Source organism: Panthera tigris, chromosome F2, assembly GCF_018350195.1.
Source record: "Panthera tigris isolate Pti1 chromosome F2, P.tigris_Pti1_mat1.1, whole genome shotgun sequence".
Classification (NCBI taxonomy): Eukaryota; Metazoa; Chordata; class Mammalia; order Carnivora; family Felidae; genus Panthera; species Panthera tigris.
Window position 1 is genome coordinate 6318818 of NC_056676.1, and position 122697 is coordinate 6441514.

General features: G+C 44.9%; 1 protein-coding gene and 1 long non-coding RNA gene across 2 annotated transcripts; one reads left to right on the forward strand and one right to left on the reverse strand.

Moving 5' to 3' along the window:
* The first annotated feature begins 5782 nt into the window (after positions 1-5782).
* Positions 5783-7100, forward strand: LOC122234934. Its single transcript, XR_006212932.1, has 3 exons — positions 5783-5871; positions 6007-6437; positions 7010-7100. It is a non-coding gene; the product is annotated as an uncharacterized LOC122234934 (long non-coding RNA).
* A 54948-nt stretch (positions 7101-62048) lies between these two features.
* On the reverse strand, positions 62049-104391 carry LOC122235144. Its single transcript, XM_042973614.1, has 6 exons — positions 104331-104391; positions 104162-104280; positions 103524-103600; positions 82549-82699; positions 77031-77118; positions 62049-62411 (listed from the first exon to the last, which is right to left on the reverse strand). The coding sequence occupies exons 1-6, from the start codon at positions 104389-104391 to the stop codon at positions 62224-62226; spliced, it is 684 nt and encodes a 227-aa protein (XP_042829548.1). The 3' UTR covers positions 62049-62223.
* Positions 104392-122697: the final 18306 nt, after the last annotated feature.

Genomic DNA, 122697 nt, shown 5'->3' on the forward strand with positions numbered 1-122697 from the left:
AACTCCAAGAATGCTAACATTTCATACCCAAATGATTAGATAAGATATACTGCTACCCTTTCGCTAAGTGTTTTTCACATTTCGGATCAGCGTTTTATTAAGATTTTGTGAGCTTCTGCTCATCTTACTTGGATTGTTTAAAAAACAAGTAAGGAGGGCACTTATCGCGATGAGCACTGGGTATTGTATGGAAGTGTAGAGTCACTATATTATACATCTGAAACTTAACATTACACTGTATGTTAACTAACTGGAATTTAGATAAAAACTTAAAAAGAACAACAATGACAACAAGCATTAGTGATACCTTAATAAACTAATTAACAAAAAAAAAGCAAGACAATATCATATAAAACAAAATGATGATGTCTTCACTGAGATTAAATAAGGTTTTATTAGAAATCCACTTTGCACACTTTAATTTCAACAATCATCCCGCTAGATTCAACACTTTTTGAAATGTGTTTTGTTATTTATTTTTGAGAAGAGAGAGACAGAGACAGAGCATGAGCTGGTGACAATCAGAGAGAAAGGGAGACCCAGAATCCAAAGCAGGCTCCAGGCTCTGAGCTGTCAGGACAGAGCCTGATGCGGGGCTCGAACTCACGAACCGTGAGATCATGACCTGAGCTGAAGTTGGAACTTTAACCGACTGAGCCATCCAGGCATCCCTCAACAATTTTTCTTGAATCATCTTTTCTAGTGCTAACTCAGTTAGTAACTAAATATAATCACCATGTAATGATCAAAGATGAATCTCAAAGAATTTCTTCCTTTATATCTAAATGACAGATTGACAAGTATTGGAATGGAGTAATAATGGTAGGGGTTAAAGTTTCCTAAATCCTCAAGTCTCTGCCTCTCTTTTATAGACACTTGTGATAGGATTTAGGGCTCCCAAATAATGCAGGATAATCTCCCCCTCTCAAGTCTTAATTTAATCACATCTGCAAAGCAAAACCACATCTTTTTGGCCATATAAGGTAACTTTCACAGGTTCAGGAATTTGTACGAAGATATCCTTTGGGGAGACCATTATTCAGTCTGCCATAGACACTTATGACGTTCTTTGTACCTAATCCATATAAACTTTTGGATGGATTTGAGACAGCCTGATTTAATAGCTGAATGATTCACTCATTTATTTGTTCAACTGGTATCTAGCCAGTACCAACCCTGTGTGAGACATTACACTGAGCTTGGGAACACGTCTGTGGAACAATCATGGTCCCAGCTTGTGGGACGTGAAATTGAAGTCAAGCACTTTCAATGTCCTGGCAGTCACACACAGCAGAGCAGTGGTGAGGATTTTCTTTATAATTGGGAAGTGAGGTAAGATGACATATTCTTGGAAATACCAGGGCTTTGAACTGAAGTTCTTGGAAATGTCCAGATGAAGGACTGGAAATGCCCAAGCAAGATAGGTAGGCAAAAAGAGTCTAGCAATGCCCACAACACATCCATGTGCCTGCAAGTAGATTTCTTCTCCACATTCGACTACACATCTCCCTAGAGTACCATGCAGGGACAAAGCCCAGGGCTAATAGATAGAAAAACCTGTGCCAGGGTGTTCGAGATTACTCTGCACTTTATAAGCATTGGGTCTTCAGCTTCTTTTAGACCACTTGTCCTGCATTTTAATAGGTTTTACCATTATCTAGGTGTAGTTAGGCCAACACAGCAGGAGGCAATTGCCATAGAAAAGACAGCTAATTATATTCACAGATTCCAAGAGAGGAAACACATACCATGCCAGGAGTCATGCAGGGAACCCCCAGGGTTGGTCCTCAAGCAGAGGGAGAAACCCTGTACCAGAGCCTTTACTGAAGTTGCCACAGGAAGAAGCAGGCAAGGCAGGCTTAGGGTTGTCTAGTTTGAATAATTTCATTAGGCTTTGGGGTATAGGGGCTGTCCTAATTGTTTGATATCCAGCCCTGGGGTGATTCGGGCAGGTGTATCGTGGCCTGGAGTGTGAGAGCCCAATAAGAGAGGTTGTTGGGGATGTAGACTCTGGATTGGTGAGGTTTGTATTTGAAAAATGTGCCTCCTGGTATAGAACTCTCCCCAAGGCGGGGGAGGGGCAGAGAGGGAAACCAGAGGCAAAATGACTCAGGCATATTATTGGTTTGTCCTGAACAAGGCATGTCTGGTGTATGTGTGTAGGTAGGGCGGCTATTAAAGCATCAAGTTTACAGAAGCTAGAAACAAGATCAATATACCTGCCTGCCAATTCAGGAAACCATGATGTATCTTCCTGTGTCCTCTCTATCACGTGATCTGCTTCTATTCAGTGAGCTACTATCTTTTAAAGGCTACCTTAGGGGCACCTGGGTGGCTGAGTCAGTTAAGGGTCCGACTCTTGGTTTCGGCTCAAGTCCTGATCTCACAGTTTGTAAGTTCGAGCCCCTCATCGGGCTCCGTGCTGACAGTGCAGAGCCTGCTTGAGATTCTCTCTCTCTCCCTCTCTCTCTGTCCCTCCCTGCTTACTCTCTCTCTCAAAAATAAACTTTTTTTTTAAAGAAAGCTATCTTAGAAATAATATTCAACGATCTGATAGGGGCTACCATTTAATTGTTTTAAAAACATATGAATCCCCAAAGTAGTGGCATCTTACTTGGCTGTTGTTTTTAATTATTATTTGGTTTGGGATATATCGTGAACAATATCTGAAGCCCCCTTCATTCCAGAGTTCTTTGGATCTTATTGGCTGTGCTTGAATCAAGTTGACACAATGACAATATGGGCAACTCATCCTTCTCTTCTTCTAATTTGTCCTTTGAGTAAAAGTGCTGCTTTTTAAGATGGGGACATAATTCAAAATAGGAACCTCTCCCTGGTCTGAGGAGGTAAATAAGAAAGTGCTCTGTAGCCCCAGATAATGTCATGGAGAATGGTTTTTTTTTTAACATCACTTAAAGTCTTGCTGGTATGAAATGTCTCATAAACAGCACGATATGAAAACTGACATCTGTTAACCCTTGTGAATCTGACCTTGCAGAGCTCTGCCTTCACAACTCAGCTCGTGGGTGTTTGGAAAGGGTGAAAGGCACATGAGGACATCCTCCTCTTTAACAGATATAGAAAGTTATTTTCCATTCCAACAACAAGAAAATATCAACCCTGCTTTCTGAAGTGATCCAGCGACAGCATGACTCCAGTTAGTTCAATAAGGTACTTATCAAGTTTTGGAGTATTAGTTCCCCAACCCCAGCTAATTATCACCCCACTTGTATGCATTCTCCCATAACCAAGCAGTGTTGGAGCTAGGGAGGTGTTTGGTATAATTCAGCATGGACTTAGCTCTTTGCCTTAGAGGAGAATGCCAAAATCTAGAAAATAGGAATTGACTGAGACAATGTCATATAGGCAGTTAAGTTCAGGACTCGGAAAAACATAGGAACGGCAGTCGCTTCCTTTCTCTACAGACTTGAACTTAACCCTGACATATACCGAATCTTCTACTTTCTACTTTTGCTCTGATCTGTAGCTCTTAATTCATCATCCAGATGTAGATGCCTTATTTATAGTAAAAGGTATGCTATTTTAGACTATATGTTTGTAAGAAGCAAGAAAATTTTCAATATAACCCAATTTGCGCAGCGCCTAATATTCTTTTCCTTAACTCGTGTATGTAATACTATTTTACTACATCAATTACATCGTGCTGGCGCTTGAGTGCAAGTCCATTTTAGCAGGAATAACAAATTGTGAGAATTTAAGAAGAATCGGGAAACTGTACTTGATTTCCAATTCCAGACTGTATCTTTGGTAAGGGCTCAGTTTAATATTAAAAGCCAGTATTAGTCCTTTCACCAAAGTGATAATGATCTACGAATTCAGTGTGATGCAGAATTGTAAGGCAGCTTTCATTAAAACAGCTGCGCGGGGCACAGAGCTACCCCGGGATTCGGGGAGCTGGCCCAGCTCTTCTGCACTGGGATCGGAGGGCCACACTTGCCGAGTGGTGTTGACCAATGGAGTAGGAGTGGAGCGGCCCAGACAGAGGGGAGAAGCCTGAGATCACAGCACAGGAAGGCCTGGATGAGAGTCGGAAGTGCTAAACTGCTCTACTCTTGACTGTGAACTTGGGCAAGCCAGCTGTCTCTCTGAGCCGGTTTCATAGGCTAAGTTAGGATGCTAGAATCCGATGGATGAAATAACCTACAGTGTTGCTGCAGAAACGGACTCTTGGTTTTGCTCTTTGTCCCCTGAGTGAACAAGCACATATTAGAGACTCCACTACAACAAGAGGAAAGATGAGCCAGGAGGTGCAGACCACCCAGAGACTTCCACTGCAAGGAAGAATCTGGCGGAGCACTGCATGTACCTGAACAGCTCCTTGGTCACCCGGCGGGGGGGCTCCGGGGAACCGGGAGCTGTACCTCCATCTGGAGCATTCTGTGCTACCTGCTGCTGTAGCCAGTCATTTCCCTGAGTTTCCTTCGCCGTTAAAGAACATCTACATCTTCCACCTGTCCTTGGCCATTTTGAGGACACATCACCGTTCTGTGGCAATAATAACCACACAGTACCTCCTATCTCCGGCTCTCTGGGAGTCTGAGTCCACTGGGGAAAGAAGACAGTAGATTCAACATGGGACCCAGTAAGTAGCAAGCTATGTATGTTTCATGCATAAAGGAAATTAGATAACTTCTTTATGGGAACAAAAATTCACTGAACATTAGAGAAGCATTTCAAATCTTCAGGCGAGTTCACCCTGGATTAATTTGTGGTGCAGAATCTCCCGCGGGGGCTATAGAACACCTGGCAGGGGTGCTCCAGAGGTGAAGCATTGAATGGTAGAGGATGGGTAGGAGAGGGAAGACAGAAGACGTTTAGAGATCTTTCAAATCTTTGAGTCGGTGTGTGGGTGGCGGGGGGAGGGGGGGGTCCTATGGAAAGGAAAGGGAAGGAAAGGGAAGAAAACGGAAGGAAGGAAGGAAGGAAGGAAGGAAGGAAGGAAGGTAGGAAGGAAACCAACCAGGAAAGACTCAAATTTTAAAAAATGAGCCAACAGCCAGCAAGGAGAAAGCACTTTGCCAAGAGTCCACTGAACAGACGGCACATACTTGCTTGTCGTCACCTTTTAGAAACAAGGGTGGCAACAGGCAATTCCGGTCGCAGGTTGGAACGGCCGAGGAGGCTCCCACCAAAGGAACTGAGGGTGGTCCCCCACTTGACCGCCAGCAACCTCTTATGTCTTTGCCAATGGAATCGTCAAGGTCGGGGCTCAGTGACCTTTCCCATTTAAAAAAAAAAAAAAAATGAGCGCACCATGTTTTTTGTCAAGCCGGCATCTGTTTCCATGGAAACCTGAAAGACTCTGGAGTCAGCAGCAGAAAACCCTGGGCCTGGATCGGCTTTGCCGTTGGCAACGTCACAGGGCCTCGGCACGTCTGGACCACAGGTTGTCGTTAGAGAGAAACAGCTAGTGACTTCTCTAACACTTCTCCTCCTGTGTTCGGGCTAAATGGCCAGCACGCAACATTCTGACATCCTTCCTTGTTGACATAAACAGCAACGTGCAGGGGAAGAGGCAAGAAGGCAGCCGGCACAGCCCACGATGGGATGGGAGTGGAATCGGGTCTACGCAGCCACGCAGCAGCCCGGGCTGTGGTCCCTTCACCCGTGGCAGCACCGGGAAGCCGTTCGGCAGAGCGCTCGGAGGGGAGTCCGGGTTCGTCCGTTCTGCAAGTAGCCCCACTGTGTGTCGGGGCCCAGGCTGCGCCTGGAGATCACAGCGGTGACCTGAACGAGCTCGGCTTCTTCCGGGTAAATGGGACGCAGCATTCACAAGGAGCTGCAGAAACGCGCTTGGAGTTGCGAGCTGCGGGCAGGGGATCACGAGACGGAAGCGTGGGTGTAGAGCAGGTGGGCGCCGTGACGCGGAGCACATAGGGGAGGACGCCCAAGGGGAGGGACCATCAGGGTGGCATCGCTGCACAACCACACACCTACCTGTGTGAGCCGCGGGTCGGGGTGGTGACCTACGCCCCTGTTCGGCAGGCACCCACAAGCAGGAAGGACTGTGACGCGCGCAGAGCAACGCTGGTCTAGTGGGAGGCTCACCCTGACGCCTCTAAGCCGGCCCCACTCAGAGGCCTGGTCTTCAGGCCCGGTTCCGACCTCACAGCAGGCGTCAAAATCGACCCCGCGAACTGCAAGAGAAACCACGCCTAGGTGTTCTTAAGGATCGAGTGCAGATGTACGTAGGTGACAGCTTTTTGACAACCCAAAAAGACGCGATCTTTAAAAAGGAAAGAAAAAAAAAACTGCACGCAAATGCTAGAGATGCTTTGGCTGACATTCGCATCCAAACCCCCCACCTCTGGGTAAGACGCGGCCACCCAGCCCTCCGGATGCCAGCGCCAGCCTTGGGCCCCACAGCACGTCCCGCTTTCCACCCCCAGGCCTTGCTGCTCCTGGCTCTGGCACAGGTGATTTGCTCATTTGAAATGTCGTCTGTTCGCCCAGACGAATTCCCCCTGCTGGCGTCTTTGCCTGCAGCGTCTCCCTCCCTTCTCTGTGCACAGTACTTAGCTCCTGTCTCTCGGGTGACATGCAAGGCACGCTTGGTCCCTGCTGTTTGTCATGGGCTGCATTGTGTCTCCCCAAAATGCATGTGTCAACATCTTAGCCCCAGTCCGGCGGAACGTGACCTCACTTGGAAATAACGGCTGTTGCAGGTGTAATTAGCTAAGACAAGTTCATTGAGATGGGGCCTAATCCAGTCACTGGTGTCCTCATAAAAAGGGAACGCGTGAACACAGACACACACACAGGGAGAATAGCGTGTGAAGGTGAAGGCAGAGATCAGGGTGGTACATCTACAAGATAAGGAACGCCCAGGGTGACCAGAAACCGCTAGAAACTAGGCAAGAGGCAGAGCACAGATTTTCCCTCACAACCCGAGAAAGAACCAACCTCGATCTCAGACTCCTGGCCTCCAGGACTGTGAGATAATAAGTGTCTGTTGTCTAAGCCCCGCAATCTGTCCTTGTCTTTACAGCTGCCTGAGGGGACCAATCCACTGCTCAGAAACACCCTGGAATGTCACAGGGATCTTAAGGGCTCTTTTGTTTCCGAACTCACCCCTGCTGTGGGGGGCGGAATAAATCCTAATGGGTTTTTTTCAGTCTTTTAGAGTCTGTCCGTGGGATAATTTTTCTTCTGAACATTGGGGAAAATATTTGTGCATGACAAACAGGCTACGTGCGTGGTCACAATTTTTTTTTTTTTTTTTTTTTTTTTAAGTGATGCATTGATGTTTAATGGCATTCATTGTCTCCAAAGCCATGGCTCAGAAATGGGAGGCATTTGTTAAGGCACTGCAGGCAGTTCCCTGGTAATCCAAGAAGCCTCCTATTTAGGGGAAAGGCCTAATTATAGCTTCTTCTTTTCCTTATCGCCCTCTCTCATTCATTAAGACCAAAGGACATTTGCTCAGGAAATCAGATCTTGGTTTTAGAAGATTTCATCTGCTCCCACAAATTGAATTTCCCACCTGGAGTCAAATTCTCTATTTATAACAGAGATATCATCTGCCCAGAAATCTGTCCTTGGTACAGGCCTAAGCTTGCTGAGATGTGCTTTGAATGGTGACCAGCTCCATGGGTTTGGTGAGCCTGAAGGAACTCAGGCTGTGGTCTCAGGGTTTGGAACCCAGACTGCATCTTTTGGAGAGAAGCTTGGACTCCAGCTGGCTTTGTCAGCTGGGGCTTGGCCCCTGTCAATGCTTGAGCACGTGTTCAGTGGCTGCAGCCCCAGGAGGTTTCTTAAAGGCTTAGTCTCAGCTTTGGTCTCCCTATCTTCACCTCCAATCCTCCATGCGTAGACAGGTCCATCTTGCCAAAGCGTGGCTGGCACCATGACATTGTCCTGCTCAGACGCCTTCAGTGGCTGCCCTCACCCCATAGCATAAGCTCTAAACCCTTTTGCTAGTGTCCATTTACCACTAGTCCATTCTGAGAACTCCCTCCACCAGGCTTTTCACTCTTCCTTGTTCCTATCCCGCCTTCTGCATTTTGGTCTTGCAGTTTTCCCCAGGCCTGTGTGGCTCTCTCTTTTCTCTGCTTAGCCAACCCTGTCCTTCCCCCTAGGCCTCAGCCCCATTGCCTGTGAGGGCCCCATCCTCCTAGGAATGGTAAGCACTTCTCCCTGTACTAGTCTTTTGGCACATATCAGAGAGTGAATGCTTCGTCACAGCACGTGTATTCTTGGCTACGGGTGTAATTTGTCCTTTTGTGGATGTAGCCCTTTCCCCCTATCTTTGTGGGCATAGACCAAGCCTTATACTATTTTTTTTTTTCCATTTTTATTTTTTTTATTTTTTTTTTATTTTTTAATATATGAAATTTACTGTCAAATTGGTTTCCATACAACACCCAGTGCTCATCCCAAAAGGTGCCCTCCTCAATACCCATCACCCACCCTGCCCTCCCTCCCACCCCCCATCAACCCTCAGTTTGTTCTCAGTTTTTAACAGTCTCTAATGCTTTGGCTCTCTCCCACTCTAACCTCTTTTTTTTTTTTTTTTCCTTCCCCTCCCCCATGGGTTTCTGTTATGTTTCTCAGGATCCACATAAGAGTGAAACCATATGGTATCTGTCTTTCTCTGTATGGCTTATTTCACTTAGCATCACACTCTCCAGTTCCATCCATGTTGCTACAAAAGGCCATATTTCATTTTTTCTCATTGCCACGTAGTATTCCATTGTGTATATAAACCACAATTTCTTTATCCATTCATCAGTTGATGGACATTTAGGCTCTTTCCATAATTTGGCTATTGTTGAGAGTGCTGCTATAAACATTGGGGTACAGGTGCCCCTATGCATCAGTACTCCTGTATCCCTTGGATAAATTCCTAGCAGTGCTATTGCTGGGTCATAGGGTAGGTCTATTTTTAATTTTCTGAGGAACCTCCATACTGTTTTCCAGAGCGGCTGCACCAATTTGCATTCCCACCAACAGTGCAAGAGGGTTCCTGTTTCTCCACATCCTCTCCAGCATCTATAGTCTCCTGATTTCTTCATTTTGGCCACTCTGACTGGCGTGAGGTGGTATCTGAGTGTGGTTTTGATTTGTATTTCCCTGATAAGGAGCGACGTTGAACATCTTTTCATGTGCCTGTTGGCCATCCGGATGTCTTCTTTAGAGAAGTGTCTATTCATGTTTTCTGCCCATTTCTTCACTGGGTTATTTGTTTTTCTGGTGTGGAGTTTGATGAGCTCTTTATAGATTTTGGATACTAGCCCTTTGTCCGATGTGTCATTTGCAAATATCTTTTCCCATTCCGTTGGTTGCCTTTTAGTCTTGTTGGTTGTTTCCTTTGCTGTGCAGAAGCTTTTTATCTTCATAAGGTCCCAGTAATTCACTTTTGCTTTTAATTCCCTTGCCTTTGGGGATGTGCCGAGTAAGAGATTGCTATGGCTGAGGTCAGAGAGGTCTTTTCCTGCTTTCTCCTCTAAGGTTTTGATGGTTTCCTGTCTCACATTCAGGTCCTTTTTCCATTTTGAGTTTATTTTTGTGAATGGTGTGAGAAAGTGGTCTAGTTTCAACCTTCTGCATGTTGCTGTCCAGTTCTCCCAGCACCATTTGTTAAAGAGACTGTCTTTTTTCCATTGGATGTTCTTTCCTGCTTTGTCAAAGATGAGTTGGCCATACGTTTGTGGGTCTAGTTCTGGGGTTTCTATTCTATTCCATTGGTCTATGTGTCTGTTTTTATGCCAATACCATGCTGTCTTGATGATGACAGCTTTGTAGTAGAGGCTAAAGTCTGGGATTGTGATGCCTCCTGCTTTGGTCTTCTTCTTCAAAATTACTTTGGCTATTCGGGGCCTTTTGTGGTTCCATATGAATTTTAGGATTGCTTGTTCTAGTTTCGAGAAGAATGCTGGTGCAATTTTGATTGGGATTGCATTGAATGTGTAGATAGCTTTGGGTAGTATTGACATTTTGACAATATTTATTCTTCCAATCCATGAGCAGGGAATGTCTTTCCATTTCTTTATATCTTCTTCAATTACCTGCATAAGCTTTCTATAGTTTTCAGCATACAGATCTTTTACATCTTTGGTTAGATTTATTCCTAGGTATTTTATGCTTCTTGGTGCAATTGTGAATGGGATCAGTTTCTTCATTTGTCTTTCTGTTGCTTCATTGTTAGTGTATAAGAATGCAACTGATTTCTGCACGTTGATTTTGTATCCTGCAACTTTGCTGAATTCATGTATCAGTTCTAGCAGACTTTTGGTGGAGTCTATCGGCTTTTCCATGTATAATATCATGTCATCTGCAAAAAGCGAAAGCTTGACTTCATCTTTGCCAATTTTGATGCCTTTGATTTCCTTTTGTTGTCTGATTGCTGATGCTAGAACTTCCAGCACTATATTAAACAGCAGCGGTGACAGTGGGCATCCCTGTCGTGTTCCTGATCTCAGGGAAAAAGCTCTCAGTTTTTCCCCGTTGAGGATGATGTTAGCTGTGGGCTTTTCATAAATGGCCTTTATGATCTTTAAGTATGTTCCTTCTATCCCGACTTTCTCAAGGGTTTTTATTAAGAAAGGGTGCTGGATTTTGTCAAAGGCCTTTTCTGCATCGACTGACAGGATCATATGGTTCTTCTCTTTTTTTTTGTTAATGTGATGTATCACGTTGATCGATTTGCGAATGTTGAACCAGCCCTGCATCCCAGGAATGAATCCCACTTGATCATGGTGAATAATTCTTTTTATATGCTGTTGAATTCAATTTGCTAGTATCTTATTAAGAATTTTTGCATCCATATTCATCAGGGATATTGGCCTGTAGTTCTCTTTTTTTACTGGGTCTCTGTCTGGTTTAGGAATCAAAGTAATACTGGCTTCATAGAATGAGTCTGGAAGTTTTCCTTCCCTTTCTATTTCTTGGAATAGCTTGAGAAGGATAGGTATTATCTCTGCTTTAAATGTCTGGTAGAACTCCCCTGGGAAGCCATCTGGTCCTGGACTCTTATTTGTTGGGAGATTTTTGATAACCGATTCAATTTCTTCGCTGGTTATGGGTCTGTTCAAGCTTTCTATTTCCTCCTGATTGAGTTTTGGAAGAGTGTGGGTGTTTAGAAATTTGTCCATTTCTTCCAGGTTGTCCAATTTGCTGGCATATAATTTTTCATAGTATTCCCTGATAATTGTTTGTATCTCTGAGGGATTGGTTGTAATCATTCCATTTTCATTCATGATTTTATCTATTTGGGTCATCTCCCTTTTCTTTTTGAGAAGCCTGGCTAGAGGTTTGTCAATTTTGTTTATTTTTTCAAAAAACCAACTCTTGGTTTCGTTGATCTGCTCTACAGTTTTTTTAGATTCTATATTGTTTATTTCTGCTCTGATCTTTATTATTTCTCTTCTTCTGCTGGGTTTAGGCTGCCTTTGCTGTTCTGCTTCTATTTCCTTTAGGTGTGCTGTTAGATTTTGTATTTGGGATTTTTCTTGTTTCTTGAGATAGGCCTGGATTGCAATGTATTTTCCTCTCAGGACTGCCTTCGCTGCATCCCAAAGCGTTTGGATTGTTGTATTTTCATTTTCGTTTGTTTCCATATATGTTTTAATTTCTTCTCTAATTGCCTGGTTGACCCACTCATTCGTTAGTAGGGTGTTCTTTAACCTCCATGCTTTTGGAGGTTTTCCAGACTTTTTCCTGTGGTTGATTTCAAGCTTCATAGCATTGTGGTCTGAAAGTATGCATGGTATAATTTCAATTCTTGTAAACTTATGAAGGGCTGTTTTGTGACCCAGTATATGATCTATCTTGGAGAATGTTCCATGTGCACTCGAGAAGAAAGTATATTCTGTTGCTTTGGGATGCAGAGTTCTAAATATATCTGTCAAGTCCATCTGATCCAATGTATCATTCAGGGCCCTTGTTTCTTTATTGACTGTGTGTCTAGATGATCTATCCATTTCTGTAAGTGGGGTGTTAAAGTCCCCTGCAATGACCACATTCTTATCAATAAGGTTGCTTATGTTTATGAGTAATTGTTTTATATATCTGGGGGCTCGGGTATTTGGCGCATAGACATTTATAATAGTTAGCTCTTCCTGGTGGATAGACCCTGTGATTATTATATAATGCCCTTCTTCATCTCTTGTTACAGCCTTTAATTTAAAGTCTAGTTTGTCTGATATAAGTATGGCTACTCCAGCTTTCTTTTGGCTTCCAGGAGCATGATAAATAGTTCTCCATCCCCTCACTCTCAATCTAAAGGTGTCCTCAGATCTAAAATGAGTCTCTTGTAGACAGCAAATAGATGGGTCTTGTTTTTTTATCCATTCTGATACCCTATGTCTTTTAGTTGGCACATTTAATCCATTTACATTCAGTGTTATTATAGAAAGATATGGGTTTAGAGTCATTGTGATGTCTGTATGTTTTATGCTTGTAGTGATGTCTCTGGTACTTTGTCTCACAGGATCCCCCTTAGGATCTCTTGTAGGGCTGGTTTCGTGGTGACAAATTCCTTCAGTTTTTGTTTGTTTGGGAAGACCTTTATCTCTCCTTCTATTCTAAATGACAGACTTGCTGGATAAAGGATTCTCGGCTGCATATTTTTTCTGTTTAGCACACTGTAGATATCGTGCCAAGCCTTTCTGGCCTGCCAAGTTTCAAAGGAGAGATCAGTCCCGAGTCTTATAGGTCTCCCTTTATATGTGAGGGCACGTTTATCCCTTGCTGCTTTCAGAATTTTCTCTTTATCCTTGTATTTTGCCAGTTTCACTATGATATGTCGTGCAGAAGATCGATTCAAGTTACGTCTGAAGGGAGTTCTCTGTGCCTCTTGGATTTCAATGCCTTTTTCCTTCCCCAGTTCAGGGAAGTTCTCAGCTATAATTTGTTCAAGTACCCCTTCAGCACCCTTCCCTCTCTCTTCCTCCTCTGGGATACCAATTATGCGTATATTATTTTTTTTTAGTGTATCACTTAGTTCTCTAATTTTCCCCTCATACTCCTGGATTTTTTTATCTCTCTTTCTTTCAGCTTCCTCTTTCTCCATAACTTTATCTTCTAGTTCACCTATTCTCTCCTCTGCCTCTTCAAGCCGAGCCATCGTGGATTCCATTTTGTTTTGCAATTCGTTTAAAGCGTTTTTCAACTCCTCGTGACTGTTCCTTAGTCCCTCGATCTTTGTGGCAAGAGATTCTCTGCTGTCCTGTATACTGTTTTCAAGCCCAGCGATTAATTTTATGACTATTATTCTAAATTCACTTTCTGTTATATTATTTAAATCCTTTTTGATCAGTTCATTAGCTGTTGTTATTTCCTGGAGATTCTTCTGAGGGGAATTCTTCCGTTTGGTCATTTTGGAGAGTCCCTGGCGTGGTGAGGACCTGCAGTGCACTTCCCCTGTGCTGTGGTGTATAACTGGAGTTAGTGGGCGGGGCCGCAGTCCGACCCGATGTCTGCCCCCAGCCCACCGCTGGGGCCACAGTCAGACTGGTGTGTGCCTTCTCTTCCCCTCTCCTAGGGGCGGGATTCACTGTGGGGTGGCGTGTCCCGTCTGGGCTACTTGCACACTGCCAGGCTTGTGTTGCTGGGGATCTGGCGTATTAGCTGGGGTGGGTAGGCAAGGTGCACGGGGGCTGGAGGGGCAGGCTTAGCTCGCTTCTCCTTAGGTGATCCACTTCAGGAGGGGCCCTGTGGCAGCGGGAGGGAGTCAGATCCGCTGCCGGAGGTTTGGCTCCGCAGAAGCACAGAGTTGGGTGTTTGCGCGGAGCGAGCAAGTTCCCTGGCAGGAACTGGTTCCCTTTGGGATTTTGGCTGGGGGATGGGCGGGGGAGATGGCGCTGGCGAGCGCCTTTGTTCCCCGCCAAGCTGAGCTCTGCCGTCCGGGGGCTCGGCAGCTCTCCCTCCCTTTGTCCTCCAGCCTTCCCGCTTTCCGCGCAGAGCTGTTAACTTCTGACCTCCCAGACGCTAAGTCGCGCTTGCTGTCGGAACACAGTCCGTCCGGCCCCTCCGCTTTCGCCAGCCAGACTCGGGGGCTCCGCTTGGCCGGCGAGCCGCCCCTCCGCCCCGGCTCCCTCCCGCCAGTCCGTGGAGCGCGCACCGCCTCGCCGCCCTTCCTACCCTCTTCCGTGGGCCTCTCGTCTGCGCCTGGCTCCGGAGACTCCGTTCTGCTAATCCTCTGGCGGTTTTCTGGGTTCTTTAGGCAGGTGTAGGTGGAATCTAAGTGATCGGCCGGACGCGCTGTGAGCCCCGCGTCCTCCTACGCCGCCATCTTCCGGAACCCCCCCCCCCCCCCGTGGTCACAATTTTTGTAGGGAGGCGACCCTGCTTGCAGCAAGCAGTGCATTTGCAGCCCCGCGGCATGGGGGAGGCAGCTCTGCACAGGAGCAAAAGCACACGGGCCCAGATGCAACACTCGTGGCTAGCAGTGACGTTGGTTCTGGCCTGAGAGCTCACTGGGCCGTCACGGGAGCATCTCTGTGTGGATCTCCACGGGATTTCTCCACACGCTGTGGGCTCCATTCTCAGAGGAAACATTCCTGGAAACTCAAGCAGACGCTGCATGGCCTCTTATGACCTGATCTCCGGAGCCTCCCAACGCCATGCCCACTGCATGCTGATAGTCAAGTGCCTGGGAGGAGCCCCCCTGGAGGGAGAAGAACCAGATCCCGCCCTTCCCATGAAGAGCGGAATCGACTTGCAAGGTGTTCGTGGTGGTCACCCCAGAGACCGTCCACCTCTTCCCCTCCGTTGACTGGGGACATTCCCATTTCACAGGGAAATTGCAAGAAATAAACAAGGTAATGTACAGGAAGCTCACTACCTAGTGTCATTTCAGGCAACATCTCTTTTCTCTTCCTGTTTCCGCAGCTCTCAGCATTGCTCAGTCCCTCCTTATCCCCAGGTTAATTACTTCTCCTCTTCCTTGCTCTCAACTCTCTTCCAGGGAGAGCCTACCCACATCCATAGGTTAAGCACCCACTCCATCCCCATAGTGGCTCCCTCAGACTATATCTCCCTCCCCCACCCCTTCTCAAGTCCCACCTCATGTTTCCAGTGGCAAGGTTCCCGGGGCATTCCTCACGCAGATCCACACTCCCCACCAGGTGCCCACCGCACTTGCCCTGCTTGGGACTCTTGACTCAAGCCCTCTTCCGTACTGCCTCCCCAACACTGCCTTCCCCCAGAGCCTCACTGTCTCTCGCCTGGTCTGCCAGGCCCTTCCCTACTGGGCTCCCCATCCTCCGTTCTTCCCAACCCATCTTCCCAACTTCTTCCAGAAGGATCTTTCAAGTGCAAAATTTGAGGACTGTTACACCTCTGCTTGAAAGCTTTCGGTGGCTAGCCATTGCCTGGAAGGTAAAGTCCACGTCCAAGCTTGACGTGGAAGCAACCAACCAATAAGGAATTGCTCAGGTCGTCTCCACCTATCTACCTATCTCTGGGCTCACCTTGGCCCCGCCCCTTTTAAGGTTTCAGTTTCAAGGAATTATCAGTGGCCCAGAGCCCCCCGGGGCTTCAGGTCCACGCAAGGTGCCCCTATGCTAATCCTACTGGGTCCATGCAGGGTGCCCCTATGCTAATCCTACTGCATTAACTACATATCAGTCTCCACCATCAAATTCTTAATTTCTTGTTGACGGGGAGGGGGCACTACGTTACTCACACTGGTACCCCCAAGACCTATAATAGTATCTGCTGCACATAGCAGTCACTCTATGAATAGGAGTTAAAGTGAGGGGGGTAGAAATGAATTCGTTGTTTCTGGGCTCTGAAAAAGAAGGAAGGTGCTGGCTCAGAAAGGACTCTTGAGCAGGAAAGGTAACATCGGTGTCTCAGTAAACTTTAACTTAGGTTTCCATTAAAATCCCAACACTTGATTTTTCCTATGCAAGGCAGCTACTAATTTTACCATAATATTTTGAAAATATTCAAGGTGCCACCGTCCCAAATTCTGTACCTTCTGTCCTCTGATTAACGTACAATAAACGTCCCTCAATGTGCCATTTACTTCCCGAGCATAGTTACTGAGGTGCTTTGAAAACAGTACCTGCTTTTCCAGTCTGCTAAGATAGTATTTAGCAGTTTAATATGGCTCCGTGTTTCTCAACACCTGAGAAACATATTACTGTCGTCAAGACACTGACATTCTTTGGGATTAGCCTGTGAACTGAGATAACCTGGTTTATTATGTACAATCAACCAAAACCAGCTTGGTCTTTAAAACGTTCATCACGGGCTGAATTTGTTCGGTTAGACCTGACCTCAAGTTTACTTTCATCTAGACTGTGCAGAACCAACGTATTGACCAACTGGGCATTCCGTTAAGCCTGGCTCACTCAGGTGACAGCCTTCAGATTTGGAACTGTCCGTAGCAGATTATGATGAATTGAGCAGAGCTTAGTAATAGGACGAGCTAGAATGTGAAATCAAACCCGAGGTGCTTCTGAGGGAAGACAGGAGCACAAATCTTCCAAATGAATATTCCAGCACAGCGGGCACAGTCACATAATTCTCAGAGTCTGGTTTGCCAGAGAAAGTCAGCGAGTGGGACTGGTGGCTCATCAATCTTAACCTGGCTCTAATAGCTAAATGGATCTTGAGGGATGTCACATTCGGACCCGAGAAACAAGCACAATCACAGAATGGTTCTCAAAAGACCTGCCAACACCTCCAATTGGATTTAAAAACGAAAATTGGAAAAGAAAAGAAAAGGGAAAAGAAAACGAAGTCGGAAGAACTGATCTAGACTCAGGTTTGAAAACGGCCCATCTTTTACAAAGCTTGATGATTTAAACTGCTTTGGGAAACGGTCGAAGCAGTAAGTGGGCGATAAGACAGCCCCGCGTGCTGGGAATAAGCAGAAACCGGGGCGACCACAGAGGTGCTCAAGGGAAGGGTTGCCTGTGGCCCACAGCTCAGTGGGGTCACGGGACAGGGGGAGACTAGGGCTCAGAGGCCAAAGAGCAAAGCATTCAGACTCAGCAAGCCAAAACCCTGTTCAGGCAAGTATGGGGGTTAAGCCAAGGAATAGGGATGCAGGGAGAGGTTGCTGGTGTTGGAGGCCAGTACAGCGGTAGACAGAAAAGGGTGCCGGTTTCTGGGATTGGGGATTTCTTCTTTCCTAGCAGGGTAGGGGAGCAGGCCAGCGTCACCTCAGGAGGAAGCAGCCAGAGCCAGGCAGAGCTCAGGAGTACTGGGAGGGACCAGGAATTTGGGGATTGTGGCTCACCCACCCCGGAGCACTAAAAGCCCCTTGGATACCCAAGCCAGTTTGGCGATTTCAATCAGCTAGCACCTTTCTGCCAGTGACCCCCCCCAAATTACTTCCTCCGCCCTACTTCCTTGAGTTTCAGACTCACATACCCATTGCCAACTTGACATCCCCACGGAGACTTCTCGCCCTCACGATAAAGCATGAGGACACAGTGAAAAAGAACACGCAGTCCTCCTCCCCGCCCACAAACGGTTCCCACCCCAGTCTTCCTGGTGCATAACCCGTGTCACCGTCACCATGGCAACGACGGGGCTGGGTGTCACGCTGGGCCCCTCCCTTGCTCACCGCCCCACTCTGTCCATCAGCTGCACACACATGTTGCGCCAGAATCAACCCTCGTCCTCCGGTGTCCCCTGCAGTCACCCTGGCCCAGGCCACGTCCACTGCCACCATATCCATTCTGCCAAGAACACCAGAAGGGATCTTCGACAAACGCAAGCCAGACTATGTTCCTCCCTTGCCCCAGCCCCCCTATAACTTTCCTTTGCCCAGAGAATCACATCCCCCAGGCCTGTCTCACAACCCAAGGTCCACAAGCTGAACAAATGCAGTGCCCTCTTTCCGGAATGTTCTCTGTCAGCCAAAGGTTTTCTTTCTCTCTGTTTGAGTGCCGTCAGCGCAGAGCTCTACGACACAGGGCTCAATCCCAAGAACCATGAGATTCTGACCTGAGCTGAAATCAAGAGTTGGAGGCTGAACCAGCCGAGCCACCCAGGCGCTCCCAGGCCAAAGGTTTTCAAAATAGGTCCCCAACCAGCAGCAAGAGCACATGCCGGGAGCTTGTCGGCAATGCAGCGTGCTGTTCCAGGGCCCTACCCCAGACTTACTGAGTCAGAAGCCCTACAGCGGGCCCCGCAACCTTGGGCAACGCCTCCCTGTGAGATGGCTGTGCCCCCTCGGGTCAGCACGGGCTGCCTCTCATCCTCCGGTTTCATGCAAGTGCTCCCTCTTCAAAGAGGCCTGACCATCCTGTCCTCATGTGGCCCCCCTCCTGCTCTCGCTCTCCTCCATACCGTATTATGTTATGCCAAGCCCTGGAATTACTCTAAACCTATTTTATCTGGGTTTTGTGTTCGTTTCTTTTCTTCTTTTTTCCATTTTAACGCCAGTTGGGGGACAGTCCCTACTCCCCGCTTTCGAGTGTAGGCTCAGTCAAAGCCCAGGCTTTGTCCCTTGTTCACCATCACCCCCCACACACCTAGAAGGACTCGGTAAGAGCCCACGGGATACCGGAAATCTGGTTCTAAATGCAATATGCACGGGGCGCCTGGGTGGCTCAGTCGGTCGAGCGTCGGACTTCAGCTCAGGTCATGATCTCACAGTTGCTGGCTTCCAGCCCCGCATCTGGCTCTGTGCTGACAGCTCAGAGCCTGGAGTCTGCTTCGGATTCTGCGTGTCCCCGCCCCTGCCCCGCTCATGCTCTCTGTCTCTCAAAAGTGAATAAACATTAAAAAATAATAATAATAAAATAAAAATAAAATAAATGCAGTATGCACACGACTCGCCTGGGGGTCCTGTTGAAAGGCACACTCTGCTTCATGAGGGTGGGCGGGACCTGAGAGAGCCAACCTGTGCTCCCCTAGCGCAGGGCTCTCGAACTCAGGTGTGCATCCGATTCACCTGGAAGTGACAACACTGACAGATGGCTAAGCTCAGCGGGGGGGGGGCCCCGGCATGTTGCACCACTAACGGGACCCCCCACCGGTGAGGTCGGGTCGACATTGCTGGCCCTGGGACCACAGATGGAGCATCAAAGCTCCAGCCTAAGCCACCCCAGAGGAGGTGAGCAGTGCTGGACCTCACCAGCCAGGAGAGCTGACGTCCCCACAGCCTCCTGGGTTCAGCCCTCATGGAGCAAAGAAAAAGCAGCACCCCTGGGGGGGACGCCCAGGAAGCTGGAGACTGCGAGGAGGGGTGGCCCATGATGGGGAGTGACACCCACATGCTGGGCACACGCGCACACCCATCATCAGCCCGGTGTGGCTGGTCCATGAGGCAGAGCATGGGGCGTCCCATGGAACCCCACCAGAATTCCACAGAAGAGTCGAGTGGGGCTCTGTTGGAAGGAGCTTTCCTATCAAGTTGAGGTGTTTGGTTAACAAGTAAAGGGGAGGCTCCGAAGCATCTGAGGTGACTCTGGGTTTGGAAAGATCACTTCAGGGAGAGAGAGGCCACAGACCGTAAGGAGTAACAGACGCAAGCTTTCGGATGAATCTTTATAAAAGAACTGTTTGATCCTAATACAACGGTTTGGGAAGTTTAGATTTTTATTTATCGCATTTGTTTAAAGCCGTAATGGGCATGCATTCCATTCTAATCTAAGAAAGAAAGAAAGAAAGAAAGAAAGAAAGAAGAAAAAGAAAGAAGAAAGGAGAGAAAGAAAGAAAGAAAGAAAGAGAAAAAGAAAGAAAGAAAAGAAAGAGAAAAAGAAAGAAGAAAGGAGAGAAAGAAAGAAAGAAAGAAAGGGAGGAACTCAACTCAATATGTGTTTCATTTCAGCTAGAAAATGTCATTATGAAAATAGCAGTGTCCTGTCAGAGTCCGTGGGCAAATCACAGACACGCAAACGGTCTCATCTCAGAAGATTGACTTTGTTTATTTAAGGTTTTCACCGCTCACAAGGGCTCACCGAGAGCAGGCAGCGGGAAACGGAGACAGAAAATTTCCAGGGCTTGGGTTTTGTTTTTTTTTTTTTTTTTTTGACTCTGTGAAATGTAGAAATTACATTTTAGAGTGAAATTGAAATTATACAATAAATGTCATCCAAACTCCACGAAGGCCTGAACAATGGAAAAGTACAGGGAAAGAGACGATGGGGAGAGAGAGAAATAATGGTTGTGCACCGTCTGAAACCACAGATGCTTCTTTCCTGATAAATAAAACCATAAAAGGCCTTATGTAATTTAAAAAATGTTTTCATTAATTCTGGGAGTCCTCCAAATCTTACCTCCATCCACTAGCATGGTTAGAACTTTTCTACGTGGGCTCAGTTCATTTTCTTTCTGGGTTAAGGCCAGGACCAGGCTGACAGCCCCGTTCTCTGCGGCTGTGGGTGCCCCTCCCTCGGTAGGAGAATGTTTGTCATCAAATAGGCGTGGAGGGTGACGTTTACCTCACTGAACTGTTTTGGCATTTTCATAGGCCATGTATTTATGTATCACTTTGTAAAGTGTGCAAATATAACTCCAGGTTATTTTTTGATGATAGCGTAGCACTTAACAAGTTTTGTAAAAATAATTTTTTTGACATTTATTTATTTTTGAGAGACAGAGAGAGACAGAGCACAAGTTGGGTAGGGACAGAGTCCGAAGCAGGCTCCAGGCTCTGAGCCGTCAGCACAGAGCCCGAGGCGGGGCTCAAACCCACAAACCGCGAGATCATGACGTGAGCCGAAGTCGGACGCTCAACCGACTGAGCCACCCGGGCACCCCTTAATGTTTATTTGTGACCGGGTGGGGGGGGGGGGGAAGGGCAGAGAGAGAGAGGGAGACAAATAATCTGAAACAGGCTCCAGGCTTTGAGCTGTCAGCACAGAGCCCGACATGGGGCTCAAACCCACGAACTGTGAGATTGTGACCTGAGCGGAAGTCAGACACCCAACCGACTGAGCCACCCAGACGCGCCTCACTTAACAATTTTGTATTATTTGCTGGCCCAAGACTGCGAGCTTACAAAGGGCAGAGGCGGTAAGTTTCAGTTCTGTATCCCCCGCCCTTGGCGTATTGCCAGGCACATAGTAGGCACTCAGCAAATACTTGATGAATGGATAAACACATTGTTCCGACAGGGCCTCAGATTCATCACTGCAAATGTAACCTAGAAATCATTGTACGGACCTGTCAGCAGCTGCTCAGGGGATTCTCTAGGAATCATGTTTCACACTATCCATTAATATATTTTAATGTTTATAAATGTTTCATAAAATGTCCAGGTGTATATGTGACAAATACCCAGGCAGTTAACGTATAGGCTTTTAAAAGGTGTTACTGTCAGGGTGCCTGGGTGGCTCAGTCGGTTGAGCGTCCCACTTTGGCTCAGGTCATGATCTCTTGGTTTGTGAGTTCGAGCCCAGCATCGGTCTCTGTGCTGACAGCACAGAGCCTGGAGCCTGCTTCAGATTCTGTGTCTCCCTCTCTCTCTGCCCCTCTCCCACTCATGCTCTCTCTCTCTCTCTGTCAAAAATAAATAAACATTTTTAAAAATTTTTTAAATAAATAAAAGGTGTTACTGTCTTCTAGCTGGTGATAAAGGAAATTTCCAACTTTAAGGATTATTCCTGGGCTCCCAGGGAAGCTATAGTTTAAATTCTGCCAAAGTCAAAACAACTTGACCAAACTTCAAAGCATGGGTCTATTTCTGCCCCAAGCACACCTTGGACACTTGCTTTATTACCGAATAGCATAAAAGAAACATTTCAAACATAAACATGAGAGTAAAACCTCCCTAAATTCCTGTAAGATTGGAGCCATGCAGCACTGCACATACTAAAAGCACAAGATAAAGTCTGTAACTTTCTGGAATGTCTTTTGTCATGACAACTTGTAACTTTATGTAAAAAATAAAATATATCGGGGCACCTGGGTGGCTCAGTCGGTTGGCCATCTGACTCTTGATTTGGGCTCAAGTCATGATCCCAGGGTCGTGGGATGAGCCGGGTCAGGCTCCCCACCAAGCATGGAGACTGCCTGGGATTTTGTCTCTCTCTGTCCCATGTCCCACCTCTGCCCTCCCCGCTCTCCTCTCTCTCTCTGTCTCTCTCAACACAAATAAATAAACATTTTTTTTTTAAAAAAAAACCTAAGACTTTTGAAATGAGCATTCTTATTATCCCAAAGTTTCTTTTGAATACTTTTTTTGTGACTGTCTCATGTGTCAATGGATTCAACCTCTTCCTGGGATCTTCATAAAAATCAAGTTTGATTCTCCCTTTCTTTTTCTACAGACCGAATGAATATTAAAACTTAAAGCAAGATCATTATTAAGCTAGATATATTTGGAATCGATGAGATCTTACCAATCTACCCCTTTCCAACGTCACAGTAACTGCAGATCATATATAATGTTTTCTAAGCATATACTGAAGAGATAGGGGGTGGAGATGTATGTATATATGTATGTATGTATGTATGTATGTATATCAGATCTGCCCTTCTCAATTCACTGCCATTCATTGTTATTCATTACAAGCCTAAGTTTTCATGCAAATTAAAACAGAAATTCCAAAGGTTAGCTGTTCTCCACTCGGATAAACAGAAAGGATAGAATTCTAGATTATAGGCATATGTGAAAGCCTTTTCTAATAAGCCAGACACTGTGATAACAAAAATCTAACCCTCAGAGGCTCTCCCAGTGATAATGATAGAAAAGCACTTCAAAATACAAAGCACTCTGCAAATGTACACAGCAGGAAAGCCTAACTCTCCTGGGCGGCTCCCTGGAGTGCTTTTCTTGCTGCTTTTACCTGGCTGCCTTCTTGTCCTTTTAACATCAGCTTAAATACTAAGCCCAGAGAGTTCTACCCTGAACTCCAGTCTAAGTGGGATGCCCCTCGGGTAATTCTCTGCGTTGTGTGGGTCACTTATGAGACTTTCCTTGTTCAGCGGTCACTAGCCGCTGCCATGCTTCCCCCCAAAACATCAGAGGGACCCCTCGATTCCCAGACCCCGAAAGAACACCTACAACTCTGAAAAGGCTTCCCATCAATATTTGTCAGATGACTGAATACACCTACGAAAGAGCTGATGTTGAAGGAGAGGTTTCTTTATCTCAGGATTCCCTGGCTTCACTGATCATTCACTTAATATTACTGAGTACGGAACCCCCAAGAATGATTCTAGGCCCTAAAGATGCACTCGGAAACAAAACGGGAAACCAAACTCCGGTCTCTCATAGAGTTCATATCTTGGCCCAGGGAGACAATCAACCCACACAATGAGTAAATAAAATACGTTGGACAGCAAGCCTTCTGGAAGAACAGGAGAAGAAGAAGTAAGGGAGGTGGGATGCCAAGATGAAGAATGAATGTCCATTTTCAATGCTGGAAGCTTATTTGGTGTCTTGCTTCCGGTTTAGCAAAGAATCTCCAAAATTATCTCCTTTGCCTCTCACGGTATTCCCATATTTATAGTTACAAGGTTTAGAAGAAGAGTACCGAGTGCCAGAAAGTCGTTTCTTGTCCTCTTTGCCTTTGACCAGTATATGAATTTGGTGGAAAAATCTTTCTGGGCCTCAATTTCTTCACTAGAAGAACGACAGGGTTAAACTAGACTCTAAAATTCTTTTCAGCCCCAGACATATTTTAATAACAATGTGGAACTTTTCTTGAGTGTGTAATCCCAGAGATCAGACAGTGGAGAAACAACACACTTCACTTTGTGTTGAGAAAATGGCCACTTAAAGAACCCTCCCCAGATGATTGAGATAAGATTCATGGATGCCTCTCTTGTTTACCTATGACAAGACCAGACGCAGACAGACCTTCCAGAGTCCCATTTTTGCCTCACAAACGATTAGTAGTATATTTGTCCTCCCTGGTCAATCAGAACAGAATGCTTGTTATTAAGACTATAGTTAGGATCCTCTCTTTCCCCCACATCCTTGAACCGGGGTTAATCCTCAGCCTGAGCCAGCAGACAGACCTTTGTAAGAAAAGGCTGTTGTCCAAAGACCTCTGATCTCCTGTCCAATCAAGCCACCCTTTGATCCCACTTCCTTGTGACTGGTCTTTCCAGACTTGTCTACTTCTCCTTATAAAAGAAAAGCCCTTTTTGCCTAACCCTTGACACTCTAGTCGACCTCCTGTTCTGAGGGCGCCCCACCCTGGCAAGAGTTACCTTTCCCCACCTTGCCGTAATGCGTTCAAGTAAAGTCTCCCCGAAATTCTGATTTTTTATTTGACAATAACTTGGGCAAAACCAAGCTAACTTGTGACTACTCACAACCCATTACATTCAAAAGAAACAGTAGGCTGCCATCTAAAAAGACCTGAGAAGACATTTAAATGTAGGCTGAAGTCTCTTAAAGAGACATTGTATCAGCCTGTTCAGGCCAACTTACACAGCAGTAACAAATAGCCCCTGGACCTCAGTGTGTATAACAAATGTTCAGTGTTGGCCCTTGCTACATGCCCATCCTAGGTTGATTTTGTTTGGCTGAAGTCACCTTCACCCCAAAGCCTGAACCCATGTGGCCAGCCCCACACGGTCAGGAAACACTATGCCCAAGCACATGGTACCTCCCACAGCTTCCGTTAGAGGTGAACCATGGCCCTTCTGCTCATAGCTCATTGCCCCAAATAGTCACTGGGTATCAACAAGACAGGGCTCCCCCCAGCAGGGCACTGCAGGGAGGGGACCGAACTCTGGGGGAACCAGTGTCCCATCTGCTACAAACATCAATGGGGTGTTCACATTGCAAGACACAGCAGGGTAACCTAACACTCATCCTTCCAAGCGCTCTTCCAAAATCTCGCACTCCAGACCTCTCATCTGCCTACCACCCCAACCCCACAAACGTTCCATTTTCTACTGTTTTCTTAGGAAAATCGCCTCCCACCCTTTATGAAGTCAGTCATTTGTACTACCTGGGCATCTCCACCTTTACTCCATCAGCTGAATCTAGACTCGGTTCCGAAAAGCTTCCCGGGAGCCGCGCAAGAAAACTGTGCAGCTTCCAAGCACGTGGAAAGGAGGGGACAGCAGTGAGTGATGTGCCGTGTGCACACTCAGCTCACACAAGTTCAACCACACGGCCCGCGGAGAAGGGGCAAATTTAAACAGCGTAGAGAAGAGGCTGCCGGTTTCACCCAACGAATCCCAGCCCAGTCCAGGAGAGCCTCGAGCGGGAGAGGGGAGAAGTCAACGTGCAGTTGGGGTCCTCTGTGGGAGCATCATTGCTCGGAGCCTCTCACGGCATCAGCGTCCTGACTGTGATTCTGCTATTTGAAGACCCTTCATTCCTGCCATCATCCTCTTTAAAGAAGAGACCACTCCACCAGACGCTCAACTGGAGGAAGGGTAGAGAACCCGAGAGACCGCATCAGTCCCCAACATGGCCCTTCCTAAGGGGCGCTCCAAGGGCAACCTCGTCCACGTGATATTCCGGCTGACCTTATGTGTGGATGTTACAACCTAACCCCCAAGTGCGAAGATACGATGACACCAATAAATGGACATTTCGGTGTGTCTTTCACTACAATCCCCAAAACAACCAGATGGGATTTTTGGGTTTGGGGAGGGGGCTGTAACTGAATTCGGAGGGTCCCTTTGCATCGAGGTCGGCATGGGAGAGGCCTCTGAGAGAGGCCATTACCTTCCAAAGCAGCAGAAGCCAGCGCCATCGGAGGGTTGTGTCTGCTAAGTAGGGGGAACATGGCGTATGTATTAAAAGCTATAGCTAAAGATGAGCCAGAGTGGCTTTAAATACCCAGCTCAAATCAAAAGTCGCAGGAGCTAATGATCTGAGTCACAGGTGTTAGTCTGCTGTCAGGCAGCTCTTACCACAGCCACCGCACGGCGATGTGCCCCTTGATGCGGAGTGGTGGCATTTGTCTATGTACAGATGGCTCATGATTCTCCCAGCAACCCGGATAGGACAGCCACCATAGCAGGGTCACACCAGGATCACATAGGCATTGCTGAAAACCTGCCAATGAGCACGTGCATTGAATTTTACAGTTCACGAATTATCTCGTGCTCCACTAAACCCCATGCAGGTAGGAATTTTCATCTATTTTGTTCAGTATTCTATCCCCAGTGCCTCGAACAGAATCTAAGGTAAGAGTTCAATATGCGTTGAATGAATTCCCACCATAGTCCTTGGGGACAATGTCCCTATTTTTAACGTTTGGCATATGGAGTGTTTAGACTGGATACAGCTTGTCCAAGGTGACTGTGGCAGACAGAGACCAAGTTTGAAAAGTCATTAGTGTGTCATTTGCAGTCATGTGGAATTTGAGACACCTGAGACACATCCAGCTGGGGATGACAGCCTCCCGTGTGTCCAAAAAGGATTTTTCTCTCCCATCAATTCCTAAAGTACATTTTGATGCTATCTCCTTCCCCATTTCAAGCAATTAATTCAGACCGCTTTGTTGCACAGTGATCTTCGTATGGATCTTCTATTCTTCTAACTACTTTGTACATTGGGTGCTGGGAGTAATGGTTTAAAATCTTTTGTAACCCTTCTAGGACCTACCTAACATAAAGGCTCTCACAGGTGGCCGATGCTTAATCCAGCCAATTATGCAGGATTCCTCTAGCAATAACTGTCAATATGCTTTCCAATCATTTCCTTTTCTTCCTGAGCACACAGAAAATATATTGCCTAATCTCCTTTGAACTTAGATGTGACCCCGTGACTCAGTTCTGGATAGAATGTGGGCAAAAGAGGGACTCACGCTCTCCATACTCCCCCATAAAACTGCTGCTTAGTCCCCTACATTCTCTTTTCCCTTGTCTTCCCAAGCCAGCTTTCGGGAATTCAAGGATGAACTTCAAGGTCCTAGAGGATGGCAACGCCAAAACGAACACAGCCTCACCATACATATGCCTGACCCTCCCTGAACTCTGACATGAACAAAAAATATATCTTTCCCCGGTGAGCCAGTGAGATTTGGGGATTGTTTGTTACTGCAGCTATCCTGTCCTGACTAATACATATACCGGACTAATAAGTATCCGATCTGGGGGCTTATTTTGCCATTCCTGGGCAGGTGCCTTTTCCTGTCATTTCTCATGGCAGCTTAGAATTTAAATGAGGACACCTCTAATTGCACATGCAGTTGGATCAGGAAGCACTTGACGCTAGGCACTGGACTTGGCAGAGACACATGCAGCTTTTCTTAACAATGGCCTTTTTAATCACATTAGACGGTAAACACCTTGATGCAGAAATTACTCCTTGATTCCCCATGTATCCTAGCTCTAGCAGAATGAAGTCAACACGTGTGTGTTGGATTAACTGACATACACATATATTTACTCTGTCCCAATTCCAAACTATTTGGAATAATTCAAAGTTTAGGCATTTGGGCGAAATTAGATATAGATATAGATATAGATATAGATATAGATATAGATATAGACATAGACATAGATATAGATACAGATATAGATGATATAGATCTTCTTTCAAGCAGCAACAACTCTTACACTTCAAGAAACAAAAGCTTCATCCACATGTTGGAAACCAGACAGCCCTTTCATTTTCCAAGAGTTTTTATTTACCTCAGTCAGTAGAGGACCCCAATGCCCTTTCTGTTTGCAGGTTATTATTCTCTATTTGGCACAGAGGCTCTCACCATGGTGTGAGAGTGCCATTTCTGATCTGCACTCCACTGTACAAATCCAAGAATAATTTGTCCATGAGGCACTGAGAGCCTAGCTGGGAAGGTCAGTATCATTTAACGGGCTTTCAACACCCACTACAGTTAGGACTGCCATTAAGGCAGGCATCGGGATTACCACTTGTTATCTGCTAGCTACCATGTTTTTAATCCTGAAAACATTCAAGATAAGGCTGGTTGGGTTAAAACGTCAAGTCATTCCTGTAAAGCAAGGGAAACATCCAGAGTCGCCCACACTCCACTCCATCTCCCCACAACTTACTGCTCCATTTTCCCAGCCGAGAGCACCTCCTTCCAGAGACAGTCGTCAACTCAGAGCATCTCAGAGGAGTGGTTCCCTACTTTCGACGAAAACTTCTTTGCGTAATTGTCACACTGTTGTCCATTGGAACAGAAGATCCACGAGAGCAGGCACTTTCTCTCCTTATCTCCAGCATGTAGAACAATACGTAGCAAGCACTCCATATATACATCTTGAGTGAATCTATTGATACATGAATGAGTTTGCTTCATCAACCTTCAACACTCCGGCTCTGTTTCGAAATGGCCCAACTATAACAACTTCTGCCCTTTTGATTTTACTCCACGATGTTGTAATTCTGCAACAAATTAAGCAACTGTCTGTCCAGATCCATGATTTAAATAGACCACTGGACTCCACCTCTCTATTTCAACACACTTCCAAGCTTTGAAATTGTCATCGCCAAAAGATGTCGAATATTCCAGGGAGTAGGGAAACAAAAGTCAGCCAATCTTTATTATTTACAGCATATGGGATTGTTTGTAAAACTCCACACACTATAAACTGATCTCTGAGGAACCCAACTCATCTTAATGGAGCCAGAAGGGAGATGGCTACCCTAAACCCCCCCCAACACTGATATTTGATCAGAACAGGAGCACGCACGCTGGGTTAAGCTGGTATTTTCATGGCTTTTCAGGCTGCTATTTTAATTCTGCCCACACCCAGGAGAGGCTTCCTATGAATGACAAAGGATCTTCTATGACAGATTTTAAAATAAAATTCTAATGTGATATTCTAAGACTGATCTCAGAAACTAAAGTAGCAAATAGTTTTAGGGGAAGCGGCAGTTCCATTAAGCTCATTGTTCTTTTGTTCCTGGTTTTAGCAGCACGTTGAGCCTAAAGGTGTCACGAGAAGCCGTTCAACACCGTCCAGATCCACACGTCCTTGCAGGAGCACACGTGGCTCTCAGAAGGGCCTGTCTGTGCTCTGGGAGCTCCCCAGGAAGGGACTGATTACACAGATCATGTTCCCAGTTCGGTGAATGAAGTTGACCCTGCCGTTCTCACTCATCAACCCCCGTGTGCATTCAAGGAGGCAGAGAAGAGGGAGTAGGGAGAAAGAAGAGTTCCCGCTCGGGTTGTGAGGCGTCTCATGAATTCTGATTCTCAACAGTCCCAGCACGGTCCATCCAAATGCCCACACCTTTTTCTCAACAATTCCTCATGTAAGATTCTAGACTTACCTAAGCACGTGTGTGGAAGATGGACTTTAAGTATCAATTGGAAAGGAAGATAAATGGAGACAACCTGAATGTCAGTTGTCATGGGGATGGTGAAATAAATGATGGTGTGCCCACACAGCTACATGTCAGGCAGCCATTAATGTCTGAGTTTTTCATTTTTTTTTTAATCACTTTGAATATCTTATGGGAGAAAATTTCTGGTATGTGTGTCTGGAGAGACAGAATTTCATTGGGATTTCCTCCAGGGAGTGAAAAACTGGGGACGAAATTAAAAGCAAGAACTTTTCCTTCTTACTTTAAAATACACCTACATCGAATGTTTTACACGTGCATATATCATTTACCATTAGATTAAAATAAAAATTTTTAACTACATAGGTGGTAAAAGTTGAAAATCCCTGGGAGTGCCTGGGTGGCTCAGTCAGTTAAGCAACCAACTTCGGCTCAGGTCATGATCCCGCAGTTTGTGGGTTCAAGCCCCACGCTGGGCTCTGTGCTGACAGCTCGGAGCCTGGAGCCTGCTTCGGATTCTGTGTGTGTCTTTCTCTTTCTCTGTTCCTCCCCTGTTCACACTCTGTCTCTCTCTCTCTCTCTCTCTCTAAAAAATAAATATTAAAAAAAAATTTAATTTAAAAATAGCTAAAACCCCTGTGTATGTCATATAAATACTAGAGAGAGAGAGATACAGAGAGATTAGTTCCTAGACATTTCTAAGATAAACCTACTGAAAGCTGGCAGCACAGGATTGGGTTGTCATGATGAGCACGGCATGAAAATTGTCCTTTTAGGATGAAAAAGAAAACTAGTTGCAACTCATCTGGGGTAACACAAGTCAATACGCTCTGCTAGAAGCCTGCTCCAATGTCATGGTGGCCCATAGTTTATCTCCCATCTTTTCTGGGCTAATTTGCTAAAAAGGTACTAGCCATCGGATGCCTTTGATCAGCAGAGAAATGTTGCCCACCCTGGATTTCAAGAAGTGCCTCAAAGTTTCAGCCTCAGCCAACTCGGCCCTTCCCTCCAAGCTTGAGGCTGAGATCTGAGGTTTCTGGACAAACTAACAAACACGTAAGAAGATAAACAGTCTCCAGTCACAAAAGTCGGCCCTTCTTTCAAAGCCAAGCGACAGAAGCTTGCTCTTACCAAGTCCGGCCGCCTCCCGCGGAGACCCCCACCTCAGCAGACCAAGACAACAGCTCTTGCTTTTATAGCCTCTTCTCCTTTCAGAAATGAGAGCAGCCGCAGAATCTTAGCACAACTTCAGAAAATAGTGAAGATGTAAAGACAGAAGCACTTGCAAAACCCCAGCCGACAGGTAAGAGCTGTTGTTATTGGATATATATCCTGTTGTATATTTCCTATGTGCGTGTATATGCACACATGGACATGGAGAGATGTACGTCCATAAAAGAATCTTTGAAGCTAGTCTGCGATTTGTTAGCCTGTCTTCTGCTAAGTTATGTCCCAGGCATCATTCGTGTCCATTGGCCTATAAATATAATTAACACCATCATTTTTAATAGCCTCATACTATTTACTCAGGTAGATAAATGATACTTTATTGAACCAATTCTCCATTGATTGACATTCAGGATATTTCCTATTTGTCTCTGTGATCTACTCTACCATAGTAGACATTCTTGCACACGTACTTTTTGTTTTTCACATTTGCCTGCCAATAATTTGTTTTAATTACATTCATAACAGTGGAAAATACTCCTAGGAATATTTTGTGTTGGGGGCGTTGTTGTTTTTTTTTATTTTTTTAATGGTTATTTATTTTTGAGAGAGACAGAGCAGGAGCAGGAGAAGAGCAGACAGAGACGGAGACACAGAATCCGAAGCAGGCTCCAGGCTCTGAGCTGTCAGCACAGAGCCCGACGTGGGGCTTGAACTCGTGAACTTCAAGACCATAACCTGAGCCAAAGTTGGGTGCGTAACCCACTGAGCCTCCCACGTAGGTACATTTTCAATTTTAGTATGTACCAAACTGCCCTTCAGGAAAGAGGTACCTGTTTATACGCCCACTGGTTTTATTTCTTTGTATTCTTTTAGCCACTTTTTCCTACAAATTTGACCATTTGATAGTGTGTTCCAATAGTAAAAATCATAAGACGTATTTTGTGGTCTTATATGCAGTGATTAGTAAATGTTCAAGTTTTCCAGTCAGTCTCGATGTGGCCTCGCGTGTATTTTCCTAATCCCACTGTGATCCCCCAGGCTCTTTCCCTTCTTCTCCCACTTCCTCAGATTTCTCCTGCAACCCTTGTGGTCTGTCTTTCATTAAACTTTATTTTTCAGGGGCGCCTGAGTGGCTCAGTCGGTTGAGCTTTGGCTCAGGTCATGATCTCCCTGGGAGTTCGAGCCCCGCATCGGGCTCCGTGCCGACAGCTCGGAGCCTGGAGCCCGCTTCCGATTCTGTGTCTCCCTCTCTCTCTGCCCCTCCCCCACTCGTGCTCTGCCACTCTCTGTCTCAAAAATAAATTAAAAAATTGAAAAAAAAATTTAAACACTTTATTTTCTAAATTTTAATTATAATCATAAAAGTATCTCTAATTAATTCACACGTCTCCATCAAAGATAAAACTAATGGAGCTTTCTGAGTACCTGGGTGGCTCGGTTGGGTAAGTGTCTGACTCTTGATTTCCGCTCAGGTCCTGATCTTACGGTTCGTGAGCTCATGCTGACAGTGTGGAGCCTGTTTCGGATTCTCTCTCTCCCTTTCTCTCTACCCTCCCGCACCCGTGCTTTCTCTCACTGGCTCTGTCTCTCTCTCTGTCTCTCAAGAATATATAAATAAACTTAAAAAGAAAATAATGGAACTTCTACAAATCGTTCACTCTCCAGTAGGAAGAAAAACATGTACAATGAAAGAATGAAGGGTGAAACGTGGCCGGCTCAGACGACAAAGTGTTCGGTGTATGACATCTCAGAAAAACATTGGCTTTGTCCCAAAGGCAATAAACCTGAAAATGTTTGGCAGTTTCGAAATTTAGAATGGGGATGAGTTAGAGAATCATGGTTTCCGGGTAGATACCATAGTGGTTTCCAGAAAGAGAAACCAGAAAAAAAAAAAAATGGGATTGATCACATGACTTCTATTTTATATTGTGGGGAAGACCTCACGCTGTGGCTCAAACAAGCTTTGTGACGGGACTCCAAGAGACCCAACGAGAAGTCACATCGAGGCTCTGGAGAAACAGTAAAGAAGGAAAAAAGTTTCATCTTCTTCTGCACAATGCCCCTGCCCTACCTCATTAGCAGCACCCCCCATGCTCTCTGTTCTCCCTGATAGATCAACTTCTGCCACCGAGAAAGGATCTGAAACTCACCTCAACGAGGTATACATGACTGATAACAGCTTAAACTAATCTTGTTGAAGTTACTTGCACTTTCACTGAGTGCAGTAGCTAAAAAGCACATGTAAGAGGCCAGCAGGAGACCAGGGCATGACAGATGGCTTACAATAGCAGCACACGTAAAGTGGCGAGCTCCATATAGCAAGCTGTGGTCCACACGTAGTGCATTTGAAAGCCACACAATCAACAACCAAAACCACTTATTGGGCCCATGATACACGCCAATAACTCTAAAAATCACTCTGTTGGTCTTTCTAGAATGTTGGTACTAACTGTTTTCATTAGTCAGTGTCGACATATGGTCCTATCAGCTCAGTGCTCTGGGCTCCTTGGGTCTCCCGCAGCCCTTGCATGCTGGTGTAGATCATAGCCCGTCACCCACTCCCAAAAGTTAGGCTGCCTGAAAAGTGGCCCCTCAATTCCTTTCCTAAGATTTACAACAGACACTAGGCAGAGAAGTAGCAAAAGGTGCCCCAGGAAGAAGCAAAGGCACAGAGGAGGGAGAGAGCACAGCACTGTGTATCTGCTCAGGTCCTCTGTGATGCGGGTGGCAGGACGGGAATAGCCAAGCATGGCAGGTGTTTGGGGAGATGCCCTTGAAGGCAGGGAAAGCTGTTAGGCAGCATACTGGTCTGGCCCCTGGGAAAGAGGAGTCAAAGAAGGAAAGAGCATAATGAGGAGAAACAGACCGTAGCAGAGTTCCGAGAAAGTCTATAGTCAGGGCTGAGGAGGAGTCCCTGAACAAAGGAGCCCCCCACAAGCAGAAACGGACCAGCTCCAAAATCCCCGTGAGACTCCATCATTACTGGGAGCGGCCCAAGGAAGCAAAGGTACAGAAGCAAGACGCTCTCAGCCAACCAGGCTCCTGCAGCCCATCTCCACAGGTGCCACCCCACGTGTAAGTGCCAGGAAGGACTTTTATGTCGTGGGAGCATTGCCCTAGAGAGGGATAGAGGGAGATGAGGTGACCAAAAGAGGTCGGCCAAGTATGAAGAGTCTTGCCTGTCGCACTAAGGGTCGTGCACTATGGTCAGGGTCTGTGAGAAAATAGGGTTCTGTGTGCAAATTCATTTCAGAAACCCGGATAACTCAAAAGACAAGGGCAATCTGAAACCAGATACCCTAAAATAACAAATAAGGCCCACATTCTGTTCAACAGACAGATTTACCTTCGCTTCTGGAACACAATTTTGAAGATTCCCTTCTTGGAGACACACAATGCGGTGAACGTATGAAAGGCTCTGGATAACCTTACAGTAAAGAAACCTGTTTAACTTTGCCCCACACAGTATTTTCCAAGCCTCTCTAACAAGACAACTGCCGGAATGAGGGTCCCCTGGAATATATTTTGGCAATGTTGTCCTGTAGACCACGCGATCCCAGCTAGGTTCCTGATTAAGGGCACACCTGAAGCTTGGCCTCTCTGACGCAAAGGTCTAGATGTAAGGGGAAAGTCAGAGATGGCTGCAAAGCCCCAGCATTAAAAGTAAGAGGTGAAACATGTGAGCGGGTACTTGTATTAGTGTTCTTGGGCTGCGGCGACAAAGCGTCACAAATCGGGCGGCCTACCGGTGGCCTAGAACAACAGAATTATACTTCCCACAGTTCTGGAGGATGAAAGTCTGAGCAGGCGTTGGTTTTTTCCCAAGGGCTCTGAGCGAAGGACAGTTCCGGGTCCCTCTCCTTGCCTTATGGATGGCTGTCTTTTCCCTGTGTCCCCCCACGGTCTTTCCTGTGTCTGTATCCTAACCTCCCTTTCTCGCAAGGACTCCAGGCAGATTGGATTGGAGCCCACCCTAACAGCCTCATTTCCCCTTAATTAACTCTATAAGGACATTTCCTCCAGGTACAGCTATTAGTTAAGTCTGGGGGGGAGTCGAAAGAAAATAGCGCAGGTTCTCAGCTGCCGGGGGTAGTTGGAGTCCAACCTTCGCATTGTTCAAGGGTCAACTGTATGGGAGTTAGGACTTCCACGTTGTAGATTTTGAAGGGACACAATCCAGCCCATGACAGTGTGGCGGACGTCGTCACAGCTCAGGAACATCGGGTTCTGCTCTCTCCTGGACCTCTCTCACACGGCAGCCCCCTGCGGTTTGGAAAACGTGACTTGTTCCGACCACCGGGATGTAAGGAGGAGTGTGTCATGTGAAGGCTGGGCCCTGAGACGCCCAGCTCAACCCGTTCCAGAGAAAGTCCGGCAGCCATGTGCCGAGGAGGTGGCCTCACAGGATGAGGGGATCTCCCTCGACCAGAGTGGCTCAGTGACAATGGGGAATAAACACTGCGCCCACGCGCACTAGATGCGTTACAGAAGGGAGATGTAGATCTTGTCTGTATTGAACTGATGGAAGTTTGGGATTAACTTTAGGCCTCGGCATGGTGTAGGCTATTCTTACTAAACGGCGGGAATGGAGAAAGGTTCACTGAGGAAACCTGGCTGAGGAGGTGATTTTGTGAACAATTTAATTCATTTGTTGGAAAAAAAACAAAAAGGATGTGAAACCTGTGATATTTTGGAAAATGTTGACTGAGTGGCAATGTCATCACAGAGGCTAAAGATGACACAGCTCGGGAAGGGATTCTGCTTTGGCCTCGTCATGCACAGGGGCTCCTGGTGGTCATGCCTAGTCCACAAGTAAATCTTCAGGTCTGGAATTTGACAGTGAGCTCTAAACCGGAAGCAATAACATCGGTAGCCATCTACCTTTGAGGTAAGTGGATGGGAGTTGACTGGACCACCCAGGAGAGGTTGTGGAGGGAGGAAGATAGAGCCAATGGCACCTGGGAAGGTGGGCAACTCCAGCTCTGCCCGGGGGGATGCAGGAAGACAGCACAGGGGTGGGTCTGAAGGAGGTCATCGCATGACTGTCGCCTTCTTGGGAGAATCAGAGTGGCGGGTAGAAATTAGATTTTTTTTCATTGCTGTATTCTTGGTGCCAAGTACAGAGGTTGCACATAGTAGGTCCTCTAAAAATACACATCCACTTGTTTAGTGTATGAACCAGAAGAAAGTAGAATTTTGGAAGGCATGTCAGGAGACATTTGGGAACCATGGGACACTCGTCTGTGTCCGGCCCTGCACACAGTCAGGTAGGACGAGGCTGGGAAAAGGCCTTTACCACCAGTAGATGTGGGACATCGTCACCAGCAACCTTTGAGAAACCAGTTTCAAAACTTCATTCAAGACAAAGACCATGCTTAACGTGCTGGAGGTGGCAACAAAAAGGTTCAGAAGTGCAGACTGGCTTTGTTGGCTATTCTTTAAAGAAGTTTTGCTGTATAAAGAAAGGCGACAAATCAAATTTCAGAACCCATGCTTTGGCGGGGGGGGGTGCCTGGGTGGTTCCGTCGGTTAAGCATCCAACTCCTTATTTCAGTTCAGGTCATGACCTCACAGTTGGTGAGCTCGAGCCCTGCATCAGGCTCTGCACTGATAGTGTGGAGCCTGCTTGGGATTCTCTCTCCATCTCTCACTCTGTCCCTCCCCCAGTTGCTCTCTTTCTCTCAAAATAAATAAATCAAACTTGAAAAAAAAAGAAAGAACCCACGCTTTTGGATGGAGGGACCTAAGGCATGTCTATTGACAACAGAAAAGGAACCTATGTAGAAGGACCAGGTACAGAACAGAATGGGGCAGCGATTCATGTGACAAGCATAGAGGACGCAGGAGGAGTGTCCCAAAGAACAAGTTGACCTGGCAGACTTAAAAGTAACATAGACAATTCTTTGAGAGAACAGTCGAGAAATACGTATGCCTGAAGGTCAAAGGTACCACAGAAAGGGAGCTCATGTCTGGTGATTTTGCAAGAACATAGGAGGCGACATTAAGTGAAGAGAGAGGACAGGGAATGTGACTTAGTTGCCATGAAGAATAAAATCAGAGGCCAACTTAGGACTGAAAAGTGTGTATTTCACAACAGCACTTAGAACTGCTGAGATTTTTAAAAATGTTGCTGTGTGTTCTGAGGGATTTGCTAAAATCCTTTGAAACTGACTCAGATATTTTTTAATGCTTTCAGCTATAGAATCACACTTAAATAAATGCACCATATACTTTCTTCACAAAGCCATATTTTCAGGCGGTCAACATTACAAACCTACAAAAGGATCAACCAAAGGATTTAGGAGGCGTTATCTCGTCCCGGAAGTTCTTTATCACAGAATTTTTCCCCCAAAAAGTGTAAAATATGTCCAAACAGAGATCAGTCATCTTGTTCTCTCGACTTGGCTTAAACTTTGCCTTCCGTTCTCACTGCATAATCTCATTCAATACTGTGATCCTACATACATCTCTGCATCTTTCTCCACCTGTTTACTTCTGGGCCACCCCTCTGCAGGAAGGGGCAGAGAAGAAGGAAAAACAGATTTCTCACTCCCATCCTCTCTCTCCACATCCTGATACCTGTTGATTCATCCAGGCATGTATCAGGGGTCACCTGCCCAATGATGCCTCCCCTGAGCACCAATTCAGAAATGGCCGGACCTGCCTTTGCCTTGGGTGATTTTAACATCTGCCTCTAACCCCAATTTGTAAATCCTTTGAGGGTGGAAAACACATCTTAGTCCATCTCTGAAACACCAAGAGCTTACAAAGCACGGTGCGTTCATTATACGCTCACGAATATTGGCACAAATGAATGAGCCGATGATCTTATAACTTTGGCTTTTGATCTACTACTGCAAACACTGCAGGTAACAGATGAAGACATCAACCAATAAGATGAAAGCTAAGCTCCTCTGATCTCACACTTCTGGCTCCTTCTTCTGTATAAAGACTTCCCCCAAAGCTCATCATTCCCACATGGTTGCTGGCATCGCTTGTGCATAGTTGAGTCTCGGACCCACACACCTTCACCTAGCTTCTTGGTGTCCCCCAGGCCTTCACTACACCCCGGGCCCACCAGCACCTGACTCTGGGGATATACCAAAAGGACTCATTTTCCTCCTCTAAGCTTCTTTCTTTTATGCCGGTGGTACTACCCATCCATTTCCTTGCTGTGCACAGGCCCTGTGTCAGGTCTGCTCCCAGTCTTACGGCAGTGTTGGCAATGTTCTAATCATTACCAGGCGACCACGGAAGCCCTTGAACTTAACTGTCAAGATTTTCAAGCAGAGAAGTGGAAGGAGAAAGGATGGAAAACACATATGCACTAAATCATTCTGAAAGTGAAGTCTGGTGTCCTAGAGCAGAAAGAGTCTGGGGCACACTGTCAGGTCAGCTCTACCCTAATTAAATGTGTGACCACTACCAGTTGTTGGAGGTTGAATTGTGTATTGCAAAGAGATACGTTCAAGTCCTAACCCCAGTACCTGTGAATGTGTCGTTATTTGGATACAGCCTGTGCAAGTGGAATCAAGTTAAGGTGAAGTCATCCCAGAGTAGGGTGGACCCGGATCCAATATGGCTGGTGTCTTTACAAGAAGAGATTAGGACACATAGATACACAGAGGGAAAACAACCATGCGATGACAGAGGCAGAGAATGGAGTGGTACAGCCAGAAACCAAGGAATGACGAGGATTGCCAGCAACCGCCACACGTTAGGAAGAGAGGAAGACCTTGACTGACACTTTGATTTTACTTCTAGCCTCCGAGACTGTGAGCAAATTAATTTCTCTGGTCTGAAGTCCCCCGGCTGTGTACTTTGTTACAGCAGCCTGAGAAAACGAACACATCATCCTGCTTATCATAAAGCCCAGGATTTACAGAGTTGACAGCCTGCTTTCATATAGCCTCATTTGATCCTGTTGACGCCCAGACAGGGTGGGAATTATTATTATTATTATTATCATTACCCAGAGAGGGAGGATAATGAGAGTCATGAAGGCTACAGCTCTCCTCCAACATCACGTGAATGCTAAGAGGAGCAGGTGCATCAGAACCCAGGTGCTCCAATTCCCAGACTGGATCATCTGCCTCTGTGAAGCAGTCTAGTTCTATTTCCCCATCGGAAGTCAAGTGGACTCAGTGAAGTGCTCAGGCCCCACTCTAGAATCAGAAATGTTAGGGGAGCCCAGCAGTCCATGCACCATCGAGCCCAATAAGAGACACCGAATTACGCTTGGCGCTGAGAACCACCATGCCAGGGGGACCCAGAGCAACAAGCCGCACCTGTAGGCCTGAAAAGACACCCCCCCCTCCCCTGTGAAAAAACAAAACTCAGATGGGATTCTGAAAGCATAAGTGGAAGGTCAAATATCAAAGAAATGGACGAAGAACATTTAGGTAAAGGAAACCTCGCGGCAAATGGCGAAAGCACGGTGCATTCTGGGAATTCCAACGGCTCAGTAGAACTTCAGAGCCAAAGCAGACCATGAGCAAAAATGGGGCCAGGATTCGGAGGTGCGTGGAGACCCCACCTCACCTTGTGGCTCCGTTTTGTCCATTGCTTTTAAATGCATCCTTCAGAAGGTTCATAGGAACTCTCTGACTGGGGGGAAGCTTCTTCTGCCTCATAATTAGAAAAATAAGTGTTTGAGTTAGAAACATTCCTATCATGAGGATATAATGGGATGATGGACATATGGGAAAAATTTACTAGGAAACGAATTTGGACCGGGAATCACAGTGTATTAATTTGCAATTTAATAGTTGCACTATTCTCTACTCAGACTGTGAGATAACAGGAAATATACAATATTGGTCTCTGCCCCCAGTTTCTGTGCACATTATGGAATTTCTAAGTTCCGTTAAACCCTTGTCATTTGTAAGTGATAAGAGCACTAGGAGCATCTTTTGCGCTAATATTTGGTCTTTGACCTCGGTTCCTAACACAGAGTTCCCAAATCCCTTGGCATTTCCTAGGCGATAAGAGTGTCTTGTGTTCCAATGACTCTGGGTGGGCCCCTGGATGGGAGGTGGTCACCAGAAAGACCAAGCCGTGGTTAAAACCCAGGAATGTTCCGTCGCAGCTCCCATTCTCCAGAGAAGGAAGAAGAGCTGGAAATGCGATTAATGATCCACCAAGTCTATGAGATGAAGCTTCCATAAAAATCACAAAAGTGTGGGGTTCGAAAGTCTCTGGGTTGGTGAGCATGTGGCAGTGCTAGGACAGTGGTGCCCTGGAGGGCACTGAAGCTCTGCACCCCTTCCTGCATACTTTGCCAACATAGCTCTTAAAACCTGGGCGTTCATCTGTAGCCTTTACCGCATCCTTTCATAAACTAGCAAATGCAAGTAAGGGTTTCCCTGAGTTTTGTGAGCTGTTTGAGCAAATGATCAAATCCAAAGGGTAGGAGGTCATTGGAAGTCACCTCTAATTTGTAGCCAAGTCAGACAGAAGTTGTGGGTAACTGGCTTTGGCTATTTGCAGATGACATCTGAAGGGGGGGACCGTCTCATGGGACTGAGACTGTGTGACCTATGGGATCTGCTACGATCTCCAAGCAGATAGTGTAAGAATTGATAGGACGCTCAGGTGATGTTTGCAAGGAGCTGCTTGTTGTGGGGAAAGTCCCCCATATCTGGTGTCAGAAGTATGAGGGTGGTAATGTGAGAGGAAAAGAGTCACACGGGAGGAAGACTCACGTTTTTCCTATACCAGATGTGACACACCTATATACTGAATACAAAGAACTATGGAAAACATGAATTAAATATCTCACTAAAGGTTTGCTTTGAGATCAGAACTGATTTCTGTCTAATGAGCTACTCTGAGGAGTAGACTGATACTAAATGCATAAGCTACGGTTTTGAAAGGCATGGTTTTATTCACAGATAATCTGAAGTCTTGCAAGTAAGCAATGATGCTATGAGTTCTGACTTATTTTTCCAGGATGTAAGAAAACACATATCGGGTGGCTCAGTGGGTTGACCATCTGACCCTTGATTTCAGCTCTCCCTCTTCCTCTGCCCCTCCCCTGCTCATGTGTGTGCACGCATGCAAGTTCTCCCTCTCTCAAAAAAATAATAATAATGATAATACATATGTCATCTAAGAACCCAAATTTTCAGCTCTTCTTTGGGATGAATGAATGTTTGTGTCCCCCAAAATTCATAAATTGAAGATCTAATCCCCAATGTGATGGTATTTGGGGTGGAATCTTTAGGAGGTAAGTTTAGATGAGGTCCTGAGGGTAGAAAGCTAATGAGTGGAATTAGTGCCCTTATAAGAGGAGACTGAAAAAAATGATCTCTCTCTGCCATGTGAGGATAAAATCTTTTTTCAAACCAGGAAGTGGGTCCTCACCAGGCCCCAAATTGACCAGTACCTTAATCCTAGGCTTTCCAGCTTCAGACAGTGAGAAATAAATGTTTAATGTGGAAGCCACCCAGGCTATGGTATTTTTTTAGCAGTTAAAGCTAGCTAAGACACACTCTTTATTTTTTAAGTTTATTTATTTTGAGGGGGAGAGAAAAAGAGAGAGCGTGTGAGTCCAGGAGGGGCAGAGGGAGAGGGACAGAAAAACAATCTCAAGCAGGCTCCGCACTGACAATGCAGGGTTTGAACTCACAAACCATAAGATCATGACCTGAGCAGCAATCAAGAGTCAGACACTTCACTGACTGAACCACTCGGCACACCCCCATTCAAAAAATAATTGCATGAATTGGTTTACTACCTTGTACTGTTACTTGAATTTCTTCTCTCAAGCGTGCTGACCACAAAGTATTGGATTTCCTAAAATTCTAAAATTGCACCAAACTCTGTCAACTATCTTCATGGTCTCAGATTAGAGATTAGAGAAAAAGGCAACTTCATCACCTACTCTGTGCCCCTTGGACCAAGGAGGATCTGCTGGAGAGAGAATTAGAAAGTGACCGAGTTGATGGGATTTTAGGAATTCTGACTTATTATCGAGAGACTTGAACGAAGAAATCCAGGCGTTCTCAAAATAGAGCACAAACAATTTTCAATGCAAGAAGTTTTGTGTATACACTGTTATATTATAACACCATTATATTCTAAAGTACAGTTCATAAAAAAGGACTGAATTTGGCCAGCATGTCGAATACTGGGACGCACCCGTCCATGTCATTTTCCTTCTTTCTCTCTCGAAAATGCTGTTTCAGGGCTTGGCCTGAGTGTCACTATTTCTGGAAGGGTAACTGACATTGCCTCCTCATTACTCTTCGTCATTCTCAAGCCAAAATATTTCAAAGATCTCAGCAGGTGTAATCAATCTTCACATCTATTCTTCAGCATTGGTGAGTGCCATGTAAGCCACTGAAATATCACCGGCTACCTACTTAATTAAAACTGTAAGCATCTTGGTGGAATTATTTTAATACTTTCTTTAGCTTAGAAGTCCTTTTGGAGGGTGGATGCCGAAATGGCTTCTTAGGTCTGCCATTCCACAGTACCTCAGACAAGGTGGATGAAACAACAAAAATTTATTCGCTCACAATTCTGGAGGCTAGAAGTCAGAGGTCAAGATGTCAGCCGAGTTGGTTTCTTCTGAGGCCAATCTCCCCGGCTTGAAGATGGCTGCCTTCTCCCTGTGTCTTTGCATGATCTTTATCTGTACATATCTGTGGCCTCGTTCCTTTTCTTAAAAGGACACAAGTCATGATGGATTAGGGCCCATCCTAATGATTTTAACTTAACTACCTCTCTAAAGACCCTAGCTTCAAGTATAATCACATTCTGAGGGGGCTTAGGACTTCAACATGGACTTGGGGGATGCGGGATACAGTTCAGCCATCATAACACATGCGGTATGGTGAATGAGCAATGGGACTAAAACTCAAAGCTCTGGGTTCCGATTTCAGCTCAGACACTTACCCATGATAGTAGCTTGGACAGGTCCCTCAGCCTCCCAGGGTTTTGGCTTCCTTGTATGCCTTATGTTGGTGCTCCTCCCGAGGTCATCATGACTTCCTCCAGAGGAGACGCGAGGGGGAAAACCATTTTATGAGGCATGTTTCTAGGGCTTGCCCCCGGCCTCCTGGCCTTGAGAATCTGGCTGGTTAGCACTCTCCAAAACAGCCATATTAGTTGGGCTCAAAGAGACCAGCAGATGCTCTGGGGCACTGGAGGGAGAGCTGAGCACATCTGCCTTATGGTCAGGCTCCATTTTGAGTCAAAATGGCCACAAGCAGGACATCTGTATGCTAAAGTCAGAACAAAGGAGTATTTGCAGGATCCCGCTGGAATGTTCCTCACCTCTGATGGCTTGATGCACTCTTAGTCATTACATGGACACTTCTGCTAAGGGAAAAAAATTACGTCCTCTAGCTAGAACAAGTCCAGGGAATAGTGCCAGAAAATGGTGGCCAAACTCTGTATCCAGCCCCCTTTCCTATTTTATAGGAAATTTAAGTTAATTAAAATTAAATAAAATGGACAGGCACCTGGGTGGCTCAGTCGGTTGAGCGCCAACTTCGGCTCTGGTCGTGATCTTGCGGTTCGTGGGTTCAAGCCCCACGTCGGGATCTGTGCTGACGGCTCAGAGCCTGGAGCCTGCTTCAGATTCTGTGTCTCCCTCTCTCTGCCCCACCCATGCTCATGTTCTGTCTCTCTCTGTCTCAAAAATAAGTAAATATTAAAAAAATTTGTTTAATTAAATAAAATGTAAAAGTCAGTTCTTCAGTCACATTAGCCACATATCAAGTACTTAATGACCCTACGTAGCTAGTGGCTACCATATTGGACGGTGCAGATACAGAACATTTCTATCATATCAGAAGATTCTGTTGGTTCTATATTTTATTTCCTCAAGACACATGATTATCACTCATGTATTCGGTTATTGTACAGATAATATTAACATTATAATAATATAACACAACATCAATAATAACAATAATAATAGTCTGCACTTCTATAGTACTTGGAAGCACTTCATATATGTAATTCATTTAATTTTTACAACGGGCTTAATTCATGTAATGCATTAAAGGATGGATGGATAGCAGATGGCTTCAAGCAGTCTCAGAGAGGTGAGGTAAAAGACAGAAATAGGAAAAATGGAGGGGCATCTGGGTGGGTCAGTCAGTTAAACATCCGACTTTGGCTCAGGTCATGATCTCACAGTTCCGGAGTTCAAGCCCCACATCGGGCTCTGTGCTGACAGCTCAAAGCCTGGAGCCTGCTTTGGATTCTGTGTCTCCCTCTCTCTCTCTGCCCCTCCCCAGCTCACACTCTGTCTCTCAAAAATAAATAGACACTTAAAAAAAAGAAATATGAAAAATGGAACCCAAGTAATGATATTCTAATCTGATATTTGCTACTAGGAAACATGAATTTGGTTTTGTTTTATGTTTCTTTAAATGTATAAGATGAGTGTCTTTTAGATAATTCACTTTACCAAAACCACAGAAAAAAGAAAAGTAGTCTTAGATGATGAAGCAACACAGATTTATGTGGCAGCAAGGAAACATTTATACTTACGAAACACATTAAGGGTAACTCAACATAATTAGCGGGGTTAATAGTACTGAAGGTGATTTCTATGGTAACTCAGTACATCAATTCTGTGCACATTATTCATTCCAGAGATTGGTTTTCAAGCTACAGACTCATAGCTTGTAAAAATTAAAATATCCATTAAGTAACACAATTACCTCTGCTCTTTAATCGGTGGCTAGGTTTCCATGAAGGATTGATGTTCAGTTTATTCCTATTGATGATTTGTCTGTTGACCCTCCTAAGAGCTTCAGATCGCACTCGTGACAAGCCCCTTTCCAAAAGGAATATACATTTCATAATAATAATAATTACGGATATTATGTTTTCTCTGATCAGTCTGCAGGAAATGAACTGCTCACCTTTGGAATCAATAGCCATTTAATGCAGAAAAGCAATTAGCGAAATTGCAACCTAATATCCTACAACCTACTCATCCACCTCTAAAAGGTAGATAATTTATTCCCTATTGACTAGTGAAATGAGCCCTAAGGTTAGTGCTAAGTATTATTTACAGAGAGAAGTTCTTCAGTTTCCCAGCAGTCAAATACAACCCGTACCCTGTAGTACCAAAGGTAATATTTCAAATTAAAGTAGACCCCACCTTCCCAAAGTCTCATCCCCTTCCCAACACAACCACTTTTACAACAACTTGGGCTCCAATTGTTCGCACTTTTTGACCTTGAACAAGTCATCTCACTTCTCTGAGCCTCTGTTCTTATCAATAAAATAATCTTACAAGGCTATTGTGTGTTAATAGAATAATATGAGCCAAGGCCAACATATACAGGTTATCAATGTATATTACCTTGGCTAATAAATCCTGGGATTACATTTGTGATTACAGACAGATGTTCCTTCATAGAAGCTATGCCATTCTACTGTTGAGTTTCGCTGATGTGGTTTCCTGGGTTCTAATTTCTACACAAAGCACAAAAATGAAGTCTTCTGGCATCATGTGGTTTTAGAAGGACCGACTGAAGCTCCTCATTTTGTATTGAGTCTACTCCCACCCACACAGTTCCTCTCCAGGGGCACATAAATACTAAGCCAGCTGAGAAAAGTAGATGATGAAATGAGTCCGGAAAGGACAGAACAGAGTCCGTTCTGCTCTATCTCCTTGCAGAGTTTAACATTTGGGTCACTCTCCTCAGTGTGCTCTTCTCCCTTAGCCTGGCACAGTGTTATTTGCCTCTTCCTATCTTTCTGCCTGAAGCTATTCTGTTTAGGTATTCTTTAATATCCAGTGCAGTGCTCTGTTCTTATCACATTTGATAAGAAACTATGCTGTGTGTGTCTTCATCCATTCTGAAAATATTTATCAAGCAGCTACTTTGGGCCAGACTGTGAGCAGATGTGGGTCCTGCCCTCCAGAAGCTCCCAATCGGAAGGAAAACCATTCTGGGTGAGCAGATAAACAACGAATACAGAGCGTGCCAGGACCACCTCTAGCCAAGGGCTTCCTCCATTCACAAAGGGAATTAAACCGGATAAAGCTGATCACGGACCACCTTCATAACTCATCCCGCTTGCTCTCAGCCAGCTCCGCTACTCTGTTCTGTGCTCCATGACACTCCCCCCCTTTTCACCCACAACTCGTTGCAGGAGGTTGAAGAGGCCTCTCTCAGCTTTAATTATCAGCCTGCGGCCACCCTGCCTGCTATGCCTTCAGACCCTGTGCTTCCGCCCATCAGAGTCCAGAGCCCTCCTCTCGACCTTTCCCACAGCCCCTCACCCTCTTCCCCCTTCCTCTAGGTCAGAGGTTCTCAAAGCGTGGTCCACAAATGCTCAGGAGACCCTTCCAGGAGTGTGCAAGTTCAAAACTGTTCTCATAATAATGCTTAGACATCTCCCATTGCGTGGACAGTAGTACTGTCCCATCGATGGGTAAAAGTTTACCCATCCTGCAAAGCTGCCGTGCTTTGCAGGAATCAAGGCGTGGCACCGAGCTGTGCCAGTGTTCATGCAATTCATCACCATGGTTTCCTTTAAAAAGCCAGTTTGGGGGCACCTTGGTGGCTCAATCAGTTAAGCATCCCACTCGGGCTGAGGCCATGATCTCATCGTTCATGAGTTCAAGCCCCGCATGAGGCTCTTTGCTGTCAGCACAGAGCCTGCTCAGGATCCTCTGTCCCCCTCTCTCTCTGCCCCTCCCTGCTCATGGCGCTCCCTCTCTCTCTCTCTCAAAAATAAATAGATAAATCTTTAAAAATAAAATAGAATTTTAGAAGTTCCCAACACTTAAAGATTTTTTTCATCATGAAGTCAGTAGCAATACTAACAAATATAAGTTCTGACATCGTATATGAAACGGAAGATCTGCAGAACACAAAAAACCAATATTTTCTGAATTACCAGTGCCTGACAGTATGAGAGCAGAGTGGGGTAAAGTTCCATCCAAGGCGAGAGCTCGCCGGGTGCATCTGAGTGCCCAGAGTACCCCAGGTTTGCCCACCAGGTTTCAGCCTTTATCCTGCAACTAACCCTTCAGAAATGGGGCTAATTAGCTTGGTGATCATTTCACAGCATATACATATACTAAATCTTCATGTCGTACACTTTAAATACCTACACTTTTAATATGTCAATTATACCTCAGTAAAGCTGGAGAGGGTGGGGACTACGACTTTCTGAATTTGGTACATCAAAGAATATCCGCGATTATCTGAAAAGGCTATTAACCTAGCCTTCCCTGGCCCAACCAACCACACGTGTGAGACTGAGTCTTCTTTACGTATCGTAGCAGATTAAATGCAAAAACAGGCATGATAACTCAGCTACCTTTCTATTAAGGCAGACGCTAAAGAAATTAGTGAGTCACACAATACTACCCTTCTCACTGAATTTTCTTCATTTGGGAAGTTACAGTTTTCTGGGTCCTATAAATATTATTGTCATTTTTAAGTGAATTTAATAAATATGTATTTTAAACTTTGTCGGGTTTAATTACTGACATGGAAAATACAAATAGAGATAACTCACATAAATAAAAGCTCTTTCGGCCTCCACAATTTTTAGGAACATGAATGCAGGCTCATCCTACCCATGAGAGGTGGACACAAGCTTTGGGGAACCCAAAAGCCACTGAAGTCTCACAGGGATCGGGGAAGGCTTCATAAAGGAGGACTTTTAGGAGCTGTCGTTTGGAGACTACCTAGGAAAAAGTTTCTTTGTGTCCTCCTTAGATGGTAAGCTGTCTAAAGGGGTACAATGCAAGTGGAGTAATGCAGTGGAGGAATTCTAAACCAGGAATCAGAAAAAAGAGGATATTGCTGTTTCGTAATATAGAGCTATTGATTGATCATCCATGCGGCTCAGCCTCCTGACTTATAAAAGGCAGATATTATATTAGGACCACCTCTAAGGTCCCTTTTACATACAAGTGATGCTAGTCTGTTTTTGATGATGAAGCACTGTTTTCAATCTACAGAAACTTACAAGGAATTCCCAAAAATATTTGAAAAACAGCCCATTATATTGAGAGTCACTAAAAGTCATATTTTCAGAGATTTTTTTAGTGATAGAAACAATGTTTATAATATGATATTAATGGAAAATTATATACAAAGTTGTATGCATACTATGATCGTAAATTTACTAGAAGAAATATGTGTATACATATCTTTACAAATAGTTATCTCATGGTGACAGGATTACTGAATATTGATATCTTCTTTGTACTATTTTCTGAGCATAATCAGGAAGGTTTTTTTTATATCTTAGAATTGCTTATTTCTTATAATAGCACTGTAAAAAAAAAGAAGCTATCATTTTTAATCTATAAGTGAGCATGTATGAAGCAAACCAAAAAAAAAAAAAAATGCCCATTTTTCTAGAAGTTAGAAATAAAAGTCCAGCTCTCTTACCATTAAAACCACTAAGGTATATCACCTTTTTCTGATTGTTTTATTCTCTGAGCCCTAGATATCAGGATTCACACATCCTTGCTTGATCAAGCTCTGGAAACGTGGCCCAGCTTGTAGCAAATCTTGGTAATGGTCCCACACTATCCATTCTCCCTTCCTGGGCACAAAGCCATCAAAACAGGGACTACATTTCCCAGCCTTACTTGCAGGTGGGTGTGGCCATGTGACTCATGCTTAACAGACGGAAGCCTTGTGCTACTTCTGCCTCATTTCAGGAAGCTGCTTATGTCCCCTTCCTCTTTCCCACTTTTGACTGACTAGGAAATGGCAACCAACTAATGCCAAGAAACCTACTGGCACCCTGAGATGATATCTATCTGTTGAGAAAGCAGAGCCAACTGAGGAGCCCGGCCACCAAGATAACCTCATGAAGCAACCCCGCTTAATTTGCCCAGGGCTTTCTGGCCAGGTCTGGACTGGTATGTAAAAGAGAAATAGACTTCTAGCCTGGCAAAGCAACTCCCTTATGTGTCTTTTTGTGCCAAAACTAACGTATAGTTGAAGACTGTTTCTTGATAGCTACATATTGCCTCTGCCATATTCACAAGTTCGACTCAGACTGTCGAGGGCTAATTCATCATCAAGAAGCAAAATCAATGAGCAGTATAACCCTATCTCAAAGCCATGAGAGGCTGCAGTTCAAAGTTCTCCAACTTCGTAGTTCAAAGTTGGGAGTGTCGTCAAGGAACTGAGCCTACTAACTCTACCATAAATACACATTTCTTTTTTTCCCACAGATACTTCTACACTTCTTTGGGGCGTCTTCTTGCCAGATTGTTTTCCAAACGCTTCAGGGAATGTGAAATGTGAGTGAGATATTATTAGTAGTCCTTAAAGTGTATTATGATGAAGATACCCATAATTTTTTTTTTATCCATTTCTAAAACTCCAAATCTGGGGCTTTAATTTAAGGAAGTACTTAATTTTTAAAACGAAAAAAGTGTCGGGAAACCTGGGTGGCTCAGTCAATTAAGCATCTGGCTCTTAATTTCGGCTCAGGTCATGATTTCAGGGTCATGGGATTGAGCCCACATCCAACTCTGCACTGACAGCAAGGATCCTGCTAGAGACTCCCCCTGCCCGACTCTCTCTCTGCTCACGCTCTTTCTCTCTCTCTCTAAAAAACTAAAAACTAAAAAATAAAATGGAAACAGCATTATACAGAAACTATACATTATTTTAATATTTTTAACAAAGAAAAGTACAAACATTTAAATCTCCAGAAATTGATGATGGTTAAGTAAATCATGGTACCGCCTCTCTACGGTGTTTTATAAATATGTCGGGAATTAAATGATTAACATTAAAGGAAAATAAAATGATACACCTAACACAAGGTAAGTCAGGAAAACTGAATAAAAATTTTATTTTTACTATGACTTTAACTATGAAACATAACACATACCCATTAGGACAAGAAGTAAAGAAAACAGAAAACTGAGGGATTATGGATTATAGAGCTGATACTCTGGATGATGCTGTTTTCTCTTTTTTAGCTGTGTGTTCCTGTTGCTTTAGGACTACTTGAGCAATGAATAGCTGTCCATTTAAATTTTTTTTTACATCTCTCTTCCAAATTTATGAGAACATATGCTCACCGAAGAATACGATGCCTTTCAGCGGCACATCACCACTCTTCCCAATGTCCCCAGCCTGCGTAGCCAATATACAGCCACATAGCAACGCTTCCATGGTTTTCTCCATGTTCAAACAATGCATACCTAGAGTCATATTGTAGGGACGCTATTTTGTTGAAAGTTATTTTTAGAAAGCAAGAAAGCGAGAGAGAAAGAGAAAGAAAGAAAGAAAGAAAGAAAGAAAGAAAGGAAGAGAGGAAGGAAGAGAGGAAGGAAGGAAGGAAGGGTGTATGGTACTAGATGGATTACCTGCTATGCCTGAGTCATTTAATAGCACATCCTTGATATCTCTTTAAATCAGTCTTTTCTTTTAATGACTGTAAAGAAATACATTTAACATTTTAAAACAAACATAAAACAGAAGGCATTGCCTTCCAATTACGCTTTGTGCCCCTCACCCCACCACCGGCATTTTGAGTGAAATGTCACAAAGGTACGTACACAGCTCTCTTGACCTGCCTGTGAACTTGGCAGAAATCACATCACTAGCTTCAATGCAGTCTGAGGGTCCGTGTAACCAAGGAGAACTATTCGGCCCGCATATTGCAGGACTAAGGCCGGCTTTTTCCTCGGCAGACCCAGGAGAGGCTCCAACAACAATGTCCTCCCATACCAACATCTGCTCTGTGCTCTGATAGTTCGGCAGTGATGCAGGATCTTTGCTATTGCTTCCATCTCCAGAATATCTGCAGCACTTGATAGAGTTGGGGAGAGCTTTCAGGGCATCGGTAACTCATTGTTCTTTTCTTCTTCCTGTTCGAAATACAGGTCTTTGGGGACTCTGAGACGACGGTCCTTCAATCAAAATCAAATAATTCACAAATTCAACTTTGCCAGCGGGTGATATGAGGTAACCGAAGAAACACTGTAAGATTTGGCTGGTGGCTTAAACAATTGAATTAAAAACTGAATTAAACTTGGCTATCTCAAATTCTGAACTTGCTTTATGAAATGATTCAGAAGATCTCTCAGAGATTTCATTTACTGAGTACTTTTGTCTTCCCACATCACCTCGTCCAGCAGAATGTATCAAGTCTTCACCTACGCCTTATGCAAACACACAGATATCCTTGAGATTATTTCCTTTGTCAGTAAAATATCTCATTTGATTATAAGCCACTTCTTTTTTTTTTCAACATCATTTACTCTTCGGAATTAATAGGATCGGAGTTAATTGCACGGATGGATGTGAAGACAAAAACCCAGAACATTGGAAAGTAGAATAACCATCTTTCTTACGACTGCACAGTTCATAAACTCGAAGGCTTAATATATCATATGAAGTCACTCTCCCGAGACCAATATGAATACAGAAAAGGCAAGAGAAATCAGAGATACGCATACACCTTCCATTTGTGTAGCTCAGAGGAGCAGAAAAGGTTTTGATTAAAGGCTTTAAACTGGCCACGAAAGACAATACTTTGTAGAGTCACTGATCGAGAGGAAAACTGGCAGAGCCCACAAAAGACTATAGCACGTCCACACAGCACAAAATCATATGGAGAACTGCCTGGTTCATTTGAGTCACGGAGAACTCCACAGGGGAGAAAGCTAAGGTTTTCTTTAATCCGCTTGGAAACTTCCTCATCAATTGTTTTGACATTAGAGGCAACCATTATATGTTGGTCCCAAATCTCACTGCTTAATTAATGACCTTCTCTTTGTCCGTGAAGATCAACTAATGTGTTTCACTTCAACAGGCGGAGAAGTGGAGAATGGCCGAGCAGCCCCGCAAGACTGTTAAAGTTCATTCAGTTGTGCATCAGGGATGAGACACAAGGCTGGTCCCCACTCCATGCACCGATCGTGTCCTAAGCTGTTCTCTCGAGGCCTTGCTCTCCGACTGGGGACAGGTTTCCCCACTCACATCATGCTGCCCCGTGACTTCCCCAGCAGCAGCAATCCCTACTCACTTGAGAAACTGAGGATCTGTGGAAATACACCATTTTCATACAATGTCAGAGAGTTAACAGACTCCCTGGAACCCATTCCTGGGTCTTTGGTAAGAATCACGGCCAGTTTCCAGTGTCATCGGGTGGAATGCAAACCCAAACCCTTGACCTTCGTTTATAAAACTACCCTGCTCAGGAAGCACCCCATGTACCACAATGTTCAGATAAAGTGCACAAGGAGGGACCTGGAGAAGAAGCAAAGGTAGAAATCAAACATTGTCAGAGGTCATTTAAAATTTTTTTTTAATATTTTTATTTATTTTTGAAGGAGAGAGATCCAGAGCATGAGCAGGGGAGGAGCAGAGAGAGAGGGAGACATAGAATTTGAAGCAGGCTCCAGGCTGCGAGCTGTCAGCACAGAGCCCGACGCGGGGCTCGAACTCACGAACTGTGAGATCATGACCTGAGCCGAAGTCGGATGCTTAACCGACTGAGCTACCCAGGCGCCCCTGTTGGAGGTCATTTTAGACAAACTCATCCACTCAACAGATGGGGAAACAGAGAGCCAGGAAGTCCAGTGAACTGCGTGGGGTCACAAGTGAGGGATGGGTAGGTAAAGACTGAGGCCCAGGCCTCTGCACCTCTCTCTAGAGACTTCCTCCTGCCACGTGCACAGGAAAAACCATGGGATGATGCTGGCGTGTAGGAAACCAATAAAGAGCACTTTTTTTTTCTCCTTTGCGGGTCGTAATCCATTGAGAAATGAGGCAACTGGGCAACCAGTAGATGGAGTTTATAATGACATTTTTGTTGTTGTTAAGTCATTTTCAAGATATGGTTCTATACATGTGTCAGAGGATCCTGCTCACAGCCCACCCCACCCGAGAGGCTACAAAGCACGCATGTGGACCCAGGATTGCAGGAAGAGAGAAGGAAATGAATCCCTGGTGCTTTCCTGTTATTAATGGATTAGCGGTACCCGGTCGAGGTGGAGGGTCAGCTGCCAATCGGGTAACTCATGGCATGACCGGGGAAGAGAGGAAAGGGGAAGAGGTAGCAGACCGAGAGTGTTCCTCAAGTAGAGGCCCCTCCACCTGGAAACACACACAGCTGGACGTAGAGTGCATGCGTAGAGCTCTAATTCACAGGGCTGGCGTGCCCTTTATCTTGCCAATACCCAATGGCCACATCCCAGTGAGGCCTACCTCGTCCCACCCGGCTCCACGTGCTGGGCTGCCTAACGTATGTCTGTGTGGAACCTACCAGATGTAAGCAGGGACAGCATGGGCACGAACCATTTCCAGGGTCAACAGAGTAGGGTTCACTCCCTAGAGAAACCCTGGGCTTCTAAACCTCAGCAACACTGCTCCCCTGCAGGTCCTAGGGCTCTCCTCATGCCAGAGGTCCATTCTTTGCCAGAGGCCTGGCTCTCACTCAGGCAGGTGCTCCTGTCTGCCCCCCCCCCCAACCCCCGCTGCAGGGGTGGTATTCGCTGCCCCAAGGGGAGACAGTCTGAACACCGAGGGCCACTCACGGTCCATCAGAAGACAGACGCTCACCTACAGTTGAGTTCTTAGCCTATTGTGCCTCTGCCATAAAAGTGTGTGTGTGTGTGTGTGTGTGTGTGTGTGTGAGAGAGAGAGAGAGAGAGAGATGTTATCAATAAGAAGGTCTAGTCAAGATAAATCAGATAGTTTTATATTAATCTTTTGTTTCGCAAATAACTGTATCATAAAAATAAGTAATTTGGAAAGGCAGCCTCTGGTTGGTTTCTACATTGTTCTATTTAAGCCAGTGGAGTGAATACACTGAGGATTAGCACTGAGTTGTGTATTAATTACGTCTTCTTGTTTTCTGTATTCATGATGCTCGAACATCTGGGGCCTTGCTGACCTGGAGGGACTGCCCCTCCCAGGGGCAGACTTTCTGGAGACGGTAAAGTCTTTCCTAGGACAGCACGTGGGGTACACAAATGGATCAAGCCACAGCCCACACTCCCAACCATCCCCTTGATCTCACGCTCCGGGCCACTCTCCTCCTGCCCTAATCGCCCCAGGGCCGGACACCACACAACTAGGGACGCTCTTATGCCCAGAACCCCCTGAAATCAAAACTGAGCTTAGCTTGCTCAGCCTGCTTCCTGCCCACAAAACCACAATAAAGGCTCCTGCTGGCCCACAGGTCCTCTCTCTGTGTCTGCTCATCCCAAGTCCCTGCCTCCCCCTGCGGCCATGTGTGGAGCGCCATGCCTCCCTGTGTCTAGGGGACCGTGAGGAAAATAAAAACGTCTTCCTTCCAGGGAGCGTGCCCATATCTACACGTCTTACCAAACCTCATTTTTAAAAACTCCCAGGTGCTGTAGCTTTTAACACAAGTCAAAGGCTCCTCTCTCTCCAAACCAGCCAAGTGGAGGAAACAGGGAGGGAGACAGTGAAAAGGAGAGCCCCCAGCATCAGGCCCGACGACACCCCCTGCCACGCTGGCTGGGCTCCAGATGAAAGAGCACCGCGCCAGGAATGAGAAGAGGCACAGTGTTAATGAGGCACTGAGTTGTTTGGTCATTAAGATTTTTTAATGATAGAACATCAAGAGAACATGTTTCCAAGATACCTTCCAGAAGCAAAGCCTGTCATTACAAAGTCCTGTCAACAGAGAAAAACGAGAGAGAGAGAGAGAGGAGAGAGAGAGAGAGGTGTTGGAGAATGATGCTTTACCCATATCTCCATTGTTTGGTTACAACCAATATAAAATGTAGATAAAATTTTATAGTTTCACGGGTAATTTTTTTAATACGTGTTTATTCATTTTTTGAGAGATTGAAAGCATCAAAGGGAAGGGGGCAGATAGAGAGCGGGGCAGAGGAGCCCAAGTGGGCTCTACACTGACAGCAATAAGCCCGATGTGGGATTCGAACTCCCACATCGTGGGAACCGTGAGATCATCACCTGAGCTGACGCCGATGCTCACTTGAGTGAGCGACCCAGGTGCCCCTGGGTAAATTTTTACAATGTCTCCAACGTACCTATATGCCTGATTTGCTTTTCTCATGTAGGACTGGTGGCAGAGATGGCTAGCTGTCCACCTTCTACAGGGTAGAGATGTTTCTGGACAGCAACTACATCTTCCATGACTCCCGGCACCCGGGGGCCAAGGGGCTGAGTTCATACCTATGGAATATGGTGGAAGTCCTGATGTCACCTCCAGGTGTGCATAAGCCTCCCACATGGTCCTCTTAGGCTCTCCTTTCTTCCCTCTTTGCCCAGTTAGATATCACTGAAAAGCCTGATGAAGGACATTTTGAAGGTTAATACATATCGAAGAGAACCACTCAGTGACTTTTTTGATAGCTTCATCTGCACAAGGACAAAATAAAAGACAAAGGCTTCATTTCAAAAATTGGCTCATTCATATGTAACGGTGAAATAATCACCGTGATTACTTTGCTTTCAACTTGACCTGTAACTTCAGGGGTCACAGATATATAAAAGGAAAAGGGTGACAGGACAGGTTTGGCCATGTTTGAAACATGTTTGACATGTTTGGCATGTTTGCCAGAGGACCTTGTAGAACCAGTAAAAAGAGAACTTGTTATTAGACATCTTTGTGCAAGCAAAACAGGGATTTGGGAGAAAAACTTATTTAAATGTAATGGGCCCTTTCCAGAGAACAATCATTTACCAGTCCTAAAATAACGTATCATTGCCTTACTCCCTCCCCTCTCTCAGATGGAGCTGTCCCCTGAACCATCCAGCAGCACTGGAGACATAGGGAGCCCCAGCCAGGCGCAATCCCAGGCAGAATGCGGTAACCTTGCATTCTTCTTTCATTGAAAGGAACAATGACATTTGTAGCCTTCATAAAAATAGCCTGAATCAAAACACTTTGCAGCCTCCTATGTGTTATTACTCTACCCATCAATGTCACCATTTGTATTTCTGGAGCTGGATGTTCCAACAGCCCTAAGGACCCACATCGTATTTGTGAGGGAAATCTCATGATCTGCCTCCAACTCCCTCTCAGAAATCCAGAAAACACACCCCCACAGGGCATCTCACTAGCAAAGGCAATTTTATGATTTTTTTTTAATTTTATGATTTTTTAAAATTTCATAACCACATTTTGTATCAACTATGGTACAAGGTCTCGTGGGGATCACGACCTGCCTTCTCATTCTCACCAGCCCCAAAGACCACTAGGAGTCCCAACCAATAAGGTGGAGGCTGGTCCGGATTTCACAGACAACCAGATTCACCTGGCCTCAGAGCACCTGGCCTGCCCTTGATTTCAATATAACCAATAGAATCATTTATCCGAAATGTCCAATACCTGACTCAAGATTTCTGGACCCGAGTTCTTTTAACTTCAAAAGAGTACAATGATTTTTAAGGAAAAAATTAAAAATTAAAATTAAAAAGTTTATTTCTCAAAAAAAAAACCTGCACATAAAGCCCAGAGATATCATCACACCCCCTGCCTTTCCAGAAAGAATAGAGAGCAATTGCCTACGATAACCTGCACCAATTTGGATATTTGACTAGACGGTGGCATAAAAAATAACTCTAATCATAAGAGCTTTGCACAAAAGTCACAAATCACTTACCATCACTATGATATCATTGGGTTTTTTTAAGTTTTCCAGAAAAATTATGTTGTTTATAAACCATCTTCTACTATGAGTCACGGAACTTACCTTTCTAAACAGGCGCCATCACAGGGATGCGGTTTTACCAGATGAAAAGAGTTCTGGAAATAAATGGCGGTGACGGCCATACGATATGAAGGTACTTAACACTACTGAACTATAGACTTAACATAGGAAATTTTGTATATGTGTCCTTTATCACAACAACAAAAAACGAAAATCAGGTGCGGTCAAATTTCCCAAACGTGGGCCCAAAGTAGAGCATCGTAAGGGCTCAAATAAAGATACACATGTGATCAAAACTCTGGTTACATCAGCCCTCGATGTGCAATTGCCACGTTCAACTCAGAAGTTCTGAGTGTTTTTCCTTTTCCCCAAAACCTTTCATTTGGCCCCGCCGATGGTGAATGGGGCTACCATCCACCGTTCCCTCAAGCCAGAGACCTAAAAGTCAGACTCACCTCCTCCCTCTCTTCTCCATCATTTTCAGTTAAAAGACTAGACATTTTTTTTGTTTGTTTATTCTGTCTCCTTTAGTACCTCCTCCCTCAATATCTTTCTCTCCATTTGCACTACGATTCATCGGTAAGTACCAAAGATTTACTGAGCACCTAGTAATGAGGGGGGGGGGGTAGGGCCACTGTCCAAAAATAAAGATGTAATGTCTAACTTCAGGGAGATTACGGTCTAATAAGGGAGAAAAACGCGCGCACACACACACACACACACACACACACAAAATAAGCTCAAACTCCATCATCATTATCATCATCACCATCATCTTAACATTTATTGAGTACTTATATCAGACTCCCTGACATTAAATCCTCCAAATGACCCTAACAGGTAGGGACAATCTTTGCCATCCTACGTATATAATCAGTGGGGCTCAGACAAGAAAGTTTAGTGAGATTGCAAAATACGAGAATAACATACAAATATACATTGTATGTCAGACAATTTCCAGGCAACTGGAAATTAATTTTTTAAATGCCATTTACAATAGTATCAAAAATATGAACGTCTTCAGAATAAATATTCTGTAAGAGTACAGGGGACACAGCTGCTGGGCACCAGGGTCTGCAACACCACACCTCGGTGCCCCCACCAGATGGTCTGACTGCCAGCCCACCAGCCTGACAGCCAGGAGCCAGGGAGAGGGCTCCAGAGTCCAGGCCAGCGGGAGGGGAACTGTCGGGTGTCTCCTCCCCAGGTAGAGACCTCCCTGTCACCCCGGAAGAGACCCACGAAGATTTTGCAAAGCTGGTTTTGCAGGGAGACGGCTGTACATGAACCTCGTGCTCCCTCTTGCCTCCTAGGCCTCTGTGTTTGTTCTTCACTCTCCCTCACGTTCCTGCCAACCGTGGACATCTGCAGCTATGCACCCTCCCCACTCGTGACCCGTGACCACAAGGGCAGCCCTAAGGGACAGGGAGACACAATGGGAATACGAGACTCCTTCCACCTCCCTCCTCCTTGAAATGCCGGTGCTTTTCAGCTCTGCATGCCCTTCCCATGGCCCTACCTGGACTACACCACCATGGGTCCCACCCTCAAGTCCACCCTTCCACCGCTGACTTTGTCATGTCCTTCAACTCTGTGGAGCCGCCTTTCCACCTCTACTACCTCCCACCCCCCATGTTTTCTTCACAGTGGGCCTCAGATCCCAACTCATCCGTGCGATTTGTCTTTTCTTTTTTCAATTTCTTTTCAATGTTTATTTATTTTGGTGAGAGACAGGGCATCACCTGTGCGATTTTTCAATAAGCATCTATTGAACGTGCAAGGCGTACCAGACCCTGATCTGCAGGGCCAGTGTGCAGAGGTGGCCCTGAGGTTTCAAGGGGAGCCACAGGACTGCCATGCAGGGTGAGGAGGAGTAGAGAGACGAAGTAGTCAAGGGTTTGTACGAAAGGAGCATCAAGGGCACGAACCTACGTAGCACTGGAAGGAGAGCAGGGAGTCATGGAAATATGGATCATCGAAGGCTAGTCCCAATGTCCAGCCTTCATCACATGTCCTCACCTGAGGACTTGCAAATAGGCACCCCCAGACTGGACCTGTTAGAAGCAGGACTTACAGGAAAAGCACAAGACTCGTCTGTGGACTTCATGGTCATGGTAAGGGCACCATCACACAAGCCCACCAAGGGACTCTGGACTCTGGCGACTCTGACTTACTGTGTACAATGAGGACCTGTTAGGACTCTTTCAAGTGCACAAGTGAAGAGAAAACTAAGCCACAAGCCTAGGAGAATAGAGACGCAAAACCTTTCTCCCCCCAGGGGCAATGTCAATGATCTCATGCTATACAATAGCCAGTGACCTCTGCCAGCATTAAAAACTTTACCAGTTTTCTGCCTCATTTATCAGTCTCATCCCAGAAGTGGACTCCTGCTTCAGTGGCTCTATACACACCATTTGCCTGCATTCCCCTTGGAAGCAGCTTCCTATCTACCAGAACCCTGACGTGTGTCTCCATGTCATGGCCTGTATTGAAATGTAAGTGAATGATGTTTCCATTTCATTTTGAACATTATGCTGATGCCTCCCTCCTGGCTCTGCATCTCCACTGAGAAGACTGTTTAGCTGAGTTTACTTTGTATGTGTGTGTGTGTGTGTGTGTGTGTGTGTGTATATACGTATACATATATATGTATATATATATACACACATATATATACATACATACATATGTATATACATACATACATGTATACCTACATATATATACGTATACATACATATATATCTACATATATATGTAGATATATACATATACGTATGTGTATACATATGTGTATACATCTACATATATATGTATATATCTGCATATATATATACCTATATATATATATACATATACATATATATACACATATATACATATATATACACGTACATATATATATATGTGTATATATATATATATATGTTATTTATCACTGTGTAGGGCTCCCTAGCGTGGATGGAATGCTTTGTTTATCCATTCGAGGGACATTTTGTTTGCTTCCAGTGGTTTGGCTATTACACACTACCCTGCAGTGAACATTTGTGCCCAGTGTTTTGTGGAATTTTAAGTTTAAATTCTCTGGGATAAATAAATGTCCAGGAACCTGACCGCTAGGTTGTAGGGTTTAGGTTCAGCTAGCAAACTGTCTTGCCAGAGTGGCCGTGCTATTTACATTCCCACCAGCAATGCATGAGAGAGCCGCCTCTTTCCAACATTTTATCTTTTCACTGTTTCAGTTCAACCAGCTCTTCTAACAGGCGGGGAGTGATTACTCAGTCAGTTGTCATTTGTGTTTACCTCATGGCTAGTGATGTAGAACATTTTCTCATGTGCTTATGCCACCTGTATGTTGTCTTTGCTGAAATGTTTCTTCATGTCTTTTGTCCATTTCCTATTTGGAAAATGTTTTCCTTATTATTTGTTGTTACTCTTTGTTGCATTCTGAATTTTTTTATACTGTGCAGATACAAGTTCTTTGTCACATGTGTGGTTTGCAAACATGTTCGCCTCGTGTAGAGCTTGTATTTTTATCCTATTAACAGGATATTTTTTTAATGTTTATTTATTTATTTTTTTTGAGAGAGAGACAGAGTACAAGTGGGTGAGGGGCAGAGAGAGGGAGACACAGAATCTGAAGCAGGCTCCAGGCTCTGAGCTGTCAGCACAGAGACTGATGCGGGGCTCGAACTCATGAACAAGGAGATCCTGACCTCAGTTAAAGTCAGACACTTAGCGGACCGAGCCACTCAGGTGCCCCTACATTATTTTCAATATAATTTCTATTATATTATAATAATTACAATTATGATTATATTTATTATTTATATAATTAATATAATTATAATTATGATATTATTTATATAATTAATATAATTATAATTATGATTATATTTATTATTTATATAATTAATATAATTATAATGATTATATTTATTATTTGTATAATTATAATTATATTAATTATTTATATAAGTAATATAATTATATGTTACATTAAGTTAGCTAATAAACAGGCTCTTTAAAAGAGCAAAATGTTTTAATCTTGATAAAGTCCAATTCACCATGTATTTTAGTTTCTGAATCTTGCTTTATTGCAATGTGTAAAAATACACTAAGTTTAAGCCAATGGCTAAATATCCATAATGCACTTTCTCACAGTTGTCTAGGGTAGAAATCCAACAAGGGCACCAGTGTGGTCACGTTCCGGGGAGACTCATCTTCTTGGCTTGCAGATGACCACCTTCTGGCTTTGTGCTCACATGACCTCTCCCCTGTATGTGTGCATGTATGTATGCCAGCTCTCTGGCATCTCTCCTTGTAAGCATGCTAACTTCATCATGAGGGTCCTAAACCTGTGACCTAACATAACCTCGTTATCTTCCAAGGCCCCACATGCAAGCTTATGGGGATAGAATTGGAAAATTATGAATGGGGTGGGAGCATAGTGTAGTCCATGGCATGTTTCTTGGTGGGTTTCTTGAGGTTTCAACTCTTTGGTATTTACTCATTTTCTTAGATCATTAGGGTCACATCTTTTGTCAAATTTGGGAAATCAGCCATGTTTTCCTGAAACAATTTTTTGATTTTCCTCTTGAAATATATTTTTAGTCCCTACTTTTTTATATTTTCTCTTTCTGAGATTCCTGTGACATAAATATTAGGTTTTATTCTTTGTGTTGTGTGTGTGTGTGTGTGTGTGTGTTTTAAAAATTGTAGTCATTATACTTTTCAGTTGTAGTTGTTGATTATGTACTTCTTTACACCTTTCTTCCTTTCCTGAGACTTATTCTCATTTGTTTCAAACACATTTGTAATTGCTCGCTAAAACATTTTTTTAACGATGTCTCCTTTCAAATCCATTGGGAATCCTAACTCCTAGGTCATCATTGGCTTTGAGGGTCTGTGAATCATGTGACATATTCAAGATGACATTTCTCTGGGGTTTATTTGGCGAGTGTTCTTAATTATTCATCTTTCATATTTGGGGTGTGTCATAAGACTCTGGATGTTCTTAAATCTGGTGTGTTAGCAAGTGGTGGGTCAATAAGACTGTGACTAGCAAATGCAGCCCCAGTTCTGTGCCCAAAGCAGAAGGAGTAAAGTGAGCCCTGGCCAGACACAGCTGGGAAGATACAGGGCAACCTGTGTGGAAAGTCACATCATCGTGGCTTTCTTCTCTCCAGGCAACGATGAGTGCATAGGGTAGCTAAAACACATCGTTTGCCAAATGTATTTCCAAAGATGGAAGGATAAGTACTTGTAAAGACCAAAAGTCTGGTTGAGAGTGGGAATTATTGAGGAAAAGTGTGTTCTGTGTGTTGAGGGCATTTGAGAAGTTTAGTTTATTCTAGTGGAAGTAGGCAATGATGGGTTTTAATGGGATGGTTGTCATTGATGTCGGGCTTGCTCAAAACTTACATCAAATTGGCTCCTCTTACTGGTGTCTTTAGCCTAAATATCATCCCCCCCAAGACCTGCCAAAGGGAGCCAGGTCAGATAGAGGAGTGAGACCTGAACTGGTGCGCTGACTTGTGTGAGACATGACACATCCACTCTAGCCACACTTCCCGAATGCCTGCTTGGGAATGACCTTTGCCTCATGCCCACCACCACAGTGGAGTCACAGAGGAATGTGCTGGTGGTCAGCTCATCTGGCAACCTCAAGGCCATTCCTCCCTCTCTCTGCATAAACTTGGGACAGGAGTGGGGTCCTCTGACATTCACCTTGGCACTCCATAGGAGATGTGGAACACTCACTATTAATTACAGGATCTGGGGTCTCATGTTCTTCCTTCAGACATACACCCAAGGCCATTTCCATCCCTAGTCCAGCCTTTTCTGGGGAGCATGCCCCATGTGCTTGTTTCCTGACAGGTTAGTTCTTCCTCTCTTTAGGCAAAACCAGCATCTTCACTTACACTGGAGAACACAGCGACTCAGAATGGCTGGAGTAAGTTGACTTTTCAGATCACCCCAATTAGACAGGATGAGGGGAATATCCTTGTACCTCTCAATGTATGGATCAGTCATTTCAACCCAGATAGGTCCCTCCCAGAACACTTTCCCCAATATTCCATCAGTCTGGCCCCAAAGATGGGGGAGCCCATTCATTATGGGCTAAGTAAAACATATCTTTGGGAAGTTTTTTTGTTTTTATTTTTTGTGTTTTTCCAAAATTAACCCTGACCCTTTCCTGCAAGGAGTCGTTTTCCTGAAATGGAAGTGATGTCTATAACCACTTCGCAAAGTCAGACACTTCAGCTCCACATGGGAATCTTGAAGATGAGTTCAGCTTGTTCGTGCTGCGCGCCCCTCAGTGTGGCAGCAGTGGGAGGACCGGACTGCAGGGTGGAGGACTGGAGGGGCTGAGACAGGTACAGTTGAGCAATGCCCCCGATAGACTCACCAGAAACAGGGTTGTGAGGGCGTCGCAGGACAGTGAAGCTGAAGGTGGACCATGGGTGCACTTGTAGAAACCTTTGTAGACATCTTCTTTCTGCTCTGAAAATGGAGAATGCACTGTGCAGTTATATAAATCCATAGAGATGTTCACACCAACTCCCCTTCAGCAAATGGCTCACGAACCATGAGATCATGACCTGAAGCCGAAGTCAGACACTTAACCGACAGAGCCACCCAGGCGCCCCTAAAACGTAAACATCATTAATCACAATCCACTGTGATTTATTTTAGGAATGCATGGGTGGTTCACAATTCACAGGTAAAACAATTTTATAAATCATATTTAAAAAGATGAAGGGTAAAAACCATACGATCATCTCTATAGATGCGGCAAAGCATTTGACAAGATACATCATCTGTTCATTTTAACAACTCAACAAAGTGGGTTTAGAAAGTATATACCTCAACATGAAAACGGCCATATATAAAAATAAAACATGCTAACATACTCAATGGTGACAAAGTGAAAACCTTTCCTCTATGATCAGGAAGGAAGTACAAATATCTACTTTTACCACCTTTGTTCAACATAATACAAAAAGTGGTAAACATAGCAATAGGACAAGAAAAAAGAAAGAAAAGTCATCCAACATGGTAAGGGAGAATGAAAACTTACTCTTTGCAGATGATATGACACTATATAAAAAAACTTAATGAATCTACCAAGAAACCTTGGAATTGAAAATTAATTCAATAAAGTTATAGAATACACAATTATTATGCAGGAATCTGTTCATTTCTATACTCATGATGATGTAGCAGAAAGATAAAAAATCCCAGCTACAATTGCACCAAAAAGAAATTATCGCTGAAGACTTCCATAATCTGAGACATCCAAATCCAAAAGATATAGAGAAGCCCCATCAAATTCAACAAAACAAGCCAAAATCAAATACATATTGTAATAAAATTTGGAAAATATAGAGATAATAAAAACATCCTGAAAGTATAAGAAAAAAGAAGTCCAACCTATAAGGAAAGACAAGTGATGTAACAGCAGACTTCCCCCACAGAAACCAGGCCAGCAGAAGGGAGTGGCATGATATATTCAACACACTGAATGGGAAAAATATGTAGCCGAGAATACTCTATACATGAAGGCTGTCATTCAGAATAGAAGAGATAAATGGTTTCCCTGACAAACAAAACTATATTGGTTCATGAGCATTAAACGAGACCTTCAAGAAATAGTAAAAGGGAATTCTTTGAGTGAGAAAGACAAAAACAACAAAGACTAGAAGGAAAAAGAGAAAATCTCCATAAGCAATGACAAAACAAACATGGCAGTAAATTAATAACTGAAAATAGTCACTCTGAATGTCGACTGCATGCTCCAATCAAGAGACATAGGGTGTCAGAATGCATAAGAAAAACAACACCCACGAATATGCTGCCTTTAAGAGAATCATTTTATACCTAAAGACACCTGCACATTGGAAGTGAAGGGATGGAGAGATATTTATCATGAAAATGGATGTCAAAAGAAAGCCAGAGGGGCAATACTTACATTAGAGAAACTAGATTTTAAACCAAAGGCTAACAAGAGATGAATAATGTCGCTCTATCATAATAAAGAGGTCTAATTAACAAAAAGATCTAACAATTGTACACATTTATGCCCAAATTGGAACACTCAAATACACAGAACAGTAACAAATACACAGGAAGTCATTAATAGTATTAACAGATGTTAAGGCCACAATTACAGCTGTGGACAAATAATCTACGCAAAAATCAACAAGGTAATAATGGCTATTTAAGACACACCTGGACCAGATGGATTAGCTGATATATTCAGAACTATCCATATTAAAGAAGCAGACTACACATTCTTTTCAACTGCACATGGGACATTCTCCAGGGAGGATCACATACTAGGTCACAAATAAGGTCTCAATAAGTACAAAAAGATTTAGATAATACCATGATTATTTTCTAACCACCATGCTATGAAACTGGAAGTCAGCCACAATTTTTTTTTTTGAAAAACCACAAATACGTGATGTTAAACAACATACTGCTAACGAATAAATGGGCCAAATAAGAAATTTGAAAACATAATGAAAAATATATGGAAACAAATAATAATGAGAACACAGCAGTCTAAAACCTTTGGGGGGCGTCTGGGTGGCTCAGTCGGTTGAGCGTCCGACTTCGGCTCAGATCATGATCTCACAGTTCATGGGTGTGAGCCCCTCATCAGGCTCTGTGCTGACCTCTTGCTCAGAGCCTGGAGGCTGCTTCAGATTCTATGTCTCCCTCTCTCTCTGCCCCTCCCCCACTCACTCCTCTGTCTCTCTCTCAAAAGTAAATACACATTAAAATTTTTTTAAAAAAGAATGAATGGTGAGTGATTTTAGCATCTTTCCATGTGTCTGTTAGCTATCTCTCTATCTTCTTCAGAAAATGGCTATTCCTGCCTTGTGACCATTTTTAAGTTGATTATTTGTTTTTTTGGTGTTCGTTTTTATAAGTTTTTTTAATCCATTTTGGATACTAACCCTTTATCAGGTATGATGTTGGCAATGACTTCTCCCATTCTGAAGGCTGCCTTCTAGTTTTGTTGATAATTTAGTTCACTGTGCAGAAACATTTTATCTAGATGAATTCCCAATACTCTATTTTTCTTTTATTTCCCTACCACAAGAGACATGTCTATTAAGAAGTTGCTTCCAGAGGGGAAGATGGCGGTGTAGGAGGACACTGGCCTCACCGCGTCCTACTGATCACTTAGATTCCACCGATATCTGACTAAATAACCCAGAAAACTGCCAGAAGACTAGCAGATCGGACTCTCCGGAGGCAAGCATAGACAAGAGGCTCACGGAAGAGGGTAGGAAGGGCGGAGAGGTGGTGCGCATTACACGGATTGGCGGGAGGGAGCCAGGGCAGTGGAGGGGCAGCCCGCCCCGCAAGGCAGAGCCCCCGAATTCTGGCTTGCAAAAGTGGAGGGGCTGGACCATGTGAGTTCTGACAGCCAGTGGGACTTAACATCTGGAATGTTAAAAGTCAACAGCTCTGCTCTCAGAGAGCAGGGAGGGTGAGAGGACTCCAGGAGGGAGAGTTGTTGCGCCCAGGAAGACAGAGCTCAGCTCAGCAGGGAACAAAGGCACTGGCAAGACCAATTTCCCTCTCCCATCCCCCAGCTGAAATTCCAAAGGGAACCAGTTCCCATCACCGAACTTGCTTGCACCCCCCAAATGCCCAATGTTGTGCTTCTGTGGATCCATCTCTCTGACTGGCCTGCCTCCCTCATGGCGCTGTAGGGCCCCTCCTGCAGGGGACCACCAATGGCAAAGCTAGCTAAGCCTGCCCTTCCAGCCCCTGTGCGCCTTGCAGACCCTCCCCTTCTAATACCCCCTTGGCCAGTTCCCATCGAAGCAGCACCACAGGGCTGGCAGTGTGCAAGTAGCCCAGACAGGGGCCACACCACAGTGAGTCCTGCCCCTGGGAGAGGGGAAGAGAAGGCACACACCAGTCTGACTGTGGCCCCAGCGGTGGGCTGAGGGCAGACATCGTGTCTGACTGTGGCCCTGCCCACCAACACAAGTTACTCCAGACAACACAGGGGGGATAAAGAACCTATGTGTTGAGAGATAGGGGAAGATGGTGGCGTAGGAGGACGTTGGGCTCGCTGCGTCCTGCTGATCACTTAGATTCCACCCACATCTGCCTAAATAACCCAGAAAACTGCCAGAAGACTAGCAGAACGGAGTCTCCAGAGCCAGGCGCAGACGAGAGGCCCACGGAAGAGGGTAGGAAGGGCGGAGAGGCGGTGCGCGCTCCACGGACTGGCGGGAGGGAGCCGGGGTGTTGGGGCTGCCCGCCGGCCACGCAGAGCCCCCGAGTCTGGCTGGCAAAAGCAGAGGGGCCGGACGGAGTGTGTTCCAACAGCGAGCGGGACTTAACATCCGGAAGGTTACAAGCTAACAGCTCTGCTCGGAGAACGGGAGGGCTGGAGGACAACGGGAGAGTTGTTGAGCCCCGGACGACAGAGCTCAGCTTGGCGGGGAACAAAGGTGCTCGCCAGAGCCATCTCCCTCCCCCATCCCCCAGCCAAAACCCCAAAGGGAACCGGTTCCCGTCAGGGAACTTGCTTGCACCACGCAAACACCCAACGCTGTGCTTCTGCAGATCCATCCCTCTGGTGGCAGGTCTGACTCCCTCTCAGGGCTGTAGGGCCCCTCCCGAAGCAGATCTCCGAAGGAAAAGCGAGCTGAGCCTGCCCCTCCCACCCCCGTGCACCCTGCCGATCCACCCCAGCTAATACGCCAGATCCCCAGCACCACAAGCCTGGCAGTGTGCAAGTAGCCCAGACGGGCTACGGAACCCCACAGTGAATCCCGCCCCTAGGAGAGGGGAAGAGAAGGCACACACCAGTCTGACTGTGGCCCCAGTGGTGCGCTGGGGGCAGACATCAGGTTTGACTGCAGCCCTGCCCACCAACCCAAGTTACTCCAGGCAGCACAGAGGAAGTGCCCCGCAGTCCCGCACCACTCCAGGGACTATCCAAAATGACGAAACGGAAGAATTCCCCTCAAAAGAATCTCCAGTAAATAACGACAGCTAACGAACTGATCAAAAAGGATTTAAACAATATAACAGAAAGTGAATTTAGAACAATAGTCACAAAATTAATCGCTGGGCTTGAAAACAGTATAAAGGACAGCAGAGAATCTATTGCTACAGAGATCAAGGGACTAAGGAATAGTCAGGAGGAGCTAAAAAATGTGATACAGGAGCTACAAAATAAAATGGAAACTACCGTGGCTCGGACTGAAGAGGCAGAGGAGAGAATAGGTGAACTAGAAGATAAAGTTATGGAAAAAGAGGAAGCTGAGAAAAAGAGAGATAAAAAAATCCAGGAATATGAGGGGAGAATTAGAGCACTAAGTGATGCACTAAAGAAAAATAATATACGCATAATTGGTATTCCAGAGGAGGAAGAGAGAGGGAAAGGTGCTGAAGGTGTACTTGAAGAAATCATAGCTGAGAACTTCCCTGATCTGGGGAAGGAAAAAGGCACTGAAATCCAAGAGGCACAGAGAACTCCCTTCAGAAGTAACTTGAATCGATCTTCTGCATGACATATCATAGTGAAACTGGCAAAATACAAGGATAAAGAGAAAATTCTGAAAGCAGCTAGGGATAAACATGTTCTAACATATAAATGGAGACTGATACGACTAGCGACAGATCTCTCTACTGAAACTTGGCAGGCCAGAAAGGAATGGCAGGAAATCTTCAATGTGATGAACAGGAAAAATCTGCAGCCGTGAATCCTTTATCCGGCAAGTCTGTCATTCAGAATAGAAGGAGAGATAAAGGTCTTCCCAAACAAACAAAAACTGAAGGAATTCGTCACCACTAAACCAGCCCTACAAGAGATCCTAAGGGGGATCCTGTGAGACAGACAGCACAGGGGAAGTGCCTGCAGTTTGGAGTCACCTCAGGGACTACCCAAAATGATGAAACGGAAGAATTCTCCTCAAAAGAAACTCCAGGAAATAGCGACAGCTAATGAATTGCTCAAAAACGATTTAAGCAATATAACGGAACAACAATTTAGAATAATAGTCATAAAATTAATCGCTGAGTTTGAAAAAGGCATAGAGGACAGCAGAGAATCTAATGCTACAGAGATCAAGGGACAAAGAAATAGTCATAAGGAGCGAAACAATGCTACAGATGAAGTGCAAAATAAAATAGAGGTGGCCATAGCACGGATTGAAGAGGCAGAGGGACAATAGGTGAATTAGAAGGTATAATTATGGAAAAAGAGGAAGCTGAGAAAAAGACAGATAAAAAAAAATCCAGGAATATGAGGGGAGAATTAGAGCACTAAGTGATGCAATCAAATGGAACAATATCCGTATCATAGGAATTCCAGAAGAAGAAGAAGAAGAAGAAGAAGAAGAAGAAGAAGAAGAGAGAGAAAGGGGCAGAAGGTGTACTTGAACAAATCATAGCTGAGAACTTCCCTGATCTGGAGAAGGAAAAAGGCATTGAAATCCAAGAGGCACAGAGAACTCCCTTCGGAGGTAAGCTGCATTGATCTTCTGCATGATATATCACAGAGAAACTGCCAAAACACAAGGATAAAGAGAAAATTCTGAAAGCAGCTAGGGATAAACAGGCTCTAACTTACAAAGATAGACCTATAAGCATAGTGGCAGACCTATCTACTGAAACTTAGCAGGCCAGAAAGGAATGGCAGGAAATCTTCAATGTGATGAAGAGAAAAAATATGCAGCCAAGAGTCCCTTATCCCTCAAGTCTGTCATTCAGAATAGAATGAAAGATAAAGGTTTTACCAAACCAACAAAAACTGAAGGAATTCATCAACAATAAACCAGCCCTACAAGAGATCCTAAGGGGATTCTGTGAGTGAAATGTTGCAAGGAACGCAAAGTACCAGAGACATCACTACAAGCATAAAACCTACAGACATCACAATGACTCTAAACCCATATCTTTCTATAATAACACTGAAAATAAATGGACTAAATGCTCCAACCAAAAAACATAGGATATCAGAATGGATTAAAAAAACAACAACAAAAACAAGACCCATCTATTTGCTGTCTACAAGAGACTCATTTTAGACCTGAGGACACTTCAGATTGAAAGTGAGGGGATGGAGAACTATATATCATGTCACTGGAAGTCAAAAGAAAGCTGGAGTAGCCATACTTATATCAGACAAACTAGACTTTAAATTAAAGGCTGTAACAAGAGGTGAAGAAGGGCATTATATACTAATTACAGGGTCTATCCATCAGGAAGAGCTAACAATTATAAATGTCTATGCGCCAAATACAGAAGCCCCCAAATATATAAAACAATCAATCACAAACTAAGCAACCTTATTGATAAGAATGTGGTAATTGCACGGGACTTTAATACTCCACTTACAACAATGGATAGATCATCTAGACACAGGATCAATAAAGAAACAAGAGCCCTGAATGATACATTGGATCAGATGGACTTGACAGATATATTTAGAACTCTGCATCCCAAAGCAACAGAAGATACTTTCTTCTCAAATGCACATGGAACATTCTCCAAGATAGTTCACATACTGGGTCACAAAACAGCCCTTAATCAGTCTAAAAGAATTGAGATCATACTTTCAGACCACAATCCTATGAAGCTTGAAATCAACCACAGGAAAAAGTCTGGAAAACCTCCAAAAGCATGGAGGTTAAAGAACACCCTACTAAAGAATGAATGGGTCAACCAGGCAATTAGAGAAGAAATTCAAAAATACATGGAAACAAATGAAAATGAAAATACAACAATCCAAGTGCTTTGGGATGCAGCGAAGGCAGTCCTGAGAGGAAAATACATTGCAATCCAGGCCTACCTCAAGAAACAAGAAAAATCCCAAATACAAAATCTAACAGCACACCTAAAGGAAATAGAAGCAGAGCAGAAAAGACACCCCAAACCCAGCAGAAGAAGAGAAATAAGAAAGATCAGAGCAGAAATAAATAATATAGAATCAAAAAAGTGTAGAGCAGATCAATGAAACCAAGAGTCAGTTTTTTTAAAAAAACAAACAAAATTGATAAACCTCTAGCCAGGCTTCTCAAAAAGAAAAGGGAGATGACCAAAATAGATAAAATCATGAATGAAAATGGAATTATTACAACCAATCCCTCAGAAATACAAGAAATTACTAGGGAATACTATGAAAAATTATATGCCAAAAACTGGACAACCTGGAAGAAATGGACAAATTCCTAAACACACACACTTCCAAAACTCAAACAGGAAGAAATAGAAAACTTGAACAGACCCATAATCAGCAAAGAAATTGAATCAGTTATCAAAAATCTCCCAACAAATAAGAGTCCAGGACCAGATGGCTTCCCAGGGGAATTCTACCAGACATTTAAAGCAGAGGTAATACCTATCCTTCTCAAGCTGTTGCAAAAAGGAGAAATGGAAGGAAAGCTTCCAGACTCATTCTATGAAGCCAGCATTACTTTGATTCATAAACCACACAGAGACCCAGCAATAAAAGAGAACTACTGGCCAATATCCCTGATGAATATGGATGCAAAAATTCTCAATAAGATACTAGCAAATTGAATTCAACAGTGTATAAAAAGAATTATTCACTATGATCAAGTGGGATTCATTCCTGGGCTGCAGGGCTGGTTCAACATTCGCAAATCAATCAATGGGATACATCACATTAATAAAAAAAAAGAAAAGGACCACATGATTCTGTCAATTGATGCAGAAATGGCATTTGACAAAATTCAGTATTCTTTCTGAATAAAAATCCTTGAGACAGTCGGGATAGAAGGAACATACTTAAACATCATAAAAGCCATTTATGAAAATCCCACAGCCAATATCATCTTCAATGGGGAAAAACTGAGAGGTTTCCCCTGAGATAAGGAACACAACAGGGATATACACTCTCACCACTGTTGTTTAACAGAGTGCTGGGAGAGTGCAATCAGACAACAAAATGAAATCAAAGGCATCAAAATTGGCAAAGATTAAGTCAAGCTTTCACTTTTTGCAGATGACATGATATTCTACATGGAAAACCCGAAAGACTCCACCAAAAGTCTGCTAGACCGGATACGTGAATTCAGCAAAGTTGCACGATACAAAATTAATGTACAGACATCAGTTGCATTCTTATACACTAATAATGAAGCAACAGAAAGACAAATAAAGAAACTGATCCCATTCACGATTACACTGAGAATCATAAAATACCTAGAAATATACTTAACCGAAGATGTAAAAGATCTGTACAATGAAAACTATAGAAAGCTTATGAAGGAAATTGAAGAAGATACAAAGAAGTGGAAAAATATTCAGTGCTCATGGATTGGAATAATAAATATTGTTAAACTGTCAATACTACCCAAAGCTATCTACACATTCCATGCAATCCCAATCAAAATTGCACCAGCATTCTTCTCGAAGCTAGAACAAGTAATCCTACAATTTGTATGGAACCACAAAAGACCTGAATAGCCAAAGTAATACTGAAGAAGAAGACCAAAGCAGGAGGCATCACAATCCCAGACTTTAGCCTCTACTACAAAGCTGTCATCATCAAGACAGCATGGTATTGGCACAAAAACAGACACATAGACCAATGGAATAGAATAGAAACCCAGAACTAGACCCGCAAATGTATGGCCAACTAATCTTTGACAAAGCAGGAAAGAATATCCAATAGCAAAAAGACAGTCTCTTTAACAAATGGTGCTGGGAGAACTGGACAGCAACATGCAAAAGAATGAAACTAGACCACTTTCTTACACCATTCACAAAAATAAACTCAAAATGGAAAAAGGACCTGAATGTGAGACAGGAAACCATCAAAACCCTAGAGGAGAAAGCAGGAAAAAAACCTCACTGACTTCAGCCGCAGCAATTTCTTACTTGACATATCCCCAAAGGCAAGGGAATTAAAAGCAAAAATGAACTATTGGGACCTCATGAAGATAAAAAGCTTCTGCACTGCAAAGGAAACAACCAACAAAACTAACCAAAGGAATGGGAAAAAATATTTGCAAATGACATACCGGACAAAGGGACTGTATCCAAAATCTATAAAGAGCTCACCAAATTCCACACTGAAAAACAAATAATCCAGTGAAGAAATGGGCAGAAAACATGAATAGACACTTCTCTAAAGACGATATCCAGATGGCCAACAGGTGCATGAAAAAATGCTCAATGTCACTCCTTATCAGGGAAATACAAATCAAAACCACACTCAGATATCACCTCACGCCAGTCAGAGTGGCCAAAATGAACAAATCAGGAGACTATAGATGCTGGAGGGGATGTGGAGAAACGGGAACCCTCTTGCACTGTTGGTGGGAATGCCAACTGGTGCAGCCACTCTGGAAAACAGTGTGGAAGTTCCTCAACGCATAGGGGCACTTGTACCCCAATGTTTATAGCAGCACTTTCAACAATAGCCAAATTATGGAAAGAGCCTAAATGTCCATTCACTGATGAATGGATAAAGAAATTGCGGTTTATATACACAATGGAATACTACCTGGCAATGAGAAAGAATGAAATCTGGCCTTTTGTAGCAACGTGGAAGGAACTGGAGAGCGTGATGCTAAGTGAAGTAAGTCACACAGAGAAAGACAGATACCATATGTTTCCACTCTTAAGTGGATCCTGAGAAACTTAGAACACCATGGGGGAGGGGAAGGAAATAAAAAGTTAGGGAGGGAGAGAGCCAAGCCATAAGAGACTCTTCAAAACTGAGAGTAAACTGAGGGTTGATGGGGAGTGGGAGGGAGTGGTAGGTGGGTGATGGGAATTGAGGAGGGCACCCCTTAGGAGAACCACTGGGTGTTGTATGGAAACCAATTTTTTTTTAATTTTTTTTTAACATTCATTTATTTTTGAGACAGAGAGAGAGAGAGAGCATGAACAGGAGAGGGTCAGAGAAAGAGGGAGACGCAGGATCCAAAACAGGCTCCAGGCTCTGAGCTGACAGCACAGAGCCCGATGCGGGGCTTGAACCCACGGACCGCGAGATCATGACCTGAGCCAAAGTCGGACGCTTAACCGACTGAGCCACCCAGGCGCCCCAAAACCAATGTGACAATAAATTTCATATTTAAAAAAATTAGAATGTTGCCTTGGAGGTGAGTCTTTAGAGAAGACAGGGTGGAAACTCCACCCCAGGCAGATGTGGTCAGGAAGGCAGTGTTCCTGTCCTCCAGCTCCCAGTTCAGGGATATGACATCTCACTGGCAGGGGCAGGCCATCACCATATTTCACCTCCTTCTACTCGGCATTTTAATTTAGTTAAAACATTTTTTTGAATTTAGTTTTGTGAGACAGAGAGAGAGAGAGAGCAAGAGAGAGACAGAGAGAGACAGACAGAGAGAGATAGACAGAGCATGAGCAGAGGAGGGGCAGAGAGAGAGGGAGACACAGAATCCAAAGCAGGCTCCAGGCTCTGAGCTGTCAGCACAGAGCCCGACATGGGGCTCGAACCCACAGATCACGAGATGATGACCTGAGCTGAAGTCGAACACTTAACTCACTGAGCCACCCAGGCACCCCCAACTCTGTGCTTCAGTGGCTAAATTCCTGCTGAGTATGGCTTCCACCTAGTCCCTACTCAAAAAGTGAAGGCTCTAACCCAGGTGTGGCAGGCTGAGACTACTGGGACCACATCTGCCTAGCCCCAGCTCCCTCATAGGGCCCATCACCTGTGCCAGAGGTTCAGAGATTTGGGGCAGGGGAAGAAGATTTCTGTAAGAACAGAGAGCTCCTAAAAAACACTGACTTTATTTGAAACTGTGGTGAAGTTCAATTTTAAGGGCCCTCTCAAACACAACAGAGACCTTGAGGATGAGCATTTAAGAGAAGGCTGATAGCTCTATGACAGCATTCGGGTAAACCACAGGTCAGTTTACTAGAGAGAACCACGGGAGAGCCCTCTGGGTAGAAACAAACCTCAAAGGCTGGCCTCAGAAACTACTCCTGCAAAGGGGTCCAAATTTACTTGGAACCTATCGTAGAGCAATTGATGTCCCAGGGCATTGTTGGAAACGGTAGATAAACTAGACTTCAGTTAGCTGATCTGAACGGCCAAGTATGACCAAGTATGACCAAAAGGACAGATAGCAATGGACAGACCAGGGAAAAAGAGAGCGATAGAGAGCCCTGCTGAAACTGCTATCATCCCACACTCAAGGCTGTGCTCCCTGACGAGTCACATCACTGATTACACACCACAGGGAAAATAGACTTCACTCAAATAGCCTGGCCAAGTCACTAAAGACATAAACAAGCAAAAAATGAAAATGAACGTTGGGAAGGGAAGAAGAGGATCAGTACCCAGCACTGGTACAATATATTACCTAAACTGTCCAGCTTTTAGCAAAGCTATGATGCAAGCAAAGAAATAGGAAAGTATAACCCATCACAGGTAAGAAAAAAATAAGCAGGCAATATAAGCTGAGCAGGCCCAGATGTCATACTCAACAAAGGGGTCAAAGCAGGCATTATATATATATATATATATATATATATATATATGTTCAAAGAACTAAAGGTAACTATGCATAAAGACCACACTTGTCTCATCAAGTAGACAATATCAATAACAAAATTTTTAAGAACCAGGGAGAAATTCTGGAATGAAAAAGTACAGTAAATGAATTTAAAAAAAAATCAGTAGAGTGGCTCAACAGTAGGTTTAAACTGGCAGAAGAAAGAATCAGTGAACTTTAAGATAGTTAGACATTAAGTAATCTAAAAACAGAAAAATAATTTCTTTAAATGAAAAGAGCCTGAGAAAGGAGTGGGTTACCATGAAAGACACCAACATACACATAATTAGAGTTCCAGAAAGGGAGGAAAACAGAAAGGAGCAGAGAAAACTTTTACAATATCTAATGGCTAAAAAGTTCCCAAATTTGATGAAAACCATTAGTCTAAACATCCATGAAGCTCAATGAATTCCCTGTAAAATAACCATAAGGAGATCCACTCTCAAACACGTTTTAGTAAAAATGGTGAAAGACAAATCCAAAAGAAAATTTTGGAAGCAGCAAGTGAAAAATGACGAATTGTATATAAAGGAACCCCAATAAGATTAACAGAAACATCTGATTGCTCATCAGAAACAACAGAGCCTAAAAGGTAGTGGGATGATGTATTCCAAATACTGACAGATAACAAAACTGTCCACCAAGAATCTTATATTTAGCCAAGTTGTCTTTCAAAAAGTAAAAGCAAAACATAAAGGCATTTCCAGATAAACAACAACTTAGATAATTTGTTGCTAACAGACCCACCTTATGACCATACTGAAGGAAGTTCTTCAGCTGGAAGCAAGTGACTCAGACAGTGACTTAAATTCATCAGAGAGCGCCAGGAAAGGTAATTATATAATTATAAAAGACAGCTTAAAATGCATGGTGTCTTTCTTTCCTTAACCGATTTAAAAAGCAATTGTATAAAAACAATGTGTACATAAGTGTATTGTTGGATTTACAACAGCTATAAATGAAATATATTTGAAAATAATCAGAAAGGAGGTAGGCGGGAGCAAAACCGAAAAGGAGTAAGGAAGTGATACCAGAGTAATTCAACAACAGGAACAAATGAAAAGAACCAGTAATCTCAATAAGGATAAGATAGCAAACTATGTAGTTATATATTTACTCCCCTTTCTCTTTAACTTCTCTCATAGACATAAAATTATATAAAGTTGTAGCAATGTACTATTGCGATTGTAACATATATCAACGTGATGGGTGCACAAAAATATGTGATATAACAGCACAGAGGTCCTAGAGCTATGGAGGAATAGTATTCGTATATTTTCCTGGAAATACACTATCATAAAACTGAAGTATTTTCTGATAACTGAAGAAGTGTATGGCAAATCCTAGAGAAACCACTAGGAAAATACCTAAAAATTCTATTGTGAAAAAAATCATTAAAAGAATTAAAATGTTCCACTGGAAAATATTCAGTAATGTATAGAAAGCCATAAAAGAGAAATAGAAACAAAAGACAGGAGACACAGAAAGTAAAAAGTAAAATGGCAGACATAAATCCACTATGTCAATAATCACAGTACATGTGAATGGATTAAACCATCCAGTCAGAAACTCAGAGACTCTCACACTGGGTCAAAACAAGATCCACATATATGCTCTCGAAGGAGACATCATATAAATATGTTGCAAGTAAAGGATTGAAAACAATACATCATGCAGACAAAATCCACATGAAAGCTAGAGTAGTTATGCTCATATCAGACGAAGCAAACATGAAGACAAAAACTATTATAGAAATAAATGGGGGCATTTATAATAATGAAAATATTAATTTAAAAATTATGAGGGCAAAGTTCTCTTTCAATGCTTTCCTTTAAATGGCAAAAAATATAAATGAATTAAACTTTCAACTCGAAAAGTTACCACAAAAGCACATAGGAGAACACAGAAGGAAATAAAAACGATAAATGCGGAAAAAATAAGACAGAATAGCAATGGGACGGGTAAAGTAATTCGAGAGCTATTTTGTTGGGTTTTGTGTTTTGAGAGGAGTACAGGGATAAACAAGAACTTTTCACAAATTTAATCAATTTTAACAGAGCAAGAAAAATGAAAAGTATAACGAAGTATTATAGCAATCAAAGGGAGAATCAAAAAAGGAACCAATTATAAGAAATTATTGATACAACTCTATGCCAATGTATTTTAAATGTACGCAACAAGGGACAACATTTCCAATAAACTAGACCACTAACCACAGAAGAAACTAAATAAGCAATTTTATGTAATACCTCCATACATGCTCTAAGCCTAGAATGTTCTACAGTCTCTTAAATATAACGATCCCAAGTTATGTAATTTATTCCAGAACACGTACAAACACACACAAAAAAATGGGAAAAAATCGGGGAAATATTTGAAAGCTAGAACCCTTCCAGGTCTGGGTCTCTCCCACCCTGGGAGAGGGCCATCTCCCCGCCAGGCTGGCCACCCCCACTGGATCGCTGGGCCCCTGATCACTCTTCCCCACTGGATCACATCATGCAGCAAGCCCTGTTCTGACCCAGTGCATCTCTGACTTCCTGGAGCCCTGGTGCCCCCACATGCCCCTGTCCACACCCCTTACCAGATCCGAGGAGGATGTTGACTACGCCCTTGTCCATGTCAGCCTTCAAGGTCAAATCTGTAAACTTCAAGGCTGTGAGTGGAGTCACCTGGGAAGGCAGAGAAGACTGGGTCAGGAAGGACCGGAAAGTGGGGTTCTGCCTTCCTCTCCCAGCAGCCGAGGTAGCAAGCAGGGAGAAGCAGTCATGGCAAGAGGACCCTCCGGGGAAAGCCCCATCGTAGCGGGTACCACCAACCCAGGCAGCTTCCCCACAGCTCCAGTGGAAAGTGGGGAGTAAGGCCTGCTCCCTCCTGTGTCTTCTAGTGCCTTCTCCTGGCAGGCTCCAGCCTTGTAGCCAGGACTGACCCCTTCCTGAATGTTCGTACCTTCTTCATTCAGGGCGTGGAGCGATCCAGGACTGCCTGGAAGCACCTCAGTGCCAGGCAGTGCCCAGTGCTCCCTGGTGGGTGCGAGGTTCTAATTACCACCTCGTGGCTGGAGGCCGTTGCCCTCCCCAGCCCCGTGAGCAGTGTCTCCTCTTCTAACCCAGGTAATCTTCCTTCTAGAGGTTGGGTTGTGCCCCGCCCACCACGTGGTCTTAGGCTGAGCCACAAAATCTGTGGGGTGCTGGCCCTGGGAGGGCACAGGCCTGCTACCGGGCCTTCTAGGGACAATTCCTGGATCTGTGCACAGCAAACCCCAATAACGCGACAGGTTATGGGTTGCTGCCATGCTCAAATAAGCGAATGTATGCAAATTTTTAATTTTCATATAATTTGTTATGCACTAAAATGCTGCCGCAGGGTGAATACTGTAAATGCTAGCTGTCGCTATTGCAGGATTTTAAATTATAACTTTCTTGGAGCCAAGCTGCCCCAGAGCAGCCAGGAGACCTCCTGGGCACGCTGTCCAGAGCCACATGATGGAGCATCTTGCCTTCAGCCCCTAACACCCCTGGGGGCAGGCAGGGGACAGGCTGTTACGTTCAGTATACAGGTGAAGCAGCCGAGGCTCGTGCAGGGGGTGTCCTCATCCCCAGGGGACCCTGCTCAGGCCCTTCCAGCCTGCCTGAGTGACCCTGACATCTACCTGTGCAGCTTCTGTGTGAGGGGCTGGGGGGGGGGGGTGCAGGTGCACAAATCCCACAACTCCTTGCTCCCTCCAGGACTTTCAGGCGCTGAAGACAAATAAGGCACCAAAGCTTTCTCAGAGTATGAGGCCTGGACAAGGGATACCAAACAGGGTTTCGGCTCCCCCAGATCCAGAGGGCTGGTGTCTGTGGGAAAATCCCTAACTCTGTACACCAAGTAGCTGCAGGTACACACACAGCTGACCTGACTCAGCCACCCCATGGTCGAATGAATGGACGCTGCCTACAGCCCACACTGACCCCTGCTGCGTGCTGCCCCCCGCCTCTGTGAGCGGAGCCCATGGAAGGCCAGCCCTCATCAGCAGTACCCTTCCTCCCTTGAGGAGGTACCAGTCCTGGGTGGGCAGAGGGCCCAACGGGGCACCTGCCTCCTCCTCTACAGTCCATAGGCCCCGCCTGGAACACGCCCAGACCCACCCGGGCAGGCTTGATCGCCACTGTGTTCCCAGCAGCCAGGCAGGCGGCCGTCTTCCAGGAGAGTATCATCAGGGGGTAGTTCCAGGGGATGACGATGCCACAGACCCTGTGGTACAAAGAAGTGGGTCTTCGTCTCTCCACTCGGCCTGGGTGCCAGACTGCACCTGCCAGCTGCTTCCTCTCCCCAAGCCTGACACCCGTTCCACTCCAAGCATCTTGATATGGTGCCCAAGGTCCCCCTGAGAGAGCTCACCCCTGGCCTTCCAGTCCCTGATGGGGCAGTATGTCCATCCCCTCTTCCTGGCAGGGCACAATGCCAGGGAACGTGGTTTCTCATCGGAACTGTCAGACCTGCCTAAGGACAGTCCAGTAGGGCAGGACACCAGGCAGTGAGGGGTTGACAGCAGGCAGGGCCAGGGAGAAGGACAGGGATCACCCAGGTGGGCAGAGAGAACATGGGAGACAGTTGGAAATGGGTGGGCCAGGAGGAAGTCGGCGAGGGTCCTCTTGGGTGAGGCCAGGGTGTAGTCCCATGGAGAAAAGGAAGCCGTCAGCTGGGGAGGCCTAACAAGGCTTGTCTGCTTTGCCTTAAGAGATGGTACCCAGCATCAGTGTGCCCCTTGGTCCCAGAGAAAGCCTCTGGGTGAGCAGTGTCTCCATCAAAGGGAAGCCCCTCATGGTCCCGGGGGTGCCTAATGGTGACACGTGTGGTCCCAGCAGGCATGAGGCCCCGCTTTCCCCTGACTCCTATAAAACCCAGGGCACTGTCTTCGTCCGTGTCAGACAATTAATGAGCCGGTCCACACAGAGCTGCTCAGGCTGCCTAACTTGTTTTCTTCATCATATTCATGATCATCACCACCACAGAATGTTTCCCTAAAGAGGACTTAGCTGAACCCAGGAAGGGGGAAGAGCGTGTGTGAAGGCTGAGGTCAGGACAATCTGGGGCCCAGCACACCATCCTGGGAACAACAGGGTGCACTCAGGGGTTTGGAGAGCCACCCCCACCCCCACGTACACCCAGCAGACCCAACAGGACGAGAAGGCGGAGGGAGCACGGTGAGTGTGTCCAGGGAAGAGGGTGAGGTCATCAGGGTTGTGGGGGCTCCAAAGGAGAAAAGACATCATGAAGTCCCACTGTCATAGCTGAACTGTACTCCCCAAAATTCAGTTGAAATCCTAACTCCAGAACATCCTTATTTGGAAATTGGGCCACCTCAGATGTACTTAGGTAAGACGAGGTCATACTGAAATAGGGTGTGTACCTAACCCAATAGGACTGATGTCCTTCAAAAAACAGAGCCATGTGAACAGACAGACATGCACAAGGAGGACGCCAAGTGAACATGAGGGCAGAGATCGGGGAACACCCAAGATCGCCGGTAAGCCACCAGAAGCTGGGGGAGACGCCTGGAGCAGATTCTCCCTCATACCCTCAGAAGAAACCAACACTCTGACACTCTGACACCTGGATCTGGAACTTCCAGCCCCAGAATGCTGAGGCAACAGATGTGTGCTGCTTGAGTCTCTTCGTTTCAGTACTTTGTTATGGCAGCACAAGCGGATGCATAAACCCGCCCATATAGGGACAACTTTCCCAGTCCCCCAACTCCCTGGGAGGCTCTGCATCAGTGTCCTCCTCAGTCTGATGGCGACAGACTCCTCGGAAGGCATCTGCAGGAGCAGTGACCATGCAGATTCCTGTGACTGGCAGCCAGGTGGCCCCTGGTCCCCCCAACCAGCCCTTCTCAAGGTCTGCGCCCGAGGAAGGGGCTCCGAGCACATGGGCCATGCAGGGCTCTCACTCTGACGTCTTGGCAGGGTTGTTCCTTGTTGTGGGGGCCTGTCCCGGGCCTACCTATTGTGTCCTCTGGGGGACAGGCTGGGTGGGAACCCCTGCCCTGGGGTCAATGCCACATCCCACCCAGGCTGCCCCCTCTCTGGGGGCTACAGGACAGGGTTTTCCTGCATCCTCAGCCGACTCTCCCGACAGGGGCTGCCCTCACCAGCAGGCCTGTCCTTCAGGACCTGGTGTGGTCATCTGTACTCATTTCTGTCAATGCAAATGGCAGCTGAACACATTCTCCTTCTGACACCCCCCCCCCACATTCCCAAAGAAGCCGAGTGCCCTTGACCACCATCCACAGGGAGGTGAGGGCCCTGCTGGTGGATCCCAGAGGCCCCACGTTGCAAGGGGCACAGGGTAGGTGGGAATGCCTGCTGGGTGCTGACCACTCTGGGCCTCTGGTGCACCTTTGACGATTTTAGAGGGCATTCGTCAGTGTGCTTCCCTCACACGAGTTTCTCCTGGAGCTGTTCCGCGCGGTCCCCACAGCTCTCTCTGTCCCAGGCCTTCGCACAGCCACGCGCCAAGCCCCGGTTAGGAGGCCGCAGAGTTCAGCACGGGTTGTGCAGGGTTTTGCTCTCAAGGCCCCAATCTGGGGACTGAACAGTCACTGCCAAGTTGCCTTTCACAAAGGTGGACCCTCTGTCCCACCCCAGGCAGTGTGAGGGGGCTTCTCTCTCCCTAGGCCTTGGGACCATCTGATGGTGAGGCGAGGCCCCTCACGTCTGGGTTTAACATCATGTCCCCAATTCCTAGTCTTTTCTATGTTGATTGGGCAGGTGTCGGTCTCCTGTTGAGCACTGGTTCCTATCCTTTGTCTATTTCTCTACTATTTTTACACTGCTCCTGGGTGCCCTGTAGTTCTTAATTTTCTGCATATTCATCATTATAATCTTTGCAGATAAAATTTTTCAGGTGTGCCCTCTGTTTCCCACTATGACCCTGACTGATACACGGCTATTGTGGGGATTAAGTAAAATTACACTTACAAGGTCATCGAAACGGTGCTTGGCACAGAGCAGGTACTTTAAACGTGAAAGTTGTTTTATTTGCTGGAATCTAAGTCCCCTGAGGGCAGGCATTGCCATCAGTTTTATCATTGTTGTATATCCCGCACCTGGAATGTATGGCATGTAGTAATCGGTGAATAAATAGTGTTTGATAGACGCGTGAAAAAGGGATGAGCACTCACACTACGAATCACGCGAAAAGTGCATAGTGTGTGGTGAGTCTTTGCCCGGCGCTGTGACTCACCCAATAGGCTCCTTCCCGGTCAAGGCCGGGTTGTGGCTTGGTCTGGCCTGGTGGATGGGGATGGTGGAGCCCCGGAAGAAGCAAAGGGAGTCACTGGTAGGGGGCTCCATGGTTTCCTTCCCCTTCCCCCTGGGCAGCCAGACTGTGCTTGGCCTGCACCTCTCAGCCCCATGGAGAGGATAAGAGGCGTTTCTGGCAGAGACCCCAATGAACCTGTTGGTGATGGGTATCTCTGGGGAAGGGTTGACCCATCCCTGCCTCCGGTGGGCAAACCTCTGGAAATGGCTCCTAAGGTCACTTATCCCTGGGATCCAGGACGTGGTGAGCTACCCCTTCTGCAAAGATGCAGGATTGCACAGTTGACCTTAGGATAGGGAGACAATGCAAATGGCCCCAGCATGACCTCGGGAGCCTCCACAAAGGCAGAGTTTTCTCCAGTTTAAGAGAATCTGAAGGATGCCAAGCCTGAGAAAAGCAAGGGGAGTAGGGGGCCAGAGTGAGGCCAGAGCAGGGCTTGCGTTAGCCTCAGCCAGCAGCCAGCAAGGACCTGGACCCTCAGTCCCACAACAACGGGAGCTGAGTTCTCCAACACCTGAGAGAGGCAGGCCTGCAGGCAGGGTCTCCCCAGAGCTCCAGATAAAGCCCAGCCTGGCTACACCTTGACACTGACCTTGTGAAATCCTGGCATGGAACCCAGCCAAGCCTGCCTGAACGCCCCATCTGCAGAAATGTGAGCTGATGGTTGTTGTAAACCAATAAACTGGGGTCATTTGTTGTGCAGCCTATCGGCTAACACACTGCCCTAGAGTTTCCAGCTGAGCCCAGCTTGCCTGTGTGAGCTCTCACTTGGTGGGCAAGAGCCTCAGCCCCACCTGAATTTTGTCGCACCAGCCAGCAAAGTAGCGGAAGGTCTGGATGGACGTGCCCACGTGGGTCTTCAGGGCCAGTGTGAAGGCAGTGCCTGCATCCAGAGCCTTCACGGTGGCCAGTTCTTCCTGATGCTGTTCCATGAGGTCCGCCAACCTGGCCAAGGGGTGGCAGAGGGGATAAGGAGGTCACCATCCAAAAAGGCCACCCCCTCTGTCTCTGGACAGCCTTGACCAGGGGAAAGCATGTCCAGCTTCAAGCACCAGCAGATCCAGTGAAGCGTGCCCCCAAGGATGGCATCTGTGGGGAGGGAGAGGTGGGATGATGGGAGAGATTCAAGGGAAGGTTCGTCTACACCGCGCCCTCCTGAAGTGTGAACTCTCTGAAATCCAGTTGCCCTCCTGTGATTCCGGTGGGTGTGCTTCTGTGGACGGCCTGGGAATTAGATCTTTGCCCCCTTCTCTGATATAAAGGAGCCCAAAGAGCAGAGTGCTCAGGGGACAGGGTGCCCCGAGGAAGGTGGAGGCCTCAGACCCAGAGTGGCTCTCAAACCTGTACATGGGAGAGCTCTGGCCCAGAGAGAAGTCTGGGACGAAAGACTGCTGACCAGCTCCTCTCTGCATTCAGCCATGGCCTGGCCTAAACACCCCAAGTACACACTCACACTCCCTGGGAAGCCAACCCTAATTCCTGTCCACTCTACACCAATCACCTATCCCTCCAGTGTCCTGATAGCAACCTCTACCTGTCTTCAAACCTTGCATGACTGTTACGGATAGTCACTTAGTTGACTATTCCAGGACTATTTGGCTCTCCCTGAGGCCTGGGACAGGATTTGGTCTCCTGCTCCCTACGGACCTCCTACAGCCACTGGGCACACAGTCAGTATGCAGCATAAGGCTTGTGGGTGACACTGTGGGCCTAACAGACACAGGCAATCTAGTTGCATAGCCACATGGTTACTTCAGACAGTGACACATCCAGGGAATTCTCTAGTTAAGAATAGCCAAGCTGTCAATCAGTTTTTGAGAAGCATTACAGACCAAATAACAAAAACACCATGTGGTGGCATTTCAAAGACTAGGGTTGTATCAACCAGAAAAACAGATGTGTCACAGGTATAAATCTGTATTATAAACAAGCCACAGTTGGTCTTTGTGAATTGGCCTCTAGTTGTTCAGCTCTTCACTGCAGGGTGAGACCTGTCAGCTTAAAAGCTTGCTGGATACACATTTATGTCTCCAATTATTTGAAACGTAGCCCAAACAAGCAGACTTTAGCTATTTAAAGTCGTCTTGCTTTGCATCCCCCACTCGACAGCTATTATCATTGGAGAGATAGACTATGCACTTACAGCTGCTGCCTTCCCAGCCCTCTGACCCAAAGATCCCTGCTCTGCTGCTGAACAACATTGCCAGGACTCGGGAGCCCCCCTCTCTGATCACCCAACCTCCAAAAGTTCCTTTGCACCCTTCCCGTTCTGAGTAGAGACCGCCCCACTACAGTCTCTGGAGGGTCTCCCGCTATGGGGGTGTCGCCTCCTGAAGTCTGTTGTGCTTTCTGCCTTCTCATAGTCCTATCTTTTCCCTCGATCAGCCCCAAATCCCTCCAATTCTGCCAGACAGTGTCACCTGCATGTGATGTGGCCAGGTCACAAAGCCCTGAAGTAACTATCACCTCAGCACGCCATTTGGGAGGCTCGGGGAGGAGAACTGAGTGGGATTGTTCATTGTCAACTTCGTTGAGCTGTACCTCTGCCTCCAGCATCCTGTCCCCAGAAAGCACCAGGGGGGAGGGCAGCGAAGCACCCACCATCATCCCAGAGGTCCTCAGGACAGCCATGAGGAAGGGCAAGTGTGGGGTGCCACACAGGCTCAGCCTCACTTCCAGCAGCCTGGGTCACCACCAGATTCTTGTCTGTGGACCTAAGGAAGTGTCTAAACAAAAGATGACAGCTTCCTACAGACTCCGCCACCAGCTCTCGGTGGCCCCACTCTGGCAGCTGTGGACATTGGCCTCTAGGTTCCCGAGAGGCTCTATCTTCTCCCTCAGTGGTTCTTGGGGCCTGTCTAGTGACTTTCTCTAACACTCTTTTCTGGATTTTTCTTCCTAGTGTCTCCCACAATTGCATAATGTCTCAACCCTATAATGTATTCTGTCTTCCATAATATGTATCCATGGTGGTCTATTCCTCATTGAACCAGGGGCTGCTCCCTCCCGAGCCAGCAATGGGCGAACCTCCACCATGGGGACTGGGAGGTTGCATGAGGCAGGACCAGGTTCCTGGGAGCTCTCAGGTCTGGGCTTGAGATGTCTGTCAAAGTAGCCCAGGTCTCTACTCAGAGCTGTGCAGGGACTGACTCAACCCTTCACTATCATGTCGCTGGTGGTGTTATTATGACATAAGCCACTAGATGGCAGCAGAACTGCTCAAGGGAAACACTCTTGGGTCCGCAAACATCCACCTCTGGAGTCCCTGCTTCAGGGCCAGAAGGCTTCTCTCGGCATCACCAGCCTGGGCTTGCATGGTTCAGTTTTGCCTAAACTGGGGGCACTAGGTCACTAGGCAACGGCTTCCTAAAATTGACAGGCTCTTCAAGGGGTCTTGAAACTAGCTTGCGTTAGAGCAGGCTGGGTGCACCCTTGCCTGCCCCAACCTGCACCATCTCTAACCCATTTTGAAACTAGACAGGCCCCTCTCTCTGGGCCTGGAGAGGGTGTCCAGGAGTTTCTGGAGGCTGGAGGCTGTCCTGGTGTTTCTGGCCTCTGAATAGGAAAAAAAATGGCATTCTGACTGCAAGGCCAAGGTGGGGCCTCTCTCCCACCAGATGACAAGTACATTTGGACCACATCATGACCAGCCTCTATGCCTGACAGCTTCCCCAGGACCCAGAGCATAGAAGTCAGGTTCCTGAAACTGGCTTGTTCACTAGACTTTTCGACACTGCCTAGCTCATCTGTGCAGCGCCCTCCCTACTGAAAACATCACACCAGTTCCTTGGGGGGCAACCGCTCCTCCCCCACTGGGACCACCTGGTTCTAGGGGAGTAGTATCTCTCCTCCAGGCCGCACTCCCACCCCATGGTCCTAAGTGGATCAACTCTACGTCCTTCCCTAATAGTTCTGATGAAGCTAAGGGGAGAGAGCCCCTTCTTCCCTGGTTTTAGAAAACAAGGAAAATGGGAGATTCCAGCAGTCAGGGAGGTCTGAGCAAGGACCACCGGGAAGAACGGAGCCCGTGCTTCTGTCACTGGCTTCTACATAAAATAGCCCTGATCTCTCCTCTGGTCCAGTCCACTCAGGGAAGTGGTGAACATGTCCGAGACTGCCCAGGACTATCTGTTAGCTTTGCCAGTTTACTGCTCCCATCTGATTAGCACCTCCACTTTTGTGCCTCATCATTAATCACACTGTTCCCTCCACTGAGGACAGTTTTCCCTTAAGGCTACTTGCGTCTTGTGACATCCCTCCTGCGTCTCAAGTCACTTCCTCTGAGAAGCCTTTTCTGAGTCTCAGGCCTCGGTTGCACAACCTGTCTCGGACCCCAACTTACGCCTGGCAAAACCCAAGCATGGAGTTCCGACCCAAACAAAAGGTGGGGTAGCTGACAGGAGGCTGTGGGGCTCTCACCTGTGTAGGAGCCGGCCTCAATCCCGTGCACTGATCTTCTCCCACAATCCAATCTCAAAGGCACCCTTAGTGGCATCACTGCCTTGTCAACATCGCCGACCTGGGCCAGGGACACCTGGCAGATGACCCGTGGTGGAACAGCGCCGTGAAGCCCTCCCCGGACGCTGGTACACAGATGCCTCAAGTTGCTGCTCCCTGGCCAACCGGGCGGGCTCAATGGGGACAGCAGGTGAACGGGAGGGCCCTGGAAGGGTGTGCACAATGAGGAAAGGCAGGGACCTTCGAAGAGGCTTGTTCGCGTTTCTCCATACCAGGACCCTTCTTTTCAGTTGCCCGCTGAGCCCAGAAAGGGAAACAGACTCAGGCTGCAGCCTTGAGGCTGAGGATCAGCTTAAAATTGCCAAACCAAGAGCAGAAGGTGATTAATTTGGTAAGTCCTAGGAAGAAAGACTATTTCTTAAGTGAAACAGTCTACATGTGGAAGATGACAGGACCATTCCTGTCCCCATCCTTGCTCTGGGTCCAGCAGTGCCCATGGGCACTATAGTGCAGCCTCCCATACCTCCTGACACCTGGGCTTGGCCAAAAGAAAGCCAGGGGGAGAGAGAAGTGGGAGGTGCAAGGCCAGGACCCTGCCGGTTACCACCCGCATGGTACACCCTCCCCGCCCAAGGGCCCAGCACCCAGGCAACCCTGTCCAGACAGCTTCCCTTCTGGGATTCCCCAAACAGGCCTCAAGGTGGTAACAGCTCATGCTTCTGCCTGAGGGCACTGCATCCCCTTGTCTGTGTCCCCACACCCGGTCTATCCCTTTGTCAATTATTTTCTTTAAACTCCCTTCAAGTGACCCAGCTGAGTGTGCTATGTGCTTCCCGCAGGCCCTGAGGGATACTATCGGTAGGGCAGAATGGAGAACTAAGTATGCACCTGTAGGAGGAAGTGTTGTTCCAGGTAGGCGTGTGTGTGTGAGTGTGTGTGTGTGTGTGTGTGTGTGTGTGTGTACGTGTGTGAGACTACAATATGCGTGTACTGGGTCATGACATAAAAGGGTCAAGGTCGAGAAAGTCTGACAAACATGGGATTCAAGGCAGAATTCCCAACAGTGGGGTGTCACATATTCAAGAAGGTAAGGCCCATGCTGAGGTTACTGTTGACACGGGGAGCGGGAGGGAATGGCTTCATTTCTTCCATGGGGGATGTTAGCTCTCCTCCCAGTCTCTGAAGCAGGCTCCAGACCTTTGGAATCCTCCTGCCTCCCTGGCTCCGGCTCCGCTCTGGGCCATTCCCGTAGGGAGGACTGGAATCTGACCGCAACCATTCTGTGTGCAAGTAGAGGCCCCCTAAGCCAGGATCCCCAGACACCGGGTGGAGCAGTAGATGAGAGAGGAGGCCTTGGAGGGGGAAGGTGGAGGGAGCGCAGGAGGGAGTGCAGGAAGTGCCCTCACACTTCCATCTGTTGGCTTGACGGTCTCATAGGTCTCGGCACCCCAAACACGTCCCCAGTGAAGAGCTGTGGGCACCTGGAGGGTCAGCTTCTTCACCGCCTTTTCCACCAGGGAAGGGAATTTTTGCACGGATTCACTGCAGCGTGGAGTCTTCACAAGGTGCAGTAGTGACAGATATGAACCCACAGAGAGACACAGGAAACACAGATAACCACTCATGCACACACACACACACACACAGCCAAGGGGCCAGGGCTCAAGGCCCCTTGGCCTTCTCAGGGTCTCTGCAGCCAAATCCAGTCCTGCTGCCCTCCTTAGCCCAGGGAGCTATTATGGGGGCAGCGGTGGCAGCTGAGCAATAAGAAGGGACGACGAGCACGGGATCTGAGGTCAGGCTTGCTTGGGCTGCCACCCCTGTCCTGCCACGTACCCGCTGTGTGATCTCACACTGGCTGCTAGGCCTCTGCAAGTAGGAAGTGCCGGTTGGCAGACAGACACTTGTGAGTCACCAGACGTGACACCGACCCCATCGCTCGCTTCCCCGTAGACCGGAAATTCCAGACCGAATGGCATCCTTGAAACACCATTCGTCTCCTGAAATCTGTTCGTCAGTCACCTGACCACAACCCTAAGGCCAACCTGGTGTCCATCCTGGCCACCTACACTTTCCTCATCAGCTTTTGAGCCAAACAAACGATCCCAAAGTTAATTCCTTTGGCAGCTCGTAGCCTGCCAACACACTTGAGGATGATTTTTCAAGAGTTTCTTTTAAAATACGCTCGCAGGGGCGCTAGGGTGATCTCAAGATTCGTGAGTTCGAGCCCTGCATTGGGCTTTCCGTGGTCAACACAGGGTCTACTTCAGATACTCTGCCACTTGCCTCTTTGTCCCTCCCCACATATTCTCTCTCCCTCTCTCTTTCTCTCTCTCCCTCTCCCTCTCTCTCTCTCAAAATTGAATATAACATTTAAAAATTAAAAATCAGTTTGCAATTACACCATCACACTTCCATATATGCAAGTTGAATGTATAAGATCACTTGTTTCCCTTATCGGGAAAACGTTCCCAATTCCTCATTCTCTGTCTCTTTCTCTCCCTCTCTTTCCATCTAGCTCCCTCCCTCCCTCCCTTTCTCTCTCTCTTTTGACATTTCAACAAAAGGAATTTAATGCATGCAGTTGGTTGCACAGGTGATGGAGGAGTCAAACCAGAGATCGGTAACAGCAGGAGGCCGCTGCCATCACTAGGTTAGAAGGACAAATGGCGGAAGTGGTGGTCCCAGAACTGGCGTTTAGGGTCCCCCGGCAAAACTAGACTCCTGGAAGGGTGATCTGGCAGAGGCTGGAGCCACAGCAGCGAGGAGGCAGCTACTGGGAAAAAACATCACAGGACATAGAGGCTGGGAAGTACTCTGTAAATGCCCCTTCTTCATATCCTACTCTCACATCTTTGGGGGTCATGTGCAAGTGGAAAACTCCGAGCCTTAGTTTCTTCACCTGCAAAACTGCCCCCCTACTATTTTCTGAGAAGTAAATGAGATAGTCTACCTGTTGAGAATAATCAATAGGAGATGAAGAATAGTCACTGAAAGATATGTCAAAAGAATGAAAAGGTTGGCACTCCTCAGCGGCTCAGGCGGTTAAGAGTCCAACTCTTGATTTAGGCTCAGGTCATGAGCCCAGGGTCATGGCATAGAGCCCCACACTGAGTTCTTCACTGAGCGTGGAGCCTGCTTAAGATTCTCTGTCTGTTTCTCCCCCTCCACCTCTCTCCCCCAATCTTTGGTTGGCCTTTTCATTCTTTTCATTATTATTATTTTTCAGAGAGTGAGAGAACGAGAGATTGGGGGAGACGTCTCTACTTTCAATACTAAGAAAAAAACAAACAATCCAAGTAAAAATGGGCCAAAGATTGAACAGGTCCTTCACCAAAGAACAGACGCAGATGGAAAAAGCATATGAAAATATGTTCAACATCACCAGTTATTAGGGAAATGCGAATCAAAGTGACAATGGGATACGTCTACCCACTTACCGGAATTTCTATAATTAAAGTCTGACCATATGTATCAGTGATAAAGATACAGAGCAACCGAACTCTCATACACTGCTGGTGGGATTGTTTAAAATGGTACTTTGGAAACCATGCTGGAGAGCAGTTTGGCAGTTTCTTAAAAAATTAAACATATGCTTCCCATTTCACTCTCAGGTATTTACTCAAGGGAAATAAAAACCTACATACGGAAAGAAAATGATAGAGTAGGAAGCTCCAAAGATCCATTCCTCCACCTAAACAGCTATTGAACTGGCAGAATTGTCTGAATCAAATGTTCTGGAACACTATAGAGTCAGTCAAACATTTGCAACACCCAGGGGAAAAGATGATGAAGAGGCTGGTAAATGTTAGCAAATTTCAGCATTTTGTGGGGTGTTACTCCCCATCCTCCTGGTAGGAGGCAGTGGGGGAAGCTGAACTTGTTCCTGGTACAGCTTTCTGGAGCCAGGGTGGGCAGTAAGGACCTTCCCCTCCCTACATCCAGATTGTGTGTTCTTAGTGCCGATGCTCCTTTTGATCACTGAGGGGCCAGCACAAAGGCTGACGGCCACAGTTTTAACCCTCAAAGGCTGAAGCAGCTCCCAGGAGATTTAAAAAGGCAATATTCCCGCCCCCCCCCCCCCCCCCCGTTGGGAGTCAGACATTTAAGAAAATCGTTTTTAGGCCACTGGCTGATCACAGAGATAACAGAACATAAACTTCAATTACTACATACAATGAGGAATAGACACTTTACCAAAAAAAGGAAAAAAAAGTTTGGAAAAGTCACAAATGGATAAATCCAACCCTTCATAAGCAAGACTTAGCAATCACTGAGGGCTGAGAGGATTATATTTTCAGAATTACACAACACTCAAAATGTTGAGTTTTGAACAAAAAATAGTAAAACATACAAAGAAACAGGCAAACAACAGCTGATTTACAGGAAAAAGATAAGAATTTGGAAGCAATCATCCTCTAGGAAGACCAAATATTAGAATTACTTGTCAAAGATGTTAAATCGACTCTCTTAAAGGTATACAATGAATTTAAAGGAAACCCTGGACAAAGAACTAAAGGGAATAAGGAAAATGATGTAAGAAAAACATGAGAATATCAGTAAAGACATAGGAAATTTAATAATAAACCAAACAAATTCTCAAGCTGATGAGTACAATAGCTACAACAAAACACTCAGTAGAGAGGTTCAACATCAGATTTGAGCAAGCAGAAGAAAGGATTGGTGAACTTGAAATTATGCAGCCCGAAGAAAAGAAGGAAAAAAGAATGAATAAAAATGAACAGAGTCTGTGGGACATCATCAAACTCATCAACATTCTCATTTTAGGAGTTCCAAAGAAGACGAGAGATAGAACGGGCAGATAAAATATTTGAAGAAATCATGTCCCAAAAGTTCTCAAGTCTGAGGAAACACATGAATGTACACATCCAAGAATATCAATCAATTCCAAGGAGGATAAACTCAGAGATTTACACCACGACACATTTTACAGTCAACTTGTTGAAACCCAAAGAAGGAATTTAGAAAGCAGGAAGAGAAAACTAATTCATCACCTACAAAGGATCCACTCTACAATGAAGAGTCGATTTCCCTTGGGGCGCCCGGGGGGCTCAGAAGCTCGAGCACTGAGTTCGGCTCAGGTCAGGATCTCATGGCTTGTGGATTTGAGCCCCATATCAGGCTCTGCGTTGACAGTGTGGAGCCTGCTTGAGATTCTGTCTCTTTCCCCCTCTCTCTGCCCCTCCCCCACTACCAGTTTCTCTCAAAAATAAAATTTTAAGAACATTTAAAAAGTTATTAATGAAAAAAAAGGACCGCTAAAGAGAATCTCTTGGGCTCAAATGAAAGGACACTGAAGAGTAACTCCAGGTCGTAAGAAAAAAGGAAAGAACACTGGTAAAGGTAACCACAGGGGTAAATATGAAAGCCAGTATTACTGTACTTTTCGTATCGTTTGCAACTTCTCTCTTCTTCCTATATAATAGCCAAATGCAGAACACAATGATTTTAAATCAATATTAATGGCTATGCAATGCACAAGACAATAATAGTTGGAGTAGGAATAGAGATGTATAGGATTGGAGTATACACTACTGAAACTAAATCAACATTATGTAAAACACACTGTTACGTGTTCATTGTAATCTCTAAGGTCATTAAGAAATAACTTTTAAAAAGGGAATCAAAGCGGTACCCTACCCAGAAAAGGGAGGGCAGTAATAAAGAAACTGAGGAACAGAAAGCATAAAAGACGTACCAAAAACAAATTGGAAAAGACAAGTAAATCCTTCTTTATCAGTAAACTTGTTAAATGAAAATAACTGTCCTATGAAAAACATAAATTGAAATGTTGGATAAAATACATCCTCCATCCAGATGCTAGATATCCACTTTAGATGTAGGTACGCACAAAAAATTGAAAGTAAAAAGATGGAAAAGATATCTCATGCTAAGGGTAACCAAAAGGCAGCTGGGTTGCTAGATTACTATCAGTAACAATAGACTTTAGGGGCGCCTGGGTGGCTCAGTCGGTTGAGCGTCTGACTTCGACTCAGGTCATGATCTCGCGGTCCACGAGTTCGAGCCCTGCTTGGGCTCTGCGCTGACAGCTCGGAGCCTGGAGCCTGCTTTGGATTCTGTGTCTCTCGCTCTCTGCCCCTCCCCCACTCATGCTTGCGCTCTCTCTCTCTCTCTCTCTCTCTCCTTTTCAAAAATAAATAAACATTAAAAATATTTTTAAAAAGGAAAAAGAGAAAATAGACTTTAAATCAAAACGGGTTATGAGAAACAGAGACTCTTAATAAAAGGTTCAACACAATAAGAGGATATAACAATTATAAACACACAGGCACCAACAACACAGTCCCCAAAATATATATAGCAAAAACCTAAGGAGAAATAGACTTTTCTACAATAGTAGTTGGAGACTAAAATGCCTAACTTTCAATAATGGATGCAACAACCAGAGAGGTGATAAATAAAGAGACAGAGGAATTAAACAACACTATAAACCAATTGTATACATACAGAACAGACGTATACAGAATACTCTACCCAAGAAGAGAAGAATTCACATTCTTCTCAAGAATACATGGAATATTCTCCAGGATAAACTATTTGTTAGGCTACACAATAAGGCTTTTTGCTGTGTTTTTTTTTTTAATGTTTATTTTTTTGACAGAGAGAGACAGAGTGCAAGCCGGGGAGGGGCAGAGAGAGAGGGACACACAGAACCTGAAGAAGGCTCCAGGCTCCGAGCTGTCACCACACAGAGCGAGGTGGTGCTCAAAGCCACCAATCGAGAGATCATGACCTGAGCCAAAGTGAGATGCCTAACCCACTGAACCACCCAGGTTCCCCAGGCTACACAATAAGTCTTAATAAATTTTAAAAAGATTCCAATCTTATAAAACATCTTTTCTGATCTCAGTGGAATGCAACTAGAAATCAGTAGCTGAAGAAAAATTGGAAAAGTCACAACTAGGTGGACATTGAATGGCACACGCTTAAACAACCAATGGGTGAAAGAAGAAATCACAAGGAAAATGAAAATGCCTTTAGTCAAAGACAAACAAAAACACAACATACCAAAACTCATGGATTGCAACAAAGGTAGTCCAGAGAGGGAAATCTGTATCTGTAAATGCACACACTGAAAAAGATCTCAAGTCAATACCCTAATTGTACATCTTAAGGAATTTTTTAAAAGGGTAACCTAAACTCAAAACTAGTAGAAGGAAGGAAATAGTAAAGGTTAGAGCAGATACAGATAAAAGAGAGAATAAAAGGACAATACAGAAAATCAATGAAACCAAAGTTGGTTCCTTGAAAAAAAAAAAAATCAACAAAACTGACAAACAGGACTGACCAAAAACAAGAAAAACAGAAAAATACTTCAATTACTAGAATCAGAAATGAAAGTGGTTATACCAATTATACATAAATAAAAAGGATAAGAGAATACTGTGATAAATTATAACCAAAAATTTGATTAACTAGGTGAAATGGACAAATTGCTAGAAACACGCAATCAACATAAACTAACTCATGAAGAAGTAAAAAAAATCTGAATAGACCCATAAATAGTAACGAGATTAAATCGATAATCACAAAACCCCCAACAAAGAAAATCCTGGGGCTGAATGGCTTCACCAATCCTTCTCAAAATCATCCCCCTCCCATAAAAACTGAAGAAGAATGAACATGTCCCGATTAATTCGATGAGGCCCAAAATACCCTGATACCAAAGCCAGAAAAAGACACTACAAGGAAAGAAAACTCCAGGCCAATATTCCTGATGAATAAAAATGCAAAAAACCTCCACAAAATACTAGCAAAAGCTGAATTCGCTGTGAACAGGTGGAATTCTCAGTTGCAAGGATGGTCAAGGGGGCAAGGTTTCAGTTATACACGATGAGCAAGTTCTAGAGATCTAATGTACATCAGGTTGACTATAGTTAATAATATTGTACTGCGTACTAGAAATTTGCCAGAACAGTAGCACTCAGGAGCCCCTGGGTGGTTAAGTCGATCAAGTGTCCGACTTCAGCTCAAGTCATGTTCTCGCAGTTCGTGGGTTCGAGTCCCACATCAGGCTCAGAGCGTAGAGGCTGCTTCAGATTCATTTCCCTCTCTCTCTACCCCTCTCCTGCTGATATTCTCTCTTTGTCTCTCAAAAATATATAAATGTTAAAAAAATTAAAAAAGAGTAGTTCTCAGATGCTCTCACTGCCAAAAAATAAAAGTAACTATGTGAGATGGATATGTTAATTGGTTTGATTGTAATAATCATTTAACTATATATAGTTAAATGATTATTACAATCAATATATACATATATGTGTATATATATATATGTGTGTATATATATACGTGTGTATATATATGTGTGTATATATATATGTGTGTATATATATACGTGTGTATATATATGTGTGTATATATATATACACGTGTGTATATATATATATGTGTATATATATATATATATCAAAGGATACTATTTTATACCTTAAATATTTACATTTTATTAAATAAAGGAAAAATAAGAAAATGACTCTTAAGCTATGAAGCAAGAAAAGACAGTAATGGAGGAAGAAAGGGCTTATTTGCTCGTGTGAGAAGCACAACTGGGTTGTGTCCTCAGTGCGTCTGTGCATGGTCACAGCAAATTATCCCCAGGTTTTTCGTTTAAGGCAGAAATCAGTTAGCTACAGCCTATTTTTACAAATAAAGTGTGATTGGAACACACACATGCAAAGATTTCATGCCCTCCCCCCCCAAAAAACCTGGCATATTATATATTTAAAAAAAACTTGACATATCATTGGTGCTGAAAAGCAAACACCACAGTGTTGCAGGGTATAAAAGCAATATGTGAAAAGCAGTTGCATTTCTATACGCTAGAAATGAACACTACAAAAATGAAATTAAGGAAACAATTTCACTTACAATCGCATCAAAAGGAATAAAATAGCAATAAAGTACCAAAGAGACAACAGAGTTGTGCACTGAGAACTGTAATGTATTGCTGAAGGAAATTTTAAAAGGCCTGAATAAAATGGAAAAAAAAAATCTTCATTTTCATCAATTAGGAGATTTAATATTGTTCAGAAGAACCACTCCCCAAAGTGATCTTCAGTTTCAACGACACCTCTATCAAAATACGAACACGTTTGCTGGTTTTCTTTTCTTTTCCTTTGTTTTGTTTTGACCTACCCAGGCCCACTGATCCCCCAAGACAGCTCACAGAACTCACGATGTAGTCATACTTCTCACTAAGATTTATTACAAGGAAGGAAAAGAGGGGAAAACTAGCAAAAGAAGTAGGCATAAGATCAAAGCCGGGAGGAAGCCAGGTGCAAGGATTCAAGGACTGTCTCCCAGTGGAGTCACAAAGGCCATGCTTACTTCTTCCAGCAATGAATTGTGACAACACAGGTCTTTACACCGTGTCCCCAGCGACTCAGCACCTAAGGCGTTTCCTTAAGGCTAGCCATCTAGACACCCGCTGCCTTGCACTTAACCAAAACGACTCCCCAAAGCAAGGCAAGTGCTCAGCATAAGCCACGTTGTTTGCGTGATTTAGAGGCAATGGATTGTAGCCTTCTAAATCTCAGTCCAGCATGTGGGGTTTGGAGGTCCTCACTCCCATTCTCACAAGAAGAAGACAACTTGAAATCAAAACTCTTCTAGGATCCACAAGCGAATTGAGGTCCCAGGGCAGAGTGCTGCCCCCAACACTGGAGTGGCAGACCGAGAGAAACACAGCTTACTTGAGCAGAATCTCACAAGTAGAAGTTGCTGACCCGAAGACTTTAAACCGTAACTTAAGAATTGCTGGAGGCACTAACTGGGAATTAAAATTACTGAGAACCAAATAAAAGTAAGTTGAGAACTAGTTGAGAATTAAAAACTCCTGGGGATCTGGTCTTATGGGGGACCCCATGCTTTTGTGAGTTTTACCTCCAGGAGTCGCACATCAGGTTCTCAGGTTTTCGAAAGACGGGAGGAAAATCCCTTAGTGCTTCCGGCAGGAGGAGGGGAAAGTAGCCATTCTGAAATACCCCCCCGACAGCATTCTGCTCTTAACAAGGCGTGCCCTCAAGAGAAACTGTTTTATGGGAAGTTAACAAACCTGAGGGAAGGGTAATACCAATCTCTGGCCCTCTCTACCTTTCCTGAAACCCCAGAATGGAGAACTGAAATAAAGATACCTGTGAAGATCATATCCCAGGGGTACAGGCTCACTAAAAGACTGAGACCTAATCATACAACTACCCAAGGTCTCCTTTCCCACCGCATCTTAACACTGGATCAAGATTACTCGTGCAAAATAATAGGCGGTTATTGTGAAAAGGCGGCAGCTTCTCTTTAATTATTCTCTAGGAAAACCCAAAGACAACAGAGAACACAAAACCAAAGATGCTGGAAGTTTTATTCTTTGACACCTACAGCTGTAACACAGCCTAACCCCTAACCAGATAAACATAAAACTTCACACTAAAGGCCTATCTACTCTAGTTTCCATTACTCAATATTGTACATCCACCTTTCAACAGAAAATTACAAGGCATACTAAAAGTAAAAATAAACAGAAGAGACCAAGAAAGGATAAGACCCAGACTCAGATATGGCACATTTTGGGAATATTATTCAGGGGAGTTAAAGATTAATATATGCAATATGATAAGGGCTTTAATGGGAAAAGTGGAAACATGCAAGAAAGCAGTAGTAATGTAAACAGGGAGATGGAAACTTTAAGAAAGAATTAAAAGGAAATGCTAGAAATAAAAAGTATAGTAACAAATGAGGAATGCCTTTAAGGGTTCATCAGTTGACTGGACAGAAGGAAGAAAAGACTCAGCAAGTATGGAGACAAGTCAATAGGAAGTTCTAAAACCGAAACACAAAACGAAGAATGAATGAAAAAGAACAGAATGTCCAAAACTGTGAGACAATTACTAAAGGAATAACACAAACATAATTAGAATATCAGAAGGAAAGGCGAGAAAGGAATCGAAGAAATATTTGAAGTAATAATTGCTGAGACTTTTCCAAAATCAAAGAGAGACACAAAATCACAGATACAGGAAGCTCAAGGAACACCAAATAGTATTTTTTAAAAAACTCCATATCTATATAAGCACATCATATTCAAAGTGTAGAAAATCAAAGATAAAGAGAAACTCTGGTAAGAAATAAGAGGAATAAGTGTCTCACTTATAGAAGAACAGGGTGATATTTACATTGGGCTTCTCTTCAGAAACCATGCCAGTAAGAAGAGAATGGAGTGAACTATCTAGAGTATTGAAAAAAGTCAACATAGAATTCGGTATCCAGAAAAATTATTCCTTTGTTTTTTAAATGTTTATTTATTTTGAGAGAAAGAGTGCACATGCATGAACAGGGGAGATGCAGAGAGAGAGAGAGGGAGAGAGAGAATCCCAAGCAGTCTCTGCACTATCAGTGCAAAGGCAGGTGTGGGGCTCAGTCTCATGAAACCATGAGATCATGATCTGAATCAAAATCAAGAGTCAGATGCTTAACCAACTGAGTCACCGGGCACCCTGACAGCAAAATTATTCTTAAAAAGTGAAAGAAGGGGTAACTGAGTGACTCAGTCAGTTAAGCTTCTGACTCTTGATTTTGGCTCAGGTCACGATCTCATGCTTGGGAAGACTGAGCTTTGCAATGGGCTCTCTGCTGTCAGCATGGAGCCTCCTTTGAGATATTCATTCTCTCTCTCTCTCTCTCTCTCTCTCTCTGTCCCTGGCCAGTTCTTGCTCTCTCTCTCTCAGAATAAATAAACTTTTAAAAAATGCTTTTAAGTGAAAGAAAAATAAAGGCTTTCTCAGAAAAACAAAAATGAGGAAATTTGTTGACATTACTTGCTTTGTCTCGGAGCCCCTGACACCCTCATGTTTATACACACAGATATACTAGATATAGAGGGGAGAATACATATACATAAATAGATAGAAAGATAGATAGATTAGATAGATAGATAGATAGATAGATAGATAGATAGATAGATAGATATAGATAGATAGACAGACATGGGTATATATACCGAGTGATAGCTATAGATATATTTTCTGCACTGTAATTGGGTAGAGCCAAGAAACAATAATACACGAGTAGAAAGGAGCACACTTATCACCCATATCTTGGTTTCTAATTCCATTCTCCAATAAAAGGAAGCAAGGATCCTAGGAGAAATGCCTGATCCCAGGGCTGTGGCAGGGAATACACAAGAACATCTTACAGTGCTACAAATAATGAAGAGCTTGTAAAAGGATGGGGACAGGTCACAGGTATACAAGACACAATTGAAAGAGCTTGCACTAAACAAAGCTTAAACAATCTGAGGGGAAAAAAATCAGTAAATTAGTACTGGATTTAACCCAAGTACAAGATGAATATCTAGAACTCCATACCGATATAAATAAATGACTAAATAAATAAATAAATGGGAGAAAAGAGACAACTCTCCACGTAGGAGAATTTTAAATAATTTAGGTAAGTACTCTGTTTTCAGGAGCCTTGAACATGGGCTGCACTTAGTAGTTTCCTTCTAAAGAATACAGTATGGAAATGGGAGGAAAAGAATCAGTTCACAGTAGGGACACCCGACATGCATGAACTCAGCCAGGTGATTATGGTCACTATAAACAGTGATATCATCTTGATAGCACGCTCCCTTGATAGGTGAGAAGAATGACACTTTATCTCTGTATTTCCTCAAACCCATACCCCTTTCTAATTATGAGGGAACACATCAGATAAATCCCCACTGAGGGATAGTTTCAAAGGGGGCTGAGATGGCTGAACAGCATGGATGTTCTCAGCTTCTGAAATGCAGCTACATCAACTCCGAACCATTTTGCATACCTAGGAAATTGAGCTGAGGATTGACATTAGCAATCTGTATAACTTGAGCCACGGAATTCAGCAGGTACGTGCTCTGAAGAGGGGAACTGGGAGAGAGAAGCCATGGAGGGTAGGGAGCTGTTTTTGCAGCGAGAGGACAGAGAAGGGTTGGGGGGGATAGTGTGGTACAATGGGAGAGTACAGGAAAAGCACTCCCCACCAAAGTAGCTGGACAGAAGGAGAAAGAGTGGAAACAGTCACAAAGGACTGAACACGAAATCTGTTCCCCAAAACCACTGACAGTGATAAGGGAGACAGTTTCAATACCATTAGGGCTCTATAAACAGGGGAGTGCAAAGTCAGAAACTCTGGAGCTCAATACCAGGTGGTTCTCTGGTGAGGAAGCAAGGTGAATCCCCAGGAGCACGCAGTGAGATCCAAGGGGTCCATAGGTCACATGGGGAGAAGCCCTTCCCCTGCATGGAGGTCATTTCTTTTTTTTTTTTTTTTTTTTTTTTTGAAGGTTTAATTTTTTTATATTTTTTATTAATAGAACTTGTGTCTGGAGAATGAGATCCAGAGGCCAAACATCTGCCTGGCACACAGAGTTAGCCAGCCCTTGAAGCCAGCCCCGAATGCTCACCCATGCCCTATCAGGCGCCCTCCACCTCAAGGGAGAGCTTGCAATGCTGTTGGTTCATCCCTGGTCCCCTCCCAGGAACTAAACCTCACCCTAGCCATAGATCTGGCCTCTAGGGGTGCCACGCCCCACCTGTGGGCCAAGAACAGAACTGGTGCTCATAGCCAACTGAGATTTCTTCAGAGAGGAAGCCAGAGTTCTTCATGACCAGTGCAAGGCCGGGTGGGCCTGCCATCTATCTATTATCTACCTATCTATCTATCTATCTATCTATCTACCTATCTATCTATCATATATCATCTATCATCTATCGGAGAGATCCCTTTAAAGGAATGGGCCCTTGGGTCTGTGGAAATTTGGGGAATCCAAAGTTTGAAGAGGAAGGCTTGTGGCTGAGGACTCAAGAGAAAGGTGCAGTTCGAATCCAAAGACTGTCTACCATGGAACGAGGAAGAGCCAGTGTTGCAGATGTGCATCATGAGCCCAGACCTCGGCCTGAGATGCTTGCCCACACCCTGGAACCAAATGCTAAGCCTGACTGCAACATTAACACACACCCTCAACTCACCCCTCTGGGCAGGTCACTCACTGCATGGCTGTTGTTTCAGAGTCTGTGTCCTTCAGTGGCTTGATCATAACCCTACCCACGGTTCTTGCCCTCAGGGGGACCACTCACTAGGTAGTCAGCAAACAACAGAATCGGGGCCCATGCCAGGCACAATGATTCAGGGAGAAGCCCAGAAGTTCCCCATGCCACTTCCAAGGCAATGACGGGGCTACAGAAGGGGATTCTGAACCCAGTCCTACCCCTCACCCATATCATCAGCTGGCCCTCTAGCCCAAACCTTCAGCCTGATGCTCACCCTGTCCCATGCCCTCAACACAGTCCTCTGGGGGGAACATGGCCCTGATGTTGGTTTTCACCTTGTCTCCTCCAGGGACCTAAACCTAACCCTAACCCTCACCTTGGCTGTGGTCTTAGGGGTCCCGCATCCTAGGTCTGTAGAAAGAATGGACTTGAGACCCCTGACCTGAACGACATTCTCAGGGAAGAATACAGCAGATCACTATGACGTTTCATGTCTGGGGTGGAACTCCACAAAGGGATCCCCAGCTAAAGCTGAAGCCTGTCCTAGACTATCGGCCAATCCCTGAAGCCAAACCCTAAATCTGATCCACACCCTGGTATGTGCTCTCAACCATTCCCACGGGGGAGATCACTGCACTGCTTGCGGTACACCCCGTGCCACCCTCAGGAACCGAACCCTGTCCCTATCTAAGTCTCTGGCTCTGAGATTGTCCAACAAACCAGTGTGAGGAGAGAAGTGACTTGAGGCACTTCACTGGTGCGGAACAGCTCAGCGAGAAAGCCTGATGTTGACAATGACATTTCCATGCTTTTGAGGCTTGTGCCTAGAGAATGAGATACCCAAACCTCCAATGAGCCCAAACCTCCACCTTGCACACAGTGTTATCTGGCCTTTCAAGACAGCCCCAAGTGCTCTCCAGTGCCCTATCAGGTGCCCCCCACTCAGACCACGGGGGAGAGCTTGCAATGCTGTTGGTTCATCCCCGGTCCCCTCTTAGGACCTAAACTGAACCCTAGCCATTGGTCTGGCCTCTAGGGGCGCCATGCCCCACCTGGGGCCAGGAACAGAACTGGTGTTCAAGCCACCTGAGATTTCTTCAAGGAGGAAGCCAGAAGTTCATCATGACAAGTACAAGGCCATATGGGCCTGTAATCTATCTATCTATCTATCTATCTATCTATCTATCTATCTATCATCTATCTATATACCTATTATCTATCTAATTATCAATCTACACCAATGTATCTTATCTAGCTTCCTATCACCTATCACGTATCTTTCAATCTAGCTACCTAGCTAGCTGTCTTCCACCTATCTGTCACCTATCATCTTATCCTTTTATCTGTCTATCTACCTATCTATCACCTATCATCTTATCTAAATATCTAGTATCTATCTATTTGTCCGTCTATCTATCATCTAAATATTGGTGAGATTTCTTTAAAGGAATGGACCCTGTGGTTGTGGAAGTTTGGTGAGTCCAAAGCTTGAAGGGGAAGGCTTGCTGGCGGAGGACTCAAGAGAAAGGTGCAGTTCGAATCCAAAGGCGGGCTACCATGGAACTAGGAAGAGCCAGTGTTGCAGATGTGCATCACGAGCCCAGACCTCGGCCTCTCTGAGATGCTTGCCCACACCCTAGAGCCACACTCTGACAGGCTGACCTTTTCTTTTATGCAGACCTTCAACTCCTTAGATGGGGCCCAACAGGAGCCATTGGTAACCAGGGACACGGCCAGGGTTTCAGGCCAGAGACATGGCCAAGATGTCCCAGAAGAGACAGAAGTCACCCTGACTCCCTTTTCTCTCACACGCCTGGTGAAGGATGGATGCATCCAGAGACAGGCCCAGACTTCCCCCAGCTCCGTGGTTGGCCAGCAGCTGCCTTTACCTCCCCTCCAGCTTGCTGGCAGTGGGAACAACTGAATTTTTGCTTTGATGGACCAACAAACCCCATGCCTGGAGCCCCGGATCTCACTTCCTGTTTGAAGAACCTACACCTTGGACCTAGAGAAAGCAACTAGTTTGCAGTGCAGTCCAGGATAGCCCAGGCCTTGTCTGTCTGGCACCTGGAACTCCTCTTAGGTCCCTCTCCCAGGGTCTGCGGTAAGTTCTTAGTCGTGACTTTGGTTCACTAGCACATTAACGACTCGCCAACCCAATGCCTTGACTTACTTCACTCGAACCAGGACACTCGGAGGCCGGAAGGCAAGACTTATCATGGCGTTGATCTCCAAGCGCATTAATTGGCTCATCCTCAATTTTTCTCTTTCGCAAATAAAATGGTTGCCATGTGCTCATCCAACCACACTTGGGTTCACCTGCGCACCCTCCCAACCCCGTCCCTCACACATAGACTAGAGATCACAGACACAGTGACAAATTCCTCACTCGCGCCTTGCAGGTGGTTGGATTTATGCATTGCCTTCAAGAGAAGTCTCTGTGGGGCGCCTGTGGGGCTCAGTCTGTTAAGCACCTAACTCCAGATCTGGCTCAGGTCCTGACCTCAAAGTCGGTGAGTTCAAGCCCCACCTTGGACTCTGCAACCATATAACAGACCCTGCAGGGTATTCTGTGTCTCTGCCCCTCTCCTTTGGACACCTTCTCTCAAAATATAGAAACTTGAAAAAACCTTTGTTCCTACATACAGAACACAAACTTAGCAACTTAGAGTGCTCAAAATTCTGACTTTGCAACGGAAGATGGCGAAGGAAAAAAAAAGCCTTTGAGTTTTACTTGCCTTTCAGACTCAATTTTGCTTTTTTGGGCGTCGCGCAGCCTCTCTGATGGTGGCTCCTGCCGCGACGTCGCACAGATGAGGGTCATCTCTCCACCTGCAGGCCTCACAGCCCACCAGGCCCAGATCCACCTGGTCTGGGCCCCCCTGCTTCAGGGTCCATGCAGTAAGTCTCCCACCTTTGGTGGATAAACCCAGTTCGAAACTGTTTTCCAATGGGAAACCTTTCGGGTCCTAAAACCCCGCAATCACCCGCTGAAGTGACCCAGACCGGTTCCCCCAGGATGACCTGGCCCTGACCTGCGCATTGGCTCCCCAGGGTGGCCTGGGGCACAAGTGTCCTGAGCACAATCCCGAGGGCGGGGGAGGGGTTGGGGGGTGAGAAGGCAGCTCTGGCTTCTCCTAAGCACAATAAGCCTCAAGATCTCGCCCAGAAACGGAAGCCCCCCCAAGAACTCTCCAACCTGGATCCAGAGCCAGGCTTCCAAGGCCAAGCTGGCCCCTGACACTCACCATCCTGCAAACACATCCCGGATAATCACAGCCTTCACACAAGGAGCTCGTTCTATCAGCAGCAGGCGCGGGCGGTCCTGGAAGACGCCCGTGGGGGTGTTGGGGGGGGGGGTTGACGGCGCCCGCCTCCGGGGAGCCGAGGAGCCCACCCTGGAGAGCACGCCCAGAGCGGGACACTGCGTCCTCCCAGCGCCCTCCGCAAGGGCCCCAGGGCTGTGCGGCGGGACTTGACGGCTCTGCGAACCCCCGCGAGGGCCCCCAGGACGGTGCCGCAGACGCGATGGCTCAGACACCCTCAAGGTGGCGCCCTGGAGGTGGTGGAACCGCGAGACCTGATCGCTCCCACAGCCCCGCGAGGGCACCCCCACCCGGGCGGTGCCGGAAAGTGACAGTTGGGACACCCCCGCGATGGCCCCCAGGGCGGAGCCAGGGGACATGAGGGCTCTGACGGCCCCTCGAGTGCACCCACCCCGCCGGGCGGTGCCGGGAAGTGACCGGTGGGACACCCCCGCGACGGACCCCAGGGCGGAACTGCGAAACCTGAGGTCGCAGACCCCCGCGCGAGGGCACCCAGGGCAGAGCCCCGAGTCCTGATGGCTCCTGAAACCCCCGAGAAGACCCCCACCCGATGGCTGTACCTGGAGACGTGACGGCTCCGAAGCCCCGGCTCCCGCCCAGACGGCGCCCCCGAGACGCTCTGCGCAACTGTACCCACGAATGGCTGAAGCCGCGCTTGTTCCCCCTCCTTTATACCCCTCTGGCGGACCGGATTGAAAACCAAGGACCAGGGTCCTGCGGTGGACTTACCGCCGCCTCTGGACGAGGTGGGAACTGCAACCCGGTGTGGATCCGCAGATCTGCGATCCATTCCAAGATTTATAATTTTTTTGGTATAAAATTTTTATTTGATTTACTTTTTAATTTTATTATTATTTGTGATATAGTTGTATTAAATTACATATTAAAATAATATCAAGTAATTACAATATTTAATTATTCTTAATTAAAGAATTTAAATTAAAATTATTAAATTAATAATACAAATTCCTATTATTATTATTTTAATGCTTATTTATTTTTGAGACAATGCGAGAGACAGAGTGCAAGCAGCGGAGGGGCAGACAGAGAGAGACGCAGAACCCAAAGCGGGCTCCAGTCTCCTAGCTGTCAGCCCAGAGCCCAACGTGGCTCTCGAACTCACTAACCGAGAGACCATGATCTGAACCGAAGCCTGACGCTCAACCAACTGAGCCACCCAGGCGCGCCCAAAGTATTGTTTTTTTAAATATAACTTATTGTCAAATTGGTTTCCATATAACACCAGGGCTCATCCCCAAAAGTGCCCTCTTCCCCGCCCATCACCCAATTTCCCTTCTCCCTCACCCCTGCCTACCCTTCGTATGTTCTCAGTCCTTAGGGGTCTCTTAGGGTTTGCCTCCCTCCTTCTCTGTAACTTTTTTTGTTTTCCACTTCCTCTCTCCCATGGTCTTCTGTTAAGTTTCTCAAGATGCACATAAGAGTGAAAACATGCTATCTGTCTTTCTCTGCCTGGCGTATCTCACTTAGCACAATTCCCTCCAGTTCCATCCACTTTGCTGCAAATGGACGGATTTCATTCTTTCCCATTTCCGAGTAGTATTCCATTGTATATATAAACCACATCTTCTTTAGCCATTCATCAGTTGATGGACATTTAGGCTCTTTCCATTATTTGGCTATTGCTGAGAGTGCTGCTATAAACATTGGGGTACAAGTGCCCTTATGCATCAGCACTCCTGTATCCTTTGGGCAGATTCCTAACAGTGCTATTGTTGGGTCATAGGGTAGTTCTATTTTTAATTGTTTGACGAACCTCCACGCTGCTTTCCAGAGTGGCTGCACCAGTTTGCATTCCCACCAGCAGTGCAAGAGGGTTCCCGTTTCTCCACATCCTCGCCAGCATCTATAGGCTCCTGATTTGTTCATTATAGCCACTCTGACTGGCATGAGGTGATATCTCATGGTAGTTTTGATTTGTATTTCCCTGATGATGAGTGGCGTTGAGCATCTTTTCATGTGCCTGTTGGACATCTGGATGTCTTCCTTGGAAAAGTGTCTATTCATTTCTTCTGCCCATTTCTTCGCTGGATTATTTGTTTTTTGGGTGTGGAGTTTGGTGAGTTCTTTATAGATGTTAGACACTACCCTTTTATCCAATATGTCATTTGTAAATATCTTTTCCCCTTCCGTCAGTTGCCTTTTAGTTTTGTTGATTGTTTCCTTTGCAGTACAGAAACTTTTTATCTCGATGAGATCCCAGTAGTTCATTTTTGCTTTTAATTTGCCTTTGGAGATATGTCAAGTAAGAAATTGTTTCAGCTGAGGACAAAGAGGTTTTTTCCTGCTTTCTCCTCTAGGGTTTTGATGGTTTCCTGTCTCACATTCAGGTCCTTCACCCTTTTGGAGTTTATTTTTGTGTCTGCTGTAAGAAAGTGGTCTAGTTTCATTCTTCTGCATGTTGCTGTCCAGTTCTCCCAGCACCATTTGTTAAAGAGACTGACCTTTTTCCATTGGATACTCTTTCCTGCTTTGTCAAAGATTAGTTGGCCATACATTTGTGGGCCCAATTCTGGGGTCTGTGTTCTATTCCGTTGGTCTATGTGTCTGTTTTTGTGCCAATATCACACTGTCTTGATGATTACAGCTTCGTGGTAGAGGCTAAAGTCTGGGGTTGTGATATCTCCTGCTTTGGGTTTCTTCTCCAATATTACCTTGGCTATTCTGGGTCTTTCGTGGTTCCACAGATTTTAGGATGGTTTGTTCTGGCTTTGAGAAGAATGCTGGTGTGGCGAGGTCAGCGGCTCAGTCCTCAGCAGGAAAAGGCGGTCCTTTATATTCCCAGATTTAGAGAGTACGTATGGCCTGGCAACTTGAGGGACAGTAAGAAATGAAAATGAAATAGGAGAGCTTGTTTTCACGGCTTAGCATTGCGTTTTAATTAAAACACAATCATAGTCTTTTTTTTTTTTTTACTTGTGGTCCAGCATCTTAACTGGTGGATTACTCCAGCTCAGCCAGGGGGCAGATTTGGGGGATGAGTTCAGCACATGACACATGTCACCTCCTTTACAGGTTCACCAAGAGCCAGTGCGGTCCTTCCAACCATGGTCATCCCTTGGCTCTCAAGGGAGGGACAGCCCAGCGCCATTTCCTCCATCCAAATCTGGCTGCAGTGCCTGATCCCGCACAACCACAGGCATCTCCCAGAGGCATTTTCCAGAATGCGTGGATGTTGCGAGTTTGGGTCCAGAACACTGCAATAAAATGAATGCCACTACCAAGCAGCTCAAATGAATCCTTTGCATTCCTAGTGGGAATGAAAGTTATCACTTGACTGGAGTCTGCCATGCGCAATAGCATTATGTTGAAAAAAATAACAAAAATACCATAATTAAAAAGCACTTTATGGTTTTTAACATTTTTAATATAGTCATTTTTCTTTTGAACGAGAGAGATGGAGCATGGGTGGGGGAGGGACAGAGAGAGAGGGAGACACAGAATCGAAGCAGGCTCCAGGCTCTGAGGTGTCAGCACAGAGCCCAACACTGGGCTCCCACCCGGGAGCTGTGAGATCATGACCTGAGTCGGAGTCCGTGCTTAACCACCTGAGCCACCCAGGTGCCCCTTAAAAACACTTTCGTGTTTAAAAAAATACTAAGCATCACCTGAGCTTTCAGCAATAGGTAATCACCGATTGTAGATCACCATAGCAGATATAATAATGAAAAGAATATAACACTGGGCAAGAATTAGCAAAGCAGAGACTTGGAGGCAGCAAATGCTCTTGGAAAAGTGGCCCCAGTAGACTCGCCCTACACACTGTCACTAAAAACCCTCCATTTGCACAGAATGCAGCGCCTGCAAAGCTCAAAAAAGCAAAGCACAATAAAACGAGGTAGGCGTGTGCTGGGTAAATTGGTGGGGGAGGAGTTTTCTGCTTCTTCATTTGGTCACTTCAGACCCAATAGGGTGGAGGCACATCTCCGCTGATCTCTCCTGCATCTGCTCTCAGGGTAGGTGGTCACCATGGGGAAGAGTGGAAGCTGGGGGGAGATGGGTGTGGGTCTTCTGGAGCTGGGGTGCAGGGAGAGGGAGAATTCCCAGCAGGTAACTGCATACGTGACCCCTGGCTGTCCTTCTGGCCCATTTTTGTTTGTTTGCATCACGTCCTCCTCATTCATATGGGTCCTATGGAGACACTTCTGTCAGGTCATGAGTGGCCAGCACGGATGCGTGGGCACTCTGAGGGACAAGGGATTTTGGAAGTGTTTGTTTTGCATGCTCCTGTCTAAGCTCGGATTGGCTGAGACAAGTGAGACATCAGGTGGCTTCTTCAGGTGAGATCCTTAGTTGCAGGCGGGGCCCAGCTGAGATCCCCTCTGCCATGAACTGAGTTGTGTTGCCCACAAGCGCCTGTGTTGGAGCCCTAGCCCCCAGCGGGAAGGTATTAGGAGGCAGGGCCTTGGAGAGGTGATTAGGGCGGAGCCCATGGGAGCAGCAGCTTTATAAAGCCAGGAAACAGCTTGCTCTTTTGTGTTCTCTTTCTCCGCTGTGTGAGATTTCCCCAGACCCAAGCATAGCATCCTGATCTCAGACTCTCAATATCCAGACAGGATGACACCTTTTCCCCCAAACCAGAGGACCCTACCTCTGTCAGGTCCTAGAGAAATAATTTAGCTAAGGGACCAGTGAGGCGGGACCACGGACCACACAGAAGCTGCATGGGTGGGCAGGAAATTGCATCTGCCTGAGCTCTGCCCCCAGCCTTTGTGGGATGAGGACTGTCTGAGATCTTGTGTGGGCCACCATGGGGAGCTTTGCTGCTGCCTGCTGAGTCAGCAAGAAATGTCGCGGCAGGGCAAGGTGCGCGCCGCTTCACAGACCAGCCCCTTCACTGTCTGCTGATCCCACAAATTCAAAAGGTCTTCCTTGTTCCAAGTCTGAGGGTCCGGGTGCTCTCCTGATGCACCAAGAGCAGAATCACACGTTGGCAATTCCAAGGGTCAGGTGCTATCTCCAATCCCCAAAACTCTATGGATTACGTGATTACCCCTCACAGCCCTTGGTACAGATGACGTATCCAAAGCATGCAACAGGGTAAAATTGATCCCAAGCTGTGTGGCTTGTACATTATTGCCAGGCAGCCAGGCTTCCGGTGATGCTCCCACTCTGCCTGGAGTGAGTACCAGATGACCAAGGACTCTCGGCTGCTTCCTCCCAGCTGGCCCATCTGGGTTTACTTCCCTCCTCGGGGTCAGAAGCAAAAGGGGCAACACTAAGCAGTGTCAGTTAAACAAGACGTGTCAATTCTATGTATGAAAACATGTCCAGGGGCACCTGGGTGGCTCAGTCAGTTAAGCATCCGACTTCGGCTCAGGTCATGATCTCACAGTTCGTGGGTTCAAGCCCTGTGTTGGCTCTGTGCTGACAGCTCAGAGCCTGGAACCTGCTTCGGAATCTGACTCTCTCCCCGCGCCCCTTCCCCCCTTGTGCTCTGTCTCTCAATCTCAAAAATAAGTAATAAAAATATTAAAAGGAAAAACAGTAAAATCATCCAGGTCAACCTGAGGGGCACTTCCGTCACTGCCCCGTGGGCCAATTTAACCAAACACCCCATCTTCATGCCCAAGGATCCTGCCCCTGGGGAGGGGTCTTACTTCAATATTCCCATGTCACCATCCCGGAGCTCTTTACAGAAAAAAAGAAGCTGTGAAAGCAGAGGGTAGTCTTCATTCTGTAGGTCATCGTCTGCAGTCTAGGGTTAATAACTGTCAACACACACACCCTTGCTGTGTGCCTGGATTTTCCCATGTCGTTTATGGGGCATCGCTCAACTGTGCACTTTGGTGTTCGTTGTATGGAGTGAGTGAGCTGAGATGCTGCTGTTTTCTCTCAAGGCAGCATTCCTTTCTTTAAAGGAAAGGTGCCTTTGTGGTTATGGAAGTTTGGTGAGTCCAACATTTGAAGGGGAAGACTTGCTGGCTGAGGACCCAAGAGGAAGGTGTAGTTTGGATCCAAAAGCTGTCTACCATGGAACTAGGAAGAGCCAGTGTTGCGCATGGAATCCAAGAGTAGTGTGCCGGAGAGAGCCTCATGGCCTATGAGAGGTTGGCCTTTTCCTTTATGCAGGCCTTCAACTGATTAGATGGGGCCCACCCACGTTGGGAAGAACAGTGTGCTTGACTCCATGCCCGCTGATTTCAATAGTAAATTCACCTAAGAACATTCTCATTGAAACATTCACAATGACGTTTCAACAGATATCTGGCCTCTTGGCCCAGACAAATGGGAGTCATATTGATAGTATATACCCTTGATGTGATATGATGTAGATGGCACTTTACCTCTTTGGTCTTCCTCCCCGAAATTCATAACTGCAGCCTAATCATAAGAAAAACGTCAGATAAATTGCAATGAAGGGCATCCAACAAGACACTTGAGCGCTATTCTCCCAAATGGACAAGGTCATTAAAAACAAGGAAAGTTTGGGAACATGTCACAAACATGAGAATTCTAAGGAAACCTGTCAACTAAATGTAATGTGGTATTTTGCATGGTATCTTAGAAAAGAAAATGGACATTTGGGAAAATGAAGGAAATCTGAGTAACTCTGGACTCTAGTTAAGAATAATGTACCAATATTGGTCCATTCATTGTAAAATATACCATACTAATATAAGACGTCAATAATAGAGGAAACTGGGTGTGGGGTATAAGGGAACGCTTTATACTAGCTTGTCAATTTTTCTATAAATCTAAAACTGTTCTAAAAAACAAACTGATTAAAAAACACTAACAAATAAAAACGCTTGTAGGGTCATTCAAAGAGCTTCCGTGGGGATTGAGGAGAACACAATAAATGTTACATAATAAGCTCCAACATTTATCCACTACTCTCTAGTTTAGGAAATGACTTAATATACAGTATTTCATTTAATCTTTAAACCATCTAGTGAAGTAGATACCATTATTTACTCCCATTTTGCAGTTCGAAAGAGTAGAGTTCAGAAAGATGAAGTGACTTGCTGGGAATCAAACATTGTTCTGACTCTAGTTTAAATGTCTAGTTACATATCTATCTATTGTTCCCAAAGGTTAGCAGCAAGGCGAGCACTAACAGCACTAGGGTTTTAATGATTAATGAATGTAAGTCAAGTGAATAATTCCTGTCTATTTGACCTTAAAAGACATTTATCTAAGACCTTTATTTAAGTGTTGGTTAGTAGCATCTTATCAGGAAAAGTCCATGAATTGTGTTTGTCTCTCACAGCAAGGATATAGAACGTGTTACCACTGAGAGTAGGCAGTGGTTAGCTTCTCATCAGAGAGCTTTATTTTTCAGGTCTGCACCCTTTAGGAATATGACCTTCACTCAAGGCTGCTTTTAAACGTTTCGTTTGGCTTTTCAGAGTTGGCTGATAATAGATGGTGTTCGTAGTTTAAACTGGGGAAGTGTTCAAAGACCAGCAATGGTTTGGGGGATGGTTTACAAAGCATTCCAGCTGTGGTGGACATAAGCCACTCCATCTGCCTGTATGGTGTGGGTATTGTTCTGCAGTGTTCCATAGCATGGAACACTTGCTTTGGGATTGCAAACTCCTTGGGGTATGGATGTGGTTTTTTGTCTGCACCATTTTACCTGTTGCAAAGCAACGTGTACTCTTTCTCCCTCTGAATCCAGAGGACATGTGACTCCTAAACTGACATCTGTAGGAGCTGTGAAAATATCCATGTATGAAACTGTGTCTTTTGCAATCAGTTTATCGTGGAAAGGTGTTGGGGGGGGGGGGAAGTCTACTACTTAAAATGTCAGTTGGATCGTGTAGAGCAACAACACTAATTATTGGATAACCTTAAACACAGCTACGTGAGATGCCCTTACCTTACAGAATCTGTCTCTAATCCTATCAGAAGCTGGTTTATGATTATAGATCTTCTTGGATGTTCTGAGGGGTAGTGGGCCCAGGTGCCTGCTAAATCTTAGTCGGAGAGTAGGTATGGGAGGGGGTGGACAAGGCATCTATAGAGAATTTTGAGGAAGAGAACTCCCCCAACAAATGTTTTTAACTTCTTGTATCACTGAAAACTACCGGAAAGAAAGTCTAGATTATTTTGATCACACTTGGGGGCCTTTGGACAGAAGATATTTTTAGCACCTATGGGGTTCAAATCACTATACGACATCAGAGACTATACTCCATTCCTGTACCACACAGAAGCCATTTTTCTCTTGTTCCGCTTGTTCCCCTCCTCTGGAAGTCATCCCAGATTGCCTGCATTTCCTGAGCATTCAAGCTGTGTTCTCTCTTACCCTCTTCTCTTTACATCTCTTACTGGCTCCTTTACCTAGGATTCTTCCCTCTTCCCTACTTATCCTTCAAAACTCAATTCACATTTTACCTGACTCTAGGAAATCTCTTTCGATCATTCGTCCATTTTAATTGCAAGTGTACATTAGGCACACTTCCTTTGTGGACCCCAAAACGTGTACACAGAGCTTTCTTACCTTTTGTTTGTTTATTCATTTATTCACCCATTCATTCAAAACTACTTATTAAACATCCACTCTGTGTCAGAAGCTGTTCTAGCTGCTGGAGATACAGCAGGGCACAAAACAGGTCGGGTTCCTACTTCCATGGAGCTTACGGTGGGGAAGATTGCCAATCAATAAGTAGGCAAAAAATTAAATAGAATTTATGATTGTAGATGGTGAAGAAAAAAAAGCATAATGTGATAATGCATGCTTCAATGTGGGAGCTGTTTTGATTGAGTTCTCAGAGAAGGTTTCTCTGTGAAGGTGACATTTGAATAGAGACCTGAATGATGAGAGAGCAAATGATGTGAAGATATGAGGGAAGAGAACTCCAAGCGAGGGAACAGGCAACAGGTAACAGTGAAAGATGCAAAGGGGAACAAGCTTGAGGTGTTTGAGGAACAGCAAGGAGCCTGTGTGACTGGAGCGTTGGTGAATGAGGAGGAATGCGGTAGGAGGAGAGATTGGAAAGTCAGGCCCAGCAAAGTCATGTTGGACATTAAAGGCCTAGGAGAGAGCTGTATGGGTTGATGGGGCCACGATTTGTAGCTAGACTTGTCACGCTCCAAAACGTGTGCCTATCATAGTATATTACCTATACATGTCACATTCTATAGTACAGTGATGGGAAGTGAAGCATTTAAGCTGTTCAAAATTTTCTCATTAAGATGTATTAACATGTAATGAAAGTGTTTTGGAAAAATTAATCCTATGGATTAATTAAGAAAGAAATATACAGCTTTAGGCCTACTATTAGTCATTGACCTATTTTGATCAGTTCAGTGAGGATATAGATTTTTATCTGGCTGAACTATTTTGAAAACTGCTGTGTTTATAAATCAGAGAACATCTCAGTTCTAATTCCAGACTTATATCACTTATGATATTCAGCTTTCTTTTCACATATTGTATTAAAAATAATCATGGCCAAGCATTTCATTACATAAGCATAAATTTTCAGATAGTTCTGAGATTTATATATTTGCATACAGAATTTTAGGGATACTGTGACCATTTACTGGACATAGTTAACTTACATATCAATCACTTCCTCTTAAAACTAATAGAAGAGATGTATATTAATTTGAGCACATCCTGAAATTTGCACTCCAACAACAATTCTGGATATTTAGGTTCTTTGGTATCATAATCTGTGAATCTCTTCTGAAACACTCACTCTATTTCTACCATGTGACTTTATGATTCTAAAATTTGTTACTCCTCTGAGTACTGGAGAATGAGGTTCTAGGACTCATATTCTATCTAAATGTCTTCACTTCCTTGAAGAAGTCAGTTGCTGCCTTGGTTCATTTCCTAAAGTTTAAGTTTCAATGTGTTTAAGTATTTGTCATATCAGTAAGAAAGACTAATCTTTTTTTTCTCTTTTTTTTTTTCTCTTTTTTTTTATTAAACACATAGTTGTTCTTTTTTTTTAACGTTTATTCATTTTTGAGACAGAGACAGACAGAGCATGAACCGGTGAGGGTCAGAGAGAGGGAGACACATTATATGAAACAGACTCCAGGCTCTGAGCTGTCAGCACAGAGCCCGACGCGGGGCTTGAACTCACGGACCGTGAGATCATGACCCGAGCCGAAGTCAGCCGCTTAACCGACTGAGCCACCCAGGCGCCCCAAGAAAGACTAATCCTAATGACACTGGGGGACCTACCAAAATGGAGTCCTTTAGTTCTGAGTCATTTAGCTTTGAATCTTTTATTTTATTTCTTTAATAAATTTAAACAAGTAATCTCATGTCATTAAAATAAACTAGGTGTCCACACCCTACTTCGTCTTCTTCCAAATACACCATAAATAAGTACCAGTTAAGGGCGTGAGCATGAGTAAAGTTGGAGGTCTTGATCTGTACCTCCATGAAACCACAGAGGACTCAGCACAACTGTTTCATACCATGCACCCTTTTTCTGAAAGAGGCATGGAGTCTGGGCTTGCACAACTCTTCTTTCTTGATGAAAATCAGGTATTGACAACAATTTTCCCCCTTTTTTGCAGGGGCCCCATCTGTGACAAGGGCAATCAGCTTATCCATGTTTAGACCAAACTTCTCAAATTTCTTCTTGGCAGATGGCTAAGTTCTATCAGTTCATGTGTCCTGGCTATTTGGGGAAAATGTTTTCTTCCCCAAAAATATCACAGCCAGCATGTTGGCAAGTGTTATGTGACCGGTACTCATATGCTTTGCCACTGGAAGCATAAAGGGGTGAGGTCTTTGGGAAGGACTGCTTTCAGAGTGTTTCAAGAGACTTGAAAAAAGCATCTCCTTTGACCTAGTGACCTGATATCTAGAAATGCAAACAAGGAAGTCATCAGAGATGACGATCAAAGATATATGTGTAAGGATGTTCACTGCAGCATTATTTATAACCGGAAAAAGCAGGACCTGATTGGCCCAAATATCCAAGAAGTGAATGGTTTAATTAGTTATGATGCATCCCTAAGATGGATGTTTTGCAACAACAGAAATAATGTTTTCAAAGAATGCTTTCTGACACGAGAAATAATAAATTAATATTAAGTGATGAAACTAAGGTATAAATGATACATAGTTTAAGATCTGAATTAAAGAAATTAAGTTTATATGTGGGTATAACACATTCTGTCCATCTCTACTAGAGTCACTGGGTACTAGGGGGTTGGTGAAATCTGACCCTTCTTGAACTGCCCTGTGTTACTAATCTCATTCAAATGAAGAACCACATAAAGTATACAAAATTGCTTATGGAGGCAGCTCTTAGCAAGGGGTAGGAGAAATAGAGACTTGAACCCATTCATCTTCAGGAGTTCCTTATACGGGAAAGTGAAGCTTTTCGGACTGGGGCCTCCAAAAAGAGGGTGGCCTCTGTGAGAATTTCTATCCTTGGGACCTCTTTCCCTTCTCAGTTTCCCTGAACTTTTTCCTCTTTAACCCCATCTTCTAACAAATCGCTGAGGTCCATGCTCTCATTCCCTCCTTTGGGAATTCGACTTCTCATTTCTGAAGGAAAACAATCTGCCCCTCTGACCTTTTGTATATTTCTGGTTAGGACCGTTTTTCCCTCAGCCCCTATTCTTCTCGGTCGTTTCCTGTTCCTCAAAGAAAGATCATTACTGCTCATTTTCTCTTTAGTTCACCCAAGAAGTAATCATATCTCACCAAGGGGTGGTGTGGGTGTGTGTGTGTGTGTGTGTGTGTGTGTGTGTGAGAGAGAGAGAGAGACAGAAACTAGAGAGAGAGAGAGAGATCTTCATATTCCTAAATCCACCAAACCAGCGGTCAATGGCTCCCCCTCTTTGCTACCCAGAGTTGTGTCACTACCAATTGCATACCCTTTAATGACATGACGTAACCATAAATTTAGAGGACAGAATTTTCATTGTTACAATACCCTATTCAGCAAATCGAGCTGCCTTTATATTATCAATATGACTTGAAAGTTTGATATGGAGAAGGCTGGGAAGTAATGGAATGCATTAATGAAAAGCATGATCTTTGGAATCATGCCCGGCTTCAAATTTTCCCTCTACCGCCTAGTAGCTGTGTTACATCAAGCAACTTATTGACTCTCTCTGTTTCCCGGTTAGTAAAGTGGGGATAAAACCTATATCATGTGCAGAGAAAGTGGGACCCTCTTATGCTGTCGGTCAGAATGCGAACTTGTGCAGCCACTCAGGAAAACGGTACGGAGGTTACTCAAAAAGTTAATAACAGAACGATCCTATGATGCAGCCATTAAACTATGAGGTATTTACCCAGAGGATACAAAAGCACTGATTTGAAGGGATACACACATCCTGATGTGTACAGCCGCATGATCAACAAGAGCCAAATTATGGAAAGAGTCCAAATAGCCATCGACTAACGCATGGACAAAGAAGATGTAGGGGCGCTTGCGTGGGTCTGTTGGTTGAGCGTCTGACTTCCGCTCCAGTCATGAGCTCATGGTTGGTGGGTTGGAGCCCTGTGTCGGGCTCTGTACGGACAGCTTGGTAGATTCTGTGTCCTCCTCTCTCTCGCCCCTCCCCTGCTTGTGCTCTTTTTCTCTTTCTCAAAAATTAATAAATAAACATTAAAAGAAAGAGCCTCCACTGAAGAAAAATAAAGATGTAGCATATACATACATACAAATGTGTGTATGTATATACATATACGTATGTCTGTGTATATATATATGTATATACATATATATATATGATGGTATATTAATCAGCCACAAAAAAGAATGAAATCTTGCCATTTGCAGTGACATGGATGCAGCTAGAGAGTAAATAAGTCAGCCAGAGAAAGACAAGTACCATATGATTTCACTCATATATGGAATTTAAGAAATAAAACAGATGAACATAGGGGAAAAAAGAAAGTGACAACCCAGAAAACAGATTCTTAACTATGAAGAACAAACTGAGGGTTACTAGAGGGGATGTGGGTTGGGGAGTGGGTTAAGGAGTACACTTGTTGTGATGAGCTTTGGATATTGTATGTAAGTGAGGAATCACTGAATTCGACACCTGAAACTTATATTACACGGTATCTTAACCAACTGCAGTTTAAATAAAAGACCTTGGGGAAGAAAGTCAGTATTATCTGACTAGTTGGATAGGTCTTCTTCTTGTGTATGAGTCTCAAAAAGTAAATAATGAGGCATAGACTTTGAGTTGTCCCTCAGTGTATGTTTTCCTCCTCCTCTTCATTAGAGAACCCCAATTTTTAGAGAATCCCGGGTCAGAATCAGTTTCACGGGCAGTAACCCACGATGCAGTGCTCAGAGTGTCCCAAGATTACTCTAATGCTTTGCTGTTGCCATCTTGAAATTCTTAATACTTGTATAACAAGGGGCCCCACATTTCCTTTTGCATCGGGCCCTGTCAATTGTCTACCTAATCTTGATCTGTGCACAAAACTGTCCACGATAGAGACTCATTTCTCATTCTGTCTTCAGCTAAGAGTGTTTCTGCGCAAATTCTGCTCAATGGGATGTAAGTAAAATTGTATGTGCAGCTCCTGGAATGTGTCCTTAAAAGATATTCCTCCTTCTTGCTGGAAGAAATATGGTATTCTTCTTGTTTTATTTTTCTTTTTTGAGAGAGAAAGATGGGCAGAGGGAGAGGGAGATGGAGAGAGAGAGAATCAAGTAAGCTGACACCCAGCATGGAGCCCGATGCAGGGCTTAAACTCACAACTGTGAGATCATGACCTGGGCCAAAACTGAGAGTTGGACACTTACTTAACTGACTGACCCACCCAGGTGCCCCCAGAAATATAATCTTAATAACTAGAATCTCAGTAGTCATCTTGGATCAAGCTGGAAATCATGCCAGGTGGGGCAGCAGGATATGATAGTTTGATCCTTGACACTCAGAGTAAATAACAGACCTGAACTACCTGCAGACTTCCTCAATTTAAGAAATAAGAAACACTTTATCTTAAGCCACTGATATTTTGAGTTCTCCTGTAACTTGCACATGAACCTACCCCTGACTACCTAAAAGTTTTGGGAGGAGAGGGTGGGGGGTGGGCAGCTAGAGACAGAGGAAATACACAAAACTAGAAGCTTTGAATAGATCAGTAAAACAGATATATCTGTAGTAATATCAATCAAGAAGAAAATGAAATACCAAACTTCATAATAAAAAAGAAAAATATACAGTCACAAGAGAGATTTTAAAAGAAAAATATGGTAACACATAAATGAAATTCATGTATTTCTGAAAAATATAAAATGCCAAAATAGGCTGAAGAAAATACAAATTAACAATCGTTAAAGAATTTGAAATGGTAATTAAAAATGTTCCTCCCCAAATTCTCTAGGCTCAGATGGTCCGTTTTATTTTGTAACGTAGGCATAAACATTTTATTTTATTTTAAAATTTTTAATATGAAATTTATTGTCAAACTGGTTTCCATACGACACCCAGTGCTCATCCCAACAGGTGCCCTCTTCAATACCCATCACCCATCCTCCCCACCCGCCATCAACCCTCAATTTATTCCCAGTTTTTTAGAGTCTCTTATGGTTTGGCTCCCTCCCTCTCTAACTTTTTTTTTTCCTTCCTCTCCCCTATGGTCTTCTGTTAAATTTCTCAGGCATAAACATTTTCAATAGAATAGTTGACTGAATCCAACAATGCATTACAAAACTAAACTGAGATCAATTAGTATTTATCCCAGAAATGCAAAGATGGTTTAAAATTAGAGTACCTATCAATTTGTTTAGCCACATTAGAGGAGAAATATGATTATCAGAGTGCATGCAAACAAAGTTTTTGTTTTAAAATTTAATATCTCTTTGTAATTTAAAAACTCTTTGCAAGCTTCCTCAACATGTCTTAGACTTTATGTCAAAGTCTACATTTAATGAAAAACATTTAAATGCAGTATTTATTATGAAGAAAAGACAAGAATCCCAACTATAAACTACATTTTAATACAATACTAGGGGCTCTGGCTAAAGCAATACTAAAGTAAAAGTAAATATATTAAACAATGGGAAGGGAAAAGACAACTGCTATTTTGCTGTTGATTGTTCTTATAGGTTAATATAAATCTGAAACAGTCACCAAACTATTAGACATAATATGAGAGTGCATAGAATTTTACAATTATAGTATTAACTTACAAAATCAATAGCACTTGTCTACATGAGCAAAGCACATAGAAAACAGTACAGACCCTGAGATATCACTTGCAATATTATAAAGACTATGAAATATCTAAGAACTGCATTTAAAATTTTTTTAGTGTTTATTTATTTTTGAGAGAGAGACAGAGAGTGAGAGCAAGGGTGAGGCACACAGAATCCGAAGCAGACTCCAGGCTCAGAGCTGTGAGCACAGAGCCTGACGTGGGGCTTGAACTCACAAACCATGATGAGATCATGACCTGAGCTGAATACCACCACTTAACTGACTGAGCCTCCCAGGCGCCCCTACGAAGTGCATTTAAATAGTGTTTTCAGGGAAGACTTCTCCAATAATGTAACATCTGAGATGAGATCTGAAAGAAATGAGAGTCAATCAGGCAGATTATCTGACAAGGAGCATTCTGGGCCAAGAAACTGCAAGGACAAATGACTTCACACCTTGGATTTTTCTCTTCCTCTCCACATCAGAATATTTTCCTTTCTGTAAAGTTCAGACACGTTTCAACATTTAAATAGTTTGTCCAGGTTAAGAAGAAACCCTCAAATAACTCTTTGGTAGCCTTGGCATAGAGTAGTTGATGTTTTCTTAAACAACGCTTAGAAGATGAGAAAAGAAATGATAACATTTCTCGAAGGTCAAAACAGCAATGAAAAGTAGACATACAGGGGCGCCTGGGTGGCGCAGTCGGTTAAGCGTCCGACTTCAGCCAGGTCACGATCTCACGGTCCGTGAGTTCGAGCCCCGCGTCAGGCTCTGGGCTGATGGCTCAGAGCCTGGAGCCTGTTTCCGATTCTGTGTCTCCCTCTCTCTCTGTCCCTCCCCCGTTCATGCTCTGTCTCTCTCTGTCCCAAAAATAAATAAACGTTGAAAAAAAAAAAATTAAAAAAAAAAAAAAAAAGAAAAGTAGACATACAAATGACTAGTTGAATTAAAAAATATTTTCACCTCTCTTCTGCCCACCCTCTACTTCACTTAGCTGACCCCCTTCTCCTTAATACTCAGCTCCAGGGTCCTTTCCTCCAGAAAGTCTTCCATGCTGTCCACCAAGAGCATCCCTCTTTGATGCTTTCTGAGCATGCTTGTATCACTGCTCTTACTACGTTGTTTGGAAATCGTAAGTTGGATTTGTGTGTGTTCGTCTTTTCTTCCCAACGAGTTTGTAAACATCGAAAGCATGGGATTTTTGATACGAAATGACTTGAGAGAACATAGCACCATTTCAGTCTTGCCTGGCACTACAGCTATCTGACTGTGTGACTTGAACTCTCTGAATCTCAATGTCGTCCTCTGTCCAGGATGATGATGTTAATAGTAACTTTCCAAGGTTACTTTGAGACGGAAGTGAGTTGGCCCAGGTGAGAAATGTGATCATACCTTGAATCTCTCTCTTTCCATACTGTATCTAACTCAGTGGCAGGCAGGTGGAAGGGATCGTTTTAATAAATGTTTACGGAGGAGGTAGGTGAATCCTACAGGGACTATTTTGTGAGAAGGAAGGCACCCTGGCTCTATGGTGGGCGGGAAGTGGCTGTCTATGGAGATAAGAAACCTCAGGAAATCCCTGGGAAAGGCGGACCTCCTGGGTACACTCTGAATGATAACATGGGAAAACCAACTCCCAGGAGTCCACGAGGGGGGCATCTCTATCCCAGTCCTCATGCGGTGGTAGTCATATCAGAAGGAAGTCTCTGAGGACTCCAGCAGGTGTGAAGTCTATCCTCCTTCCTGCCCAGCTTCCTGAGGAGGAGCTGAAATACAGAACTGAACCTGGACTGAACCCGGAAGGCTGCGCCTTCCTCACCGCACCCTGGTCCTGTCCCTGCAAGCCAACACCCCACGGCCTTCCGGCTTTGTGGTTGACATCTCCTGGGGCTCGCCACGGCTCTCGTCAGAGACCCTCGCCTTGGGTAAAAATCTCCAAGAGGTGTTCTTTCCTTCCAAAGGAGGAGGTATTATTTTATTTTTCCAACGTGTGACAGTAACTTACAGAACCACTCCTTCTGAGGAAGTGTTTTCCAACGTCCGGTTTACTTGATCAAGTGTGTGGAGCCAGGCTCTCAAGTTCATCGGTGTCCCATCCTTCTCCCCACTCCCTTAGCTGGCTCCTCCTTCTCCCACGTCAAGGGCATTGTTCACACATTTTTGGCTTATGGAATTAAGGTCAAGGAGGTAGCTCACAGCCAAAACCATTTGGCTGTGGATGACAATTTGTTTTCACTCCTGAACAGCTGCTAACTGCCCAGTTAATGTCTTCTTCCAGAACATGCTTTTCCCCCAGTGAAGCTAACTGCAGTTAAAATGTGAGAGCCCCTCAGTTACATTGGCTGACGCTCCGGATCCGTGTTACTTGAAGTTTGCAATTTAAAAGGCTCATGGGGGGAAAGAAGATCATTCACAAAAACACTTAGACCATCACATGTGTTCAAGCTCGAGAGCTCACGGTGTTCTATTTACTCTGGCAACTGCTTTGCAAACAAAAATTTTAATACTTACAAATAAAAAATAAACAGGGACAGGGAATGTCCAGCAGTTTCTATACATTGATGAAGCTGAAGAAATTGTATGTTTAGAGTAAGGTATTTTAAAATAATGTACTTCAAAGAAGTAGTCTTAATGAGGTGAGCGTTTTCTTTTTCTTTTTCTTTTTTTAAGTTTATTTATTTATTTATTTTGAGAGAGAGAGCAGGAGTGGGGGGGGGGGGTTACAGAGAGGGAGGGAGAGATAGAAAATCCCAGGCAGGCTCCGTGCTACCAGCACAGAGCCCATTGCAGGGCTCGGACTCACAAAACTATGAGATCACGACCTGAGCCCAAAGCAAGAGTTGGACGCCTAACTGACTGAGCCGCCCAGGGGCCCCAAAGTGAGTTTTTTCTTAAATAAAATATCTTTTTTTTTCCTCCAAAAGACTTGGAAAGAGCATTCACAAAACCACGCCTGTCTCCTTCAGGGCTATAAATATCCATAGCAGCAATACCGTGTGATTATCCAAATAAAATTAGCTTCAGAAACAGAAGGAGTAAGAGAATGTTCAAGTACAGACAGATTAGGTGATCACTCATCTGTGATTGCTTGAATAGAATTTTTAAATGATTCCTTGCCTTGTCCCAGAAAGGACTTAAGACAACCTCCAAGGGGGCATAAGACAATACAAATCAAAAGGGGAGGAGAAAGAGAAAGAAAAACAACATTCCAGACACAGAATAGAGGCAGGAAAGCAGCTGATAGGCCCACAGAAATAACTAATTGTGAGCACAAGCATATCTAATATTCTCTGGATTTGCTATTGGCAGAAAGGTTTTAAAAGGAATCCCGGAGGGGCTCGTGGGTGGCTCAGTTGGCTGGGCGTCCGACTTCAGCTCAGGTCATGATCTGACAGTCCGTGAGTTCGAGCCGCGCATCGTGCTCTGTGCCGACAGCTCAGAGCCTGGAGCCTGCTTCTGATTCTGTGTCTCCCTCTCTCTCTGCTCCTCCCCTGCTCATGCTCTGTCTCTCTCTGTCTCAAAAATAAATAAAAACATTTTAAAAAAAATTTTTTTTAAGACTCCTGGAAGTGAGATTTGGAAAGGCCCTTAGAGGCTTAGTGACTAAATCCTCAGTGCACGGACATAGAAACACATGGTATCCCAGCTGCGTAGAAGTTGTGCCTCTTTCCTTCCAACTTCACATCCTGTTTCTACTTTTGCTGCTTCAATTTCTGATCTTATTGCTTCTTCATCTGGATGAGTCCTCAGTGGACCACCAAGGAGGAGGAAGAGGGTGGAGATTAACAGGCAATATAATAATAGGTACTGACAGAAGCTAGCTAATAATTAATCACCAAATACATTAAATGCTTATTGTTCACCACTCACTGTGCTGGTCATGGTGTGACAGGGACAGTAACACAAGGGAATATCAAAAAGAAATGTAGTCTGGGGCGCCTGGGGGGCTCAGTCGGTTAAGCGGCGGACTTCGGCTCAGGTC

Excerpts from the sequence above, each read along its gene's own strand:
- LOC122235144 (XM_042973614.1), bottom strand. The coding sequence starts at position 104,391 with ATGGATCGCAGATCTGCGGATCCACACCGGGTTGCAGTTCCCACCTCG. Across the intron at positions 82,700-103,523 it reads CGGGATGTGTTTGCAGGATG|GTTGGCGGACCTCATGGAAC; the intron begins GTGAGTGTCAGG and ends CCCCTTGGCCAG. Across the intron at positions 62,412-77,030 it reads CAACATCCTCCTCGGATCTG|AGCAGAAAGAAGATGTCTAC; the intron begins GTAAGGGGTGTG and ends CTCCATTTTCAG.